We start from the raw sequence: 123,616 nt of genomic DNA, 5'->3' as shown, positions 1-123,616 counted from the left end.
GCTTGGCGTACGTGTTTGAGTTCACTGGAAATGTGTTCATGGTCGGAGATGCATTGGGCTCTATGATATAGAGTCTTGATGAGGGAATTCTTCTGGGATGGATGGTGGTGGGAATCCGGTTTTAGATAAGCATCCGTGTGGGTGGCTTTCCTGTAGACAGAGTGGCTCATTGAACCATCAGGTCTCCTTTTGATTAGGACATCCAAAAAGGGTAGCTTGCCATCATTTTCGACTTCCATGGTGAATCTGATGGCTGGGTGTATGGAATTGATGTGGTCGAGAAATTGGTCTAAAAGGAGACCTGATGGTTCAATGAGCCACTCTGTCTACAGGAAAGCCACCCACACGGATGCTTATCTAAAACCGGATTCCCACCACCATCCATCCCAGAAGAATTCCCTCATCAAGACTCTATATCATAGAGCCCAATGCATCTCCGACCATGAACACATTTCCAGTGAACTCAAACACGTACGCCAAGCTCTTAAGGCTAATGGTTACTCCGACTACACAATCCGCAAAGCCATCACTCCAACCATCAAGAAAGATCCTGTTGAGGAGCCTTTCAAGACCATCACCTTACCCTACATTGCTGGGGTCACAAAAAAGATCTCCAAAATCCTGATTAAACACAAGATCCAGGTCCGATTCAACACAGTACATAAAATCCTTGATCTGGTACCATCTGCAAAAGATGTGATTCCAGACATACAGTACCCTGGCGTCTACAAACTAAGTTGCCTCTGTGGTAGCAGTTACATTGGGGAAACCAAACGACACGTCTCAGACCGCATTCGTGAACATAAAGCTGATCTAAAACACGGTAGGACAAACACCTCAGCCGTGGCAGACCACTGTTACAACTCAGTGGGCTCACATGACATTGACTTCTCCAAGACGGAGGTTCTCTGCAAGCCATCTGGCTATCATGAGAGATTCGTTCATGAGGCGATCCACATATACAAACACAGAGACAATTTTAACCGAGAAGATGGATTCAGGCTTAGCAATCATTGGAAGGACGTAATAAACCATTTCGATACACATTAGGGCGCTCCTCCTCGCTACACCTATATAAGCTCCTAGCTTGATAATGTTCTCATTCTTCGCCTGAGGACGGCTGCTTGCGTTGTGGCCGAAACGTCGTGAGAATTGTTTTATTATGTTTTATTTTTATTATTTTATTACTTCCCTTCTACGTGACTTTACCGAAAGAACCAAGAAGATACACATAGTAGTTTCGTATGGATATATATTTCAAGTACATACTGCCAAAAATGAAATGGTCTCTTCAATAATGTATCATAATCGTGACATCGCTGGAATGACTCATAACCTGAGTGTGTCTAGAACCATAGTTTAACTGTAAACCCTATCAATCAAAATTGTTGAACTATGTATCTGGATGCGTTCTTTATGATGAAGCAACAATGTTCATACTGCAAAATGACTACGCTCAATTTTGCATAGTGGTTTAAACCTTTGGTGTTACTCATTTACCTGAATCCCAAATTTGCACTCTTCATTTCATGTAATTAACTTTTTTGGTAAACGTTCAAGAAATCTGAGATGGTTACTATTTCTCAATTTTATCTGTGCCTTTTTTGCTATCCAATGTTTGTTAAACATATTGTCAATTGAATAGTTTTGGTAAAAGTGTGCTTTAAAGTCTGGCTCTCCGATCAAATATATTTTTGGAATGTATTCCTGCAACCTCCGTGGAGCTGTTCGATTTTTTTTTCCTAAATGTTTTTACTCAAGGCACGGTTCATGAGGTCTTGATGTCCACCGAGTAAAATGTCTTAAGTCCACGAAGGCAAGGTGAAATTGTAGCCTATGCATTCGTCTTTTTCTAGATCTGATAGTACTGTACCGTACGTATTCGAAAAATGTAAAAGTGTGCATGGAGCGGTGTACGCTCAGAATTACATATAAAACACATGGATCAGATAACATACGTGCGTTAGATACATCATATTGACTGTTTAAAAAAATTAAGTGAGGTTGAGGAGAACACATTGCTGTAGGGCATGGCTGTTGGTTGAGATGAATGATGAGAGTGGAGCCAAAGGAAGAACACGTCCCGGAGAATGACCACTGTCGAGATGGGAGCGATGAGATTGTTCTTGTGGAGGAATTTGGATGGATTTTTGCATCGAGACCACGTGGGATTGTGACAACTCTATCCACCAGCAGTGGAGAGATCATGGTTGATGAGTTCACGCATATTCCTTGACTCGTTTTCCAGCACAGTTGTCATTGGGAATTGGAGCATTTTAAATGCAGTTCTCAACAAAACATGTAAATTGTCAGCTTGAAATCAAAAGTTTGAAATGTTTAAATGTGTTTAAAATTACTATGTTCTGCAAAAAATAAAGCATGGGGAAATGTTGAAGTTTAACTACGAATTTTTTGTTTTTACAGAGTATAAATGCACCTTGCATTGTCTTATTTAATTAACGAGTTTACCAGCTGCTTTTACTTTAGGTCACTGTCTTTTTATTACCATATGCTGATGAGTACACGACAAGTGATCAGAAAGAACAACAGCCCATGGTCTAGCAGCAACAAGGTTAAGTGCAACTTTGCTTGAATCTGGAAGCTTTATTGGAAACACGTTCCAGCACAGCAAACCACTATGTGCTTCCATAAATACTTCCACTTATAAATGAAACAAGAGCATTCACATGCCCATGTCGTATTATCCTTAAAGAGAGATGCTAGGTGGTTGACTTTTATTTTTATGATGCTCAAAGCTTGCAAACCAGGCAAACAGTTTTATCATGTTACCGATTACGTTTTTTTTACCTTAGTGTTGAGCATGGTGGAAATCATACCAAATAAGTACATTTGTTGACAAGACAAAGCAATACTTTCCGACTTCAAATTACATTTTCCAAACATTTCTTCTCAGTACATAGTTATTTACTTTGAGGCCAATAATGGCCTAAATTTCACAATATCTTTAGATATTTCAGTAAATGTTGGTGTTACCTGCCCTACTAAAAACCCACATTCATAAGTATTTTTTTACAAAACAATGACATATTACGCAACAATAAGCGACCCACCACTTGCAGACATATTTAGTGATATGCACACTGATATTTTATACATTTGAGCAGACCAGAAGTAATATTCAAACGATACTGGGAAGCAGTCCTCCATTCAAATCAACACTCTCTGTCCTACATTTAAGCTATGTACTACAATGCAGTGTAGGACATTTTTAAATGTGCAAACATAAACAATATGAAAACACACAAGAAAATTAAACCAGCGGTAGCTGAAGCCATGTCGTAAACTGATATTCAGTAAATAAATATAACTGCCAAACTGATTAATTTTTTACTGCTACCAATAGATTTAAAGCATGTATTTGTTCATCTGTTACTGTGCTAGGACATTCAGATTGGCGAGCATAGATCTCCAACACAACCTCAATAAATCTATCTGCTTGAAAAGGCAATAAAAAAACAAGTCATACCACAACTCAAATTCAGCTGCATTATAAAAGTGGAGATATTGTTTTGCATATTAATGTGCAATGTATTACCATGTTAGAGTGTTGTTTCGGAAAATTTGTGACCATTAAAAAAATCTCACAAAACACAATGCATATATATAACTGCATTAAAATATTTTATCAAACAATGTTACATGTTGCTGTAAATGTACCTTCCTATTTAAAATAAAATGTACGTACAAATCGAAAATATAGATTTCCATTATTCCATTATGTTTTCACCCTTAAGTGTACAACATCATGAACAGCATTTTGTATTTTAAATCATACTGGCCAAGTTTGTTAAATAGGGCTGGGATGTTTTTAGATTGTACTGCGTGTTGTTTGGCATGATGTCCAACGTTTTGCTCCACATGCTGGGAGCTTCTTCAGGAAATGCTTAGAGCAGCTTGGTTTATCCATCAGCAATACTATATCATAGCTAGATAAATTGAGCTCGCAGTAAGTGGAGTGAAAAGTCAGATATTATGCTGAATAACATGCCATACAACCTCTAAGTGCTTTAGAAAACTGTAAAAACATACAGTAATTTTGCTATGTATTTTATTATGTGCACTATCCCATTCTGCAATCCGCACAAAGTAAAAGTTGACCGAGTTCCAGAATGAGAATTTTCAATCGATATTGATATTTCAGAAATGTCTTAAGATTCAAATGTATGCAATAACTAGCACACAGCTCCAGTGCATTCAGCTTACATATTACACTGCAGATACAGAATGTTCAAGGCAAGCGCAAAACAAAATGTAGTTGATTAAAAAACATATAAACTTCCAGCAAGTCTTCCTTTTTTCTGTCATTCGAACTGACTGAGGTCCAACAATACACTTATTTTGCAAGTTTGCGAGTGAGAATGATAATGCAAAACAGAATTTAAGATACAAAACACTAAATACATCTTGTGTAAAAGATGCATGGCACTACATATATGAAGGCGCAATTAAAGTGAGTGTGCAGCATTTCACGCAGTCGCCATGGTTTGGTGTTCAGGTTCTTGATCAGAGGTCATCTAGCATCCCTACAAAGGGAAAAATAAGTCTTCTCGTCTTATCACACCTCACAAGAGAATGCAACCTATCTTAAAACAGTAAACATTTCATCTTGCAAAGCATTAAATGAAAGACATTTACAGTTGTTCATTTATGTACAAAAATGTCAGTGGTTGCCCAGTTCATGAGGAATGGGGGAGTACGTATCACAAGTTTACAGCTCTCTACAAATATAGTTAAATACTATAGCATGGGCAAGTCAAGCCATAGGATGACTGCTTACTTCCCACAAAGTGGTACTCAATTAAAGGACTCTAAAAGTAATAATGGCTGAGTGGACCCCTGAATGGGATTTGATCTCATCATCCTTCAAGATATGCAAGCCTTGTGCACTAATCACAGTGCTGCTTGCTATACTTTTTCCATCAATAATATATCTGCAGAAATGGTAGATGAAGAAACCAAGCAAGCCTTTTACAGGGAAATTAACGATTACCATTATGCATTTCAAAATAAATTTACATTTTTAAGTGACTTGAATAAAATTATGTTGAGCATGTGTAATCAGAAAACATACGTTTATCAACAAATAGCTTACCTGGGACTAAAATCAGTTATTTAATCGATAACCACAAGATTTTTTTTCATTAACAGTGTAACAATCACCCTGTTAAGAAAACAGAGGATGTGATAATATATGCAACATTAAAAGATAAATGTTCACAATAACCTTTCTGGCCCTGTGAGCTTTACTTCCAGCATGCCCACTGCTTGTCCTTGTCAGTGAGTGGCACGTAGATGACGCCCATCAGAGGGCAGTGTCGTACGGTACCGTCCTCCAGCTTGTCGTATTGTTCCATCGTCTGGTTTCCCCCTGCTGGCCCCACGGGCAAAATGAGCCGGCCGCCTGGCTTCAGCTGGTCTATCAACTGGGATACATGCCACGTTGCAACAAAAATAGAAAATAAGATCACATTACTGAAAAAAACCAAACAGCAGTTTCAAACATCCAATGGGACATTTTTTTTTAATAATAGCAATGAAAGCAATCTTGTCATGGAATGCAAAGCTCACACCCAGGATTCTGCTAATGCTGCCCCGGTACTCTTGAAACATACAATACAGAAATGGCAATTGACTCCACTTTTTTGGTCCATTACTTGGGCCCTTTTAAAAATAATGGCTGTCCCCAGATTCTGCCACCCAAAACCCCCTACAAGCCATGCCCAGTAAGACATGGCAGATGATGCCAATAATATAAACTAGCCTTTTGCCCATCCAAGGACGGGTGTATTGCAGTACATCTGAAACTTGCAAGCGAAAAGCAGACCGTGACGTGATATTCTTTGCATTAATGCGTGTGCAATTTGTAAGGGCCCAGCGACACAGACCTATTTCATTTAAAGGTTATAATCCCTTGTTCATCACGACGTCCTTTTTACTTTGATGTCTCAATAACGTTACGGAGATCGCGTGACGTGAGGGTTCTGCCTTTGTAGTGAGGGTTGTAAGTTGACGCCGAGGAGGGGGGAGGAGGCGCCTCGGCCCCCCATGTGGAGTGACGTCACCCGCTAATTATTATTAATGGGGTGGGGGGTGTCCATTTGGAAGACGTCACTTGTTAATGATTAATGAGGGGGGCTGTTCAATAGAGTGACGTCACTTGTGCATGATTATTAGTGAGGGGGGGAATACTCCATATTGAGTGACGTCACCCGCTCATGATTATTAATGAGGGGTGGGGAGGTGTCCATTTGGAGGATATCACCTGCTCATGAATATTAATGAGGGGGGCTGGTCGATGAGGAGTGACGTCACGAACGTTAAGGACAGACATTCCTGGGTGATTATAGTAGGTATAAGCCTCCCTCATCATCTCCCATCCAGTTGCATAGGTGAGAGAATATTTTTTCCAAGTGTTTTTATATTAACAGTTTAGTCAAGTGATCAAACTGAGAATAGGGAAGTAATAACCCAGCTCTAGTGCAATAGCCACACAAGCAGTCTGGCCAATGGACTTTTCATGCAAATAAACGTTGTGCATTGAGGCACTCATGGCTTGTTTACCGCCTGTGGAACTGTAGGTGCAGCAGCTCCCACATGGATGGCATCATAGGGAGCACCTTCTGTGTGCCCCTGCCTGCCATCACCAACTGCAAAGTAACAAACACCATTTAAAGTATGCAATAAATAGCAACTGCAATATGAGCTCTAAAGGACACTAAGTTTAACTATGTTATTTGATTTAAGCTAACATCGTACAACTAAGCATGTGTAAGTGTACATAAAAACCAGGGTAACAACGCAGGAAATAAGTTTTACTTTCAATGCGTATGGTAATGGCACTGTAAAACCAATGCATATATATAGTATCGGTAATGTCACTGCATATAGTATTTGCATATAGTAATATCACTGTCAAACCAATGCAGGCAATGGAAACCCACCTACAAGTGTCACTTGCCCCTTAGAGAGAAGAGACATGTCATCTCTGTTGACGTTTTTGACGGCTTCATCCACCAGCTCCTGGATGTGATCAATCCCAATGACCTTTCCTGAAGACCCCACCTACTCCAACAAATGCACATTCCCCACAAATCGTCATGTTTTTGTTGTCAAATATATGCCAAGTATTAAGTGACACTACGTATGTATGTTGAACTTCTTTCGCACTGTACGTAGCCTGCCGTGCTAATCGGAGGTGTGGGCGAAGGACGATACCCAAAAAGCAGTTTTAAAGTAGGCGTACTTTTAAAATATATTGATATATTATTTGGAAATTGTACTATTATGGTTAACCTACATACGCTCACATTTTTCAATAACACTGCTCTGGAAACAAACTTATCTTCGACTTGTGTTTCAATCAGTGACCCTTCTTCAGTAAAGAGAGGGCAGAAAAGAACTGACTTGTAGGAGGAGACTGCAATTTACACAGTAGGGCCCCTAAATAATTTTAAAACATTTCGCAAATTAACAGTATTTAATAGACCATACAAAAGTTTTCCATTCCAAAATACTGAGTATTAAATTCATAAAAACGTAACACTCTAATTTATAGGTGCGGCAATGTTTGCATAGTCAGCACATAAACGATTAATCAATTGCAATACATTATCATACAACAAATGCGTCAAACTGTGCAATAATGTATCATTTAAAAGACAGAAAATATGCAAATGACATGCACGTTTCCTTTAGACTAGTAAAGCAAAAGAAAACGGTGTCTAAAGTAGACTTTATATTGTTGTTTCACTAATAATTAAAAAAAAACACCTCTGTTAATCTCAGCTGTATTGCTGAGCATGTGCACATACCATTCTTGCAATGCAAGCAGTGAGATAGCCACTCCCAGAACCAACATCCAAGACTGAAGCCCCTTCAAACAAATGGTCTTGTAATATCTCCAGGGCATAGGCGTGCTGCAGACACGCACACCAAAATAACATCAGTGCATGTGCCAAAATAATTATGGCGGAGCTTCTTTTAACTCCACTCGTGCTTTGTTTTATTAAATGTGTAAACGTGGTGTTTGTAAACCTATAATATCAGCTGGTATGTGGAATACTTACCATGTGAGGTGCACTTATAGTTGCCTGATAACCTAAACAAACAAAACTAGTGTTAGAGTCATTCAATCTCTAAAGCCATAAAACACATGTAGGCGTTTTAACAATGCCCATTCGAATATCAACCACCACCAGCTTACCAATGGACTGTGGCGAGTCCATGTAGGCATTGTGCTTGGCGTATTTCCCTCTGTCCGTGGCAATCATTGCCTGGTAAACGCGGTCGGATTTAACGATGCCATTGCCTGAAAGACAAATCACCCACTCGATTAAGGTGCGTGTGCCTATAGTTGTCCCCCATACAGCGTTGTCCATACCCAGAGTCCTCACATTTCACTGTGAACGAACGCATGTCTCACCAAGTACCACCACGGTCAGATCATTGTATTCCTGATGAAAAACATTCAGGGGAAACACCCCTGTCACAGGAGTTCACATTAAAAATGTTCCCATTCTATTGCCCCCCCTTCTACGTACATAACACGTACTCCATTTATCACAATGATATCACTTTGCAGAGATAACCAGCAACGTACACAGTTGTCCTGTAAAGCCTCGCTTTTCAATCCACGGGTCGTGGGGGGTTACTTGACCAGACTGAACCACGCTGGTCATTGCGGGTTGGTGAAGGGGGTGTTAGAAGTAGTGTACAACAATTGATGTTGCTGCAATGCCCTCTGCTGCCCACCACATGGCCACACAACGCACGAGTTCAAATTCAGTATTCATTGGCAATGCACAAATGCTGGAGATTGTACTGTATTTAAATTGCAACAGCATTGTACTGCAATAAGGCACGTTATATGGTAGTTCAACAATAGTTGACGGCTGTTTTCGTTGGGCATGTTTCAAGAATGTTCAATAAATTTGCCGATGCAGATTCAGGAAGGCGACGCCCAAATGCCTCATCACCGACAACAGCCACATTTGCAAAATCCCAAAATCCTTGCATTTAACGACTCGTCAACATCGTGCACCCCGCCCGAAACGGAAGAACACAAATGCATCAAATCCCCATAACATTTGCACGCTCAAAAATGCAGCCTTCTGCAGAGACACCCCCGGCTCGGAGCTAGGCCCCAGCGGTCTCGGATAGAAAGCCGGGCGGGAGAAGACGCGCTCAGCCCCGGCCAAGGGAGACGCGACGAAGGGGGTCGGGCTCGAGGCGGGAGTCGCCATCCCCCCACCCCGCACTCTTTTTCCATCAGGAGCGGTGGCTCCGTCCTCCTGTCCCCGCTCCTTCTCCTGCGGGACACGGGGACGGGCGAAGGCGTGAGGTGCGGGCTCACTTCGCAGGTTTTTGACCAACTCGGCGTGGCTGCTGCCTCCGCACTTCCACGCCATGACGGCCTCGCGACGCGGGCTGCCTGCGAGCTGCGTCACGTGGGCTGATTCCTGACACCACCACCGGCATCATCATCACGCTCACTTAACAACAACGTCGTTGCCGTACCACACATGACGTCATGTCACCAATATCAAGGTGGCTCAAGAGCAATATACCAATATCATCATGCCACGAACAATAGACCACCATAACCGCACTGGCTCAATGGCATCATACCAACGTTAGCATACCACCAATATTACAATGGCTCAATAGCAGTATACCAATATCATCATCATACCGCATACGACTTACAACCACCAATATTTTAGCGGCTCAGTAATATTACACCAACATGATCATACCACAATCAATAAACCACCATAATCGCACTGGCTAAACGGCATCATATCAACAGCATACCACAAACGCCATACCACCAATATCACAATGGGTCAATATCAGTAGACCAATGTCATCATGCTGCATAGTCATACCACCAATATTAAAGTGGCTAACTAACATTTTACAGTACCAACATCATTCCACAAACAATACACAACCATAATCGCACTGGCTCAATAGCATCATATCAACATTATCATACCACAAACGTCATACAACCTATGTTACAATTGCTCAATATCATTATACCAACATCATCACAAAATTATACTGGCTCAACGTCATCATACCACCAACATGAGCACGTAGTACAATCATGCCAACATCATCAGTTTAACTTAAGACGTGAACATCTAACAACCCCATCCATAACCCAACATCAAATTAATCCACCGTCTCACTAACTCTAATAATCATTCAGCACATCAGTCCATGCAAGGCATGACTCGTCAGACCACAACATTTGTAACATCTTACATACGTTTATCAGTTTACCTCCCTGTGTATTTTAAGCAATGCAAAGCAAACAATCATCAACCATGGTCAATCAACTGCGCGACATAAGCCACTAAATTTTAAACTTAGTGGAGGCTTCTCAGAATCTCTGTTCGAATTTACAATGTATAAAGAACCTAAACCATTGAGTGCCCTTGCTATGAAGCATTGTGCTGTTCTGTGTGCATAAGCAAGTCCCATCCCGTCTGTGTAGAAGCAGAATAATACTCGGAAGTGCGTCAGCTCAGATGACTGGAGGCTGCACCCGGTGTCAACTCGCCACTCAGTGTGCATCTTGCCAGTTTCAGCAACATTTTCACACTTTGGGTCCATCACGGGTTCAACTTGTGGCTGGCCTTTGTTGAGCCACACACCGTTAACGATCCTTAAGAGAACGCATTTATTCCGAGATGGATGAGGAAATCAATCTTTTGAAAGAAGAAGACGACGAAAAGGTAACACAATAAGGCGAACGTTGTTGGACTTTTGGTTACATTTTAATAGAATGTTGACTTTTAAAGGGATACCGTATGCCGAGGGCAGTGTTGGTGACCATGTTAAGCTGGATTTATGTACAATTGACAATACTTTTTCGTCAATTGCAGTTTTACATAGCAGTATTTCCATTAAATAGCTAAACAAATCCACCAACCTGTGTTATCTAAAATAACTTACAGTATTGTTAAGTGTTTTGGCCTATTGACCTTCCTATATTCATGTGAAACGACACGTGTATTTTAAGAAGCAAACACTGGACAGGTCTCGACTCTTAGGGTCTTACCAGTAGTAATGTTTACTCAATAAATATTGCTGGTCTACCAGATGTTATTGGCAGGAGCACTCCCTCTCAATATCCTGTGAGCGCAAGAAAAATACTTCTGTTGTCTACATGTATAGATTATTTGTTAACATAAGACAAAAAAGACAGATTTAAATATAGTCATACTGTTATTTACCATTACTTTGGGATGATGTAATTTTATTGTAGGGGACACGCATATAATTGGACTTCAAATGGCTATTGCTATATATATATTATTTGGTTATACTGCATGCAGTTGTGTACACCCTTAACTAATTGTTTCTGACAAACACTGCTGTGCTTTTCCACTTCCCGAATGCGTAATGTCCTAACAGAGTTCTAGAAACATAACTGAGTGTCAATTCCGTTAGGCTCGCTTAAAGGGTGACAGGTGATTGATTAACTCCTTGCACTAATACGAATCAGTGAGGTTCAGCAAGTTGCCCAGTATGTATAAGAGTAACGGCTTCATACCTGTGGTCATTGTGTTATCGCATCATCCGGATTATAAGACCCCTCTGGAAAGTAAGACGCATCCCCAAACTTGTGTCCGACGTCAATATAAATGATTCAAAGCTGGTCTCACACAAACCCACACCTTTCGGATTATAAGTCGCATCCCAAACTTTTTTCTATTAATAACAGGAGGGAAATGTGCATCTTAGAAACCGTAGAATATGGTAAATGTGTGCAACAGTTTAGAGGGTAGCTTAGGTCAGGGTTTTGAGCCGTTTTGTCAAATGCATTTTATAAAGAAACTCGTGAACGGACTTTGTCACATCACGGGACGAGTCTGTGTGTGTAACCACGTGTGTCAGGAGCGAGCCCACGTGCTTGTGTGCACGTGTAATGTGCCTCGAGTGAGTTCGTTCCTGCCCAGTGTGATGGTTATGTACACTACATCAGTATTGGGGCATACAAAAACGTCCGCACATGTTTCTGACCAGAAAGGTAAAACAATGAATGTCAAAATTCGGTCGGTCACGGCATGAGAACAATTGACGAGAGATTAGAGAGACGGAGGTAAGCACGGCATGGATACCGAGGGCAGGCAAAAGAAGCAGTGGTAGACATTGCAGCCGTTTGGTGAGACGAAATCCAATAATTCGGAGACCACTACGGTGCTTGACAGAAGACACGAAGGACAGGGATGGCATACACTGGGGGAAATTAATCAATTTGCCCGAGAGCGCGAAGTTACAGACTGACAAGAACAACAACAGACCCACATTGTGACCCATACTCTCACATGGAGACCCAGACACTCACTATGGAAAGGAAGGAATTGAAGGAAATGGGGGGGGAGGAGGCTTTTGCCCAGCAGTGGGAAGCTACAGGCTGACAACGACGACGGCCACTAGGCGCTCGCTACAAGCAATTGGCCCTCCCGTATCCCGCTCAACGGGAAATGCATCGAGTGTTGCTGATTGTGCTGTCAGGGCCGCTCTGTGAGCATCGACCTGCAGGGGGAGCCCGCGCTGCGTGTGTCGATCACGGACGCCGTGAGCGAGCGAGACCGGGTCCTCTTCACGGTGTGCACCAAGGTAACGTCACCTGCGCACGGGAGGCCACGTGCTAAAGTACCCACGTGTCAAACCCCATGTGTCACACGAATGTATAAAACCAATATGTCAAACTAAGGTAAAGGGAGGGGACACATCAGACCCACGTGTAACAAACTGTGGTTAGGTCCGATGTGTCAAAACCCATCTGTCAAATCCGCATGCATGGCAGCCCCACTAATGTAGGAATGTGTCAAACCAAGGTGTAATCGAAACACGGGGGCCACGTTAAAACCATGTGTCATATCCGGGTGTCAACGCCATGTGTCAAACCCATTTGTCAAACGAATATGTTAAATCAAAATGTCAAACCAATGTGTTAAACCAAGAGTCGGTAACCTGCGGCTAAAGAGTCGCGTGCAGCTCTTTGGCTTCCCCTTTGTTGGATCTTTGCATGCCCCCCTGTGGTCAGCCGTTTAAAAAAATAAATGTTAAACATAATTTAATGTAAAGTTAATTGATAAAATATGGCAGATATGGAATATCTTGGTGACAACAAAATGTAGTCAAACTTTCTTGTTAGAGTAAACTAAGGCGAAAAAAAAATAATAGTCGCAGTTTATTCCATCACCTATTTAGTTTATTTAAGTCAGATTTCGTTTGCCGTCTTCTGTCTACCTGCTGTTTTTCTGTATGTGTACAAGTAGCTCTGCGTGTGATGCAGCTCTTAAACTGTTTTGGTCAAACACAAAAACAAAAATGGCCCTTGTTCTTTGAAATGTTGTCGACCCCCGTGTGAAACCAATATTTCAAACCACCCATGTGTCAAAACCACATTTCACACCAAGATAACCCATGCAGAACTGCAACGTGTCAAATCCACTTGCCAAACACAGGTTTCAAACTACTGATAACAATCATCACATCACAATTGGCAATATCAAGGCATAGTGCTAGAAGGGATGTTGGCTGGTGGTTGGTTGGTTATGGCTAAACACAGAGTGGTAGCCAAAGGAGAGAACATCCCTGAGAGGACGTCCACTGCAGAGATGAAGCGATGAAATCAACTCGTGTGCAGGAGCTAGATGGATTGTTGCATCGCAAGACCATCGTTTTGAAGTGGTACACCTCGTGTGTCCGTGGGCCACTTTTACCCAAACCCCCAACAATACATTTACAAATGTTGTCTTGCTCTGAAATACAATGTTAGCAACTAAATGGTTCTGGTGACCCTATGACTACCAACATGTTCCTTCTATTGTGCCATCAATACTGTGCCGTATTGAGCAGATATCAAATATTACGCTTGTTTTCTGTTCTGCTATGGGGTTATTAGAGTAGCTTCTGGGTTCAAAATTATTTAACAATGTTTTCACAATTTGACAATAAAAATGTATGACCTTGCCAATTAAAATTGCATAGCATTGTACAATAAAGGCGAAAATGTGAGAGTTATTTTTATCGAGTGATGGCTTATAAAATCGTATTATTAAAATCTTAGAGAGGAACTGTTCCCATAATCTACCTCCGGTTGGCAGATGCACCCAGCATGTATGTGGGTACATAGGCACATTTTTCAAAGGTAAATCTAGGCCCATATTCTGCAGAGATCTATATATTGTATTTAAATTGCATGATTATACACCTGGTTCTGATTTAGATGTATCTGCTCTGTGGCTCTATGTTACACACAACTGCAAATGCACAAACAAACATGGCAGGTTTATTTGTCTAATTTCTTGGCAGCTGATATCATCTTGGCTCGAGTTGTCTTGCAAGAGTGGTTTTGTATCTTTTGATTAGCTTAAACATAGTTTTGATTTATTTAAGTATGACCATCGCATCGTGTTCCTTTCTCATTGTTTACCATGCATGCAAAACATACAAGGCCTCCGTTGGCCCTAAATCGAATGTTTTAAGCAATTGAAGCTCACCTGCCTGGGAAATCTTCAATTACATGCATCGCATGCAGCCTGCTGCTCATTCATTGCATGTTATTTATGTTATAAATTGCTCTAAACAAGAATACAGTAGTTTTCCATGCCTTTTAAGCAAACGGAACATTGTTAGCATGGTGGATGCTTTGCTAACTTGAATTTTGACTGCTGCCTTGGTCTTTAAATGCCTCACATACTTCATGAATATTAAAAAGGCTTAAAAGTTTGTGAAATGGCTTTGCACACTTCCATTTTGATTACTAATAAGCGGTCTGTAAATATTTAAACACATTTTCAGTAAATTAAAGTAATATATTCCTGTACTGCCATGGTTAGCACACTTAACTTTGAAATCCGGAGGGCACCGGTTCGATCTCCCAATCTCCCCACCTCTGACCACCAAGCAAGAAATGTGGGTACACCACAATTAGTCAAGTGTCAGGTCACGTGTGATGGTGTTGTGAAATGTGGACATTCCCACCTATTCCAAGAGGTCTGGTCGGTGTGATAGCGTAGGCCAAATACCCTCTATGTGGGTTGCCTTAGAGTACAGGCTTTTCTGCCAGTAGTGGCGTAAGCAGACAATTGCAGCGCTGCACCTCTACATTCATGTTATTCCTGTGCCGCAGACAATTTTGCCAGCCTTCAAGAACAGCAAGGTGTGTGTATCGCGCCAGTACGAAGACTTTGTGTGGCTGCATGACTCATACGTGGAGAACGGAACCTACGCGGGCTTCATTGTAAGTGCCGGATATGAAAATGCTCACTTGACTTTGAATTACTGATTTTTTTTTTTGCAAACCAACCGCACTTGATAATGTTAACCTAGATGATATATGCGCAATATGTACCATATGCAATTTGAGTGCAAGCTTCATAGCTTGTTGTGGTTATCGTTTAAATAATAATTGTTAAAGTGTGTATGTCCTGTGGTATGTGTGGCCCTGAGCTTTGCATGTTCCCTTGCTCTACGTTGCGTGTCCTCTGTGAAGATCCCCCCAGCGCCACTGCGACCCGATTTCTCAGCCTCGCGCGATAAGCTGCATAGGCTGGGTCAGTCCGAGGGAACGATGACAAAGGAAGAATTTTCCAGAATGAAACAAGAAGTGGAAGCGTGAGTTCTGTGTCCTGCAGATGTCATCGTCAGTTTTCAGGAATCATTTGGTGAAAAGTGTTACAAAATATTACTTGATGGTAATGCATATTTCACGTTTGGGAAACATTTTTTTATGCTCATCAACAGAATTAACTCTTATTCCATGTTGGCATTATTAAACATGTCATATAATTCTGCTGAAAAATATCAATATTTAAGCTGATAAGTAAATTTACATATAACATGATGTAAAAAATGTAAGCTGTCATTCCTTTACCACTGGATTGGCCATGGCTGATGGTGTAATATTTGAAATTAATCATACAAGTTTATGTAAAAATCTGCATGATTTTGCAGGTATCACTTAGTGTTGTGCTTTTGGCTTGTAGTGAGTATCTGGTGGTGTTTAAGAAGACTGTGGCCATGCATGAGGGCTTCTTGGTCCGGCTGGCTACACACCCTGTACTCAGCCAGGACTCCAACCTACAGGTCTTCCTCGAGTACACGCATGAGGTGTGACTCCAGTCTGCAGCTTTATCTGTCCATCTCGTCTATCCATCTCACCGTCTTATTGGCTTTTAGTTATAGAAAATGTCAGTATTGATGTGAGTAGCAGTTAAGGGTGAATCTGTCATAAAGTATTGCTTGGGTTCTAACAAACGGTTCAACTTAATCTTTTTAGTTTTCATGATACATGTTGGGTCAATGGAATCAGCTCATGTTGCAGGCGTTTGGTGGATTGTTATGGCGCAGGACATCAAGAAATTGTAATGACTTCGGGAGGCCTTCATCTACCAGTGTTTCGACAAAGAGCTGTAAATTATTATTTTAAATATTATTCTAAACAAAGACTGCTCCCCGCCATGGGAAGATGAATTTGAACCACTGGCTCAGAATTACTCACAGAGTCGAGCACTGCCCATCGCTTATTTGACAAACGTAGGCGCTTTGATGGTTAAAGTTAATGCATGCACATTACTTATGTTGAGCGCTCGGTAGGATAATCCTCAAATCAGATCTGCTTCCACAGAACAGTTGTGTTGTTCTTCTTTTATGACAGTTGAACGTGCGGGGCAAGAATAAGAAGGAGATGCTGGGAGGATTCTTCCGGAACGTGGTGAAGTCTGCAGACGAGCTGGTCGTCTCCGGAGTTGAGGTGTGTCACGCATCCTGTTATCGAAATTAGTTACTAGAAATATTCGTCGCCAAAAATGTGTTTTTTTGCCTATTTTAGTCCTTCGTCAACGATGACTACAAGTGGTATAACAATCATCAAGCATAAAGAAGACTATGACGACTCCCAATCAAAGACAAAAGCGCGACTGACTATGATGAGATTAAATTAAGGAGTCTAAATAAATACGTGCAGTCTAAGAACACATTCCTGCGGAGGGAGCTGGTAGGAACGTCGGGTTGCTCAGTCAATGGCCAGGATCAACGGCGGCGTGGTGTATTCCGCAAATATGCCCGACTGTGAGGGCGGGCACAAGCCGGCATGAGTAGGTTAAACGTTGAGTTTTATAAGGGCACCACGGGGTGACCAGCCCATCCCCACCCAGCCCCACCCAGCCCCACCCCTCCCACCCCCCCCCAGCCCCACCCTCCCCACCCAGCCCCTCCCCACCCTCCCCACCCAGCCCCTCCCCACCCAGCCCCTCCCTCCCCACCAAGGCCCCTCCCTCCCCACCCAGCCCATCCCTGCACGACGGACGGACACAATAATCCCCTGTGGGCTGGTGTAACCAGGAGGTTCCTACCAGTATAATTTAGTGACGTTATTAGAAATTGTAGTGCGCTGAGGGAGACTAGAAATGGTACTTGACTATGTGCACATTCAAAAATATTTACTGAGTGAAGCGATTGGCTGACCTAATAATATAGAGGGTCGGTTGGAGGGTGGAATGGCAGTAAGAGTGGACTACATTTAAGGCTTCTTGAATCAACTAGCCTAAGAGACTGATTAAATACATTCCACAGACCAAGACTTAACGAACATTCCATGGGTTATCAAGTAGATTAAAACCATGACTAAAATAAATTAACACTAGTGCAAAAGAAACCCATATATACCCTTGTCTCTCAGCAACCGCACCCACCCACCATTAGCATAGTGCAACTATTTTAAAAACAGCACTGTGCAGAAATAGATTGAACCGTCTGTATTAGAAATGCAATGTTCAAAAACTATGCATGTATATTGTTGTTGGGGGAATGGTGGCGCATTAGTAATTCTACTGTGCTGTGTATGGCCCTGGTGAGCCGAGTTTGATTTCTGACCATGATTGGCATCAGTGGCAAGCGTTATCTGAAATGGTCCTGGGCCTCCCCTTTAGCAACCGCACAGACCAGCATGGTGAAGTATAGTCAAACCAACCCCCCTGACCGACACGGAATGTGGAGAATTTCACCAAGCAGTGGATTAACAAAGAGCTGAAAGTTATTCAATATGATTTTTGTTCAATAAAATTGTGCATAGCTTGCATGCAGTGCATGTATTGTTATAACTAACGAGCAAAAATGCAGTACAGTAAATGTATTTCCGGTATATATGGAATGAAAACACCGCCTATCACATCCTACTACACACCAAGCACATGACTTGTAGTTTGAATGCCACACGCACTTTGACCCGCACTTTTAGTGACGTATCAAGAGGAAGAAAGCAATAACAAAGTGCGGTGGCACCAGTGATGTTGGCTGTGATGACCTTTTGATCTTGACCTTTGAGTGGCTTTGGTAATATTCACTAATTATGGCATGGGGGGGGGGGCTTGTTGACTCATCAGGGCGATCAATTGCAAATAACACTCCACGTGAATAAGGAACTCCGCGTAAATAACGAACTCCCCGTAAGCACGTGCATCGAACAAAATGGTGCTCCAACTGCTCTACCACTGTTTTTAAAAATCAACTAGCACTCCCTCGCTTCCCCAGCCCCCTCTCTACCCCCCCCCTCCATTATATTAGTTATCTTTCCCCTCATCTTTTCCTCCCCATATAAACTTTCATGTTCCCAATCGCGGTCCCCATTTGGGTGGGATAAAGAGCCAGAATGTCCCACCTCCTTAATAAGCCCTTGCACAGGTTTTTGCTCACAGAGTTTCTGTTCCCTCCTTGTACTGGACTCGTGTTGAGTCGCACTACAACAACAACAAAAATAGAACTGCCCATGCATTTACACGGGATGCATGGTCGTGGAGAGGGGTGGATGTGTAACGAACCCGGTTCACCGCTGTGGGATGCCGGTGAAGTAATCACGCATCGGCGTGCAGTGACGTCACATGGCAGTTAGCAAAACTATTATTCTCTAAGACTGTATAGTATGACATGTGGCAGAAAAAAACTCAACAAATACTTATATTCATGTTTGCTGCCGCTTTATTTTACAGGATATCGACGAGTTCATGGAGCATGAGAAAGTCTTCTTGGTGGATTATCATTCGCGAATCAAAGATGCCACCACCAAGGCTGACAAAATGACAAAAGCACACAAGAGTATGTGGACAACAACTGAGAACATTGTTCTAGATTTGAAGCTTTCGTGACTGCAAGGATTCATACTCTTAGTTATTTCGGTAAAGTCACGTAGGTAAAAAATTAAATTAATAAAAATAAAACAATAAAAATCACGACGTTTCGGAGGCAACACAAGTCTCCGTCATCAGGTGGGACCGTCACGGCCAGATTTGCTGCACCTTGATGCACTTGATGCAGCAAATCTGGCTGTGACGGTCCCACCTGATGACGGAGACTTGTGTTGCCTCCGAAACGTCGTGATTTTTATTGTTTTATTTTTATTAATTTCATTTTTTACCTACGTGACTTTACCGAAATAACTAAGAGTATGAGAACATTGTATTCTTTAAATTCACCCTTGATTGATTTTACTCTAGTCATTCCGGTTTCATTGTGTATTTATGTATTTTATTTTGTATAAATTATCATTGGAGCATAGCTGGCTTTACAGGAATGACAAAGACATATATCCAGTTCAGTCTACACAGACTTTGGGGCAAGTGCTGTGAGCAAGCACTCATTAAGGCCAGGACGGTGCTAGGTGGGGTGCTGTGGCAAGCACCACACCCAGTGCCAATGTTTATATACACCGCACCAGGGACCTCGGACCAGTTCTGATATTTGTCGCTGACGTTGGCCGTGAGTAAGTGGCCGGATTCTTAGCGCAGTTTTATAACCACTACACTCAACAAGTCTGCCACATCACAGAACCTGAACAACTGCATTGTGGCTCAGGAACAAGTGATGGGTTTTACATACTGCACACGGCTGGGGGCTTTTTGTACATGTTTCTTCGTGTTTATTTAAATGTAAGGTTTTATGGCCTGTACTGATTACAGTATGAAGTTATTATGTTTTTTTCCTCATAATTTACAACTTTATTACAGCAGAAAGTGTGAGATTATATTCATTTGAAACTGTAGTACTTTGAGAATAACCAATGGGAAAAGTTAAAAAAAATGAAAGAATAGTACAGTACTCCAGTTATAGTATCTTAACTTAGAATCTTGCAGCTATGATATTTTCTTCACGTATACTTTGAGGATTTCAGTGTTACAATCGTTTAACATCTTCCCTAGTAGGTGGCACTGCAGGCCTTGCTGTTGTTGAGGCACATTACCCTTGGTACTCTAAAGCTCCACACACTATCCACGAATGTATAAAGCAACTATTTAAGTATAAAAAAAATCGTTGAAACACTGTTCCAATATTGAAAGCACCTCCCAGCAATCATTGAGACAACAAAGGATGTTAAAATTGGTTCTGCACTTAATGTGGAAATATTCCGGCTCTGAGAATGAAATATAGGTTTGACAGTCATGTGGCAAAAACATTCCTCTCACATTGCAGAGTGGGTAGGAAGGTGCTGCCTTCTCTTGTGTGGACCAGAGGTCACTTGAAGAGGCTTTCAACTCCATGATATCCTCTTTCATTGGCGGTTCTCTAACATGAATGATTACACTGCTCTGCAGGAGATCCGACTGGCTAGTACGTCTTGTGATGCGATGCTTAAAGCAGAATTGGGATACATTTTGCAAGAGAAAAAAAGGACTTTATGAATTGACGTGATGTATTGGTTCTGGTACGTCTGTGTGTAGACATCGCAGAGGACTACCTCCACATCTCAGCCAGCTTCACCAGCCTGGCCACACAGGACTCCAGGAACTTTAGCAAGTAAACAAATTTTCCTGAATGGATTTGATTGCTTTACAAACACAGAGATGACAATTAACGAGTAACAAGTAAGCAATGCAACTGTTTTGTTCATCGTGAAAAGAAAGCACTGTGTGTCTTTCAGGTTATACCTTTGTATTGCTGATGTGCTGGAAAAAACAAGGGTAAGACTCTTCATTAGCATGGCAAATTATATTTATAGGAGTTTTGTATTTAATAATACGCAAGCCTATGTCAATAGACTACTGATTCAGGGCCTTTTGTTTGGCCAGACTTCACCACACAGGTCAATGCAGGTTGGTGAACGGGTGCCTAGGACCAGTTCAGATCTAACTCACCACTGGTGTTAACCATGGCCTGGAATGTTTAACTCAGGTTGCCAGGTTCAGAGTACAGTACGTGAATCACTGCGCCATTGCTCCACCCCTATTTTTCGTACCGTGTGTATCTTTTATTTCCCATTATAGCATTAAATCTGTAGATACATTCATGAGACTAAGCACCCTAACTCACAGTCTATTATGGTTTGTCGCACATCGGCCATTAGCATTCCATTGCTTGTGGTCAGTAAGCCTTGCTAACTTGTTAGGTTGTGCCATATCATATCCATAACATGCGAACAAGCCATTTTAATGTATCTCCTACGCACAATGCTTTTCTGTTAAAAGTAATAGCAACTGCAAAGGGATGTACATCACAGTGCGCTTGAATGCACGGCGTGGACAATTTTACACAGCCGCTTTGAATCCTCACGATGCTCAACTAGTGCACACTGAAGCTTTTTAAAGGTGCCGTATTTTTTTTTATGTTTTGCAAATAAAATTACAGTGCATAGTGTATCGTAATGCTATTGTTTACATTAATTCTCTTTATATGAAACACATTTTTAAAAAAATATGCCATAGTATTAAAAAAAATCACATTTTTTTTTTTGGAAAAGATAAAATCACAGTGAAGTGCAATTTTTTGTTTTGTTCCTATGGCCTTGCCTCTAAGGCACACCATGACAGCTGTAACTCTTTCTCTGGTGTTTTTCGGGTTAGTGTTGGCACATGGAGTGAGATCACGCCAAACAACACGCAGAACGACCCAAAAAACTCACCTGAGAACAATACACCACGGCCGTGAAAACGTACGCAGTAGTGTGATATCACAGCCGATTTGCTGCACAACCAACGCAGTACTATGACATCACAGCAGATTTGCTACATATACTACAATGCGTATATCATTTCATCGATTGATATTATTTGTATGCTCACAATGCATGCAAATTTTTTTGTTGTGGAATCGATTAGTAACATTGTATGAACATTGTTTGAAAATTATACAAGAGTGTTACATTTGGGTTGAGTGAACAAACCCCTATATAAGACACAAAAATAATACGAAACAATGCAAACGAAGGTAATGAATATATAGAAATATAACCTATTCTTGCGTCCAATCACAACCATGAATCATCACAATTCATTTAATCTTTGCTGGGAGTGAATGGTTATAAGTCCATTAACTACTACGCACAGGAAATGTGTTTACTGTCTTACAGAAACTAGAGGGACGGGTGGCTTCTGATCAAGATCTGAAGCTCTCAGACCTGTTTCGATATTACATGAAGGACTCGCAAGCTGCCAAGGTGACCAGTCATCACTTACACACATAACCACTGAAGGCACACTTACTTATGCTCCATAATTATCCTACCACCAGCCTGAGTGTGGTCATTGCCCATACATTTACATCACTGGCTGCCCACAGGACTTGCTGTACCGGCGGACCAGGGCTCTCGTAGATTACGAGAACGCCAACAAAGCGCTGGACCGCGCACGCACCCGCAACAAGGACGTTTCTGCAACCGAAAGCCAGCAACAGACCTCCCTCCAGCGCTTTGAAAAGCTGTCCTCTACTGGAAAGCAGGGTGAGCTATGTTCGTGTGTATGGCAATCTGGTTGTTCAGGAGCTAAATGGCAATGTTGAGGTCTGCTACGAACGAGAAGGTGGCTTCAGGAAAGTCAGCATAACTTTGCTAGAGTAGTTTCCTATGGGGTTCATAGTAGCAGGGTGAGTTATACCACTGACCTATGATGAAATCACGCTGCATATGCTCTATTTTGTCAGATTTTTGGATGCTTAGAAATTAAACAAGGTTTAGCCTGGTCGATACATACATGGGCCAGTTCCTTGCAACACTCGGTGGTTTAGGCGACCATAAGTACAGCAATGGATTTGAGAATCCATGTGTGGATCTTTGAATGTTACCGCCTCATATGCATGGGTTGTCTCCAGGTATTCTAGTTTTCTCCAACTTACCAAACATGCATTAATGAAACTAGCCAAACATCTAAATTCAGTACTGTCTTCAAAAATAATCTTCACAATCTTTGAGGTTTTCCTGCTTAAATATGTGTTTCTTAATTAAATATGGGCGATAGTGGTTAACGCAATGAAGTATGAACCTAGTGACCTGATTCAGGATTCAGTTTCACAGCTACAACTAACATGAGTGGCAAACGATAATTAAATCTGTCCTGGCCCCCTCCTATTACCAGCCCACAATTACTAGTGTGGTGAAGTATGGTTAAATCACCTCCATAACTAGCACTGGATCATAGTGGTTGTATGGATGCTATCAAAGATACAATGTGCCTACAATATACAAAGTGTTATGTTAATCTCGTTTTTACCCTATTTGTTTTTAATATTGTACACATTGAAAACGTGCTTTCCCATGCAGAATGTAATTTAGTATATGATCCTTATGGCAGTACCCCGGGGTACCAAATAATACAAAATGGCCGAGAAAATTAAATCTTTTATTTCTGGGACACTTTTTTCCAGGGGTGTACTTAACTCTGTGACTGGGGTACCAATCAATCCGAAATCAGTGCTACTCCGCGATGTCGAAACGCCAAACAGCATAAAAAATCCATTATCGAAAATTTCAACTTTGAATAGTGCATCGTGCACAGCTTGTCGAGATGACTCGATTGCCGCATCGTCGACCATCAACAGACTAAAAATGACTGCATCACGGACATTATGCGAGAGCCGGGTACTATGGTTCCCCAGGGTACCGCCATAAGGTTCATATAAAATAGCCTCTTGGAGCATCGGACTATTTGTATCATGGTATTTGTCGACACAGAGCTGAAGGATTTCAGGTGCAGGCGAGTGATGGCATTCCGCAAGGGGCTGGTGGAGCTCACAGAGCTTCAGCTCAAACATTGCAAGGTGAGCTGCCACCTTTAATAATCATCTAAGTTTGATAGAGTGCCCTTTATGCAGGTAGTCTCAAGAGTGCTTTACACGTGGTAAGCGACTTACATCACTATTAGTTGGCAGTGCAGGAAAATGTTATTCTGCGAGTGGGCAGTAGTCTTCCAGTTGGGGGCAGTGACTGCTGTACGTAATCCCAATTGAGTGGTTTGCAGGAAATCTTTCGAATTTGGCATATTTGGACCACAATGGCATACGCGTTTCGAATGACGTCATGGTATCTATGTTTACATAAAGCAGACAATGCATCTTTATAGTAAATACACCCACAGTAATAACCATTGCTGCAGGAGTATCATTTTTGCATCCATTTTCACTTTCAACATTCAAAGGCTGTCAGAATTTATATATTTTTGTTATTATACTTTGCAAATCCCCAGTATGTAGTGATGCTGTATTTGGTGAGTTGCAAGTAGAGTTTGGTTGGTTTTGGAAAGCATTTTTCAATCACTTTACTCGTTGGCCCGTAGCCACACCTGCGGCTCTATTGGTATGCCAACTGCTGCACGTATTTTTTTTTCACGCTTTTACCTTAAATCAACAGGGACATTCAACTTCTCTAGGCCCTGGCCCTTCTTCTTTTGAATCCGGGCCTTCATCTTCAGGCCCTGTCTTTTCCCTATTTAAGCCCCTCCGACTTACTCTCTAGGCCCCCATCCCTTCCTGATGAGGCCACTGTCTCTTCCTCTTTGAGCCCTGCTCCTTTTCGGAACTGCCTCCTCTTCTTTAGGGCCCTGCCTCTTTCGTTTTAGGCCCTGCAACCTTCCTCTGGACTAATGCTTGGACTTGTTTGTGTAGTGGTGGGGGTTGTAGGGGGGGGGGGTTGTGGAGGGGATAGTGAGCAAGAGCTGCAATCGGTAGTCGTGGGAGGAGACCGTCGGCAGTAATATATAAAGGTACCTTTCTAAAAACCAAGGTAACCTTTACTTAAAATTATCCTCCATTAAAATGTTAAAACCATGCAATTAAAAAGTCATAGGTTTACCTGAAACCATACATTTAGTTACATTTATTATTTTATTTTATTATGTTTTAATTTTATTTTTATTTTATTTCCATTCTACGTGACTTTACCGAAAGAACCAAGAAGATACATTTATTTAGTTTTCGTCTGTGTAGTCATGCTGAGTAGAAATGTTCTGAGTTATTTTTTTTGTACTTTTGACAGTCAGGCATATAGTAACAACATCAACATCATCAGCCTTGGTTAATCCACTGTCAGATGAAGGCCTTCCAAAGCCACCACCATCTCTCACGACCATGCGGTGTAATAATCCAAATAACATCTGCAAATGAATGTGCTTAATTACTCCATCTCCTCGGTGCATGTCATCGGTTCGACGTTCCTTCGCTTGGCTGCCAATTCGTCACAATATGGAGTGTAGTGCATGCTTTACATATACCAATATCTTTTGTCATGAATGTATATATGATGCACAGGTGACAAACCTATAATCACAATTTCACAGTAGCATTATCAAGTTCTAAAATTGATTAATTGGTGGTTAAGTAAATACAGTATAGCCTATGACCAAATCACCCGAAATGCCTCTATCGTTAGATCTTGAAAGCTAAGCAGATGTAAGCCTGCATAGCACTGATTTGGGTGACCATCACCACTGGTGGTCATAGGGCTGCGGGGCGACATGATGGGCTGTAGAGGGCAGTGCAGCAAAATACTGTCCACTTGCTTTGGACTCCGATGCTTCGACTTCTCCCCCTCATCACTTTCAGCCTGCAGGAGACACTTTGGTGAAGTGTGGTCAAACAACCCCCATAACTCACTTGTGGTTGCAATTCATTTATTGTAGTAAATGTATTTTGTATGTTTAATTAAAGTAAAGTAATTATCGTTATTTATTTTAAATATCAGTATATGTAAAGTAGTATATGTTGGTAAGTATGTTCTAGGTTCTAATAATTAACCTGTGATGTATATTTTGTAATTTTAGGCAAATCTGCAAGTCCTACAAATCTGTCTGGGCCAGATACAAGATGCTAATTGACAGATGTCATCTTTGGGATAAATAAACGCATTCCAACATAAACTTTTAAAGTGCCGTCTTACTGCATCGGCATTAAAGTCTTCACCCAAAGACATGTTTAATTAAAAGAGGAAACATACATTTATATAAAATGCTCTCCATTGAAGTAACACCAACCCAGCTGTCGATCAAGATTGCGATAAAGGCCAGTACATTGCTCATATGTTTTAAACGCCCTTGAGAGTTATGCTTGATTACATACCGCATTGCCAGGCACCAAGGAGCACTCTATTGATAAGACATACATTCTGTTCTTTGGGACCCAGATAATGCCTGGACATCCGGTTTTTTAGCCATACAACTGCATTCGTTATACTGTATAGCCAACCTATCCGTGCATTAAAGTCGTACACATTTAGATTTGTGCATATCCAATTTAATATTAACTTTCAATTTTTTTTTTACTAATAATGATCAATCCTTGAACTGCAATATTTCATTTATGTTATCAATTTAATTTTGTTTGCGTATACAGTATGGAATTTTTTTCAGTAGATTTACATGATTTGGTTTAATTCTACATTGACTATAAAAGGTATTAATAAAGACAAGAGACTATATGTTAAATTAATAAATAATTACGCGCTATTTCTTACGTGAAAACATACCATGTAGTACTATACTCCATTAGTTTTGAAGTAACAAAAACATTTTGGAAATAAGTCTGGAGTGATATTTGTCAAATAAAAACCGTGGAAACTACTTTCTGTTAAATTTTGTGATGAAGCTGCAGTTTGTGTTTGCTGAGTGCAGGGTGACCCAGGATGTGTGATCACGCTGCGACTGTTGTGAACAATACAAATGTTCTGCTAAAAATGGTCATGGTCCAATATATTGCAAGTGTAGAAAACCCTGCTGTGTAGGTTTTCACGGTTACGCTGCATAGCTCTCCCGTGTCTTTCGGCGGTGACATGGCCAGAGGTTCACGGCACGAATCCAGCAGCGGCCCTGATTACAACCACGGGTATAATAACATTCAGAGATTACTTTTGGCAGTTCCAATGCAATTTATTTTGAGAGTGAATTTTACTTTATTTCTTGAGGGAAGTAGTATACCTACAAAACAAGAGCTGCTCATTGCAAACATGTTGTGGGACGAAAATAGTTTTAGTATTTATAAAGTGTATTCGTGCAGAGATATATGCAGTGCTATAGTTAATATCCCCTTAGGGTATGTTGCACTTGAATGACTGTTACTAAGTGTAAAACAGCCACACCAATACAATGCAGTATTTTGCAATGAACTTCTCAATAATAGCACTCTTCCATAAACATCGCATCTAAAATAATGTAAATCATGCGTTTTGGATTAAGGAATGTGATTAAAAGCACATGTTTATCGTTCAAAGACAATGTTATAACTTTATCTGTTTATATGGTAGACGGTAAAGGCCCAGCCATGCAATTACTTGATCACACCACTGCTGGCAGAAAGCCCTCCGCTAGAGGGAACTCTAAAAGAGCCCATCTAGATGGCATTTAGCCTATTTTGTCGATTTCCTCGGCGAATGTCCTATTCTTGGACGGATTTGAAAAGGTGGTAGCAATCTGTAACCTTCCTCACTACGCGTGACCCACCGATCGATGAACTGTAGTGTCCCCATTTATACTCACTGGCTGGACAGAGGTGAGGGATTTAAGATACTTGTCCATTGTTTCAACTTTAGTGGCCACGTGCACTGGTGAAATTGGCCATGAAGTTACAGGACAAATAAGTTAAAATACATAGCCAAATAAGCAAGTACTGTACAGGACTGTATTTTACTTCAGTTAAGTTGCTGCTTGAAACATCAATAGGAATCTGTCAATACAATCCCAGCTGTGATTAATCCCATTACCAAGGGTCAAATGCGAACACAAGTGCAGACGGCATCTATGTTTATAAGAAGGATCATAGATTTGTTTGCAATGTATGCGTTCTGCATAGTTTACCAGCACTAACATGCCTCTTGTGTTTACATAGACTAAGTGCATCCTGGAATCATATTACATAAGTAACTTGGCTTAAAATATTTTGCAGCTAAACGAAAAGCCTGGTCTGGTCATCGTGAGCAGTTGGTAAAAAAATAACTTCATATTACATATATTTGGGCGAGTAGTGGCACAGATGTTGGTGCACTGTGCTATGAACTCAGCGACCTGAAAATTTGATTCCAGGCCACAGCTACCGTTAGTGACGAGTGATATCTGAACTGGTCTTGTTCCCCAACCCATCCCCACCCATCCCCACACCTTCACCAATCCACATCAGCATGGTAAAGTATGATCAAGCAATCTCCATTGCTGACACAGCATGTGTAGGCTTTCATCCAGCAGTTGATTGACAAAAGGGCTGAACGTTATTAGTAATTATAATCAATTATATTTGAGATATGACATTTTATGGTGTATGAAATAGATCAATGTTTAATGCATGACGTATAGCCAGTCAAATACAGTGGTGACTTGCTGGCACAGGATGGTTTGCATTTGCAGTTGTGCACGTGTCCTGTGATGTTATGCAAGGGAGAATTGCATAAAATAATTTTAGAAACAATCGCTTAAAATTCGTAAAAGTCATAGTAAAGCACCACTCTGACATTGTAAAGAGTGGAGAGCCGCCTTCTGAGCACCACTTGGTGAGAGGTTTGAGAGTGATAGTGCTTTGGATAGATTCGTCTCTGCCATAGAAACGTTTAATCTTACCATGAGAATCAATGCTACAGTACAGTACGAACAAAGATGAGCACCACTCACTGGCTGCACATGGGGAGAAATTCTTCCCCAAAATAAATTCAAGTATTAAAGTACATAAAATGTTCAACTTAAAGCACTGGCACAGTGGATAAGTGCACTGCACAGTGAACCCGAAGACCTGAGTTCAATTCCCGTCCACAGCTTACATCGGTGGCAAACTGGTCCAACATGCAATGAGCATCATCTAACCGTCATTGAGTATCGTGGTGAAGTATGGTCCAACAACCCCAATAACAGACATGACGTGGTTAGGGCTTTATCCAACCGGGGTTAAATCATTCTCATTATCTGTTATGTTAAACGAATTGGTTTTAATATATGACAACAGGAGTCAATGTATTTTTTTTATTTGGATTCTTCTTTAATCACACCGCTGGATGCAAAGTGCTCTTTAAACAATCTAGTATGCTATGTATTTAGCATAAATAATGTTTAACTTGGAAAGCATGACACATTTATGAGTGTGTAAGCAGTTAAACACGAATGTTTCATGGTTGCAACACCACTGGGAGTCTTGTGACGCTTGATTAATTGTATTAATGAAGTGTAATGTTAATTAACAGATTAATATCAAGCCCAAACATGCAGCCACAAGTATGCAGTGCCCACTACATTTAGCAGAAAATAATAGTTTTCAGCAAAAAATATTTGACCCCCTCAGAGATTAGGATGTTTGACAAAGTACAAAATGTATGCGATTCATATGGATCCATCAATGTCAATGAAAATGCATAATTCTTAGATCTTGAGGTCTTTGGAGATGCATTTATGAGGAATCATACACTTTAATGGCGTGAATAGTATTCACGAGCACACCTGTTCAGACGTGGGTGGCCCATAATGGTTGCCTGAAGTACGGCTTCAGTGATTACACCTGTTGACGAGTCAACAGGCATACAGATGTAATTTCAAGTGTGGATTTAAGAATACATGCTGTCGAGCCACAATTCTTAGTAGAAGAATCATTCTATTTTTAGGTCACAGGAGAATATTTATCTCCAAAAACGTGCTTTACATTAATATATATGGACGTTTTGTCAATCTACTACTGCATGAGGGCCTCCACATGTCATGTACGTCGTGTGGGTTATTTGAACATATTTCACCGTGCTGTTCAGTGCAGATTTGTGAAGGCAGGGATAATATATGCAGAAGTATATAAGTACCGCACAATGAAATTAATTACTCTACCCTCTGCTGCTCACAACGTTGCCCCACAGCCTATAACTGGAGCACCCAATTCCTACTTCACTGTATTGATATAATTAAATGTAAAGCAGTTAGGTTTATTGATGATCCAGCTTTCACCCATTCACTCCAGCCACTTGTTTGCCGGTGGTCAATCACCTCCTTATCACTCTTCTATAGCTACTATGTATGTTGAAAATTTTTCGCACCATACGTAGCCAACCGTGCTAATCGGAGGTACGGAGGAAGGACACAAAACTAAGCACAAAAAGGATACTGTTCCCATGAATCACTCCTTGATTCCGATGTTGAGGACTCGATCTATAAGGCTGTTTTGTCTCACCCATACTGTGTTCAACCACCGCACTACAGGTCAAAGTACTTCCTGTTGTGCTTCTTTGCTTGCACTGCTTGAGTTTGGAATTTCTTCACCTGCATGTGAAATTGTAGTTGTTGCTCTTATAACCGACTCTCCCTACCCTTCTCCTCTCGTGATCGTAACGAGGGGATAGGCCGGCTAATAAACACAATCATAGACGAGTTTGGAGGCTATGAGGGGATAGTCTGCGTTGTATTCTGCCGTCCTTCTGAGAATCGGATGACTCCACCAAGGGACACCAAAGGGTTGTGTAACCGCAACTCTTTATTTCAAAGGGTTTAAAAAAAAAATTCTAGAAACGTGGTCCCAAAACAACCCCTGCCTGTCTCACTATTACAGCACATACACCTCCACATGCTGGAGGTCACTCGGCATTACAGTTCGGTGTCTATGGACACCATAAAAAGCGTATTATGTGTGAGGCTGAGTCCTGTAGAGAGATTACATACATATAATCCACTGCTGGATGAAGACCTTCCCCCATTGCGCGAGTCGTGGGGTGTTCTTTTACCATCCTTCACCAGCTGCTCGGTGCTGGTTGGTGAAGACGGGGAGCATAAACGTAGGTACACACATAGTACAGTACAATGTGTAATGACTGTACTAGTCACTGTATAGTGCCGGGGCTTGCGAAGCCACGGCCGGTAATGTGTTGTTATTACGGGCAGCCCGGGTTACGGGATGTAGTACCAGCCCTAGCGGGGCTTGGGTGAGTGCTGGTTAGCGCGGAGGCACCGCGAGCAGTGTGCGGTGCGGGCTCCCAGTGAGGGAGCGAGAGGGAGCGTCAGCCAGCCACGGTTACCTTGGGGCATGATACGCTGGTTGACCTGCTGTCACGTGACCGGATGATATTGGAGGGGGGCCACCGGTGGACAGGGGCCGTGGGGCGGTCACGTGGTCCAAAGGAGCTCTCGGGAACCTTCGAGAAGGAGCTCGAGAGACCTGGAAGGTGGGCGGGGCGTAGGGCGGAGCCAGCCCCAGCCCGGGGGCATTTAACGAGGGCCCCATGAGGAGCTCGAAGTTCTACGTGTGCTGGTGTTACGAAGATCCACGTCGGGGAGAAGAAGTCTCTAGCCACGTGGTCCAGGACCTTGTTTGTGGTCCGGACCGGGATAGCGAACCGTGTCTAGTTCTGCCGTAGCGTGGTTAGATGGGCATTCGAGACCCGAGTGTAGATCGTGTTGTGTTGCGTGTTAATGTGTAATAAATAGTGTTGCTCCCAAGATAACGTCTGCGACTCCGTTGGACCCACTACAAATGTATATACTGCACGGCCAATCAGCCGTAGCTCAAAAGTAGCCTACAACACACGTTATGCATGGTGCTCGCCCAAACACTATCCCGGCAACAATCTGCTGAGCTTCCGAGATCTGACGAGGTTGTGCGCATTCCAAAGGGCTTTGGTCAGAAGATGGATTATACGTTAATTATAGATGCAAGTGTTGGAATGTTGTGTATACAAATATATATCCAGAACTCCTCTTATCCGCAGTAGTAGTAGGGTCCATGAAAATTCACATGTTCCGCCGCCCTATCTCTTCCTATTATCCGCGAAGTTTTACTCTGCAGATAATAGGAACCGCAATATTTTGTTCCCCCACCACCGTAGCTGAGTTCTCTGTACGTGTACAACAACGTGGATACATTTGCAGAGGAGTAGTATGGAGACGTGACTTCATACGCGCTGTGAGGTGCGATGATGTCATGTCACCTCGGGGGTACTTAAGGGGGGCCCCGTGACGAAAGCGGGGTCGTTGTGGGAGCCCGGGATGGTGAGCGGTTGAAGAGAGCTTAAGAGACAGCCAGGGGTAGGAGATTCTAGATTTGAAGTTTTCGTGACTGCAAGGATTCCTACTCTTTGGTTTTTTCGGTAAAGTCACGGAGGTAAAAAAAATAAATAAATAAAATCACGACGTTTCGGGCGCAACACTTAAGCGGTGTGCTTTCGCTAAGTTGTCCCCACCTGAACCAAAGGTAGGAGCTCAAGAAGTCTGTAGGAGCCGGCTGTACTTACGGGAGGTGCTGCTCTTCTCGGTCGGGCAGTGTTGGCTGAACCCCCGTCCTGACTCGAGTGAGAGAGCCCGAAGAGACAGCCCAGGCTAGCAGTAGATAGAGCCAAGGGTTCCACGTGAAGGACCGAGTGTAGGACACTTACCCCAGGTGTTGACTTACCACCTTCATTGTTAATAAATCGCAAGCCCTTACCTAAAGACCTGCCTCCGCGTCGTCATTCACCACTAAACACATTTGCTGCACAATTAAACTGTGTATTTACACGATACGTTTCTAAACAATCTCAAGAGCTGTAAAAACCATACGGTTTACCCGTATTCTTGTACGGGGAAATGTGAGTTTTTAGGGCCATACAGCGTACTGCCGTTTCAATATGGGCAAACACATCGCAAAGCAACACTGCTGAAAGCGATCAGATTATTAAAACAATAAAAATACCATTTATCTCAGGAGTAACTGACAAATTAGCCCGTGTTTTGCAAAAGCAAAACATTACAGTAAGATTTGGTACAGTACACAAAATTCAACAACTAGTAACGTGCACTAAAGACGAATTACCTAAATTATCAACAGAAGGTGTATATCGGATTAATTGTGTATGTGGCAGATGCTATATTGGACAGACAGGGCGTAACGTTAGTGTAAGACTAAAAGAACACCAGAGAAATATTAAACTATCGCAAACACAACTGTCGGCAGTGGCAGAACATGCTTGCCAACAGGGACACTCAATTGATTTTGACAACGTTGAAGTGTTGTGTAAAACTAGTTACTACTGGCAAAGACTAATTAGAGAATCCATTGAGATTGAGAGAAACAAAAATAACTTTAATCGCTCAGACAGCTACAGGCTTAGTGCGGCCTGGAAGCGTATTATTAAATAAGATGCATTACAATTCCTTATAAGGGAAACAAGCACTAACTGATTATTAATGTAGCATAATCACAATAGAACACATTCCAAATGATTACTAATCTACAACTCGCATCGTAACAATAGCCTTATTACTAATCAAGTATATAATTACAATAACCCCCCCTCAAATCTTTGCACCTGATGAGTTAATGAGTTAATGATGACGTCACCCTGCTGCTGCTCTATATAAGAACGGGAGACACAGCAGAGCCTCACCATTCTGGCGAATTGCCCGATGATGTTGGATGCAATTACCAGCGAAACGTCGTACTCAAATTGTAAATTTTGTGGTTTCACGCTTCAACACACCGGTGGGCTAAAGCAGTGAACTATTTGTCTTTTGTCAATGTGACACTTTTTTTACTGATTGGCCGTGTCGGGTGGTGGAGGGTTACGACACATTTATAAATAACGCGATCTAAACCCAAAAATCGTTGATTATGAACAAACATTTCATGTCAATTTGTTTGTTTCTCCTTTGTGATGGGACTTTGTAGGATAAACGTTGAGATGTATAAGGGGCACTGGGTGATCAATCAGGTTTTACAACTAGTCTGTAATAAGGTAGGGAGGGCATTGATACGGAGTTGACAGGTATGAACTATTTACATGTAACTACTGTATATGTGTACAGTACATATATAACTAACATATAACAGGATAATTATGGCCAAGTGCTGTAAAGTACAGCATATATCACGATGTTGCACAGTACATAACTACAAGATGAAGACGCTGTACGTATATGACAGTACAGCATATCTATTCTTGGTTCTTTCGGTAAAGTCACGTAGAAGGGAAATAATAAAAAATTCAACAAAAATTCTCACGTTTCGACTGCAACACAAGCAATCATCATCAGGTGTGAAATCCACAGCAAGAAAAACATTTTTCGTGAAAGCCACAGCAAGAAAATTTTCTTGCTGTGGATTTCACACCTGATGATTGCTTGTGTTGCAGTCGAAACGTCGTGAGAATTTGTATTGTTTTATATTTTTATTATTTTATTTCCCTTCTACGTGACTTTACCGAAAGAACCAAGAATATGAATCCCTGCAGTCACGAAAGCTTTAAATAAAAAATTAGTACAGCATATCTCAATTCATCATTATACATTGACGATGTACACGTGTATCTGCTGTTGTGCAGATGTTGCACATACATACACGATAGAAAGACTGGGCGCGTATTTGTAATTAAATATGAAAATTACGCTGGGCTGGCCCGCGGCCACGTGGCAGAGGGATCCACGTGGCAGTGATTGTAGAAGCGGGGCCAAGGCGACCCTGACTGTCAATCACTCCTGGAATTAAACTATCTTTAACTCAAAACAGGTCTTCCCACCTCCCCCTCTCACACACACACACCTAACAACGCGCATTTCTCATTCGCATACCGAGGCGTACACTTCGTATGCGTGCGTGCAGGTGAATTTTTTATTTTCTTTATTCCCGTCGAGAGCATCGCTAAATAAATAATTAAAGCTCGCGGCGTGGTGACGTCACCGCGTAATTTGTACCGCCTCCTGTGGCTCCGACGTCACCGTGGAAGTTCGGGGGATGCAGCGCGCGCGGCTTTAAACTTTACGCGGTGACGTCACCGCGTAGTTTCCATCGCTCGCAAAGGCGGAACGAGGTGGTGCGCGCTGACGTCATCGCAAAGGTTCCGTAACCGTACGGGACGACGTCATCGAAACTGGTGGGAGGGCACGGGCGAAACGGTTACGCGCTGACGTCACCGCAGAGGTTTCAGGCATGAGAGGGGGCGTGGCTAAAAGGTACGCGCTTACGTCACCGCAGTGGTTGCAGACATGAGAGGGGGCGTGGCTAAAGGTACGCGCTGACGTCACCGCAGAGGTTGCGGACACCAGAGGGGGCGTGGCTAAAGGGTACGCGCTGACGTCACCGCAGAGGTTTCAGACTTGAGAGGGGGCGTGGCTAAAGGGTACGTGTTGACGTCACTGCAGAGGTTTCAGACACGAGAGGGGGCGTGGCTAAAGGGTACGTGCTGACGTCACCGCAGAGGTTTCAGACATGAGAGGGGGCGTGGCTAAAGGGTACGCGCTGACGTCACCGCAGAGGTTTCAGACATGAGAGGGGACGTGGCTAAAGGGTACGTGGTGACGTCACTGCAGAGGTTTCAGACATGAGAGGGGGCGTGGCTAAAGGGTACGTGCTGACGTCACTGCAGAGGTTTCAGACACGAGAGGGGGCGTGGCTAAAGGGTACTTGCTGACGTCACCACGGAGGTTTCAGACATGAGAGTGGACGTGGCTAAAGGTACGCGCTGACGTCACCGCAGATGTTTTAGACATGAGAGAGGACGTGGCTAAAGGGTACGTGCTGACGTCACCACGGAGGGATCAAACATGAGAGAGGACATACTCTTAGGCTTTTTCGGTAAAGTCACGTAGGTAAAAAAATGTAATATAATTAATAGAGGTAATAATAGAAGAAAAAAATCGTGATTTATTATTTTATTTCTATTACTACTTCTATTAATAACTTTTTTTACCTACATGACTTTACCGAAAAAGCCTAAGAGTATGAATCCTTGCAGTCACGAAAGTTTCAAATCTAGAATGAGAGGGGGCGTGGCTAAAGGGTACGTGCTGACGTCACCACGGAGGTCTCAAACGTGAGAGTGAACGTGGCTAAAGGGTACGTGCTGACGTCACCACGGACGTCTCAAACGCGAGAGTAGATGTGGCTAAAGTGTACGCGGTGACGTCACCACGGAGGTCTCAAACGCGAGAGTGGACGTGGCTAAGGTGTACGCGGTGACGTCATCACGGAGGTCTCAAACGCGAGAGTGGACGTGGATAAAGTGTACGCGGTGACGTCATCAGGGAGGTCTCAAACGCGAGAGTGGACGTGGCTAAAGTGTACGCGCTGACGTCATCACGGAGGTCTCAAACGCGAGAGTGGACGTGGCTAAAGGGTACGTGCTGACGTCACCACGAAGTTATCAAACGCGAGAGTGGACGTGGCTAAAGTGTACGTGCTGACGTCACCACGGAGGTCTCAAACGCGAGAGTGGACGTGGCTCAAGCGCGCGCGATGACGTCACCGCATAGGTTTCAGACAAGAGAGTGGACGTGGCAAAACGAGACGCGATGACGTCGCCGCACGCGAGTTGTTGGTGGTGGTGGTGATGGGGGCGGGGCCGCGTGGGGGAAGGGGGCGTGGTCTCCGCCGAGTCTCCTCTCCGCGTCGGCGCGCGGAGTTTTGCACTGCGCGCCGCGGAGTCGTCTAGTGCCGAGGTAAATCCGCGATTCATCCCGCCCGCCTCTCTCTCTTTATCGCTCAACAGCGACGGCCAAGCTCCCCCTCACTCTCGCCTAGCGTTCACGTGAGTGAGCGAGCGTGTGTCTGTGTGTGTGGACGGCGCGTTCGTCGTGAGCGGGCGGCTGCTTTGTGAGAGTTCCTGCAGGAAGTGCCGCTGCTGCTGCTTTGCTGCCCCGAGCTGCCCTCATCTCTCCTCTTCACCCCCCCACCCCCTGTCCTCCTTGGCTGCCCCCCTCTGCCTTTTGCTCGTGGCCCACAACTTGACCTGGTCTTTTATTCCATTGTCTTTCATCCAGCATGCCTGCACCCCCCCCCCCCCCCCATTTAACTGTTGCCTAATTACAACTTATTCAACAGTGCGGTTTGTTGCTGGCCACTTGGTGTTTTCGAGACTTTGGGCCCTGGGCTCAACAATCGCGATGTAAAAAAATTAAAACCTTGCCTGCCTGCATATAATCCACGCCTGCACGTCTCCATTCCTGAGTTTTATTCCTTTGCCACTGCCCTCCCTTCTCTGCCCGTCTCTCTCTGTCCCCTACTTTCGTCTGCCCCTCTTATGTTAACCCATCTGATCGTATTTCACTTGAGCCCCCTACCCATCTCCCCTGCCCTGACACTGCCCCCCATTACCTGCCCTCCTGCCTGCCCCTTTAATGTTAACCCATCTGATCGTATTTTGCTTGAGCCCCCTACCCATCTCCCCTGCCCTGACACTGCCCCCCATTACCTGCCCTCCTGCCTGCCCCTGCCCTCCTCCTCCTCGCCATCGCCTTCTTTACTCCTCCACACGCCACTATATAAACGCGGTTCGCTTTGCATGTAACGTACATCAATTACTCTTCGCAGAGCGGGACATCGGGGTTCGGATTACGCTTTGTAAAAGTTTGGACGTCGTGTAACTCGGTTTAAAGAGCGATCCTGAGATTCTCGATGTGTCCCCATCTGCGTAACAGGACAGTCTAAGCACTTATTCCATCCTCTCCTCCCTGTCTCAAGTCTCCACGCACTGTAATGGTGTTGAATTTTGGTGCTAAAGTTTACTTTTATCTGAGTTCATACGTAGATGGGGGACCCCCTTATTGTGTGACAAGTAAAGTGGGGGTGGGGGGGGCGAGTTTGGCGCTTGCCATTAACCGCACAGCACAAGTCAATGGTGTGGCAGGGGGACGCACACGCGCTCACACACGCAACTGTGAGTGTATATGTGGCACTGAGGCCATGAATGAGCTACGTGGACATTCGTGGAGTGGCTGGCTGGCTGGCTGCCTGCCTGCCCCCACCACCAACTTCCCCCTCTCCAACCCTACCCCACAAGTACCCATCCCTCCCTTCGTCTTGCCTAACCCAGACCTGCCCCTGCTGCAAACGCCTCTTGCGGGAAGGCTGCCCGGCTGCTTCCGCGCTGTTTGCATTGGGCGAATGCCAGCTTCTCTTTACGCTCCATGCTCTCTTGTGCTTCATGCACACATATACAGCCAATTAATTGATGGAGATTTGATTGGATAGTGTTCATACTGCATTAGTTGTAATCACAACCACATTGCTACGGCTGGCCCGTTATTTATTTTAAGTATGCCGTTTTCCTTGCCATTAAAATGATGTTCTATTTCAAGTCTTGTGATTTACTTTGCATTTTTCACATTCAACATACCTGTGGTGTGGCCAACAGTGCAAAATTCCACCGGCAGCAGCAGAAGTTTGGCACTCGAAATGGAATATTTATTCTTTTAAAACGTTTATACAGTAGAACGTCGAATTATAATTTGCGCTTAAACTTACGTGCAACTATTTTATAACTATCCACCTCCGTCCACAGAGCAGTATAAATTGGCATAACCAGAGTCGATCGTCAAATCCGCGCGTGCTGGGTGGGGTGAGGTGTTGAGTGCTGTTACCTATCCCAAGACGTCTTGGCCGGCCTGCAAGAGTAGGCCAAGTACCCTCCAGAAGGGCTCTCTCGAGTTCCCCCATCAGTAGTGGCGAGAGCAATTGTAGTGCTGCACACGTTAACTCTGTTTTCAATATGGGGCGAAGGTTATATAAACTGTGTACTTTGTTGGTCCTGTATTTTTTAATGTTATGTAAAACGGAAAAACTCTAATCTTGAACCTTTCATAATGGTTTTAAGATGCCAAAAATGTGTCGTAAAACCTCGAATAGTAAAAACAATTGTACTGTACCTCTATGGAATAAAAACATAGATTGCACTGTTTTAATGACCACTTGTAGCCTAAATAAATGTACGTGTACTGCCCTTTTTTAAACCACTACTGGATGAGGTCCATGCCACACCGTGCAGGTCGTTGAGGTCACCACTCTGGTGAGTGTGGGATGGTGCAGCCGAGCATAGACGTGGGAGCATAATACAATACAAAATGGATGTAGCTGGACTGCCGTCTTATGCCTACAACATAAACCCCACAGCAGCTTGTATTATATTTATCATCAATACATGTTTCTTTTGGACCATTGCAGATTAATCTTTGCAGCAGTGATTTGAAGAGCTATCATCTTTGACAGAGAAGATGGACCTGTACGACCCACAAACCCTGGGCCTGGTAGTCTTTGGCGCATTCATGCTGGTGTCGGCGCTGGGAATATTTCTCGTCTCCACATTCTCAATGAAGGAGACCTCTTTTGAGGAGGCCCTTGCAGCCCAGAGGAAGCAAGACAAATCTCTTTTGTTTAAAGCTGGTGATAAGAAGAAAAAGGAGAAGGTGACGGACAAGCCCAAGAGGAAGAAGAAAGACGAGAAGCCAAATGGGCAGGTGGTGGATGGAGAGGCTGAAATGCTGGTGGTCGAAGTTGAGGAGGTCAAGTATGAGTCTGCACCCATTGTTTCCACACCACCGTCTCAGGACATGGGGGCCAAGGACAAGAAGAAGAAGCAAGCCGACAAGAAAGTTGGAAAGGCCGAGCAAGCTGCTGCTGAGGTTCCACCATCAGTGGGGCCTTCTGGAAAGGTTAATCACCAGACTGGACTAGCTCAAGGAAAGAAATCTGAAGGTACGTGTCAAATATGGTGAAAATATTAGTCTTTGGCAACATGATTTATTTTAGTGACGTACGCAACAGTTTTTTTATAATATCCATCTTGTAAATGTATATATTTTTTATCCATGAATGATTATACTAATTTAGCCTAAACTATTTGTCAAATTAAAAAAAAATGTTATCGTAAAGGTTGTGTAGAAATACAACACTAAAATGCATTGGTTATTCTTTAATAGTGCCTCTGAAGAAGCAGGAAGTCGTGTCACAAGAAGCTCAAAAGAAGAGTCCTGACCTTGTCAACACCAAGAAGAAATCAGGTGCTGACAAAAAGGGAAAACCCGATAGTTCTGAACCCGCCCCTGTCATTCAAGCTAAATTGGCTTCCACTACGGCCTCGGCACCACCTTCGACCAAACCCCAGAACGCCTTCCCCCAGAATGTCACTCAATCTGCTGCACCGGCTAAGGTGCCACAGGTGGCGGAGAAGGCGCCGGTCGTGGCTCCCCAGCCAAAGTTGGAAAAGGTTGTGGCCCCCGTGACTAAAGCAGATGCACCACCAGCGCATGCCCCTGCTGTGGAGGAGATCAAGGTGGCCATCGAGGAAATCAAGGTGGCCGTGGAGGAAGCCAAGGCACCAATTGCCGCCGAACCTGCTGCGAAGAAAAAGTCGAGCAGCAAGAAGGGCAAAAATGAGACCGGTAAGGTTGATAGATTAATTCAAATCAAGACAGATTAATTAAGTTTTGATTTAAAGCTTTCGTGACTGCAGGGATTCATTCTTGGTTCTTTACCGAAAGAACCAAGAATATAGGTATAAAATAAATTATACCTACGTGTCTTTACCGAAAGAACCAAAGACTATGGATCCCTGCAGTCACAAAAACTTAAAATCTAGATTAAGGTTGTTAAATTGCCCACTGTGCAGTCTGGTTTTTTTGAAGACTGGGTTTGACTGGTGAATTGAGGTGATAAGTTTCTTGGATAATGACCGTACATTATAAAAGACATATTGGTCAAAAATTTGCAGTCTGATATCAAAGGCCAGCTTTGACGTGTAAGTCAGATCAGGATTCGAAACATTTAGTATTTAAATTTTGCGAGTATTAAATAAAGTGCTCACACTATCCGTTTGAGTATTTATTTTGAATGCGGTGGGAAGGTGGAACATCGACATAGCTATTATGGGAAGAAATGAATCAATCATTCATATTTCACGAATATATTGAAAGCCCAAAAGGACATTGCATGTAAACCTTAAATTGTGTAATTTAATGCTAACACTAACGTTACAGTAGGTTGGTTTGAGGTTTGGGTGTACATATTGGTTAGCCAGATGTGGCTTGTGCGTGCCATAGAATATCTTCCACATCCGCTTGTCTTGCCATACGGCATGCATCCAAATAGCTTTAGCTTATTGGACGCGACTACAATGGCCCCCAAGATTAAATAATACATTGTATTGGTTTGTTATGGTAGTGTATAGTGAATGTGATCAATATTTAAGAGAGAAAATAATACAACTGTACCAATGGTTTGTGACATTTTTTCTTGAATTCTGCTTAGAGTTTATATGCACACAGTACATTATATATAAAACTTGTATTTATATATCATTTTAATGCATCTGCATCTGAAATGCGTAAACGTATTGCTTATAATCGTTATTTGAAGCTTTCGTGATTACTTACATTACTTTTCTAACTCTTTACCAGTTTGTTGTTTAAACTTTTGCACAACTGTATATCGTGTTTGCGAAATATATTTTCATAATAATATAGCTAAAAGTAACTTGCTCATTTAATTCTTAAACCACGTGACATGTACTCGAGATGTTAAACGTACACGTAGTGGCCTTTAGGTGAAGGAGCTGCGGACATATGGAATAGATTCCGTACGAGCACTGACGTGGCACATTTGCACTCGTGGGACTGAGTGCAGACTCGCAGGGGAACACATGGTCAATGGAAAGAATGAGACCATTGCAAATAACTGGCATTTGTTTTAGCTTAGCTGTCTGGAAACATGTATTTTTTACGACAGTACTGCACTACACTATAAAATTATTTTTTACGTCTATTTGAATTTTAGATATTTGGAACAGCTACATGCATGGGTGCACTGTCATGTCATATAATGAACTGTGATTAAGAGCACATTTATATTTATGGCAAGCTTTTAAGAAAAGCATTCTTTCCCATTTATTTAAAATGTGTTAGCTTAGGCAAATATAGCCATGCCAGCCGGATCCATATGTTGCTATGAGACGGTGGATTGAGAGTGTCTGGATCCAGGATGTTTGCTCTTGGTGGTGAAATGTTTTGGCCTGCAAGCAGTGTGCATAAAATCCTCTTTATGCCACTCCATGGATTGCCTGTCACAAATTCTGCTCGCGGTACTTTTTTGTATTTTTTTTATTTCCCTTTGTGTGACATGAGGTCCGGTTTTCTTAGTTGCATTTAAAACCTGCCATGGTGAAAGATGCCAGTCTAAGTTCTTTGTTTTCCATTAAATGGTCACAACTCAATGGTGTCCTCACGTCACGAAATTGGTTTCTGCTGATGTCACGCTTTCCCGGAAAATGTTAATTAATTTCTCCACGTGGGTGCATGAGTTCAGCAGGCTGCATTGCACGATAATGTTTGCGTATTTGTACATTTCCTCAAGGGTAAGTGCATTTTTCTTGTAAGCCGTTTACATTTAGTTGCGTGGAAAGTTGTCTATTTTTTTATTTCACTATTGCCTTTCGACGATAGGTCACTTTTTGAAATAGCGACCCTTAAGTACTGTAATTGATGTTCAAATATATTTACAAGCCATACATGAATGAGCGTGTCCAGTATTTTGTTGTATCAATGAGTTCTCAAGTTATGTGGCCACTAAGCCGGTGTCTCGCTTATGTGTTTGACAGTAATTAGTGGTGCAGGGCACTGGAAACAGGGTCACATGAGGAAGTTGATCAGGATACAGTACTACATAGTTGCAAAGCCTTGCCCTTTGTAAGCTCACTTTTTTTTCAATGAATGGCTCTGTATAAGGGACGTAAGAAATGAAATGGCTTTTTTCAGATATAACCATACATTTATTTATCCTAATAAGTAACGTTTTGGCAAAAAGTGTTTAAAGCTATGAAGGATTAACCAATGCTTGGTCTACAAAGTGGATTAAGTGATAAGTATGTAGATTATACTATTAAAGTTCGTGTTTATGTGCTCCCATTATTAACAAATTCCAATCTATTTCATGCAGTGGGTTTCCTTATGTGTGAAAGCTAATTCAACACATTTATGCAACTTTTGAGAATGTAACAGTTGGCATTTACTGTTGGTCATATTCTGGCATCATTTGCATTTTTGGATCTGATTATCATCTAAATGAAATTTACGGTAATAGCCAAAAATTTTTTTTTCTCTTACATAGCTCCAACAAATATGTATTTTTCTTACGAAACTTTTTTAAAAGCGGTGATGGTTATCCATTATATTTGGGTTACATTTCCTCAATGCAAGCTATGTATATAGCTTATAAAAAGAAACCCCCCTCCGATATTACGTATTTAATCAGTGGTGGTTTGCTTTATTGTCTTTGGACAGTGTTTTATGATATCAGTTGCTAAAGTTAATGTTTAACGTAATGTACAAAGGTAAATGGAAGTAGGCTTACTTCAGCAGAAGATAAGGTACTGTATGTGGCGTGGCATGGCAAGAAGAATCCTTTCCCCAGTATGTTTGGCATGAGACAATTGAATTCAGCACTTAAAATCGCCACCACCATTGACCTTTTTCTTGCCATTTACAAGGAGACTATTTGACGTTTGGCATTTTAAATTGTATTTGTATGGTTGCAGTCAAATTTATAAATGTCTTGTTTAAAGTTTTGTGTGGACAGCCGAACCAGTTCTGTGAACACAATACATTTTACACGAGAGGTTTGTTTACTGAGATATGAAAAACTTGGGAGTGTTTTACAGCGTTAATCCCATTCTGTGTGCTTTGTATCACAGCAAACATTGACTGTGGCAAACATTGCCAAAATTCGTAGAAGTTTAAGCATAGTATTGCCACTGCTATCCTCATCTTTGACGAATGCAGTTGATGCATTTAAATGTGTTGAGCAGATACTATTAAACAGTACTCTTTGCTTTTTTATTTTTTAGTTAATACTATCCTGAGCATTTCCATGGTTGGTTACTCATTAAATCATAAACCCAATATTGTGGCCTGAGTTCCAGGTGATATGCCAACATTAACAAGTCATTTTGCCACGTAACTAAGCCTCGGATATAACGTATCGCTGAAAAAATGTAGTTTTGAATAAATTATGACGTAGCTTTGTCGAAGTTTTCCAATTTGACTGTATCATAGTTGGAAATCGGTTGCTTCATTGTGTAAATGTAATAAATTGGTATTACATTTGTAAGTTATCATTTAAACCAGTTGTCTCAACACAATTTCACCCATTTATGGCCCCTAGCTTATATATGGAAAGCATACCGTGAAGGGACTATTATTACAGTGTTAGCTACAGGTAATCTTCACTCGTGAAAATGATGCCGTAGTGAGTTTGACTACCACTTGACAGCACACGATGTGCTTTCTTAATAATGACGCTTTGTGAGCTTTGAGCCTTCAATCACAAGTAAAATATTTTACCCTTTACCGCCATCCACCCTAACCTACATCCACACATACTAACACTATCTTTATTATACCACGTATGTACAGATTTAACTGAAAGGGTATATACAAATGTATACCCGTACATGTCTGTGTTGTTAGGAATGCACATGTACATTATAGGCTCTGATGGAAGCTTCTGTTCTTTGTGGTCAGGAGAATGTATTGGCAGAGGAACCACGATTCTGTTGGTGTCCTTGATTCTTAGCCTGAATGTTGCATATTTAAAAAAAGCATAGTATCTGTGCTGGCCATACCCTGTCAATACTTGCTTGGAGAGGTTGGCTAGGTGACTCTTGAGGCCATTCTTGATTTGAAGCTTTCGTGACTGCAGGAATCCATACTCTTTGGTTCTTTCGGTAAAGTCACGTAGGTATAAGGCCATTGTTAAGCTGAAAATAGACGTTTAACAACTTGAATAGGGTGCATTGAAAAGAGGGTTCTTTCACACCAGTGTTCGAGACTGATGCTGAGGCCACTACACGCCTCACACTCCCATTTCCTCAATGGACCTGGCAAAATGTGCATATGTGTGTGTGAAATGTATTGTAGTTATGTTAGTGTTTGGTTGTGGTATGCTAGAAAAGGCAATAGAATGTATGGTATGGTAGACTGATGTTTTATTGTTGCCGTCTTTTGTGCAGTATAACGAGGAAGTGAAAAATAAGAATGCAACTTCAAACATTTCTTGAGCTGTGGCATTGGAGAATTGTCTTAAGTCACATGTACCTATTTCTAGTGTGTAGTTGTATGAACAGGGGCGTCCGTCCATTTCGGCGAACTAGGCATTCACTTATGGCGCCAAGTTAAGTGGGGTGCCAAATTCGAGGAAAAAAATACAAAGAAAAAATGCAAAGAAAATAACGACTGTTATTTCAATTCGCGTACAGGGGGAATATCAATTATAATATATTTCTCAAAATTTCTGAGAATTTATAGGTTGTACAGACGGACGGACAAACCGAATAATTATGTCTCGGTTTAAAAAAAATACGCTCAAAAACATAAAATGGAAAAGAGGGGCAAAATGTGTTCTAGTATACCAAAAACCTCAGCCGAGATCTGCTCTTGGGGTTTGGGGGTGGTGGGGGTGCCTATTGCACGGTTTCCTTAGGGCGCCAGTTACTGGACGCTAGTCTAGGGCCGCCCCTGTGTTTGAACTAATGTTTTCTAAAAAGTTTCCTAACCCCATCTTTATGGGTGAAGTTTAAGAATACCGACTCATGCCGATAATACATTTATTTCTAATTGGGTTCTTTTGGGTTCGATATTGTAGGTATACTGTAATACAAAATGTTTAACCAAATGCGCACCACATGATGAAGCCAATGAAATCAAGTTTTGGTGGTAGACTTCTGTGGCTTACTGCACTGTCCAGTTATCAACCCTCATTTACAATAATTCTGACACGACAGTTCTCTATATTTGGCAATTTGAATGTTACATGACTAATGCATGGTTTTGAATGAATCAGGACATCTTTTTTCTCAAAGAAACAACAAAGCACACCGGCTACATTCAGAAAGGCCGTGAACACTAATGGTTGTGTGTGCATTTTGATAGCACAACTGCCCTTTCATTGATGAATCATTCATTGAGAAATGCAGTTCATTAGCATGAACTCAAGGCCTTGGTTCTTAAGCAGTGTGACGTGCTTTAGTGTTAACCTTATTAATTTTAGAAAACCCAGCCCGTTCCTTAATAGTGTGGAGACAAGCTTTTGACGCATGCTATTGTGAATGAGGAACAGGAGCTTTATTGCCGTTGTTATTTTTAAGCAACTGTTAAAACCTTAAGCAACTCCTGCAGCTGTACTTTAATAAATACTGCGCAAAGTACAAATTCCAGTGTCGCCCCACGTTTATCTATTTAATACAAATGTATTTCAACAAGTATTGTATTAATTTTCTGTTGTGGAGTTGTATCCAAAAATACCACTGCCCTAAACATATACACTTTATGAGAATGTGTGTTTCCCTCCAGCGTTCTAAAGCTGAGTTTATTATTAGTACCTGGCGAGTGCACAGCTATGAAATAATCTACAGTAAATATTATCTACCACAGAAAGTTTAGTACGTAATGGTTATGTATACGGTAGTATGTTATCTGGTAACAAAAGGTCATATGCATTTATATATATAGTATTGTGCCAGTTAACATATAGAGTATGTATTCCTCTATGTGTACGTTTCCTCTGATTCTTCTTAACACATGTCGTATTACATTTATATATACGCAACAGTACTCCACTTAATGTATCATCATTAGTCAATATATAATCACTGCTGGATAAAGGCATCTCCACATTGTTGCCACCGATCGTGGCCTTCAGATACGAAAAGGGATAAAAAGACATTCACAAATTAACTTTGTAAAGCCATTTGGAAACGAATGAGAAAATTAATTGAAGAACACAACACAATATGATTAAACCTGTCATATTGTCTATGAATAACGTGTTTGCACTTAGTGGTAGAGGTGTGGACTCGAGTCATGTGACTTGGACTCGAGTCAGACTCGAGTCATGAATTTGATGACTTGCGACTCGACTTGGACTTGCATAACAATGACTTTGTCCCACCTATGAGATGTGGACTCGAGTCATGTGACTTGGACTCGAGTCAGACTCGAGTCATGAATTTGATGACTTGCGACTCGACTTGGACTTGCATAACAATGACTTTGTCCCACCTATGCTTAGTGGCAATATAGTAAGTAGTTGGTGGCTATATGTTTTAATTTGTGGTCAAAACTTGACGACAATTGCACTTCCTTAATACAGTATTATATAGAAATATATCTGTTAAGATTTTTTTAATCGACAAACCCATATATTTTGTTTGGTTACATATTTAAAATAAACTGCAGTGTATGGTTTGAATGTTTTACCTGCCAGAGAAAGGTCTAACAACCACCAACACGTGTAGATTCATATTTACAACCAGAGGTGTGGACTCGAGTCATGTGACTTGGACTCGAGTCAGACTCGAGTCATGAATTTGATGACTTGCGACTCGACTTGGACTTGCATAACAATGACTTTGTCCCACCTATGAGATGTGGACTCGAGTCATGAATTTGATGACTTGCGACTCGACTTGGACTTGCATAACAATGACTTTGTCCCACCTCTGTTTACAACCCCTTAAACAAAAAGCCATTATAATGAGTCAACAGTCGGTTACATTGAGCAGTGTATGGGGGCTGTGCATTAGACAATTGTCAGTGTCTGAAGTGATGTCCTCTCACCTGGCTGTGCTCAGGTGCAGCAGAAGGCCATGTCGCCGTCCCGTACAGAACGCTGCTGGACATCGTGAGCGGGATGGTGTTCAGCCAGGGCGAGGCTGAAAGGCTCATGGAGGTGTTGACGGAGAAGACTGGAGGGCGGATGCAGGGCACCTGGCACATGGTAACATCAGCCGTAACAATAATAATAGCAATGTTTTTGTTGTTGTTTTCAGCCTACTGCTGGACAACTGCCGGACAAAGACCTGTCCCAGTTTCTTTCATTTCCTTCATAAGTTGTGCCTGTCCAATAGTAGCCTCTGAATTATTTCATTTCATCTTGCCATTTTTTCAGCATTCTTCCTCTGCTTGTTTGCCTTATAATCCGTTTCCTGGTTCATTTTTTTCCCATCTTTTGTCAGTTGGACTCATGATGTGACCTGGCAATTTCCACCATTGGAGTGTTCTTTAACAAGTATCAATTTGGAGCTCTCGCATAACAATTCACACCCCATCCTGGTATGGCATAGCTAGCAGAAGGAAATATCATTGAATGACATCTGAAATGCTTCTTTGTTATCTTTTTTGTCTACACAATAGAGGGAACAATTAGCCGCATGCCCTGTTCTACAGAAATCTTTGTCACATATACATAAAAAACAATGTTTTAATTCTCAGCTCTTGAAATTAATCGGTGAAAAACCAAATTAGACATCGTAGCTTCTTGCAGTCGTTTAACTTGTTACACTTGAGAACCACTTAAATCACAGGTAGCCACGAGGATTTAAAGCCAGATCCTCAACAGTGCCAGCTCAGTATGTACTTATGTTGAGTTTAATTCGCACCGAACGTAGCCAACCATGCTTCTTTCGCTACCGCAGATGTGGAAAAATAATAATTTGGGATTGGCTTTGATAACATTTACCGCAGGAAGGTTTAACACTCCGAAGTCCTGTAGTTGACATGCTTTTGTCATTTAGCCTTAAAATTAAACGAGCAGCTGTGGGAATTGAACACATACACTGATCCTAAAACTTAATGAAAGTTAATAACAATGATGAAGATAGTGCTAATAGTTAAATACAAATATTTGTAACAAAGTACTGCGTGTACAAATACATGGAGCAGGCTCAGCACTGTAACACGAGTTGCTTACAGAATACACAACCGGTCAAGTGCTCTGAGCTGTTCCACTTTCTGTTCAAGTGCAAGTGACACATCAATTTCCCTTGCTTACTCATGCGAATGTATAAAAAGTTGCTTCTCACTCTTACTATAAATCTGACTGGTTGTCTTAAAAATGGTTACCGGTAAGGTGGCCTCCATAAACATTTCTGTACATTGTGTTTACTCTCCTGTGATCAGAGCCACTGTTGTATTCTACAGATGTAATGTATCTTGAACTCTAGTGTACATTGTGCTTCGATATACAGTGTTCTACTAGGTTGTGTAGAGACAAATGTTCAACACATGCACGGCTAAAAAAGAATCAACCACGATGAAGAAAATACACCTCCACTGCTCTTGTGTGACCACTGTGGTGTCAGAGGCACAAACGTATTGTTGTTTACTGAATTGGTTGAATTAATGTCATATAAAGTGGGTGTTTTATACTTGTGCTCGCAAACTGACAATGGAACCTTGCTATGCACACATACGCACAATGGTTTAGATTTATGGGAGGCCATTTAAATGTATTGTAAGGCGAGTCCTGCTGCCTCTGGTGACGTCAAACTGCTGTTATGTGCACGGCTGATTGTACTTCCCTTAAACATTTACTCACCTATTTTGCTTCGAATTCTATTCTCAAAATATATTTTAGTGTATGCTTTAATACATGTTAATATTATTGTTGTATATTTCCCAGTTCCTTTTTTTTGCACAAAGCTACCTTGGTAGATGTTGTTTGGGGTTACCATGGCCCTAAACTCCAAACAGTATTTAGTTGTAAGTAATTGTGCAGTTAATTGGCCCCTTGGGCACCTTGGGCTAATTTAAACCTTAGACTTTGGGCTGTACAGATACTATTCTCACCTTTGGACTGCGCAGGAACCAGCTTCTGCCTTCACCTGGTATTGTGGAGTATTATTAGACATGTGTCGTGTAGTAGAACGACACTACTGTATTGGCTCTGTATGGGGGCTGTATGTAAGCAGGTGTCACGGGGGTCGTGTCGGGCCGTGACACTGCATGAACCCAACAGGACACGTGACCGGATAAAGGGGGGCCAGGGGCCCCAGGGGGGTCACGTGGTTGGGGTTCAGGCCTTCCCGAAGGATCTGGAAGGGGGGCGTGGCGTGGGGCGGAGCCAGCCACGCCGGAGTGGTTGTCAGCGGGGCGTGGATGGAGAGCTGGGCTGTTCTGTGCTGTTCTGCTGGGTCATCTCAGGGATGAAGCTATCCTGGTCCAGTGATGTAGTACCCCCATGGGTTAGCTAAGTTAGGAACGGTGGCTACCACCTTAAGTCGTTATGTTAAGTGTTACCTGTTGTGTTAGCTAATAAATAGTGTTGCCTCCAAAGTCCAGTGTGCGCCTGAATTTAACCCACTACACATGTAACAATGCATCAATTAATCGATTTAAAGTATTTTACACTTTTTATGCATGGAATCATGAGTGTAGCAATAATGTATTTTAAATCATACATATAAGTCATGTGCAGTAAAAATTTGACCAAATGCAATCAATTCTGAAATTTTGTGACCCTAAATTATAGCAATTCATCAAATCATTGTGGAGGTTTTAGGAGTTTTAATCATTACATCTCTGATTATAGAGTTTAAGGTCTAGATTTTTTCAGATATAAAAATAATGCTTATTAATGTTGATTAAAAGGCTATGACTTTGGATGGTGGGTTAGCAGATGGGACCTCAACAAATACATATATATTTTCCTTAATAAAGACATGGTCTCCATGAACAAGCACCTGAATGTGCAGCGAACTACAGAATAAACCAGGTTGCATATGCGTGAGTACTGGGAATAGACAATTGTCATGTGTTACTTTCATGATGTTAAAGTATCTCATGTGTTTTGACTCTGACTCCCATGCTGACTGTGTGCGTAGGCTAGTGCCAAAGGAGACCCAGTGGCAGCTGTGAAGAAACAACTGGAGGAGAGGGAGAAGCAGCTGTCTACTGAGAAGGAGGAGGCAACTGCTGCCAAGGCCAGGCTGAAGCAGCTGACGCAGGTGAGCCACTAGACGTATGACGCAATTGTGTAATCGCGGTTTATTAGTGTGAGTTGATTATAAACTGTAGGTTATTATACTAATGCTTTCAGCTGTTTTTTTAAATTTCCTTAGTTACAAGGTAACTTACATTTTTCTTAGTGACATTTTGTGGTAATGCTCACAGTGGATTGTTCCAGTTCTATTCAATCATTTTGTAATTGCCAGCTATTGGGCATTGTTACCGTACAGAATGACGTAGTGTGCAGATATTTGATTTCATGCACTTTCATTCCACGTACCTTGACAGTGGGCCATTGTTGGTGCTTTTCATTTCTCAGGTGTCTTAATAGGTCCCAGTTCATGTCTAATGTTAGCTGGAAAATTGTGTCGGTGTGCGTCATTAGCGATCGCATGTGTTGCTTAATGGTTCTGCAGGAGATGACCACAGAGCGGGTGAAGTGGACGGCCCTGGAGACCAAGCTCCGTGAGCAGGCGAATGACAAGGAAAGTGAAGCCAAGGCCCTGCAGGCGCGCATGCAGGCCAGCTATGAGGATCACACGAAGGAGGAGCAGCAGCTGCAAACCAAGGTGACCCATACGGGGGGTGGGGCAGGTTGCTCTGCTAGCCAGTGCAACCTCACAGATGCATGTCTCCTCCTACAAGTGTCATGTGGCTGACCACACTGTTGTCTGAAGTTTCAAGTACAGCCGTGTAGCTTTTTGTAGAGCATGGTGGCACAGTGGTAACATTTGTGCCTCACAGCAAAAAGGGTCTGGGTTCGATTCCTGTGGAGCCTGAATGCTCTTCTCCTGGTGCTGTTTAGGTTTTCTACAGATTTTCCGGTTTCCTACTATTGCTAAAAGCATAGAATGCATCCCAAACGTAGGAGCCTCCTGAAAAGAGTCCCTTGGACTTAGAATGTCTCTCCTGGGTAATAAGTAATTATCGCAGGCAGCACATTAATTTTGCTTACTTGAATGTGTGTTTTGGCCTCAATACTTTAGATAACCAGTGTTTCAATTGTGTGCTGTGAATGTAGATGTAAAGGCAACTGAGTTTTCCTGGATATGTTCTGTCTGTGATGTCCTAGTAACATTCTAAACAAAATAATCCACTGTATTGATCAGCAGGTCGTGGGTGGTAAGGTAAAGCATAAGTACTTCCACCTCTTTCAAGATGTCTGGCCAGTGTGAAAGAGTAGGCTAACTACCCTCGAGAGGGACTCTCTAACTTTTTTGGAGACCCAGCAGTGACACGAGGAAGACAGTTCAGGGCTGCATCCATACCTTTATTCCTCATGGAAACCGTCAATATGAATGAGAATGTAATAGTATAATGTGGAGTTAATGTCTGTCACACTAGTAATATAAACACATTTTCTGTTGTTTTAGCACACCAATGAATATCAGTTCACATTTTTGTAGCTATATACTTTAGCATGTGGGATAGCCAATGCATAGCACAATTTCACATGCTGTACTGCACCATTAGATGTAAGTAACAGTGCTGTTTGCACCACAGTACATCTATTAGAAGGCTTGCAGTCACCTAAGTGATTGAAATGACAATTTAAGTGTTTTTGTGATGCAATGGGGAGCATTTAATGTTATTTATTTCCGAGCAAATTACTGTCTGGCAACATTGAGCATTTCTCCTGCAGTCCATTTATGATTTTTGCACCAATTAATAGCTGTCGTTAAAACTTAATGTGCAAACAGTGCTGACGGTTTTGGTGAATAAAAATTGCAATAAAAAATAATTTCTTTATCTTAAAATATACACAATCGTTATCAATCCTGACCGTGCAACATCAGGGTATGGAAACAAACATCTACATCTATTCATCACTTCCAGCTATGTTCTTGGTCCATGTGGTTTCCTGTGTGCACCTTAGGGGGTATGTTGGTAAGCACAATGTTGCGATGTTCTTTCTTCAGAAGGACATGTTTAAAAGTGCTTTAGTACCTTGATGGATATGTCTATATTCACCATTCTATATTCATGCTAGACATGTTCTAGTGTTTATATACCACATGTTAGTGTCTGATCCTATTGTGTGAGTTTAGATGTGTTTGTGCAGTGTTGCATTCTCTAGGTTTAAAAGTTGGTGTTTGTATATAAGTGGTTGTAAACATGTATGCTGCTGTATAAATGTCTCCTGTGTCTGTTCTCAGAATGTCTTTGCAAATGACATGCGTGACATGCAGTCTCCTAGACAACCGTATCTGTTTATTAACATCAACAGGTTCCATAAACATGAGTCAAAGCACCCGTGCCCACATGCTATTGCTTTCTGCCATTTGCTGGTCCATCTTAATCAGGTATAACTTGACTTGCGAGAACGTGTTGGCTAACTAATAGTAATTTATTATTTTTTTAACAGGAGCTCTGGCTGTGATAGTAAAAATTGCACATTGATACTTATAATTATGGATGCAGCAGACCATGTTTAAAAGTTGACATTTAATTCAATAACACTGGTTTATATTTACCTTTTATAATCAGATAATATATATGGCACTAGTTGTGACTATTTTGACAATTATTTCAGTGACACGAAAATGGGCTGCAAAATTTATTTTTCATTTCAATAAATTAATTTTCCAGGGGTCATTAAACGTGATTGGCAGACATCTTTGGCGTAACTCACTGGCTCTTAGTCAATTTGGAAAGTCTGGCTCATTAAGTGATCCAAACATATTGTTTGTTCCCTTAAAAAGTACTTCCAAACACATGTATCTAGTGTATGTACACGTGTACACACATGGATAACTGTTGAGTGTTTTGTACTTGGCAAAATAAACTGCTTCCGTAGTGTTGTTCAAGCTAATGTGGTTGTAAGAGAAACTTAAAATCCTTCATTTCAAGTGGTATAAACTGGGAAGCAATAACGAGTGAAATACCTCACTGGAAATCGCAGGTGAATGAGGCGGGCCAAAGTGGCTGAGGAAAGGTAGTCGAGTGAGAAGAAAGCAAAAAGTCTGGACAAAAGCATCACAAACCTTGAGCAAAGAAAACAGCAATTTTTTCCTCTGGTGCCTCATTGTATGCGGCATGCATGATGTGCGACAGCTTGAGAATTACTCTCGCTAGCCACCCACAACACAGAGGGGGGACCTACAGTTGATGGACTTTTTCAGCACTGAAGCCATCATACTATGAAATGCACGGATGCCATTGATGATTGATGGTTGTGAAAAGGGTAGTGATCACGATGGTGTTGTGTATGTGTGTGTGTTGGGGAGCGGTAGTGTAGCAGTTAGTGTGCTGCGCTACGAACCTGGCGACCCGAGTTCGATTCCCGCTCACGGATAACACCAGTGACAATTATCTGAACCGGTCCTGGGCCTCCTCTAGGTCGACTCAAACTCAAATGAGTACCGGGCGTGGTGCTGGCCACTCACCCCCTCGTGTGATGTTCCGGCGTTCATAGATGTTTGCTAACAGCACTTGCCCTAACAGTCTGTTAAGCTTATAGGGGGATCTTTGTTTTTGTGTTGGGCTCTAGGTGCGAGAGCTGCAGGAGGAGCTGGATACGAGCTTAACCAACTTGCGCAAGGACAACACCATTCTGAGGGAGGCACTCACCAACTCGACCAGCCAATTGGATAGCAAGTAAGGCCTTCAGGCTATTGTACCATTGACTAAATTATGTGTACAGTCCTTTTCCTTAATATTAAGTTATTTGTGGAAGACGATATATACACACACTTATATATTACATATATATAGAAGAATCATATGTTTCATTCATACAATTGCATCTAAAAGTGCATACAATAATTACACAATTACATCAAAGAAGGGGATAATCCCAAAATAAGGAACTTATGAGCAAGGGTACTAAGTGTGGAAACCAACAAAATCATAAAAAGTCTTTAAAAAGTTTTCCGATTTAGCGGTGCCTTCTAAATGTTTAAACTCTTCACATCACTAGAATGTTCAATCATCATCAAGCCAGACAATAGTTTTCTTACAAGTGCTATACATACTCTCCTTTATTGTGTTGTCACATCCTTTAAACATAGCTACTTGAACCTTAAAGTATTTGAATTCATTAAATGAAAATTTTGTTTTAGATACTGTATGCCCATGCAGTCCACTAAGAACACTGTCCATCTGTCTATATCATCTATGTCACATAATATCGGTCGTTAGCATATAGTTGCTTGTGTGCATTGTAGGGCCAATGCAGAGCTGGCAAAGCTGCGGCAGGATTGCGCTCGGCTGACCAAGGAGCTGCATGACAAGACCATGAGCCAGCAGAAGGAGGACAAGCAGAAGGAAACCGTTGCTGGCTACGAGCAGCAGATCGCTCAGCTCAAGGTTTGTTTAATGGGCCACGTCTATGAGTCGTAGCTATGTGTGCCCCTTGCACCTACATTTATTTTACATCCAGTCTGTTTAGCCTTGAGGCTAGTGTCATGAAAGTTTCGTTGGCCTCTTGATTGTGTTTCCATTGATGCTGTTGAACCTTTTCTTATGTATCGTTTGTTTTTGTTATTTAGAAAATATGGTCAATTCACTTTCAAAATTGTCTATCACTTATTTATATTCATTCACAAATACTGATATGGATACTTTTCTTTACAATGTGTAGCACAATAAATTATCGTTGTATTTTAATTGAATGTAAGGTATGTAACAAAATTCCAACTTCCTGAAACTGCTTTTGTTTAAATACATTACGTACAGAGCGAAAGAAGTTCAACATACATAAATAGCGTAAATAATAATTTGTCCAGATCATCGACATTTTAACTCAAATTACAATTGTTGTGTGTGAGATACAAGTGTTGGCATTGTGATACATGCAGGAGTCAGAATTCGATTGGGATACTGGTTTCATCAATATTGGGTGTGTATCGGTTGAGACAGAAAGAACAGCAGGAGTCGGTGAGCACACTGAAGTCGCGTACGAGCGAAGTGGCGGCTGAGCTGCGCAAGGCCCAGCACAATGTGGACAGCCTGACTGATGACATCAAGAAGAGCAAGGCAGAGCTGCAATCTTCACTGCAGCAGTCCGGTGGTGGGTCACCCCACGTCTGTGTGCACACTCGATGACGCAGTGGTTATCGCACTGCGCTAAGAACCCAGTGACCCAAGTTCAATTCACAGCCACAACCAATAACAGTAGCTAATATTTGAACAGATTCTGAGCCTGTCATAGGTCAACTCAGCCTTAAATTAGTACCTGGTGCTGTGTGTAAACGTTGCCACTGGTGAGACAAAGGCGGCCGGGATTGGTGTTGGGCCACTCACCCCCTCGTGTGATGTGCTGACGTTCACAGATGTTCACTAAGAGCACTTGCCCCAACAGCCTGTTGAAGTCTACCAAGGGCTCTTTGTCTTTAAATAGAACATACAACAAACCATAGGTCCCCATCTGCTTGTGTACATGCATGCACACAACAGCCCATGGTCCTGCCTGTGAGTTTTATCTATACACACAGCAACCCACTCACAGGATGCACACTGTTTTCCCCTTCCCAGTCCCATACCAATAAGGGCTATTGGCGTTTTGTCATGAGATCCATTCGGCTTTCTCACAGCAGTGCAACCCTTTAATAATGGAGAATAATGGCCCACAGAAGCAGATATAACAGCGCTACCTCTCAGAAGATAAGTTTTAAGTAATGTTTCATCCTTGTTAGGAGTAATACTTTTCCACCTGCCCTGCCGCTGAGTAATGTTCACCTGATAGTCAAACTTATATTTTTAATTCAGAATTTTAGTTACATTAAGTGCAGAATCTTTATTTTGTGATGGAGTTTTTTTTCTGCCTTCATTTGTGACTAGGCTGAGACCATCAACTCACACAACTTGAGAACCTGGATTAACAAAGGCAGCTGCTTCCTGAATTAAAACTCAATATCTTTGTGATGCCAGCTCAGCACTCTGATCCACCCTCAGGGTGCACACTGCTCATCATATCTGTGATGTCACCTCATGACCTGCTGTGACCTTACAACCAGAGGTCTTGACTGACAACGTTGCTTTTTTTTGTCTTAATCGTCCCAATGGGTGCACCCTTACATGGATATATCTAAAGAGGCGTGGGTGCTGTTTGAGTAAGCTGCTTTGAATCATTTCCTTAGAAAGCATTTTTCAGTGCACTATTCATGTGCATACTTCATGGGTTAGGTCATGAGAAGACAATCATGGTATACATTATCTGAAATTGCTAGGAAAGATCCTGAAACATATTTCCTCGTCATAACATATAGAGGTATATATCTCTACATTAATATAAAATACTTTTTTTTTCTATTCGTTGGGAATATTGGTTGATTTGCTGCTTTCCAAACTAAAGCTTACATTGTTCTTGTCATGTATGTGAATGCTGTGATTTTGTTGGCTATGTTAACCACTAATATGTTTGAAATCTGCTACTCGGTATGGCTGCCAGGAATTCTAAAGTGTCGGTGCATGAAGACTTACTTTGTGCTCGGGACTTTGCCTGTGTGCGTTTCCCACTTTCGTGGCGACAGAGGTGCAGGGAAAGCTGTCGGCGGCGGAGCAGCAAGCGGAGCAGCAGAAGCGCGAGTTGGAGGGCCTGCGTGCAGAGCTGGCCAGCAGCCAGGGTGAGAAGGCGCAGCTGCAGGAGAGGATCTGCTCTGTGGAAGCCCTGCTGCAAGCCAATGCGAGCCAGGAGAAGGAGCCCAGCCAGAACGTTGACGCCAGTGTCATCAGTGAGCTTAAGGTCCGTGCCACTGCCATTTGTGTCCCCTCTGAGTGTTTTGAACCTGAGATTAATTATTGTTTTTTTTAAACTCTACTTTTTTCATAAATAATGATGAAGTTGATTTTTATTTTCAGTTGGATTCAATATTATCTTTATTTGTCCTTGTGAGAAACTGTGCTTGTTGTACATGTGATACATTTTCCCCTGGTAAACACCAACAATTTTGGGTCTTCACTAGAAAGTGGTGTTAACTACCTGGCCTGGTATACTGTAGGTCGTGGGTTCGATCCAAACCTTGATGCCTATGTTTGGAATTAGCATATTCTCCCTGTAAGAGTGTGGATTTTTATCCAGGTCCTCCGTTTTCTTTCTCCATATTTAGAAACATGCATTTAGAGTATTTGGCTGCTATAAATTTCCACATGATAAGCCAATTAATTGGGCTATAATTTGAGGCCAGGTCGTGTATAAAAAAGAGCGATGTAGCACAGTGGTCCTTACCATGTAAAAAACTAGTTTAACTTAAATAGTTTAATTATGGAACTCTGGTGGTACTGTCTATCCAATGTATAATTAATGTAAAATATTTTCGATTTGCTTACTTACAAACTAAGTTGTAATCCAAATAATTTTTGTATGCCGTGTACGTCATGTTATATATTTGACAAACCAAAAATGGTTGAGCATACTTACATGCGATTGATTGTTGCCCCCTTCAAAGAGGCTTATCATTTACTTGTAAGTGAAACGTTCAACACTATCATGTTAAATGTGAAATACTAAAATATAAATGCGATGCTGTTTCTCTTTGCCAAATACATTTATACACAAGGAGTTGCAGGAGGAGAATGATACCCTAAGAAATCTCTTAGAAACTCTACAAGAATCTCTGACTCCGTTTGCTGGACAGGTATCTGGAGCAGCTTTGGTAGAAGTGCTTTACCAAGGGATTTTCTGGTTCCATTGCTTCGTTGTAGAGTCTCATTCATTTCATCACGATTAGTAGTTGGTGACCCATCATACTTCTGCAAAACTATAGGCTTGCCTGTAATTGCGAATTCATCTTCTTTTTCATATAAATTAAGCTTTCTTATAGTGTTTAATAAAAAATACAATAACAGTTTGTATTCCATTTTTAGGAATCTCACATGGAAGAGATGCAGAAGCTGCAGACTCAGTAAGTAACAAGAAAGAACATTTTCAGCACATTTTTTTCTGTTTTAGAAGACTTGTATTTGTTTATTCAGCTCTTAGTTCTAATTAAAGCATTACATTAATGTGCTTATGAGTAACTGTAATATTGTTTTTCTTAATGGACGGTAACTTTTTTTGTTTGGAAAGTATTGTAGCTGAAAAAGCATTAACTTAAACATTACATGCTGCCTAAAATGCTAAGAAAAGAATAAAACCTAATGATGTTTTCAACATCCTTTTAAAACAAATGTTAGAGAACAAGCAGAAGCATCACTGCACACAGGCCACTTGCACTTATAAAGGCTAAATGCAATCATTTAGTTGTACGTTGGTTGGAACTTTGAACCGTTCATGTTAGGAAAATATTCCATGTAAAGTGGGCAGTGATTCATTGCTGTGGGCTTGGGAGAGAGCTTCTAATGGAGGTGCGCTGAAACGAAACGTGACTGTGTGGCAGGGTGAAGGAGCGTGACGACCAGCTGGCCGCGTTCGAGAAGCAGGTGCTGTTGCTCAGTGAGAGTGTCGAGCAGCAGAAGCAGAAGAACAACGTAAGAGACTTGCCACTGCTTGGCAGAGATTTCACCTGAAAGGAACTCGGAGGGGGGGGGGGTAATCTCGTGGGAGGTCTCCTTTATTTAGTCATGTAGGTGACGTGGCCTAACAGGAGTGCGTTCACTTCTTGTAGCAGAGGTTCATGGTTCGGGTTTATTAGCCAAAAGGTCTCTCTGCTTCACAGTGGACGTTAAACGATCCCGTTGCACCATTTGTAAGTGTAGGCCATTTTCTGCCAGTAACATGGTGGTCCAAGTTTCCCAAATGTGAAAAATTCCCTGCTAATTAGTCAGTTGGATTATATATAGCAATCATTGCCCTCTACTGTGAAGACTTGGCAGGACCCTGAGTAAACAAGCATCGTAGTAATAATGGTAATGCTTGTCTGCTAAATGTTAACATGAGATTTTCTGAATTTGGGAAAGACGCATGAACTAATGTTCAGAATGTGTCCCCACCATCATTGGTCCTTTCATCAGGTGTGTAACGATTCGCCCCCCTCGGCAGCCAATTTGATGAATTGTCATCTTTCAAGGTCGCCATTTGATTCAAGAATTGGTTATTTCACGTTGTGGGGAATATCATGTCCTCTATCTGCTGCAAGGGTCTTTTGAACCCATGACATAAAGCACATACACATTTTAAAAAATATCGATTCTTACACTCAACAAATGCTTGTATCATGGGCTGAGTAATCTACATCGATCGATGCATTGGTTCCCGCCTCGGTTTAACGACAGCGTGCCACATTGTGTCTTGCATATTTTTGCTCTTCAGCACCCTCTGCCTACTGTTTTGTGCCTGTAATTTTAATTTAAGGCTAGTGCTACAAACAAATGCATTTTCCAATAATATTTGCCATTGGTGCGTACAGAACACATATAATTACTTTATACATTGTATTGCTACCTAGCTTGACTGTACTCTGGCAGTTATTCTGTATGCCTTGCATTCATATGCACCCTTGGCATGTTTTTTATTTAACGCTTCAAAAGTAAAAGTGTTTTTTCATTTAACCTTGGCGCAACCGCGTGCAATGCATGGCATTTGGAATGTGCTTATTTCTCTACAATAGTCGCAGATTGTGGCCTTCTCTAAAACAGGATCTGCGAGAGAAAAACTGGAAAGCGATGGAAGCTGTCAATTCAGCAGAACAGCTGAGCAGTGCAAGCTCGACTGCTAAGGTGGTTTTCTTGCCTGTGTAACTAATGAACCCTCATGCCCACCTCTCCAGACGTTGTCCTCGAATTTAGTTTTCCATAACAGTGTAGAAATTATGCTGCAATTGTGCAGATCGGTTTTTAAATAAATATAATTTGGCAAGTAAATGTAAATTAATGGACCACTATATTGTTTCTTCTCACGCTTTAATATATATATATTTTATATATTAAAATGGTGACTATGGCAATAATACTTACTATTTTCGATGTAGTTTTTATTGAAGCTCACTATAAAGCAGTTTCGAGCATGTCTGTTTCATTTACTCAGAAGCCCATTCAAGAGTATATATTATGCACATTTTCACAACTTAAGATAAAAAAAAATACAGACATTATCTCTCCGTCCCCAATCTACCCTGCTTTCGTTGACTTTTACCATTATAAACACATTGCATGTTCCTTTGCTGCTTGTTATGCATAAAGCCTACGAGTAATGTATTAAGTGCTTGTGGTTTGTCATGAGAGTATGTAAGTCATGTGATTTGTCGTCTTGCACAGGAGGATCTGGAGAAGAAGATGGAGGAAATTGAGCGGCACACACGGGAGACACTTCAGAATCTCTTCCCCACCGTGCCAGTCCCTGCAGAGACGGTATAGCGCAGGGTTGTGGTGCATCATTGCACTGCCGCTGATGCCCTGTGTGGCACGTGTTTCCGTCGTCCTACCCATCCATGCACACTGCAAAATCTGGTGTCCCCGTCTTGAACAAGCACGAATTATAAAATTGTTAAAAACTAACATACCACCATGGAAAATCTCGATATTAATTATATATATTCTAACGTGTCTTTTTATGCAGTATATTTTGTATAAATCATGCATTCCAATTCAAGCATAATGGGATTTCACCTGATTATGTATATAGACCATTGCATTACAGGAAATTGATAACAGTTTGTATCTTGCACTTTAATGCACAATGTTCTACTTGAAGCAGTAACACTATGATATGTGTCTATTTACACTCCTACACTTGGTTAAGCAAAGTAATATTGCAATGCTGAGTAATTGTCTGGGGTCAAAAAGGAACGTGCAATCTTTTGGAATACCTGCTGTAACGCCGGTGAATATGGTACTCTATTTTAGTGTGAAGTGGGTTTAGGGTTTGCATATCCATCATTCTGTGTCAGGAAGGGGACAATTTGTATTTAACTTACGTGTACATATTTACACGGATGTCCCCCTTTATTTACTGGAGGTGAAACGTTCCACAAAGAAAACAATATAGAGCTTATTGTTTTTTTATGACCAGTTGCTGCCATTGATTGGATGAAATTGGACTCTCTACGAGTTAAAATGATTTCAATATTTACTCAACCATTTATTTGCTAAGCATTTGTGTGACACATTGCATTGTGGAAAATTACAGATATCAAGAATGATGCATTGTTTGGTAATGGGAACAACATAATTGATAGGTTCACATTTTCCCTGTTGAAACACCTGGAAAGGCTGGTTTTTATGCCAGGTTATAAGTACATTATCTCCAGTAGTAGGGCATATTGCACAGGACATGAAAAAACATGCAATAGGGCGGCATATATTATTGTAATATCCAACCGCGTGTATCAGGCAGTCCGTCGCTTAGCAACGTGCATGTGAGGTTCTATTCTGAATGAAAAAGAACAGTCGTGATTCTTAGTTGATTATTAATTTGTCTATTTATACCAGTGCAATAATACTCAGTAGTGTAACCCAGTGCTAATCTGACTGCCATTTCATATTCATGAGCTATGAAGCACTACCTACTTGTGTTTAATTTTTAAATAACAAAAAAATGATCATGGTAATGATGTAGCACATAAATTCATGTTTCAGACGCCCATGTCAGTGTGGCCATGATTGCCATGGTATTCAAATGGCAGTGAAGTGTCCAGCTCTGTTATTCAATGTAAAATATATATTTTGTTGCTCATGAGCATGGGGTAGTGCTAATCTCATTTTCAGAGCTCGGTGACATTGTGGGAAATTCCACATTCTTATGACAGGGTGTTCTTATTGTTCAACTTATAAATACAGCAGAAATGCAAATAATTCCTATGAGAATAGCCCAGGAATACAAGGGAGTAATAGAGGAATTATTTGTTGACCAATGTGGCCCAAGCAAAATAGAGGGTAAATATTGTTTCATTTGATCCCCTCTAGAAGGTGCTAATGAATATCAACACCCTACAGAGGGAGACCTTTATCGTCAAAATGTATGAGAGCTTTAAAGTCAATGGTATGTGGTCGTGTGCCTCCTTGTAAACCATGTTGCTATTCATACCCGATGCTCTTCTTGACCTTGGAACAATGGAGAACTCAGCCTGCGTCTGTTTAACCCTTGGTGTGCATGCAGAAGCTGAAGCAGTGGCTGCAGGAGTTTGAGAAGCTCGCAGAGGAGAGCCTCAAGCAGCAAAAGGAAGCTGGGTCCTCGTCTGTGGTGCGATAACTGCTCTGGTGTCTCTCGATATTCATTTATAACTTGTCTCATATAGAATCCTTGCTTGCATATCATTTTAACCAATGGAATACTTCATACAGATTTCGTTACACAAATATTACATATTTTAAAAAATAATAAAGTAGCTATATGAAGAGGAAAATTCGTGAATGTTTAGTTTTTCATGAGTATCAGACTTGAGTCATTGCTCTACACATAATAACATTCTAACTGCCACAAAGCCTCAGTCGGGGTCTTGAAAAGGTGCATCATTAAACACGTAAAAATAAACATCTGCTTCTTTGGACGCCACTGCGGATTGCTTACGCTGAGGGGTAAGATTAATTTTGTCTGTGGGTGTCCTTCAGGAGCTAACGCAACAGCTCGAGGAAGCAGACCAGGCACGCAAACATGCGCAGTCCGAGTGTGACAAGTACAAAGCAGTGCTGGCTGACACGGTGAGTCTGGTCAGGTCCTGCACACTTGATACCCTTTCCACACAGGTCTAGGAACTGGGCTGTGATGCATTGATTTGGGTATTTTATGTCGATATGTTAAAGTTTCACAGTTCACATTTAATAAATTACCTTTCACTGTAGCTGTCACTGTTATTTTAACATTAGATAAGTTAATTACATTTTATGAATAGATTTATAAGGATGTATTTATTCACCATTTAAAATGGACTACGTTGGTTTGAAGTATGCATTAACGAAAAGATTTTCGTTTTTATTATATGTAATTTGTTAATGTGCAGCTTGCATCCACTATAGGTTCTATGCTTAACAAAATAGCAAAAAAAGTACTCTTAGATATGACTTCATTAAATCACAAGGGGGGTGAATCATGAGATTCTTGATAATAATAGCGTGGGAAAATCATACCATGAAATTAAATCTTTATAAACGCGCAACTTTCATTTTCATCTCGTGCAGTATAAGCAAGTCGTTTTGTTGGGTATGTTCGGATGGCAATGTTGGCAAACAACTGTGTAATCACACCGCAGGGTTTAAAGCTTTCGTGACTGCAGGGATTCATCTTCTTGGTTCTTTCGGTAAAGTCACGTAGAAGGGAAGTAATAAAAAAATAAAAAAATTCTCACGACGTTTCGGCCACAACGCAAGCAGCCGTCCTGGTTTTCACCTGAGGACGGCTGCTTGCGTTGTGGCCGAAACGTCGTGAGAATTTTTTTTTATTACTTCCCTTCTACGTGACTTTACCGAAAGAACCAAGAAGACACACCGCAGGGGTTGCACTTTGAAGCTTGGCTCTGTTTTTTTTCAGGAGGGCATCTTGAAGCAGCTGCAGGGAAGTGTGGAGGCGGAAGAGCAGCGATGGAGAAGTCAGATTGCCGAGGCCGAGTCCAGCCTTCAGCAGGTTTGAGCTCTTGGCTGACTCGCACACTAAAGCAGCGCCTTCAAGGGAATTCTCACGACATGTGCCACACTATATACCCTGCATATAAACTGATACTGGTAGGAACCTCCTGGTTACACCAGCCCACAGGGGATTATTGTGTCCGTCGTGCAGGGAGGGGCTGGGTGGGGAGGGAGGGGCTGGGTAGGGAGGGGCTGGGTAGGTGGGGAGGGGCTGGTCACCCCGTGGTGCCCTTATAAATCTCAACGTTTAACCTACTCACGCCGGCTTGTGCCCGCCCTCACAGTCGGGCATATTTGCGGAATACACCACGCCGCCGTTGACCCTGGCCATTGACCGAGCAACCCAACGTTCCTACCAGCTCCCTCCGCAGGAATTTGTTTCGGGGTTTACTGGGGTTATTATTAACCATTATTATTGTTCTTGGTTATCCAGGAAAGCCGCCGCCTCACTGAGTTTCAAAACTCATTCGGGAGTGTCGTGCTAAGTTTTCGCAGGAGGGGCAAACATTGCTGTTTTCCAGTTATGTAGCTGATGAGGACATTTTAAAACGTGGAAAATTTTGACCATGATGCTGACACAAAGCAGTGCTTTCTTTTTTCCAGTATGCATGGCTGTTTTGGTATTTGGTTAGCTTCTTTGCAACTGTGGAATGGAAAACATTGATGCACATAGCCAACTGCTGCCCATCACAACCAATGAATGGTGGCACCAAAGCAGTTTACAATCAATGCCGTTGAATGGCCAAGGAACGTAAACATCAATTTAATACCTTTCTTGCTATTCCAAAAAGCAATTGCTCATCTCTGCAACACACAATGCAAAAGAAGAATAAGCTTTTCACTAAAAATATTCCTGAATATACTTAAAAACTACTCGTTGTACTTGTAATGATGGATTGTGTCATGCTGTGCATTAGTCACAGGAGCGTGTCCAGGTTCTGGAGGAGTCATTGCACAAACTTCAAGGAGAATCCCAAAGTTCTGTGCAGGTACACCATCAATTTTATAACAGTTGCCATTTTGTCCCTTACAACTTTGGCTATGGTTGAATTGTTTTTATGTTTTGTCATTATTAACATTAGTGGCATATTTGTACTCTAATATACGACTTGTTTTTCTGTTGTAAAAGCACATATATGCATTACTCCATTATATGTCCACTTTTGAAACATGTATTATTAGTTCAGCCTATTGGCTTTCAGACCAAAGTATCCAGCAGCATTTGTTTAAGCTATAAAACTGGAGCGGTTTCTACCTTCTGGGTCTCATCAGCTGATTCAGGCTTGTTTAGCCAATACTGCTGGATTGTCAGATGTTATTGGCAACAGCACTCTATATAAACGATGGCACCCTGTTGAATGCAAAATGCAATATTCTTACAAACTCACTTTTTTGGGGGGGGCATTGAGATTAAACTCGCACAACAATACCTCGCCAACCACGGGGGTGATGTCCCTGAAAACAGCCATGGTTGGCAAAAACGCGGTTGGTAATAATAAGGCCTTTATGGGAAATAGAGGGTTCAGGCAACCGCAGCCACCGTCACTCGTCAAAGCCTAAGTTTCCGTTACTTCGTTAAACACAAATAAAATACACAATAACATACTAAAAAACAAATGTAAAAATAACAATTAAAAACAATGTTATTTACCTTTAATACTGAGGGTTCAAGTCCACGTTTATGATTTTGATAAGGATGAGGTAATGGCAAAGGTGGTTGTTAGAAGGAAGTGGGGCTTTGCCCCCCCCACCCTCTACTTCCACCCAGTGGTGGAAGGAGAGCAGTGGTGGGAGCTGGGCAAGGCGATGATGCACGGAGGGAATACAGATGCGGGTGATTTGAAATTACAAGTGCTGGTCGCTGTGCTAAACCGCAGATACACAAAACTCCATACCACGGTTATGAAATTGGTATGTCAAAGGAAAACCGTGGATACATAAATACCACGGATGCGAAAAACGCAGTTGGTGAGGGATTGTTGTGCAAGCAGAAATCTGTTCTTTGTCAGCACATGTAAGTAAAGTTTTAGTCCAATGACGGTATTGCCTTGGATGGTGTTTGGTGTAGCTTCAGGCCACGGTGAGCAAGCTGGAGACACAGTTGACAGAAGCTCAGGCCGAGAGCGAAAAGCAGTCGGCTCATACAGCAGAGGTGAGCCTCACATCCAGCCCTTATCCACTGTTAATTCTGAGTGAGAGATTGATACTTGAAAGTTGTGGATATCTAACTTTGTGTTGCAAATGTATTATGATGTATTTTGTTTGCTGTAAGAGCTGTTGGTTTCCTATTCGAGCCAAAACATGTTTTAATTGTGTTTGTAATTTGTGAATAATTTGTTTTTACTTTCAGCTGCAGCTATGTGTTACATCTTCTGTATTCTCTATTGCAGCTGAAGGGTAAACTTTCAGATTCTGACTGCAAATTCACAGCTGTAGATGCAGAGATGCAAAAACAGAGTGAAGAGCTTATTTCGGTAAGATTTGTAAATGTAACAGGATGGTGTGGCGTGGTGTTATGTGTTCTTGGTCCAATCTGTACTCATTAACTTGTTCCCAATTGATGTTTCTTGTCTCCAGCGGCTGAAGTTCAAAACTTATTTAACATTGTTATTTCATTGCAGCTGCTTTTAATGATGCCTTGTGTTGGATACGTAGTTTTATTTTTACTTTTATTTTTGCACTTACATTTATTTGGTAACCTTTTGTTACAAAATGTGCTGACATTTTTTGACTTTACAGACAGGCATATATGGCATAGGATTTTATTTTTAAATTGAGTGGGGCAGCCCATCCTATGGGTGAGATGGAATGACACGTGACTCACCAGTTATCAACTCGCCCGATTTGTCCCCACGCACCCGTTTATACAATATAGTGTAAAAGCTGTTGAAGTTTAAATGGCTCCCCTCACCCCTTAATGGCACATGCCTGTCCGTTATGATTTTTTACATGTTCCTATAGGGCTATCGTCATGCGCTACGCGATTGTAAATGATACAGCAATATATGCAGCGCCAGGACAGATGAGTTGAATGATTGTATTCAAGCTATTGTTTTCTCCCTTGTAATTTCAACCTCGCTTGCATAAATTGCCCACAATCTTTTAAATTTGCCTCATTCATTGAAATTAGTGGATCAGTCTAGGAGGAGTTCTTTGGATAAAGATACACCTATACAAAGATTCACAAAGATTAGCTACTTGTAATTAGGTCCTTAACCTGACAACATTAAATCGGAACACAACTTTACATGTATGCACCCTGCTAATGCCTGGACATTTGAAAATTGAAGTGACGTGGAAACGCTGCCTTTAAGAAGACTGGGCTTGCTCAGCTCGATGTGATGCTGTTTGCAGGTGAGGCAGCAGCTGAGCGAAATTCAGACCAGGTTGCTGGAGGCGGAATCTGCTTCCTCGTCCGACCAGGCAATCGTCCTTATGGACGATATAGAATTGGAAGGGGTGAGATTTTTGTGACACACCATTTCTCTTGCATGGGGGACCAGGATGAGAATGCTCTTTTCCTTCTTTCCGGCACTAACCCAACACTAACCCCAATTTTCTCATTTGTGCATGTGCAAGAGGACGTCTTTTTGATGCTTTCAGATTGTCGGTCTGTGGGGTTTGTGTATACATTAACCCTTCACTTTTCTCCAAATCAAAGACGGGCACTAATCCTATTCCATTGCAGTTAACTCAATGCTTGCTGGTGACATCTTTTGACCCTTAGTGCAACTTAAATTTAAGCTAATATTTGAGCAAATTGTGAGCAACATTGGTCAATGTGTTTACAGCTGAGGGGGCAGATCAGCGAGATGATGGCGCGGCTGGAGGTGGAAGATCAGAAGCCTCATACTGAGAGGGTAAGCAAAGAAGTTGTTGTCGCCTAGTAACTTCCCACTACTGGACAAAGGCTCCCTCCATTACCTTACATTTCTTCCTTTCCTGAGTTGTCATCCAGTAGTGGTCTCTGGCTTATTTAATTTTAGTGGAAAAAGATGAAACATGCATTTTGAGTATTTGGCTGATATAAATTTCCACATAAGCCATTTCGTTCAGCTATCATTTGTGGCCAAATCGCTTATGAAAAATAGGTATATAGTTCTGAAAGAACCTGGGATTATATGAACAATGACAACAAACCTCATAACTGTAATAAACAGGACCGCCACAATCCTAAAATAAATTAAGCAAACCAGTCATCGCTATTCTGAAAGATGGAAAGACTCACCCTCCAACGTGCTATGCTTGTCAAGAATTTCCTCCAATGTCGACCCACAATTGCCTCCCGAACAAAACCGTCCATAGCTGCTGCAAATATTGTGTAGCCTTCGCCACCCTCAGAAGCTGGTGTTCAGTGTCAACAAAAAACTGGAACGATCATTGACTTCTCTGCTGTCCGACACCATTTCAACATCGTCGCCTGCTGCGCAAGTTGGCCAAAAATAATCAGATGTCGTTCTACTGTACACCTAATTGACACGACGCTTGGCAGCCGTACTTTCGGGGTACACCTCGCTGGTAAACACAGCTGCAAGAGAATTATGAAAATATGGCCTCCCTCAAGGCTTGGTCCTCGCACCGTCACTAATTCTCATATATATGTGACTTGCATTGCATATCGTCTTTCAAATTAATTTATGCAGATGACATAGCCCTTGCTGCACAGGCCACAAACCTCCAGAACATTGCCATTACTTACAGCTGATCAAACCTTATTCATGGCATATTTCTGTCGCTGGAGACCCTGACCAAATCCTTCCACTTGAACAGTCCATGCAGAAGATGCCACCCTTGTGTCCTGTGGCAGCCTATTTCGATAAAACCCCACTCCAAGATATCTAGGGTTTATTATAGATGCTTGACCTCATGCTCCACGTCAAATCTGTGAAAAGACCAAATTGAGAATCGACCTGCTACCAAAACTTGCAGGAACGACCTGGGGTTCCTCATCTGATGTGCTGCAAACTCCCACCCTATCACAACTACTCCGTGGCAAATAATTGTTCTTCAGCCTGGTCTGGCAGCTCATACACACAGCTTCTAGATGCACAGTGAAATAATGCAATCCACATCATAACCAGAATACCGAAACTGACACCAATCCCCTGGCTTCGTCTGGCAAACGTTCTGCAACCAAATATCCAGACGTGCAAGCTTCACGTTTTCTTGACGACAACATACTCATCAACCAAGACATCAACAAATGTACCTCACCGCCAATTCAAGTTCTGATCCCCTTTCTGGGATCACATTACCACTATCTAAAATCTCACCCAGATCTGTAACAATGCTGGCGAACAGACTGGAATAACGTGGATCTCCATAATAAACCTAATTTGAGACCAAAACGTCACACCTCCTGGCTTTGACATTGCTCGAAAACCTGTTTTAGCAGTTGTAGCATAGCATCAACAGGACGATGTGCACATCTCCTTAATTGAAAATCCAGTGTGACTGGCCATGCAACCCAAACTATGGACTATATAGTAAACCACTGTAGTATGTGCTCCTTCAATGGAAGAGAACTCACACTCGCTTCTGAAGCCCTCTCGTAGCTTGCAGACCTCAACTTTCACATTTAGCTTCTGAAGTCATACCTGGTAGAATATAAATGTATTTTGTTTAATGAAATGTCTGTGATGAATAGTTTCTGAATTGACAATTAATAAAATGGCCCTTAAGAATGTTACATTCTGTCTTCACGGCAATTTACAGGAACACTCGGAGCAGTTGAACGGTTCTGGGGACGGTGCCAGTGGCGATGCTGCAGAGACAACAAAACTAAAGGTGGGCAGTGTCTCTAAATGCAAACTTATGCCGGTGTTTATTTGACATGAACTGAATCACAGCCATATCAGCACTTGTTATTTTTACAAAGGTTTCGGTTTCTTGAACAAAAGGAGCTTTGTTTCAAAGTCGACTTGTAAAAATAAATGGCATTGTAAGTTGACAGCTTTGTCGTTACCGAGCTGCCATTTATTTAGCAATGGTTTTTATCGATGTTTCTCATGCACAGATGTGGTCAAATCCACGAAATATGTTGATGTTATTTAATATATGTAAGACTTAGTTTATTCATGGCTTATACCTAAATTCAGGAACGCTTGGAAAAAGAGAAGAAACTAACCAAGGACTTGGGGCAAGCAGCAATGAAACTGCAGCAGCTGTTGAAGGCCACCCAGGAGCAGCTGAACAAAGAGAGGGAGAATTCCAAGAAACTCTCCTCCAATTCTGCTGTTGTGCCACCTGTCAAGGATTTGGTCAGTGGATAAACAAAGTAATACATAAAAAGTATCATACTGCACTGGTCAATTCACAAACTCATCGCATTTTTGGGGATGCAGCAGTGGGTCAAAGTAGTAAATTCAATTAGAATTAAAAAAAATATCGTTGCAAGTTACCAAATTATCAGATGCACCTGAAAGATATTTTCACCGTGGATTATTTTTGTGCAAATGTTAACACTACTTTACCATTTATATAACATACCTCTGAAATGTAACGCCTCCGGCAGTGTTATTCACGTCTCTTTTTTTTCCAGAAGGAAGATGAAACAGCTGATGGAACTTCCGTGCAATGAGGACCAAGTGAACTAAAATTTACCTGATGCCTTATCTGTTATTAAACAATTAATATGCTCTTTATTTTAGGTGCCAGACAACAATAATGAAAGTGATTTTGTAAACTCAAGTGTTATCGCTTAGGGAAATGTATGAAATGGAATTTTAGCAATCCAACGCAACATTCCTAAAAGCTTTTTAGAAACACGGGTCCAAGTTTATTTCACTTTGACCAACGAAATGCTGTACTTTGTAGTTAAAACACTATGCTGTTGCTTGCCTTTTACATTTATTGAAAGGGAAAATTCTGTTCAGTTTTAATGAAAAAACAAAGGAAACTCAAAGGCAAAAGTGCAATTTTATTTTGAAAAGCATACAGTATAGTTGTAGATGAGCCGGTATGATTTTCTGACCAATTGCCAGTGCCTTGTGCTGTGGAAGCTGGATTTGATGAAAGCGAATTGTTGGTTTGGCAGACAAAGTTCTGTTGTGAAGGTGGACAAGAATAAAGGCATACTACTTTTTGACCACAAATGGATTTGTGCCTTCATTGGATGGAACGTTTGACCAAAAGGTGACATTTTAAGTACCAGTGCCAAATACTTAATGTAAATCAGATAGTCGCGTTAATCAGTGATAGTTGAAGAGCAACTTGATGTAATGATCAACATAAATTAAGTCGATGCAAAATCACGTTTTAACCATCATGGAAGAAAACTGGTACTGCCAACAATCTTTGTGTAAGAGTACTTGCAACATTTATAACAGTGCATTTTTAAACATTTGTATGGTATTTAGGTTGAAGCCTGCAAAAAAATTGCATTTAATGTATTATGTAGTTTAATATACCAACAATACATCGTACTGTTACAACTTAAAAGCAAAGCATTGATCAGTTTGGTATTCTACACATCCAAAATATATGCATGTGCCAGTGGCTCTGCGTTTACACCATTAGTTTTACAAAGCAGTGACTCTTTGGCAACATCTTGGCCTCACTTATAACAACATCCAAACTGGGACAGCAGAGTTTGGAATTACTTTAAAGTAAAATAACTTAGCTGCTGCCTGTTGTTCATTTTGTAAGGCTCCAGTGTTTTGACAGGAAATTACTGCAAGGTTTGTGACTGATATGAAATTCCTTGAATTGTAAATGGATTTGTATTTAATTGCTTAATGCCTGTTTGTGTAAATGGAACTGCAAGTTTCACAGCAATGCTTCAATTCTTCATTAAAACCAGTGCTTGGCACAAACATGAGAACAATGTTTCTAAAAAAAGAGCATGCAATGTTAACGTATGTTACAGCTGAAGTACAAAATATGTGTATGAATTCACAAGATGTACTGAATGTAGTGTGAAAGATGTTTGATGGTTTGGCTTTATCAAACACTGTATGGTATGAAATCAATATCTATCTGCAGGGCCAGTACAGCTGCAAGAATAAAGGCTTTCAGCAATTTGTATGAAATAATTCTAGATTTGAAGCTTTCGTGACTGCAAGGATTCATATTCTTAGGTTTTTTCGGTAAAGTCACGTAGGTAAAACATCTAAATTAATCAAAATAAAATAAAGATCACGACGTTTCGGAGGCAACACAAGTCTCCGTCATCAGGTGGGACCGTCACAGCCAGATTAGCCTCACTTGATGCAGCTAATCTGGCTGTGACGGTCCCACCTGATGACGGAGACTTGTGTTGCCTCCGAAACGTCGTGATCTTTATTTTATTTTTATTAATTTTGATGTTTTACCTACGTGACTTTACCGAAAAAACCTAAGAATATTGTATGAAAGACATTTTTGGCACATCTTGAATGGAGTCAATGTTGCCTGTGTAGTTATAAGTGTTTCATAAAGCCAGCCCTTGCGCAGATGTACGATGAACCTGGCTTATAGACAGCCCTTCAAGAAGTAAAAATGTAACAGAAAATATAACTCGGACCTAGGTCCTTGGCAGCAAGAGTTATAAAGTCTGATTAATGAGAAATGTTGAAAACTTTCAACAAAAATGTAACATAACAAAACCCCAAAAGCTGCAAGTAAATGTCAGGAGATTGTCAGGAGGTAGTCAAAGATTTACATGGGTTTCCCCTCTAGCGTCACAACAATATTTCCCCCAAGCTTCTCTACTAAAGTGTAGTGGTCCTTGATGTCTTCCAGGCCGTTCACCTGCCATTCATGCTTGATACCTGAAAGAGGCATCACAGTGATTAACATTTACCGAACTTCATGCAAAGGTAAAAATGCAGTCCTAAAATATAGCTCGTGCAACTGCTGTCAAAGTGCCCCCACTTGAGGGAGCAACAGAGACTCCCTAAAAGGGTATTTTGGCTGAATGGTCCGTGCTGGTCAGGTACCTTGGAAGAGGTTACTACCTGTGAAATAACTCGTGCAATAAACAATATGAAATGTAGACGGGGAAAAATACGTGTGTGTGTGTGCTACAAATTACCTGTAAATTTCTTTTTAATAGCATCTTTGGAGCTGGCATAAATCATCTTGCTTTTGAGTGGTGCACTGTCTGGTGCCCTGGAATAAAAACACCTTATTACATGGAGTACGTACAGCTTGCATACACAACTATCATTTGCCTGAGCATTTGTATAAAAAAGTTTTATGCATCCTATTTAAACGTTTACGAATGTTTCTAGTAAGCAACTTAAAAATTTCGATTTAAAGTTTTCGTGACTGCAGGGATTCATATTCTTGGTTCTTTCGGTAAAGTCACGTAGAAGGGAAATAATAAAATTAAAACTAAATTCTCACGACGTTTCGATTGCAACACAAGCAATCATCATCAGGTGCAATAAAATGTTTACCACCTGATGATGATTGTGTTGCAATCGAAACGTGATAATTTTATTGTTATTTTATTATTTCCCTTCTACGTGACTTTACCGAAAGAACCAAGAACAATTACCAAAAATATATAATTTTCAGTAATTGTGTGAAAGTATAGATGTGTACATCGTATTGTGCATGTACAGCCCTTTGTCAGTCCACGACTGTATGAGGGTGTACTCGAAATGAGCCACGGGTTATTTTACGATACTTAATGCAGGCCAGTTATACTTCAACTATTTTATTTACCAGTTAGAGCTCACTGAGCTATTAGCTCTTTCAGAAGCGACCTGGCCACAAATAATAATTCAACTAAGTAGCTTTCATGTAGGAATTTATAGCAGCCAAATTATTTAAACGCATGTTTCTAACATGAGGGAAAAAACCAGAGGGCTCGGAAGGAAAAAAAACACGTCTATGGGGAGAACATGCAAACTCCAAATATACTGGCGTTAAGGTTTAAAGAATACAAAGTATAATGGAATTGTAGGCACAGACCCTCTGCTGCCGAATCGGAAGCCAGACAACAGCGCCTGTTATGAAAGACAGTAACCCAACCAAGCACTATACAGGCACAACTCTGCTTAACTTCCTAAATCTGATACACGACTGAGAACATTTTAGGTTATTTGAGCAGACATTAAGGCAACAAATGTGACATTTGCTTTGTCCAAAGAATGCATCATCAGTCAATCGCCATCTCTCTTGATCCCACAATGTAATAATCCACCTAGTGCCTGCACACGACATGATTTTGCAACTGACAATCGAGCAATGGTTACTACTAACTGCAATACCAACTTAAATGCAGCTGCTTACCAAAACACAAAGACCAAGTCTTCTTTTTTGGACTCTCTGGTTTCATACGTGGCATCATAAAGTGCATAGCGACAGTCGTTTAGAGGCAACAGCTTCACGAAGGCACCGTATGGATCTTCCACCGTCTCTCCAATGTCCCCCACGAGTATCTGTCGGCTGGTCTCCACGATGATCTGTCGCTTGTCATCGCTCAGGCAGAAGAGCACGGCCTTCTTCCTCTTCTTGATCTCCTCCTGTGTCGAGGATTTCCTCACTTTCATGTCGTTGAACACCCTGATAACGTCATCGCTCACCGATACTCCAGAGGCCTGCGGGGAAGGGGACAGGCCCGAGAGAAAATGCTCGTGAGTTGTGCTCAACCGATGTTGTCACAAATTTAAAAATACGACAGCGCAGCGGATGCGTAATCTGCAGTGCGGTCGATAGAGGTCACGCAACAATGAGCCACCTAATGGGGGCATTATTACTTCCATTATAGTCCGCATCGCCCAATTCCAAATGCAATTCCCATTTGTTTTCCATCAATGATGTTAAGCATTTTTTTATAGTTCAACAACAAATAGTAGCAGTAGTGTTACAGTAGGCAACTGAAATGTTTAAGAGTTGAATGAGTCAGGCCGACCATTTGGTTTGGGGATGAGAAAAGGTGCAAGTCACGCTTGCAAATGGCAAGGTCACAAATACGACTAAATTTGTTCCACTATTTCGCACTCCGAGTTAGATATTAATTCGGTGGGTGTTTGAAGAATTATCTGCGCAACTTAATGACTAAAGGTTTACAGTTGAATCAATTGCCGAGTTTTTAACATTCTGGATTGTGTCTACAATATGATTATGAAATTATAATTGTTTATTCCTCTTGACTGTGAACAAAAATTGAAAGCTCCACTTAACTATCAAGAAATAAATACAAAAGCTTGGCCAGATAATTTAACAGCGCAGTGGGCTACGTACGGTGCGGAAGAAATTCAACATATATGATCCACCTTTAAAAAAAAAAATCACTTATAGGTCCATGTAAAAGAGCACATTTAAGGGTAATTCTGTAATGTATTTAATCAGATCACGAGGCCCAATATCTACAACACTTAAGAAAATGGGTCAATAACTGCAATGTAAAAAAGTTACGATTTATCCATTATTACACGCACAATACACAGAATCGACGGTATGCATGTTGATCTTACTTCGCACCTACGTTGCCAACAGTGTTGATCAGAATCTTACGCAACGAACTTATAGAAGGCTTCAGAAGCGGTTACAATTAAATGCAATATACATCATCTCATTGCGAATGGAGACGTGACCCCGAATCCTAACGAGTGAATCGAGTGGCTTTTGAGACCGATGACTCCACACACACACACACTTGCCTAACACACCACACACACGTGCCACACACACACGTGCCACACACACACGTGCCACACACACACGTGCCACACACACACGTGCCACACACACACGTGCCACACACACACGTGCCACACACACACGTGCCACACACACGTGCCACACACACACGTGCCACACACACACACGCCACACACGTGCCACACACACACACACGTGCCACACACACACACACGTGCCACACACACACACACGTGCCACGTACAAGTAAAAGCACGTGTATCAGCCCGGGTGAGTGCACGCACAATCAAACACAATCTAAAGCAGGTGAGAGATGCCATTGTCTGCGTATTCACGTGCATTGCGGCTCTTGAAATAGTGTGCGCAACTCTTAAAAATCTTGTACTGGATGAAGACATCGGCACAGTATGTGTGTTTTAAGTGTGTGCACGTGTTTGTCTAGCATGCTCCTGTGAGTACACAAAGTAACCACTCTTCAAATCCCATTTTATATCTCATTGAATCCCTCTTCACTAACCCATCCATTCTCAACTCTTCCTAAAACCCCATTTCTTTACATCCCATCAATTCCCACCCAATACCGTCTCTTTAAAAAAAATCATATTCCTCTCTCACCCCGTTACCATCGAATCTCACCGCATTCGTGATCAGCTCGTCCTAGTCAATGTGTAAACAGGATCATCTCTCTCCATCCTTTCTCAAGCCGACGCGTTGGAACATTTCTCTCATCCCATTCATTCATTCACACTTTATATTCCGTTCATTCACATACAGTACCCCCCTATCCCATATATATTATCGTGTCCCATCACGGTCAATCTCTTTCCAAGCCAACCCCAATCAATCCCAGCTGTCGTGGCCACGTGAAACCCGGTAAGGCAACCCCCCCCCCCCGTGCCACCCTCCTATTATTAGCGCCGCATACCGCGAGCCAAGCCTCTCCATCTCTCCCCGACCATCACCCACCACACACACATCCACTCATGTCCTCCTACAACAACCACCAAATCCTTCACAACCCTCGCGTCGCGCCTGCTCATCCCTCCTCGTCCCCAGGCGAGCGAGGAGAGAGACGGAGGAGCACGAGGCTCGTGCGGAGGAGCCCGCCCGGGTAGTCACACCGCCACCACCGCCGCCACTGCCCTCACCATGGCTCCTCCTGGGGCTCCTCCTGGGGCTGCTGCTGCTGCCGCTGCTGCTGCCGGTGCCGCGCGTTGCGGGAAGGAGGAGGGACGGGGGAGGGGCGGGGCGGTCCTCTATTTCCCCCCCTCCACCCCTCCCCTCTCCCCCCCCATCCCCCCCCTCCATCCCCTCCCCCCCCTCCATCCCCTCCTCCCCCCTCCATCCCCTCCTACCCCCTCTCCTCTCCTCCCCCCTCTCCCCTCCTCCTACTATCCCCCCCTCCCCTCCCTCCCCCCTCCTCTCTCCCCTCCCTCCCCTCCCCCCCTCCCCTCCCCCCCTCCCCCCTCCCCTCTTCCCCCTCCCCTCTCCCCTCTCCCCCCTCCCCTCTGCCCCCTCCCCTCTCCCCCCTCCCCTCCCCCCCACCCTCCCCTCTCCCCCACCCTCCCCTCTCCCCTCTCCCCCACCCTCCCCTCTCCCCCACCCCTCTCCCCTCCTCCCCCCTCTCCTCACCCCCTCTCACCTCGGTCCCGTTACTCAGAGCTAGCGGCGCGCCGCCGCCGCCTGATTGGTTCCCGCGAGCCGGTCACGTGGCGTCGCGCGGAGGGAGAGTGAGCGAGGCTGGGGTGGGGATTTGTTTAATTACGCGCTTCCTGATTGGACGAAAATCTCCTATTGAGACACGTGGTCGTGCACGGCCCGCCCCCGGTTTGAGAAGCGTCGTTAATCGTGCCTCGTGCACGGCGCCGTTTTTGATTGGTCCGGTGAGTGATCACGTGGTCGTGTCGACAGGCTCGCATTATTTATTTAAATTGTCCAATTGCACGCGTTTGATTGGTTTGGCGGTGTTGGACGCGTGCTTGTTTGCATTGCAGGTCAAGATTGTTAAACCCCGACTTAAAACTTTCGTGACTGCAGGAATTCATTTTCTTAGGTTCTTTGCTTAAAGTCACGTAGATAGAAGAAAAGTAATACAAATAAAGTGAATAAAAAGAATATAAAATTAAAAAAACACTAATGTAGACTGGTCCACACCCGAGACAGCTTTTCTTAGAGCCTCGTCTCACATGGTGTTGGACCAGATGGCACCAAAAGGCGCACAACTCAAAGACAATGCACCATCAGCGTTTGAGAGCTCGGGGTAAGCATTTACACCATTGGAACCTCCACCAGCATTAACCCATATGCAGTTTTGCATCACTCGAAACAAATACTGCACAATTATTCTCGAGTCAATACATTTGTAATGACATGATGACACCGGCTGGTGAGAAAAGGGAAGCACGGGTACACGCACCGCTAAACAACATCCAATCTGAAAGGGAGAGGTATCTGGGGCAAAGGTAATGGGCGGGGTTGTCGAGATGCTCTGGGAACCTGCTGGAACGTTCCACGATAGGGCGTGGCCAGAGGCGGAGCCTAGCCACACCTGGGGTGATATTATTATTTGGTTCTTTCGGTTAAGTCACGTCTAAAGATAAAATAATAAATTAAATAATAGAATACGACGTTTCGATTGCAACACAAGCAATCATCATCAGGTATAATGAAATAGCGACATAAAATCTAACCAGAAAACCTGGGGTGATATAAACGGGGGTGGAGGACTCGGGGTTCGTGTGTGCAGTCTTGGGTCCGGACTGCATTGCTGCTCGCCGTCATCTCTCTCCGTCGTCCGGCCATGTGGAAGATCTCCTGCGGGCTTCCATCACCCTCCTTGGCACACCACCAACCAGCGACGTAGCCGAGTGTGGATGGTGGAACCGCGCTGAGTGATCGGCCGTGTGTGTAGCCACACGGAAGTCGCTCATTCCACATATCAATCAACAGTGACATCCTCGATGTCACTCCAAATACTATAATTTTGTCACTCTGCACCCACGGTCCTCTTCACCCCTCCCCCCCATGTGTGCAGATACTGACTATTGTATGTCGGGCGTGTAGGCATAATGCCTACAAAATAAAACAATTGGGGGGGGGGGGGGCATGGGCTGGGGAAAACATTTTGGGGGGGGTCGACAACTTTTGGAAACATGTTGGATGAACTGCTTACCTCCACATCTGCTGGGGTCCACACTTTCGATAACTTTTTTATTCAGGCCTTCTGAAGGGTTCTTATAATTTAGTTGACGGATAAACGGAACGCCGGGCTTTTATAGCAGGCCATCATCGTCTGGTAGAAAATGCTAATTTATGTAAATTACTGTAATCATGACCGTTATTTATAAACATCCAGCTGGGGACAGACAAGTTAATCCCATATGAACGCCCGGCGTTCGAACACTTGGACGTAGAAAGGTGCCACGTGTTTAAGCGAAAATAAAATGTCACTTGACAAGCACAAAAATTCATTTTCGTCAATAACACTGCCTTAAAATGAATAACGACCCTTCTTTCATGAGCTTTAAAGGGCCATTGCCCAAAAGTCGCCTATTTTTCCGTGTGTTATTGACGAATACAAGTGGCCCACAAGTGGTGGCAATTTCTTGCTGTTATTGGAGCCTTTGGGCAGATAAAACTCCGAAATAGTTTAGGGCAATAAATGCATTCTCTATTATTATAAGGGTTTGCATGATATAATTTTGCTTAATTTAGAAAAAATGACCTGCGTGTATTTGAGCTTTACAAAGTAAATGGGAATAAAATGCATGGAATAACATTAATTTTTGAAGAAATGCCACATCAAATTGGAGACAATGGACTTTACAAACCTCCATTCAAAACACATCAGAAACATGTCCTGCAGTCTCCTAGACATCTTGTTGCATTGTAAGGAGGTGTCACATGCTCTATTTATAAATGATCCACCAACCCTGCCCGAGTCACTGGATTACAAGCCACCGGCACTGCCACCCAGCTTCCATCATTACCATTGGTGTAAACTCCCAAGATATCAAACCAACACCAGCTCTTTAAAGTGTTTTTAATTTCACTTCAAAATACAGTACAGTATTACAAAAAGTAGAAGGTACTTCCTGAGTGCTTATTTAGCAAGTGAAGACAATAACATTTATAATCTTGGCGAAAGAGCTGAGGCGGAAAGCACGATTGTTAACGGGTTGACAGAATTCCACATCTAACACCAATGCTGGAATTATCCAAATATGCACATAAACATTGGAAGTATAATAAATATTAACTAAAGGCTATGAAAAATACTGTAAATTTGTATTGAAGATGCCACGTTATTTAAAATATTTGCGTCCTTGCATTTTCTATTGGTCGTGTTTGCACAGCTCTCAAAAGCACACAGAGGCCATTCCAGTTTGTAGCCCAGTGTGTTAAAATATCTCCCATTGCGCAGCTTAATGCAGATTTTCTTTTACTTCATAAACAGTGCCAAAGTTTACTTTATTTAGCCTGCATGACAACTGCTTTGTTCAAAGGTACAAAAATGTCGATCGGCTATCAAGTGTATCGTAAAGCTGTCCCAAGATCCTGGCCATAAAGACAAGCATTGAAGCTTAACATCAGTATCATATTGCTGTAAACGCCTTTGGAAAACGTGTTTTATTTTACAAACCAAAAAAATAAACTGTAATCCTTTGCATACCATTTTACAAAAGATTTTATTTAACCTGGTTAGTCTGAACATTTTGCCCACACAGTTGCCCGAGTGGTTAACCAATGAGACAGTGCTTATTCAACTGTCCTATCGCCGGGTACGTTTGTGGGGTAAGGCGTCCTGTGAGGCAGAAGTGAGACCAAGCGCAGCAGCTCGTTCAAAGAAATATGCCTGTAGCCTCTCACCAGCCTTGGCCTCGTTGGTGTGCTGAGGATTGTAGTCAAAACAGTTCCGAAATAGGAGATCCACATCTGACAAAAAGTCAGCTGTTGGTGACAAAAAATAGAAATACGCATCAGCTTTCAGGGCATCAAAGTTGTGGTTTATACAGAGGCAACAGTTTTCTTCTATCATAATGCTTAGCGGAATTATGTTGAATTGCATGGAAAATAACATTTGTATTTTGTATGTTGTGAAGCTGTTTTTGTCAGACTTACCAGAGGCGGCGTATTCCCAGCTGTTCAGCTTCTCACGTATCACATTCAAAGCAATGGGCTTTTTAACGATGTCATAATAATCTGGCACCTGTTTGAAAGTAAACGTGTCATTTTACAACAGTATGTTCACATATATTGGATATTGCAATAAAAATGCTGTTGTGCGCAACTGTTGCTATGGTAGAAAAAATCAATATAAAGCATGGTTGCTATGTATTTACAGCTTTGACAGCACAACTCCAATTATAGTAACAATAGTTTTCACTTGTAATGCGCACAGTATTCACTCACACTTCATAAATATTCAGAGGCGTGAGGCACCACAGAAAAGGAGAAAAGGCAGCCAAGGTAGTTAGCCGGCACCCAATTACTCCCCAAACTCTGTGATCATATATATAAGGTGTTATCGGTCAATTGATCAGTGTTTATATGTGGGAAGAAACCAGAGCACCCGGATAAAACCCTCTTGTGCGAGGGGGCAAATCTATCTCATAGAGAGATGGAACAGATGAAGATTAGCTCACACTTGCTGTACGACCATCTCCTAGCGAGCAAGATAAAGTCAACCTCGATGCCCACAAGGTAGTTTCACGACATGTGTGTGTGATCCACCAACCCTCGCCTCCACAGTACAGGATTATCAGCGTGCGCCACCTTCGCCCAGAAAGTGGGGTCAGACACATGGGCACCACGTGTGCCATTTTTGGCCCCATTGTTTTTATTTTTGGACGTGGAACGTTGCTCTTGGCCAAGTGACATTACCTGACTGCGCTGGACCAGCTTGAGGAAGGGCCAGCTGTCAATGTGTCGGATCAGTTCGATCACTAGCTGCTCGCACGCTGTTAGCTCGTGCGTTCCCGAGTGCCGGCTTGAGCTTCGCCGGCTCGTAGATGCCTCACCACTGCCTTCTGCTGATAACACAAGAGCACAATGACACGGTGACGTGAAGATATACTCACTGGGATGTGTTGACTTCTGTAACACATTTCAATTGCAAGCTGTGGTAGTTCTCTTTACACATAATACATCAAAGTCTAAACAATTATTATACATTTTTATCATGACAAGACCTCTACACATGTGCAGCCCTTTAGTCAGTACAGTGCTGGATGGCCTCCCCACACCACGTGGGTCATTGGTGTTATTTGACCATACTATTAGCATAATAACAAGTCCGATATATAACATGCACAAAATGTGTGCGAGTCACTAACAAAAGTCAGAGGCCCGTCAGTGTGGATTGGTGAAGGTGGGGAGCATAAACATGCCAGCGTAGCACAGTATAACAAAGGATTCCGCTGGACTACCCTCTGCTGTCCAAAACATAGCCCTGCTGCAGCAACACATAACATCCGTTATGCATAGTGGTCGACCATTCATGTGTTATCCGGGCCCAGCCCTGTCTAGCTTCAGAGATGTGACACGATAAGATGGATTCCATGTGTGTTGGTCATAGACAAAACCCTACAAGGGTCGCGGGAATTATGTTTAACAGTGAATGGTCGACCCTACCGGCGTCGCTGATACGTTTGCTTGCTCGGCGTCCAGTTTCAGCTGTCCCTGGGGAGGTCTCCGAGCCACCTATGCGAACATTGGGGGGCCGCCCTCGGCTGCGTGTTGGTCCAGACACTTCCGCAGGTGAAGCTCCATTGCTGGGTGACCCGTTAGAGCGTGGTCGTGACGATGAACCTGGGCTTTTTTTGCGACCCTCCGACGCGGCCTTCTGCTTAGCTCCAGCCTTATCCAACGAGGCTAGGCTCTTCCCCGAGCCTGGGCTCTGCTTAGGAGTGCTTTTACCCGAACCTGGCAATGACTTTTGATCATTCTTGCTTGCAGAAGTGGATTGCTTGGGTCCGTTTGGTCGAGTACGTGAAGAAGCATCATTGGGAGTTTGTCTGGATTCCTGTTCAAAGTAGTTTTTACCCTGGCTGGCCACTTTACCTCGAAGCTTTACAGGCAATTTAACTCGCCCTCTCTGTGAAGACCTTTGACAGACAGACCAAGTAAACATGCATCATTTTTAATACATAGCTTAACTGAACACTAGATCATATTGATTCTATATACAAAATTGTGAGAATGCATATTAAATCAAATATACCAATACACATTGACAGATGAGCTAAAATATGTGCAAAGATGGAGGCTTTGTAATGTTCAAAGGTGAAATCAACCTATCATGGAGATCATACATTTCTACACTTGACTTAACACCAGTAAGTAATTCACAGATCATTCATTAGTGGCTTTAAATAGGGAGAAATTCATCAAGATAATTTACAGCAGGGTAAAATCAGCGTAATAGTTACCTCGCCTCTTCCTCCAATTCTTCTTCCTCATCATCTACCTCGTCCTCTGAAGTATCATCCGATTCATCTTCTTCTTGGCTCTCATCAGATTCGTCACTGTTATCATTATTCTCCTCCTCCTCTTCTTGTTCCCCCTCCTCCTCTTCTTCCTCCTCCTCCTCCTCTTCCTCCTCCTCCTCCTCTTCTTCCTCCTCCTCTTCACTCTCCACATATTTAGATCGTTTTCGTTCTGCTGGGCGATGCTTCCTGTTCTTGGGCCGGCAGTTCGGGCAGAACCAGTCTCCCTGTGGAATTGTCTGAAAGTAACAGCGACACACAACCAATGATAAAATAACTTCCATGACCCTCACAGCATGGGGAGGGCTCCAAGCCAGCAGAGAATTGAATAAAGTGCTGTACGTGTACAATGGCTGCTAAACCTGAATAACTCTAATTTCTTTAATATAGCACATCAACATAAGGGCATAAAATAAACTATTTATATACTGAGCGTACTAACAGCATTTATTTCCAAGGTAGAAACGATTGGAACCTACTTGCCATGCAAACTGCTGCTCACGCAGCCGTTTCACCCCGGCCCACTCCCGAGTATCCCCATTCCTCTCAGCTTTGTTATCCCCATTCCTATCTCTGCCCCACCCCCTCTCTCTCATCCACTCACTCTGGAGCCCTTATAAGCAGCTACATTTGGAAGGTTGCCCCCTCTCTTTTCTCTCCACCCGAAGAAGACCGCTTGTGTTGCGATCGAAACATCGTGGGTTTTTTGCTTTCAATTTAGATTTTTGTTTTCTATCTACGTGACTTTACCGAAAGAACCAAGAATATGCGAACTGCGTCGATGCTAATGAGACTGTCTCAGAAACGCTTCCTGTATTTTACCTTCCAACCAAACTATGTAAATAAAAAAAGGGATCCCAAGACAGCTCGGTACAAACGCCGTACCTTGACCGGTGGCCGTAGACAGTAAGTGTGATGCCCTCGGTCACAGCCGTCGCACAGGAGCATGCACTCTGCGTCCCTCTTGCGCCGGCAAATGCGGCAGCGCGTGTTGAGCACGGAGCGCGCCCACACCACGCTGCCCTCCAGCGTGGCGAGGTGCACAAACACTTGAGACATACTGGTGCACACCATCAGCGACTCCTCCCAGCGCTCCAACAGCGTCCGATTTGCCCGAATTCCGCCACCTTCGCTGCTCTCCACTGCTGCACAAAGCATAGATTCACATGGGGGGTGGGGAAAGCTATGGCCCGTGACTTAATTCCATACGGCCCGTGGCCACTTGAGGCCTAGCAATTTAGCATGGCCCGTAAAAAGTGTTTGTACGTCACCGCAGGCATCTCAGCCCCGCTAATCGGGTACGAGAGAAAATATTTAGACCTAGAAATATTGTGTTGATATTAGCAAGCTCAGCCACTTGTCACTGCAAGGACCAATTGCAGCCACAGAAGTGATCAAGGTGACGACTTTGTGTGGTTGCCTGCCCAAGGTATTTGAAAGTCCAATTTGGCCGACGAAGACAAAAATTCCATTCTCCTACTTTTAAAGAATAATAACTAATGTAGTTCAAAAAGTAAAATAAAGCCATAATTTTGTGCTCTAACCATATTTATCATTGCAAATTCTGTTTTATCATCGCAAGTATTTCTTCTTCTCCTTGCTTTTTCTCGTGTCTGGTCTTCCATGTTTCTTGGCTTCCTCTACTGTTTAAGGACCAATGCCCTTCACACACATGTGCATTGATAAACATCTGGAGTGACTCATATGCTAATTCTACACACGTCCAGGTGTGTGTGTGTGTTTGTACGCATGTCAAACGTCGTACCAAGAGGCTCCTTAAGGAAGCGGCGGCCCAAGCCCTGCTCGATCTGCAGCAAGGCCATGGCCAGGTGACGAACTGGGAGGTTGGTTGCTTGGGGGGTACCGGTACCCAAACTCCCCCCACTGCGCCCCTCCAACTTGACATCTGAAAGTCTGCAGGAAAACACTTCATTGTAAATTACATTGCACCATTGCAGGTGTATGTTTAAAAACACGCACATACAAAATACAGCTACCTGTCCTTAGTGGAAGGCTTTTCTAGAGGTGTGCCCGTTTCCATGGCCTGTGCTGGGCCATCCTGCTCCGACTTGAGCTGTCCACTTTCTCGGAGCTTGCTGATCTTGAGGTTGCGCTCTCCCTGAGGTCCCCACACCAGCTCGTCACACATGGGGTCGTAGTGGCCGTTTTGCAAGGCTGTACGCCAGGCAAGCCGGTCTGCCACCTGCAGGCAGAATAGTGAAATGTTTTGGAAAAAGTTACATGGAACATCACGAGCATGTACTGGAAAAGCTCCAACTTCAGCTTCTGATTGAAGCAAAAGAAGCCCCCAAACTCTTTTGGCAAGCTGTGCATTGTTAAGTAACATGACAGTCTATTTTATACGCATAATCTTTATTGAAAATCTCATTGGGGTTCATGGTTAATTTCCCCAAGCTCTTAACTGGATATCGAAACATAGCGTCATATTGTAAAATGTTGTTGCTTCTCCAGAGGACATCATCACTGTCAAAACAAGGCACCTGAATGCCTCCAAGAGTTCCTTGCCAGATGCGGTCCTCCATGTCCAAAAGAAGGTCCTTCAAGCGTCCTTCCAGCTGCACTTCAGCGCTTGAAGGTGGCCCCTGACTGGACACTTTATCATCATCATTCTCCACAGGCTCTCGTTCTAGGTCGAACAATTCAAAGGCAAAATTAAGACACTATTAGTTAAGTTTGATGTTTCAAGTGAAATGGATGTAGCAGTTTGTTTCCTCTCTGAAAACTAAAGGATAAGACACCTGGTCATAGTTTCCAAGTTATTATGACATGATTATCTTGAATGCAGGATTCTCACAGTAAGCTCACGACAACAATCCCCCTCTCTGGCGAGATGAAATGTGATGCAAGGCACTCTTGCATTGCCGAGGCATTTGAGCACCCTATAAATGCACACCTTTATCCTTTACTTAGATATTGTACGTGTACACCCGCAACCCTTCTGTCAATCCACAGCCGAATGAGGATCTTCCCCACATGCGCATCGTGAGGGTAATCGACCGTATTTCCCATGCTGGTCAGTGCAGGTTAATGAAGGTAGGGAACATAGGTATTGGGAGCATATAAATAGTGAACCAATCGATTTTGCTGCATTTCCTTCTGCTGGTCACCACATAGCACATCCCTGTAGCTGCCTGTGACAACTTGGTATGTGTGGTGGCCGCCTATCCACGCACTATCCTGGCTCAACCCCGCTTGGCTACCGAGATCTGACGAGATCCAGCACATTGCAGGTGATTTGACAAGAGGCAGTCAGATGCGATGACTTGCATGCTACTTCCATACCTGAGAGGTGAATGAGCTCAGTCTGTGCCAGCTGCAGGCTCTGGATGATCCGCTCCCGCTCCAGGATCAGGGCCTCACGGAGACTGCTCTCCCGTAACCCACGCAAGTTCAGGCTCTCCAAGAGCTCATCGAGTTGCTCAGGGCGATGGAAATAAAACCATCGGTTTGGGCGTTTCACCTCACAGCCCTCCTCAGTCGTCCTGTCACCACTTCCAGCAAGCTGTCCAGGCAGGGCAACAGAGAAGATATCGGTGAACACCAAAGTCACATGCTTTTAACAATTCCTCTGGATTGGAATTAAATTTTTCTTTAATACTCAATAAAATGACACTATGCGCACTCTTAACACTAGAGGTGTAACAACGGATCAGTTATTCAATTCTGAAGTTCACAATAATCCAGTATGTGTACATGTACAATATCTGAATTTTGGCATAAAACTATGTGGTCTAACCCAAAACCAAATATTGACCATTGTAACGGCAACAAAAACCTTAATTTTAAAGTTAAGCTCACAATACATGCAGTGAACTGCGTGGGAAAGAATTTAAGTTTTCCGATTTATGTTGTATGCTTTACGACTGACACAAGTGGACGCTGCAATTCAACACAATGTTAAATAAGCCATTCTTGAATCAAAATTGTGACCCTGAAACATCACCATTCATAGACTCACCAGATCATTAAACTTACACTTCATAACTTCACGCCATTTTATTTGTTTTGTTTCAAAATTAAATCTTATCACCATCACATCATCACTGCACACACGAGAAGCAGTTTCTTTAAATACCAGAGGTTCCAACTTGTGTGGGCTTGCTTTGCTGCCGTCCTCCATGCTAGTGGCCTTGTCTGGTGCCCCATGATCTCCCCTTCCAGAGGGTGGATGCAGCATGTCCTCTGTTAGCCCATGGTAGTCCTCCTCCATAAAGAGCCCCGGTATGGTGTTAAAAATCCAGTAGCGACGGTAAAATCGGTCGCGCCCCAGCGGCGCCACATTCGTACGAGCCACTGCAGAGAGGATTCTTTCAACGAGCTCCTTCTCGCGAAGCACCAAGATGTCCGCTTCCGAGATCTCTGCGCTGTTGTCATCTTTTCCCGACTTCTTTCCCTGCTTGCCTGTCAATGCGCCACAAGAATCGCAGCACTCGGCAATTATTAAATGCTTTGAGTAAACACCCTCAATCCAAGAAGAACCTGGAAGAGGTGAGCATGAAAATGTTGTGCAATGAAAGTTTAATCCCAATGCATCAATGCTGAAACCCGTGAGCATTATCTTACCTTTGCAAAAAGTGACTATTATTAGGAAATATTTGCGCGAAAAGAAAAAAACCTTTCACGTGTCACTACTGTTAAATCTGTCATGCCCTTGGAGTGTGCTGTGCTTTTGTACATTTACGAAAGTATTGCTTTAGAAAAGAAAACCTGTCGTGAAAAAACTGTAGTGTGTACAAGTACATGCCTTTTGTAAACCCACTGCTGGATGAAGGTTTCTCCACTCCGTGTTTGGTTGTGGGGGTTTCCTTGACTTACACTTCACTACGCTGATCAGTGCTGGTTGGTGAAGGTGGGGAGCATAATACAGTACAACAGCGTATTTTGCTGCACTGCCCTGTGCTGCTCACAACCTATCAACGGAGCAGCCTGTAACTAGTGTGTAGTTAGACAAAATATCATCTAAATAGACACGTTAAACACATAATTTTAACTGTTAAGAACAGTTAAGTTAGAATGGGCAGGACATGTTTCTCGGAGGGTTGATGGCCAGTGGCCGAGAATAACGAAGGGGTGGCAAGCCAAGAGTGTGAATGTGCCCGAGAGGACGTCCACGGTGGAGACTGTGCTAGCTGGGTCCTTACGTCACATGACTGTAAGAGATGGTTTGGTGAAACCTTCATCCATTCGTGATATAATTAATAGCCGATGATTATGATAATCTACGTAACAAGCTGAAGAATGTGCCCCCTTTACCCGACTTATTGCGCTCGGTGTTCTTGGGCCGGCCTCTGCGTGGCTTGCTGGAACCTGCCGCTTGCTCGTCCTGGGCCGAGCCCCTGGCCGCACCATCAAGCCCCTCCGTGCTCGTGTCCATTCCAGAGTCGTCACTACGCAGTCATAACAGCGCTTCTTCTATCAACAACCGACTGTGCACAAATATCACCTTCAAATTTAATACAAATATACGAAGCCTGTCAAAAGGAGAGGCAATTAACAAGGTTAAGAGGGTTGACAAATGCTGATGGAAGAGCCAATGGGGGCAAATTGGCCAACAAAACTGTTACCCATTCCTGATGGGAAAGAAAAAAACCTGTCAGTCAAAATCATATTTAAAATTTTCACAATATTTCTACCCACACGTGATTGTTGTAGGTTTTTGAAAAATCTATTTTCAGCTGCTAAAAATGCACAAATTCACATACCCATCGACACCATTTTTGAGCGGTTCCTCCACAGGATTGCCCTGGATGAGCTTGCGTTCCTGCTCTTTAATTTTCTCCTCCTTGACCCTTCTGAGCCTGTTTGGCCGGCCAGCAACACAGGGCAAGTGTTAGGTGTCACGTCAAGATATATACGTCATTCTAGGCAGACAATTAAACATGTAAACAAAACGTACAAGTGTGCCAAATATAAATTTGAAAAGATGTTTACAAGTCAGAAGGTTAGGTTAAGGAATGTTAAAGCAAAATAAACAAAGTTAAAAAGTGCAGGACACAATGAGAACAATTAACTAGAGATTGACAAAATAAACTGCAGTTTGAATATCGAGAGAAGGGGGAAAAAAGGAAAAGGACGATGAAGGAAGAGTTGGAGAGACAAAATCTAAGTATTTTTGGGACACTACTGTACTGGTACAACCTTGGATAGGAAAGCGTGGAAGAGAAAGTGGGAGGCCTTTGCCCAGCAGTCAGAAGCACAGGCGGATGACAACAACAACATGGCAGCCACACAATGGGTCTTCCCTCACCTAGCGGCAGCCTCTTCGCGCTCACGCCGCAGCTTGGCATTTTTGAGCTCGCGGAAGTCCTGGCGCGCCTGCTTCAGCACATCGAAGTTGTCGTCGATGTAGTCGCGCGTCGTCACCAGTGTCAGCAGCTCCAAACTCAATGCTTTCACAATCATCAACTTCTCCGCTAAACACACAAGATGCCAGCAAACGAACGCAATGAGAAGTTGCAATTACACAAGCCATTGTTTCAGGTAATTCATCATGTAAAAAAGGGCACAACGACTTTTTTGGATATGCACAACACACAGATAATACTCACAAAATAATGGCACTGAAAGTGAGGGACGTTCAATCACTGTTCAGTGTCTATGTTGGCAGAGCTTGTGCTTACCTGGGGTGAGATCGTACGCCGAGACATTTGCCAGCCGCTTGAGGAGGCCGGGCTGGCTGAGCCGTAACTCCACACAGGGCCCATCCATGGTGTCAAAGCCACCACGCTGCTGATATCGGTACTTGGAGTTGGCAGGCATCACATCAGAGCCGGCCATGAGCACATGAAGGCGCAGGATTTCTGAGACCGAGCAGCTATCCATGTCCAGTTTGCGGAGGGAACGACCTGCACAATGTACACACCAGGGACGTGTAACACACCCACTTTGCCACCTCTAAAGGGTTTGAGAGTCATCTTGCCTGAAGAAAACGTTTCCTGTAATGCTGCAGATAATATATATCATAAGGAGTACAAATTCACTCATGGTGTTTATGTATTTTACAATCCCATCGCAGGTCAGGATTTTCTACCATACCCTGGTGCAGCTGTGGCCAAGCTGCAGCCATCGCAGCCACAGCGCCGATGGCTGCCTTGGTGTTGTCCTGCTCCTCTTCAAGGGCCTCGGACAGCCCAGTCACTGCAGCCCATAGATGAGACAATCATCAGCTTCACTGCTTGCATGTTGTAACCATTTTGGGCATTTCATGAACAGAACATGCTTTTGTTTTTAAGTGAATTTTACATTATGTAGTGAAGCCAATCGCAAATAAGTCAAACTTAACTTGGTAAAAATACCTGTTGGAAGTTTTAAATAAAGACCCTTTCCACTTAAATGATATAAATTAACTATACAGACTCATTCAGACGCTGTCGCCTCGACAGACCTAGTTTTCACCTGAGGACGGCTGCTTGCGTTGTGGCCGAAACGTCGTGAGAATTGTTTTAGGTTTTATTTTTATTATTCTATTACTTCCCTTCTACGTGACTTTACCGAAAGAACCAAGAAGATGAATCCCTGCAGTCACGAAAGCTTTAAATCGAAATATACAGACTTATACAGATGCTCTTTATTTATAGACAGGTAAGAACCTATTTGAAATAAAACGTCTCTTTTTATTGGGAAAAATTGGTTTAAATAGGTATAGCCAATGTAAACAAAAAAATCCCATGTGCGGAGATCACAATTCTAATAATTTAAAGCTAAACGATATTAAATTATACATTCAATACGAAGTGATATAAGTTTAACTTCATCATCAGCCAGTAAATACTAAGCATGCCTGGTAATACAGAACTAATACCCTCAAGCAGCTTGCTGGAAATCGACTCAAATGGAGCTGAAACTCTATTTTGCTGGTGTGATAAATTCTTCATACTTTTTGCATCAGCATCCGTGGGTTGTTCCCGCACGCCGTCTTCCTCCTCAGCAGTCATTGTTTGGAAGATGGCAGAGAGGAAGAAGAAGAGTAACTCGCAGAGCGGGCCCTCTGGGTCATGGTCCACCATGGCCTCCTCCACCATGTCTACAATCACATCACAACACCAAAGAATATTACAATTTTTATTATTATTTATACCGAACCTACAATTCAGAATATCTTGAGGTGGAGGAACAAAGGGTATTTGAGATAACAAAAGAAGCACATGGTAAGAAAAGGCTGCGGACTAAATAACGTGGAAAAACAAGGCAGCATCTACATTCTCACACAGACATTCACGATTGTATAAACTTACATCACGGCTCATTACAAAAATGGCTCAGAACTGCACAATTAGAATGTTTTTTGTTCACAAGCCTCTACCCGTGTCATTTTAATGATGAATGGTTAAACAAACTATTATCCCCGCGAGTGTTTGAAAAAAATTTACCGAGCGTGATGCCATTCGGAAATTCATCCTTGAGGTCAAAGAAATCCCCAAATGCATGTAGGAACTCTAGCAGCATGAGGGCGTCGCCAAACAGCTCCGGAGGCAATCGTGTCCGCACTGCAAGGGGCTCAGGCAGAGCCTGAGAACACAGAGGGCAGTGGAAATCAGGGGAGATGCACACCCACATCATGAGCATATTTGCCCGATATTGACATTGTGTGTGAATAAGGGCATTGGCAAAATCATCAAAAAATTCCAAACGAATTCTCGTACTCACCTTCAAGTCTTCACATTCCATGTCATCTCGCAGTCGATTCCACTCCTTGATGTACTCTGCATATTTACGCTTCTCTTCACGCAATTTTTCACGCTCCTGGCAAACCGTGCGACATGCCAAAAGACTTGTGTAACCAGACATTCCACTTCGACTTTTTATCGAGATTTGCTAAACTGTATTATTACTCACATGGAGATGTGCAGGAGTTATTAGCGTTAGTAATTTTCCGATAAGCTTCCCATTCTTCCATGTGGTTATTATTTTACTATATTCCTTTTACTGGCAAAGGGTCCACTTAATAAAAATCTGTTCAAGGCACCATTCAATTTTAATTATGACATTGGCACAAATATATTTCTGACAACGACTAAAATCTGCAGAACCACATTTTACAGAGGGTAATAGTTTGATTTAGTCATTAGAAAAACAGAATATGTATAAACCAGGGCAATTTATGAAGGTCAATCAGGATCAACATTCTTAAAGAAAGCAGAAAACAATAACAGGATAGAGTTCTTTTGGAATATTTTATTTGAAAATAAAAAGCCAAATGTCAATGTTTCTTAAGAATAAAGTTTTAAAGCAGTACCTAGTACTCATGATGACAGATCATCAACAAGGACCCGACAAAGAAAATTAAGCAAAAACTGAAAACTATACAGATATCAAGGAGTGATGTGTACATACAAATAAAAAGAGAAACAGAAAAAGGAACAGGTGAATCAGGGACCTCGAATCAGATACATTGTTTCCTGTTAGGATAAGCAGGCGGCCTTGGACTGAACACGTCACTAAAATAGATGATGGCTAATGGTGGATGATTGTAACAAAATGGCAGTCAAAGGGCAGAAAGCAGCGTATAAGATTGACTAGTACAGAGATGACGTGATGACATCAGTTCATGTGTCATCAATGAACTGTGAAAAATGCAAATGGTGTGGAGGAGACCTTCGAACAATAAATAGCCGATTTTTAGAAAGGGCTAAGAAAAACAAAATATTAGAACACAAAGTAACTTATAGTGGGGGATTAAATTAAAAACCTTTTCTTTCATTTCCTTGAGCCGCTCTTTCTCCTTGAGTTTTTCCTGCCTTTGCGTTATCCTGGCCTCCAGCAGGTTCCTCCGGAGCTGCTGCTCCCGGGCATAAGCGCTCACGCTTGCACTCTCCTCATTCTGCCGGAGACCCGGAGCTTTGTTTTCTTTGGCATGGGCGGCTGCTGCACAACAGCAGACATTACAGAATCCATAATTAGCTTTCTATCAAATGCGTTTATGGCCATGTCATTACACTTCCAGATCTTGAGTGTTAACTGATATTTCTCCCAAGACAGTATTCGGAATGGAATGATGTGGAAATATATCTATGACAATCAATTGGGACCCAAACAATACTGTAGGTGCATTGCTTGCCCAAGAATATGTTTTTTTCTGAGTGATTTGTATGCAAATATTTTGATGACAAGAAATGTTTTATTCATGCCCACACCTGTACAGTTCAGATAGCTAAAATAAGTGTACAATATAGAAATAAAAATACTGTACAAGTGACAAAACCAATGCATGGACCAATTACAAAAAATAAGTATAGATGGGAGACTACAGAAAGATGGTACATAAGAGGGAACACGTTGCAAAGAAATCATGACAAAAGATGTCAGAGTACATACATATAGTACAGGAGAACCTTGAATATTGCGGGTTTGTTTGAGATTTTTACCTATCGCGGGCAACCTCTCAGTAAATCAATTTAGCTATAGCAGGGATTAGTTTTGGCCTTTCGCAGATATACTGGACACGGAAGCTGATACCGTGGTGTGGCGCGGGCAAGGAACGCAAGGCAAGTCAGTCACACCTCGACCTTTGCCGTATAAGCATCTCGCGGACAAAACAAAAAGAGAAAGATCTCCCATAGAGCCTTAACAGACTATTGGTGAAAGTGCTGTTAGCGAGCACCTATGAAGGCCGGCACAGCACACGACGGGGTGGGTTGCCAGCACCACACCTGGCTGCCTTTGTCTCCCGGGTGGCTATGTTTACACATCGCATCAGGTACTCATTTGAGGCTGAGTTGACGTAGGGGAAAACCCAGAACCAGTTAAGATTGTCATCAATAGTGTTGGCTGCGAGTGGAAATCTAACTCGGGTAGCCGGGTTCGTGGCAGAGCGCAAACCGTCGCGGACAAACACACGCGCTTTGGATCATCATCAGCAAGTACAGTATTTATTAAGCATTTAAACTATTTATTGTCTAGGAATGTTTTTTGTATGGGGTTTTTACGTGTTTATTCAAATTTTTTATTTAGTTCATTTGGCATACAGTATCGTCCCTATTTCAATTGTGATGTGTCTTTTCGGTTGCCAAGTACTTAACCCCATTATTTAGGTTAGGCTTAAGTATCGCGGTTTTGGCTTTCGCGACACTTTCCAAGAACGTAACCCCCCACCCCCCCACGATATTCGAGGGTCTCCTGTACAGTAAATCCCCATTTAACACTCGTTCGCACAACACATTTTTGCTTAAACGCTGTTTTTGTTATTTAGAACGTTTTTCGCTTAACGCGTACCATGCCCGCTTTAACGCGAGTCTCGCGCATGACAGACTACTTTTTTGAGTGGCGTGGGTCTAGGCAGCATTGTTCGGTGATGCTATGTAGAACTTCTTTCACACCATACATAGCCAGCCGTGCTCATCAGAGATACGGATGCAAGGAGCTGGTACTGTACTAATGCGTGCTGTGATACACGGCGGGTCTTTCTCTTCCTCCGTCTTTGCTCCAGCATCTTTGTGTGCCTTGTGTCATCCGACTTCCATATCTTTTTCACTCCCCATCTCTCTCACGCACTTTATATTTAAATAAAGGACTGTCACACACAGCATATGTACGGCACTGTCAAAAATTTACAGGCTGGAACGGCACCCCCACCGTTATCATTATTCCTGATGGGAAAATTACTCCCGTTTAACGAGGATTGGCTTTATACAGCGAGGACTTGCTGTATACAAAAGACAAAAATAGTACAGCACACCCTTAATGCGTTCCTGGAGAACGGCATGAATATAAAATCTACGACTTTTATTACTCAAAGCTTATGATGAAAATAGGGTGGGGGGGGCATAAGCATACATTATATTTAAACAGAACCATATAAATTGTATGCAAATACAGCAAAAGCTCTTGTCAAATATGCCCGTTGATCTGAGAGTTATACTTTTGGCTCACCAAATTTTCAAAGTACATAACACTTTTCAAGAAAGAAACGAAGTCTACATTTTAACTATGATATACCTAACAATCACCCAGGAATGTCCTTAACGCTCATGACGTCACTCCACATCGACCATCCCCCCTCATTAATATTCATAAGCAGGTGATGTCTTCCAAATGTACCCCCCCCTCATTCATAATCATGAGCTGGTGACGTCACTCCACATCGAATAGCCCCCCCTCATTACTAATGAGCGGGTGATGGCACTCCACATGGAGAACCCTCCCTCATTAATAATCATGAGCAGGTGACGTCACCATATCGAAACCATCCCCCCCTCTATTGATAATTATTAGCGGGTGACGTCACTCCACATGGGGGGGCGAGGTGCCTCCTCCCCCCTCCTCAGCGTCATAACCCTCACTACAAAGGCAGAACCCTCACGTCACGCGATCTCTGTAACGCTGTTGAGACATCAAAGTAAAAAGGACGTCATGATGAACAAGGGATTATAACCTTAAAATTAAATAGGTCTGTGTCCCCACGCCCTTACAAATTGCACACGCATTAATGCAATTAATATCACGTCGCAGTCTGCTTTTCGCTTGCAAGTTTCAGATTTACTGGAATACACCCATCCATGGACGGGCAAAAGGCTAGTAATAAATAATATACAATTTGACAAAGGTACTTACCAGTCAGTTGTATATCATTCTACATTAATTGCAGAAACGCAGTAGGGCCATTTAAACTACAGTATACAGTAGTACAGAATTCAGCTAGCGCCACCACTCGTTAGCGTCCTGAAGCTCCCATAAACAACAGATCTATGAAAAGTGTACGGCAAGATGCCAGGTGGCTGTCGAAATTTTTCCGGATACGTGAAGGAAAATTTGTATCACTGTCTATGACAGATGTGAGTTAATAGAGCATTCCGGATGGTAAAGTGCCAGATAACAGAGCTTTTGCTGTATTAAAGAATACATTGTATAGTATTTGTGTTATTAAACTTACCTTTCACAATGAACATAAACATGTTTAAAAGTACAAATATCAATGAATAAATAAATTTACCTTTTACGGTATTATTTTAACTCACCTTTAATAGCACTTAATTTTTGTTTAGGGGGCCATGGTTCGCGGTAACAGTGCGTAGTTCCAAAAAATTAAGGTAATAGACTCGCGTGTAAAACAGTGTGACAAAGGCAGACTGAGAGGCAGAGCATCGCGTGGGTAACGTTCGCACACTCACCATGCACGCCGCTGCCATGTGTCAATACAATACTTCTTGTCGGATAGTAGTGTGCTAGGGCCGCGGATATTTAAAACACTACCCCGCGAATTTCAATAGCACTACAATAAATCTGTTGCGATTACGCAATGCCGCATTTGTAAAACCCGCTAATATTCAGGGTTTACTGTGCAGACAAAACACATAATACAGTATAAACAGTGCTAAGACAGGACAAAAGATGAGGCAGTAAAAGACAGTACAAACGCCGTGATTATTGTACAAAAGACAGTACGTAAAAAGCCTAAATTATTACATTCTATTCGAGTAGGCAAAATAAAAAATGAGTTTCATTTGCAGTGATGTCATTTTCTCTATCTCACCTGCTCTTCTCATTGCTTCTTTCTTCTCTCTCAATTTCTCCATTTCTCGCTCGGCTTTGTTGCTGTGATGCTGAGAACCATCTCTGTCCATGTCACCAGCAGCCTGAGAAACAGTTCACATTGTATACAATCAGCTACACTAAAATGTAATGTTCCCAACCAGTCCATCAAAATTATCAGTAATTATTGTTCTCTGAAGTTTATATGGGTTTTACTGTGTCATAAGAGTTTAGTAAACTTGCACATTGGCACAAATTCATGATTCATCAATGTTAAATAGTCATCTTGAACTTTGTCGTAACCTCTCACCATTGGCACCTGACTCTTAGGACGCACACGGCGTGACACAGAGTTGCTGTTAAACATCGGGGCTCCATCGGGAAACACTGCCCGGAAGTTGAACTCATTCAGCTTGTACTTGGCCACTGTGCTGGCCTGCAAAGGTAATGCATTATGGTTAATATGGTTCCAGCAGCTTCACCAACATACCATTTATAAGTAAGCATGCAGGTACAATTTATGACTGTCATTTTCAACATTCGAAGATTATTCTAAATTAAGCATACAATTGGGAAATTACTTAAATATAATTGAAATAACATACATACCTTTACTTTAATGACTCCATTTAAAACTTCTGTGTTCTGCTTCAAGAACATTTTAACTTTTTCCCTTGTGAAAAATCCTTTCCGGCGACTAATGGAAACACAAACAATAAACATTATTATTAGGTACAAAGTCAAAGTAAAAAAAGTGTTTTATTAGTTTTACTACTATAATAAAACAGTACGCAAAATATGTACACTTACCCAATTACACTAGCCTCAATAATAAATGGCTGCCTTGATTCCATCTTGAGCAACTTTACTTTGTATCGGTATAGCGCAGGGTTTCGGACTCTGTGGGTTATTTTGGGAAGAGAGAAAAAATTAGCAAGTCAAAAAACTTCAATGACAACTGCAACGCCAAAGATGCATGAGCAATGTCACTCACATGAGTAATTTGAATGAGAAATAAATATATTTAAATTTATTTGTTATAAATATGGTCCAGAAAAGTAATTCTTACAGGCCTGAGCCACTGTCATCTTTATCTTCTTCTCCATCACTGTCGCTGATCACAATCACGTCAGCCTTTGCAGCATGCCCATTGGCCCTGCCGTTTTCCATTGGAGGCGATACCACTGCCATCACGCAGCAACTTTGTCTGTTAGGTTCACACGAAAGCACAAATGTTGAAATCAACACTCTGTAAAAGCATATACAAGTCAAACTGTCTTTACTGTGCGAAAGAAGTTCAACATACATACAGTAGAACCAGAGTAATACATACAGTATACCATATTCTCCAGATTATAAGATACACTCGATCCCCCCCCCTATATTTGAAAGCAAACGTTAAGGGTATGTTTTTTATTATCTAGTAAGGTGTGACCAGATTTGCATAAATGCATTGACACTGGTCATTTGTGGAGCACCTGATTATATGGAGCAGATTATAATCCGGAGAATATGGTAAATAAACTGATGCTTTAGTTAATTGGCTTTCCAGAACAATCTTGTACAGAATTTGTTTAAGCACCACGTAAACCAGGGGAGGCAAAGCGTCTAGAACCTAAGAGCTACTTACCGACATTTTCACGTGACCGAGAGCCACAAGATACGTGTGCGGTGGTCACATAAGGTCGGTTAGTGCTCACTGGTTGGTTGTGAGGAAATATATCTGCAAGAGCACTTCGGGAGTACTCATGTCTGGCTCCATTTCCAAGGGTGAGTGCCCTGGGTCGCTCTCACTTCCACAGACTTTTCCTCTTTTAAATAAAGTTCTTTAGACAAGTTACAAATTTGTTGTGTCTCTATCGAGCCGTGCTTTAACTCCCCGGGGAGGCACATTCGGCTCACGAGCCGCGGTTTGACCACCCGTGGTGTAAATTCTCGCACAACATACCTAGCACCGCTGGCATGCACCACCTCCACTTGCTCGCCGATTAAAAAGCGGTCTTTGAAGAAGGCGTACACATCCTCGCACAGATCCTGGAAGCGTGTGCGGGTTGTGCAAGCGGCCAGGTAGAGTAGCGGCGCGAGCAGCACTGATGGCAGCTTCTGGAGAGAGGCACGAGCTTTCTCCTCTGAATCGAGAGCCTCCTGGTAGGTGAAGCCAGACTTGCCCGTCACCGCACAGCTCCACACCAAGCTATTGCACAGGATGGTGCGCTCAAAAAACTCACTGAGAGTGAGCGAGAGAGAGCGATAACATAATGGGGAGAAAAGTATCATTCATTAGCTAGTGTTTGAAGCACTTAGAGGCATGTTGGCATGGATAAACAATAAACACTGGGCTTGATATCAGTTGGAGCTGTCTCTGGAAAATATTTTACTGGATTGGGTACCCCCGGAAAATATTCCAAGAAATTAAGCTCTGGTTAAATATCATAACCAGCTCCAAGTTAGGTATGGCATGAAATGCGCATAGTAAAGTTTTCAAGCATTTCAGTTATGTAACATGGCTAACATAAAAAAAAGGTATGCAAGTACTTAACATCTATGTTATTTCCAAAGCGGGCATTCTTTTTCAGTGCGCAATGGATCATAATTTAGGTCTCGAGTTTCGCACGAAGTCGCACGCCGAGTTTAATAGGGGGGGGGGGGCGCACATGTAGAACACTTGATGAACTGCGGGCACCAGATATCGCCCAAAGTCAATGTGGCTTGGCTGTGGAGGCCACAAACCCTGCTGGACCCACGTGTCGCTCTCGTTGGCGATATGAGAGGCCAGCTCCAACTCTAACCCCCTCCTCGCCGTTAAGGAACCTGAACCTGGGTTTGGTTGCCACCTGTCCGGCTTTCCCACGATCGTCCTCTTATTGAGCCATCTGTCCTAGGAAATACGTACTATACGTCGTTACGGTTATGTCAGTTAAATGCAGTTACGCCCTCTTACTCCCCATACGTTCCGATTATTTGTACCCCAGGAGGTAGTAATTATAATCCTGGGATCGACCAACCCAACATTTGAAACAACAGGGGCGTTCGCCTGGGCAAGGGAGATCTCCAAGGGCTTTGGTATCTGTCCACATAACCACACGGAGCCATCCCTGATGCCAACCATGTGCTTGGCTGGTGGCGTGAGTGGCACGGATGATGGACAGGAGACAGCATCATCAGCAGCAGCACACGGAGTGTGGGCGAGCGGTTGGTTTTGTTTGTGCCGCGGTCTGCATGGGGAGCCATGAAAGATGGCGAATCGCGTCTCAAGGCAGCGACAATTAATGAGATGAATGACCCGGCCCCTCTCCAGCCGAGGCATTGAGCCCCTTTCACAATGCGCTCACGACAAGCCAGGCCCCGAGGAGAGTTCATTGCTCCTCCTTCCCACCCACCCCCCGCCCGCCCTCTCACGGCGCGATACCGAAACAAAAAAAGTACAATGTGTCCTTCCTGGTCCGCCACGAGGCCTTGGGCTCAATCATCAAAATCGCCATCATCATTATCGCCGACACCACCGCTACGACCAATTATCATCACAACCACCACCACCCTGGCCGCCATAATCAATCATCGTGATCACCAAACATCACCACCAACACCACCACCTCGTCCATCTCGAACTGGCGAGATGACAGCGCCGACAACAAAACACAAAAACCTCGTCACTAATTCACACAAACGAGGCCCTCCGTGGCAATACAAAACGCCTCTCGGCACTCACTCGTAGTCCCGGAACGCCTCGTTGGTGACCTTGCAGAGGAAGAGGCCCTCGTCGGGCCTCAGCTGGGCCGGCGGGGCCTGCCGCAGGAACGGCTTGCGGTGCAACAGCGGCATCCTCCCGCTCTCGTCGCCCACCACCAACACCACCACCACCAACACGAACCACAAGACGGACCGACCGACCCGGCACTCCTCCCCCCACCACCCCGGGGCGTCTCACCCTCCTCAGACCCCTTTCACAACCCTCGGTCTTCTCTTCACAAACTCCTGTTCGTCTCCTCTCCGTCGCGCGTTCTTTCTCTCTCTTCCTTTGCTCCACCTACTCCCTCTTCCTCCACAACTTCTATTTCTCTCCTTCACAGCCTCTTTACGCCTCCTCGTTCTAAGCCCGCAACCGGTCTAAGATGGAATGAAAGCAGCAGCAGCCGCCAAGCGAGCGCCGCTCGATGGATTTGGAGGGAAAGGCCGCCGCCTTCTCCTCCCTCAGCTCCGCCTGTTCCTGGTCGGCCTCCTCCTCCTCCCCCACCACCACCACACCAACAGCAGCCACGCGGTGGCGGGGACAATGAACCGCCTTCCTCTGCCGATTACCACGATGCTTAGATGCTATCAAGATGAGATGGGGGGGGGAAATAACAAAAAAGACGAGCTAATGTGCTCTCAAGCCACCAATTCTGGGATGTTGATGGACGCACGGCACTTGCGATCGAATGTTTGAACAATCTCCAGGCCACCCGTGCCCAACCCCGAGGTTTATTTTATTCCACACACGATAATAAAAAAGCAAAGATGAGGCAACTTTATTGTCTCAACAGACTGCTGGGGGAGGGTCTAACCGAAGATAAATGGGGTTTGGCCTCGTCCCCGGGCCCTCTCAAACCCAGTTAGCGTCTAAACCACCACCACCTCAACCTCCTCCTCCCCGTGTCTATCCTATGTGTGGTGTTGTTGTTGAACAGAGAACGCGAGAGCGAAAATAAAACCGAGAGGGGGGCACAGGAAGGAGGAGATGAATGAGGAAGCAGGGCCGGTCAGGGGGAGGTGGATTGATGGGGGGGGGGGCTCTGAGCCCTCATTGGCCCCGCCCCCTCCTGGCCGTGGGTCACGCCCCCGGTCGTGACGTGCAGGGGCTGGGGGTGGGGGGACCACCACAACGTGGTTTCATATTCTTGTTGTGGTTTTCACACCTGATGATGAGTGCTTGTTTCTAGATTTGAAGCTTTCGTGACTGCAAGGATTCATACTATTCTTTTTTTCGGTAAAGTCACGTAGGTAAAAAATGAAATTAAAATTAATAAAAATAAAATAATAAAAATCACGATTTTTGCACACAGCGTTGGTTTACGGTGCTTTTTCTGCAATATTTTGCTGTCTTTTCTTGGATTTTCTGTTTGCACATATTCACTTTAAGATGTTTTCTTGTTCATGTTTTTGTTTGTTTCGGTTGCACCCGAATCAAGAGCCGAATGGCTCACAGGGCTATACCTAATAAATGAACTTGAACTGAAAGAACCAAGAATATGAATCTCTTGCAGTCACGAAAGCTTTAAATCGACAACGTGGTTTGCTGTGGACACCGCCAGCAGCTGTGGAGACTCGGGAGTGTTGCACGCGTGTTCCACGTGACAGCCCTTTTTAGCTCGATCCATTGCTGGATGAGCAAAGAGAAACCACGGTAGTTTGAGCTAGTGCGGTGTGTAAACAGCTTTTTAAAATTGAAAGCTCGTTTATTTGGCACCTCCGATTAGCACGGTTGGCAACGTACGGCACGAAAGAAATTCAACATACAAACATCGTGGCCATTCAACACAAACTATGGACCACAATGGAACCACTACAGTCTGCGATGGGGAATAGAAAAACTACACGAACACTCATATTCTTGGTTCTTTCGGTAAAGTCACGTAGATAGAAAATAAAATAAAAATAAAAGCAAAAAACCACGACGTTTCGATCGCAACACATGCGGTCTTCATCAGGCAGAGAGAATATATTTTTTTAATGTTTTTATTTATTTTCTATCTTCGTGACTACCGAAAGAACCAATAATATGAATTACTGCAGTCACGAAAGTTTAAAGTCAAAATTGAACTCTCTCTCTCTCTCTCTTGAAGCCCTCTCGTCGTGGCTCGCAGACCTCGACATTGGCATTTAGCTGCCGAACATATTGCTGACATCATAAACTGCTGGATGAGGGCCTTGCTTTGTAGAAGCTGTGTGGGGTTGTGGGCCAAATCATCTAGAGTGCAACAGCTCCTGGGACGTTCATCTGTTTAGTCTGGTTAGTCAAGGTAGTTTGTGTCGGGTGTTATTCTTTTTTGGCTCGAAGTGATGTTCATTCTGGTTAAACATTAAAAATATTTTTCACCTTGAAAAAAAGTGGTCGTGCTGAATGGCAATTTTGTTAATCAATTTAGAGTGCAATGAATGTTCTGGGTTTGCAGTTGATCGTTTTCAGTTACGTTTTTTCCAGTAATTAGAGTATGTACTCGTAATTGCACTTATACGATATTTACTTAATGAATAAATTATTCCGCTCAAGAGCAGGACAAACACTGTTTATATATATTTTTTGAAAGAATCGGCCACTACTCCATAAAGGCCTCCCAATGTCATCTCATTTCACGGCTGCGACGCTTGAGTTGATATCTTTAATTCCTCCATCTCTGTGGTTATTTGTTCCCTGGCTATTTCCCCTTTATTCCTAATATAGTAAATGTAAAGTTATATGACAGTGAATAATATGTTCCTTTGGTCTTTCTGCTTAAACTGAGTGTTTATTCTGGTTTATATATATTTGTAATGCGATTCGGTACTTAAATTAGGCTTTAGAAGTGATATATTTGAATGAAGACGGGCATACTGTATTTAGAAGCCCTCTTAAAAGAAAAAAAGTAATGGGGCTTAGACTTGTCTTGTTGCTTGAATGTGACTTTTTATTCGATACCCCACTGATGTCTAATGGGAGTAAAAACAACTCAACACATTCATCAATAACACTGCCTTCAAAAATAAAAAGTATAGTAAGAGGCAACATTTCTGGCAATGGCGCTTCACAAGACACAAGCCAGGAAGGTCAAAGTGACATTTTTTAAATCAACCTTTTCTGAAAAGGTTGATTGATGAATATCGTGAACACGATGGCGCCCGTATCTAACGGAAGAGGAGACTTTTAATTCATTGCATATGTATATTGAGATGAGTGTTCGACTCGTAGAGGATGTCAAATCGAGTATTGTTGTATTCACGTAATAATAATAATCCACCGGCGTGTTTGGGTATCTATTAACGGATCAGATTCGCTAGAACGGATAAGCGCCGCCGCCGACGTCTCGTCAGCGATTGGCCCGAAGCCGCGTTCAATGCGAGCCAAGCACCAATCAGCGGCGAAGAAATCTGGGACGCTGCGCACGCGGACTGGGAAATTGCAGCGGCGTTGGGAATGAGGCCCCGCGTCACCGCCGCCGCGTTACGCAATGGCAGCGTGGTAACCACATCCCTCTTCAAATGAAGGGAAAGAGAAGCTACTATCATTGATTATTCCCGGATAAAAAAAAACGACGACCCATACATGGTCACGCTGTTCAAGTCTGGGCTGTAAAAAGGAGGCCACGTGCGAAGCTAGTGTTGTAATCGATGCTTGCCTGCAAAGGGGGCTTTCTCGATAATGAGCCAGAGTGCCATCTGTTGCGATGGGTTTTTGTGGGGTCAGGTATTAAGCATGGATATTACATGTGGTTCTTCTATCTGCCAGCCAAAGGCAGCAGCCAAAAAGCCACCCAGTAGTTACGGTTGTGTAATAACTGCACATGTCCCTGTTGTGCTGTACAGTCCTTGTGTATGTTCCCACATATCTCTGCCGTCCACGAACCCACACCGACCAAGCGTTGGTGGTGTCATTATTAGCACGCACTTGACTTGCAAACCATCAGATGTCACCGGTTCGATGCTATCCCCCAGCCCGGCAGTTCAAACAATGCTGCAAGTGCCTTTATTTTTAGTTTTGGTCCAATCCAATTTCAGAAATGTCCCAACGTCGCCGTGGTTCCAGTAACTTACGACAGCGTAACCCGTTTGGGATATATTGTGTTTCCATTTCAGAGCAACTTCTTTCTGGATGTGCACCCGATTTTCGGAATACTTTAATGCCATTTTTTTTATTTTTTTATAAAAAGGAAGTGTAATCACTGATATGATGTTACCTACAAGATATTTAATTAAATATGGAACATTGGGCCAACATTGGTACAACAGTTCCAACCACACATAAATGTTGACCCAACGTTGCATGTGTACTGGGATTGAGCTGTTAGATCATATTTTTCAATTTTGGCTTGTGATAGAGTGGATGACTACATACACTTCCACAAACTGAAATACCTATTATAGTCTTAAAATGTAAGGTGTAATGGCATATTATATTCACAATAACGTAACAACGTTCGTCAATAACACTACCCTAAAAGGAAACCATATGATCCTTCATAGCAGTGTCACCTGTGTTGAGTTTTTGTTATTTGTGCTCTTTAGAAATTAGGCCACAAATCTGATATCCCAAAAATTATCTGAAACGTATCCACGGGCACCATTGTTGATTTATGCTATGGATAAAATAATGCTTTTATAGACTGCTTCTCATACATCTCCATATATTAAACAGTAAAGTACCATACCTTGTTTGCCTGCACTGGTCATGATCATACATTCAATTGAATTATTGTGCATGACATTAGCCTTCACAGTTCATAATCATCTACACTATGCTTAATAAGGATTAATATAAACAGGGTGATTCAAGCAATAAAACATTGAAGGTGGCCTAATATATGGTTACTGGAAAATATCAATAGCTATACATGAACGAATTAATGTTTGAAATTGAAGTTAAAATACTTAATGGCTCATTGCTCATCTGAGAGTGGCCCAAACAATTAAATCAGCTATCACCATCATCAATAAGCACATCATTCTAATAGCTAAATGAATTATAACGCATCGATCCTACCGAGGTAGTATCTCCATTGATTACTAACAAAATAACATAACTTCCATTGCTCTCATCTATTGCTTGCTTTAATACATAAAACAGAACCCAGCACTTGTTACAGATTTTTGCTTAATTGACCTGTGCAAACATTTTACATTCTTTAGTGCCCTTTATTACTGCTGGGTAATCTAGTCTCCGAATTTCTAATTTTTTACAAATTGTTGGTCAGCCCTTTTGTCAATAAATTGCAGGATGAAGGCCTCCCCAGACCATGCAGGTTGGGGGTGGGAGTTATTTTCCCAAACTTCACGCTGTTTAGTGAAGGTGGAGAACATTAGACGGTGCATCATGGTTAGAGTAAAACAATGGATTTGTCTGTACTGCTATCCGTTCACAACGCAGCTCCACAGCTTCCGCCATCTGTTTTACGTAACATGGTTGCTCATTCAAGCACTATCCAGACAACAACCCAGCTTAGCTTCCGATATGTTGTGATGTCGAGCACATTCTAAGTGATATGATCGTAGTAACTTTCCCAATAGAGATTCAAACATAATGTATGAAATGTTCTGGATCGCTATGAGGCATGTATCCTGTTCATTTGCATTGCATGAGCACATTTGTTCTTAATGACCTTGAGAGGTCTGTCAAGTGTGTTTTATTTGAGCTGAGTCAGTGTTTGGATTCCCATAGCTGTATTGATCTGGTAATGACAATAATAAAATGTTCATTCTTCATTTTAGGTTTCTTGAGAGGCCCTTTTTGAGTAACAATTAAACATACAGTACATTGATATTTGTAGTTCTTATACATGTATTAATAAGTAACATGTGGATTTGCATGGGTTTAAAAATCGTACTGTATATTAACACATGTAAAAAATGTCATAAGCTTTTAATAACGAGATTGTCAGCATGTACATCATATGTCACATTCAGGTTAAGAACAGTGTGTGTGAATATTTTTACATATTTACAGTGCTCTGTGCTAATATTCTCACTGTACATCAAATCCATAAGACTGGTCATTAAAAACAGAGTTACTGTACCATGTACTGTACGAGATTGTGGAGGAATTTGTAATGCTGATTTGGTGCACAGCGTACAGCAGAGGGCAGCAACTCTCCATTTGCAGATAGATGCAACGTGCTCCATTTTTTTAGCAATTCGGATTAAACGTCGGTTTGGTTATTGAATTGCGATTCATAATTTCAGAGTTTCAAACACATTTTAATCATGCTGCACTGTGCAGTATCCAAACTGTGATACCCCATTTGCCTCTTAAGTTCAATATATGACTATACAACGCTTACAGTGAGGGGGGGGGTCTATGTTTTCTTCTAGGGATTGACTTATGGCTTCATTCCAAGTCTCATCCCCAGTCATGGAGAATACGGTCTGCTCCCCTATCGCCCATGGTTACCGTTCCTTGGGCATGTTGGAACTCCAGCTACACCCTGGAGGCAATGAGGGCACCTTAGCGCTCACTTAAACACGATTAAATTGAGTGAATATGCCTAGTTTATTCGTTATCGTGATTCTATCTGCCAGTAGTGACATGACTGCACACAAACCTGATGCCAGATGAATGTGTATGTGCCACATTGTCAAGCTTTATCGTTTTCTTTTGGACCATAGCTCAAGAAATGTAATCTGAAACTTAAAGGCCTTTATTCATCACTCATGTTTGTTTGGCTTTGTTTTAAACCATAACAAGTCCAGATATGGGTCTGATTCAAACAAACCGTGTGGCACTCGCGATTGATTTCGTGGAGAAGATTTATGGTTAGCTCAAATTGATGTTGATGGTCTTAAAAATTGCTTTCTCTTATTGCTGTCTGTGAAAAGAGTGACATATACAGAATGGATAGGAAGTACATCTACCCCTACTCACACTTATCCACCAGAGATTCACAGCATAAAAATGTAAATGGATTTTCGACATACCCTGCTGCATGGAAAAGAACAAAATGCTGTGCATGGCGCAGCTAATTTACAAGGATGCAGCATACTCTATTACCATGTACTAATACATTTTGCGCAGAAAAAAAGCATTGCAGAATTCATTTATTGAGCATGCCTAGTGTCAAATTGTTTAGCCTTGCACTACCATATTGGCCATTTTTTTGTTATAAAGTGTGCAAAAAAACATGGGAAAATGCATGCATTGGATTAGTTCAGAGACAGAAATAGGAACACATGGATTAGAAAATATGTGCAGGTTAAAATCATTATTCCAACTGTTCAAAAAAGTACATGGGATGATTACTTATGGTCAATAATAATGCCAAAATGGCAGCCAATCGATAGAACTCATCTGAGGGCACAGCCAGAGAGGAGATGGAGTGATCCTAACAGTTCGTGTGTAGGTGCAAGGTCGATTGTTTCATGACCTAATTGTGGGAAATGGCGACGACTTGGAGAGATCTTCATCCAACAGTGAATTGATCATCGCTGATAATATAATTATTGTGCCTGGTTCTGGTTGTCTGAACCTTATGAATTTCAATGCAAACATGGAAGTTCCTGCAATAATGAGGATTACATGTAGAGGCAGAAAAATAAAATAAAATTTAGTTTGCTCAATTAATAACATACAGCCAGAATGGATTTGACAAGACACTTTCAATGTCTTTCCAGGAGCCTACGTTTGACAGACAGCTACTCTAATCCATCATTTCAAGTAAACATTGGTTGGCAGTAAATTTTCCTGCACAGACTATAAATGAGGAAATGTTAGTATGCAATAGAGTACTATATATCCCATTATATTTTCTCAGAGCCCTATCTTAAGAGTCGTTATTGTGTTCATGTAAGCCAAACAATGTGTATTACGTATACAGTGAGTTACATTATTTGCAAAAGAGCAAACCGTTTTCTTGAATATTGTGAACAAAATTGTGTTGTGATAATGTAACGCAGGACAATCCAAGTACATGTGAATGTGAGGTTTAACTGGAACAAGACTCACGTTATAGTTTTAATAATGTCTATGTATTACAGTACAGAATTCATAGAGTATTTTATATTATCCTAAATATCAAATTAAATAGAAGTCGATATGCATTGACCTAGAAGTGTATGTTTTTAAAGAGGTAAGATTAAAACATTTTTTACCGATTCATGGAAACTAATAGGGGTTGAATACAGCTGAGGGCATGTGCCTAAAGCACTTATCTCTATGTTTTAAAAGTGCCATTATAAAAGAGAAACATTTAGAAAAACATTGTAAAGTTGTCTACTTTGTGGAGGGGTTCTAAGCCTAATGATATGGTGACCTTGACTCAGGCATCGATGACTGAAAAATAAATTAACTGTATCATGGGACCTCCTTTGCCAGTACCAAACTAAGAGAATAGGTTTTCTCCTTTTTTCTGGCAACAAAACAGGTATTAAGATGTTAAAACACCAAACTGAAACCTTTTACAAGTAATCATGTCTGCATTAACCACAATACTTGTGGTCAGAATGCAAACAAAAAACACTGATAATATATGCATTGTCTTTGAAACTGATTGGTCCACACCAGAGACAGCTTTCTTTTGAGCCTAGTCTCAAAACGGTGTTAGACCAGAGGACGCCAAACACCGCTTGTGTTGCGATTGGAACGTCGTAGTTTTTTGTTATTTTCTTTGAACCTATCTACGTGACTTTATCGAAAGGCCTCAAAACTACCCAGAATGTGACCGATCTCGTCACATCTTGAAAGCTAAGTAGAGTTGAGACTGAAAGGCACTTGGATAGGTGACTACTACCATGTGTAGTGACATATAATGGGTCACTACGGCGCCTAGCACCATCTACCGACAAAGAGAGGAATTGCGTGTGTAGCCATCTGCCAGCAGCAGAGGTGGGACAAAGTCATTGTTATGCAAGTCCAAGTCGAGTCGCAAGTCATCAAATTCATGACTCGAGTCTGACTCGAGTCCAAGTCACATGACTCGAGTCCACATCTCATAGGTGGGACAAAGTCATTGTTATGCAAGTCCAAGTCGAGTCGCAAGTCATCAAATTCATGACTCGAGTCTGACTCGAGTCCAAGTCACATGACTCGAGTCCACACCTCTGGCCAGCAGAGTACACGATGTCATGGGAGAGGTCCCTAGGGGGCATGGTTATGGTGGCTGGCAGAGAGGGGGCATCTGAGGACGTAGCAGCCCGGTTGGCTGGCAAGGGCACGTGACAGGGTAAGGATGTGGGCCAAAGGTGACAGAAGGGACACGTGGTGTACAGCCCAGCATCTTCTGGGAAGTTCCAGAAGGGGGCGTGGCAGAGGGCGGAGCCAGGCCACGCTGGGGGGCATAAAAGGGAGGTCCCAATGAGGCTGTCTGCTGGAATGGAATTCGCCATGCTTCGTCTTCTCCTCGGTCTCCGGTCTTCACGCTCGGCATCGTGGGTCAGGCAGTGTGCCGACTGACCTGACCCGTTTATATAGTTACCTCGTGGTGGTTATCGGTTATGTAGTTACCCCGTTGTGGTCCTAGAATAAACGTGTTGCCTCCTGAATTTGTGTGTCTCTCAAGTGAACCGACTACACATGTATCAAGAAGGTGTTATTGGCTGCTGCAGTCCTAAGTGGGGTGCAGCAGAGGGCAGTATATAAAAATCCATTGGCGAACTGTGCTCTGCTCTCATGCGTGTGCACTCCTCCGCAACCAACCCTCATTGACCAACGCGGTGAAGTTTGGTCAAATAACCCTCATGACCCACACAGTACGTTGAGGCCCTCATCCAGTATTGAATTGCCAAAAAAGCTGCACATGTATATTCTTGGAAATATATTGTATCCCATATTTTTCCTGATTATAAATAAAGATGTGCATTTATCGATAATGATTGCACTTACTAAGACAAGTCGTGGTAGGACACAGGCAATTGAAAACCCAGTGTGGAGCTCCCAGATTGTGCACTGAAAGTGTTTTTCTGGATTAATTTTAATCTATATTTGTTTCTAAGAGTCATGCCTCGTGCAACTATGTTGCGTATTATTTACCTTTTGGTCTTTGTTTTGGGAATAATTATCGGTATAAAAAACCGAGGCTTATTAGATGCCAGGGAGCAGTGTTTATTGCACCGTGCTATAAACCCAATAACCTGAATTCCTGGCCACGACCTCAGTAGCATCACTGGCGAATGATATCTGAGCCGGTTCTGCCCCCCAGAACCCTTTACAAAACCTGCTCAGACCAGCACGGTGAGGTATGTTTACCCCCCTCCCCGCCCCATCCAGCAGTGGATTGACGAAGGCCTTATAATGTACAATTATTAGTAAACTATCCACTGCTGGATAAAGGGATACCCAAGTTGTGACTTTCTGTCACGGTTCTGTGTGGTGTAGCATTCCACCTCGTACCTGCAAATTTATAATATATGTTAAATTAAACATTTAAATAAATGTTGTTTAATGAAAACAACAAGTGTGTCTGAGAAGGTTCTGAAAGAATGATGCAAGTTTTCTGGGGCATTAAGGAGTTAACCTGAGCTCAGAGGTGATGCTGGTGAGTGATGGCCTACTTTCATGTCGTTTCAGGAAGATATTAACGTCCGCTTCCATTTTCAACTCTCGTCTTTCTGTAAGGCCTCCATATGAAAAAAGAACATGAAAAAAACGGGACTTTTAAGAAGCAAGCTGTTATATTCCTTTTGATTATTTTTTAAATGCAATTTATAGGAACGACCTGTATTTAAAGTAGAACCCACTACACATGTAGACGTCTCTTTTGCGTTTCCACATGGAAATAAAACATTAATCAGTCTTATGGATTGATTGATTGATAGAGGGTCCGCTTACTTAAACAAATCTGCTGGATGATATTTGTCTGGAAAGCCAATAGACAACAACTATTTTATAAATAAGTTAAACGCTAACATTCATGAAGCTACAGTTCTATATAGATGGCATGCTAATGCATTTGTGGAAAAATTCCCATCTGCTGATTTTCTGTTTGGTAAAGCCATCTGTAAACGATTTGTTTGGCAGTAAACATAACTCACAATCAGGTAAAAGGGATGTTTATCCTGATTTAAGGTCAAAAGTGCGTCACTTCCTCCAATAAAGTTCAAATATTGAACCAAACAAAAACACATCCCTTCAAAATGGAATTCAGCCCTGCTATATTTCAGTAAAAAAAAACAGTCTATGATTGCAGCAAATCTTTTTTTGTAATGATAGATTTGTAGAAAAGTGGAAATAAAGGCAGAAAAATGAAAGCAGTTTTGTTTGTCTTGGCAGGTATCTTAACAATATGGCACTGCCATGAAATGCATTGCCATGATATGCTGTCGATTTTCTGTCAGAGTAGAAAAACTGACAATTCAATGCACTAAGGACACATGTTTTCAAGAAATTATTTCTATACTATTGTAACAATTCCTTCAATTCTTAGCTCAGCAGACATTTTATGTGCTTGGTTCCAATACCAATATGTTATGTTTATCCACATTTCAGCATGCTACACTGGCATTGTGACATTTGATGATACCATTTTGCTGTTGGGGTATTTGTATATACATATATAATGTACCTCTCTATATTCTGTAATACAACTTTAAAAGTACTGTTGTTTGCTGGCTTCTTTGTGTTTTGAGGATTTTGGCCTGTGCTCAGCAGCTTTGATAACAAAACAAAACCTTGTGTAGTAAAACCTACTCGCAATAAAACAAATAAAAAAATGTTCAGACAGGCATCCAGATGGAAAAGATATATAGGAAATTAGATTTTGAATGGAGGGTTTATTTTACATGTCTTCTGTTTGTGTGTCGTTTTTTACCTTGTCTAAAATTATAGGTTTGCTAATGTTTAATCATGTGTTGAAATGTAACATCACTTGCATGTACAGTATGTTTCGTAATATTGCTCAATGTTTCGTTTGTAAAAAATGTAAACAATTGTAGTTCATCATCTTAATAGATGCCATCTATGCTCTTGTGAAATTCCTTCATACATATTTATAAGCCAAGCATACTTTGAAAAATCTCTCGTGCTATGTACAGACATTTTTTCTGTTGAGGTGTAATATAATGTTGTACAAAGCACAAATCAAGGGGGCTCTGAATCATCGTAAACCCTTGTAATTATCCTGAATTGACACCTACTTCAAGGTAAGTCACATGTATCTTCCCTATTATCGTGTGCTTTGTACCAATTCTATTTACAGTTTATGGCAGCTGGCAAATGTCAAATGAACGACTTTAATCTGGCCTACATACAATTTAATCAATGGTTTGTGTGATAGATACTGAAAACGCAAGCAGAATTATGCAAGTATACCATAGAAATATAATATACGGCATCTAGAGAATGCATCTTAATGGACCAAAGCCTAGTTTACATTAGTACATTATTTTACGACATGGATTTAGATAGTAACCTGGATGAAGCATATTGTATTGGACTCTCCTTCCTCATCTGCCCATTAGAAATGCTCTTGCCTGCAAGTCTTTATTTGTATTTGGCAAAAAGGCAGCATGTTTGTTAAATAATGAGTTTATTAAAACTGTAAACATACGAGCAGATAATTTTCTAAATTATACTAGGTGATCCATTTATAGATATGCCACTAAGATATAACGGAAAATGTCGAGGAAACCAAAATTTGTATCCGCCTAAAATATGTTAACAATCTCTCGATACACTTTGCTCAACAATGCCAGCCTAATTTGTTTACAAAATGCAATTATGGTCAAGCTGAGGTCATTGATATTGTCTCGTACACTAAATCTTTCATCAGTGGGGTATCTATAAATGGATCCCCTTGAATGTTCATTTAATACGCTTAGAAATCTGGCATTGTTTTAAATGTACTTTTTTTCCAAATCATCTTCCAATTGTGCTAGCTGCAACATGCCATGCAATGAAGAAATGTCATTCCGAACTCTGCATCTAGCGGTAAGTATATCTCTCTGTACCAGAGTATGGTGCTGGAACTTTGCAAGAGTTGCACAGTCGGGTTTTTTACAATCGGGTTTAATTGTCTTTTTATATTAAACCCGATCATCTGAGATTGGGAGAAATCCGGTTTAATTGGTTTTAATTGCAGAACCGCACTTCTCAACGATGGGCTTCATCCATTCCAAGCTAAGGAACTCACTGGCGCTCACGATTGTGGAGGAGAAGCTCGTGTTCATCAAGACCAACCTGCCCGCCGCATTCTACGACCACCCCGTGCCCGACGGCCCCGAGTTCGATAGCAGCACCGACGAGGAAGCAGCCTAAGCCTTGGATCAGAGTTTCGTATTCATTAAACCAGGTTTTAATTCCCAGAAATCGGGTTTAATTGTATTAAAGAAAAAACCCGATGCCTGCCGCTGGAAAAATCGGGGTTTTTCCACCCATGGCTGGAAGATAACATGACAAACCTATTGTCTTCAGTAGGCCTCCCTATCTACATGAGGGGCACACATTTGCATGCCGTGCCAAGATTGTTTGTTGCATATCATTATAACCACCACGTGTACGTATCAACACTGAAGTAAGTAACAAAAATAAACGATGCTGTATACAATCAAACTATTACACTTCATAGTAAACGTTTTTGGGTTAGATCGCGTTATTTATAAATGTGTCGTAACCCTCCACCACCCGACACGGCCAATCAGAAAAAAAGTGTCACGTTGACAAAAGACAAATAGTTCACTGCTTTAGCCCACCGGTGTGTTGAAGAGTGAAACCACAACAACAACAAATGTTGTGGTTGACAAAAGACAAATAGTTCACTGCTTTAGCCCACCGGTGTGTTGAAGAGTGAAACTACAACAACAACAAATGTTGTGGGCTAAAGTAGTGAACTATTTGTCTTTTGTCAACGTGAAACTTTTTTGCTGATTGGCCGTGTCGGGTGGTGGAGGGTTACGACACATTTATAAATAACGCGATCTAACCCAAAAACGTTTATTATGAATAATATTGGTCGCGAAAGCGTACGTGTTAAACAAACTATTACAATTTTCATGATTGCTCTTGGCGTTTCGCTGATGTCACAAGTTTAAATGTTTCCAGTCACCCCATCTACTTTGCTTTGTGTTTTTCTCCGTATAAAACATGCTCCAAATCGCTTTAAACTATTGTCATTGTAGTGCGTATTTAATGTGGCGCTGCACTCTGATATTGTAGGAGAAAACATTTATTAAAAAGTCTATTTAATTAAGGAGAACGTGTTGTCTATATTTATTTAAAGTTGCACATTTTGATGTGACGTCACATTTCTCAAACTCCCCTCCCCCCCTCGTCATACATCGTCAAAAATGTCTGACCCCCCCCCCCAGGTGCGTGCCGTCATTTATGGACGGCTCCTAAATAACATACAGTATAATATTCTTAAATAAAGTGAGAGAAAAAAACAATTGAATGTGATGATTTCTGTTGTGTATGGAATCACTGGTGACGAGGCTTAGACCATCAACTCGCTACATCTGAGAACCCGACTTAAACACATTCCTGCTGAGGGAGCTGGTAGGAACGTTGGGTTGCTCGGTCAATGGCCAGGGTCAACGGCGGCGTGGTGTATTCCGCAAATATGCCCGACTGTAAGGGTGGGGCACAAGCCGGCGTGAGTAGGTTAAACGTTGAGTTTTATAAGGGCACCACGGGGTCACCAGCCCCTCCCCACCCAGCCCTAACTCTCCCACCCAGCCCCACCCTCCTCACCCAGCCCCTCCCCACCCTCCCCTCTCCACCCAGCCCCACCCCTCACATTTTTTGATGCACGACGGACGGACACAATAATCCCCTGTGGGCTGGTGGAACCAGGTGGTTCCTACCAGTATCATCGCTGCGTCTTACTCGATTCAAGCCAAAGATATCCTCACCAGTGCCAAGTTCGTCGCTCTGCCCCTGAGGCACGCACTCAACTGTATTTGAATATGAAATTTGGAAGTACAGTCCACTTAACGTTTAAAATTAGCACCGTAAAGCTCACACATTTGCTGCAGTACTTATTGCGCGTGACCCTTGTGTTAGCAATATTCGAATAGAGTCTTCCTTAGTCATTCATTAGCCAGATGCACTCTTGCTATTTGCATGGAAATTCCTTTGCAACACGGTAACGTAGACACTCCGCTGAGGGGGTGACGGGTTTCTTTTTTAATTCTTCTTCCTGTATGCCTCGGTGCCGTTCCGTCGTGATGTGCACCGATGCCTTCTTTATTGAGGGTGATATTAGCACGTAAAATACAAATGTATTGATTTATGAAGGTCCTTGGAATATATTTGTGTAATATAAAATGCAAGACATGATGTGTTAACATTCGTAAAATGTCTATGTAATTGCGTGTAATTTTGCAAGAACTAATACTAATCTTAGATGTAAATAATTATGAATGACTATGTTAATAATGCCTTCGTATATATCGTACACTATTACTGTTCTTTCATTTGCATACGTATTTAAACCAGAGTAAATGGCTTTGGCTACAGTTAGGAAGGTTATTTTGCAGGCGTATTTACAATCCTTATATCAGAAGAAAATATATCTATAATTCAGATTTTATTGCAGAAGAGGAAAATGCAATTCTGTAAGTTTCAGTTTATATTTTTATACAGCAGAGAATTTTTTTTTTTGAGATGATATATAGACAATATTCCTTCCAGGATAATTTTGCAAAGAAAATACAGCATTATAACAAAAGTAATGAAGCCACATTTTCACTCATATAGGAATTACAATCATGCCTGTTTGCGAAACGAGGCAATAGAGTTGGGCTTAAGGTAAATACTGTGAGCAAAATAAAAGTGCACTGCAGAGATGTAGAGATGAAATCAGCTTATGGGCATTTTCTGGACAGTGAGGGATGGTGATGACTTGGAGAGGCCTTCATACAAAAGTGGATTTATTATGGCTGGTGATGAACACGTGGATCAAGGAATAAGCACAAATCAGTGAAATAATATTGAAAATGTAAAAAAAAAGTTAATGAGCTTGGGCAGGATACATCGCTAGACAGATGGCTGATACATAAGACTGATGATAGAATGACAGCCAAATGAGAGAACGCATTCAAGAGGACGGACACCATAGTGACGGAGCGATGAGATCAGTTCGTGTGCAGGAGTGAGATGGATGGTAGCAGCACTGGACCATGAGTGATGGCAACAGTGTGGGGAGGAAACCTTCATCCAGCAGTGGGTAGGCATTGGATATTGATGATACAATCCTGTTCAGTACTATACTATACCATATGTATTCCCATGCATTGTATAATTAACATTGACAAAAAACCATTTCACCTATCGATGTGTATCGGTTTTTTTAAAAGTAGATATTATGATGAAAAAACGATTTCACTGGGTAGAACATGTACACAGGATGGCGGATGATTGCAGAGACAGGCATTGAAGTGGTCTTCCCGAGTCAATGGGAAGAACTTAAGACCAGATGGTGGGATGCTGTTTGGGCCGATCTTGGGGGTCGTGTGCCTACTGTGCAGCAGCTGAAAGGATCTGGCTGAAGATAGAAAGCGTTGATGAGGTGTGGTCGTATCAACGAATTTTTGGCCTAATTACATCTTGTCCATCAGCTATTAACAATCCACTGCCAGAGGAAGGCCTCCAAACCCATCGTCAATCCTCACGGTCCTGCGATGCAGAAAAAAACTCAGATAGAATGATACAAATGGTAAAAGCTACTTAATGTCACTCCAGTTTGTCAGCCATTCCTTTATCAAAATATGGCAGGACATATTTGACATGCAATCATGCTTGTCAAAAACTACGTCCATTTCAACTCCACTTGATGTCATGTGTTTTTGCAATTCCCAGATGCACGATATTAGAATCACATTGCAGTATATAAAGTGGTGTTATCTAATCACTGTTCAGTGCTCATAAATGTCACTTTTTAAATCAAAGCTCAGAATCTAGGTATTCAATCAAATAAAGTATTCGCATATGTATACCGGAGTGACATTAAATGTAAAGGCCACATTTAAATTAAGCTGGTGAGTTTGTGCTTAATGTTAGGCATATTTTTGCATAATGGTGTTTCAACGTTCCTATGAGGTAGGCTAAGTAATATACGTGTGATACAACAGCATGGGTTTTGATATAAAGCTTTCGTGACTGCAGGGATTCATATTCTTGGTTCTTTCGGTAAAGTTAGAAGGGAAATAATAATTCATAATCAACGTTTTTGGGTTTAGATAGCGTTATTTATAAATGTGTCGTAACCCTCCACCACCCGACACGGCCAATCAGTAAAAAAGTGTCACGTTGACAAAAGACAAATTAGTTCACTGCTTTAGCCCACCGGTGTGTTGAAGCACGAAACCACAACATTTACAATTTGAGTACGACGTTTCGCTGGTAATTGCATCCAGCATCATCGGGCAATTCGCCAGAATGGTGCCGGATGCAATTACCAGCGAAACGTCGTACTCAAATTGTAAATGTTGTGGTTTCGCGCTTCAACACACCGGTGGGCTAAAGCAGTGAACTAATTTGTCTTTTGTCAACGTGACACTTTTTTACTGATTGGCCGTGTCGGGTGGTGGAGGGTTACGACACATTTATAAATAACGCGATCTAAACCCAAAAACGTTGATTATGAATAATATTGGTCGCGAAAGCCTACGTGGGAAATAATAAAATATTTGTTTTCTTTAAGAAAAAAACCGCCACTTTTTTCAAAATTTCTTGCTGTGGATTTCACACCTGATGATGACTGCTTGTGTTGCAGTCGAAACGTTGTGAGAATTTTATTGTTTTTATATTTTTATTATTTTATTATTTGCCTTCTACGTGACATTACCGAAAGCACCAAGAATATAACAGTATGGGTTGTTTTTTAAATTGTCATTTATCAGCAGAGGTGTGGACTCGAGTCATGTGACTTGGACTCGAGTCAGACTCGAGTCATGAATTTGATGACTTGCGACTCGACTTGGACTTGCATAACAATGACTTTGTCCCACCTATGAGATGTGGACTCGAGTCATGTGACTTGGACTCGAGTCAGACTCGAGTCATGAATTTGATGACTTGCGACTCGACTTGGACTTGCATAACAATGACTTTGTCCCACCTCTGTTTATCAGCCACAATCTATTACTACTGGATAAAGGCCTCCCAAACTGTCACCAGGGAGACAGATTTAACCATAACACATGATAGAGATCGAGTCTTAAAATTAGCGGACGTGTTTAATGCAGATCTCTTTGGGAAAAAAATATCATACATCCCAGAATGTAAACTATTTCTCAGGTGAAACTGAGGACATTTCATATGTCCTGTACGTACTCAAAGAAGTGGGATCAGTTGTTGGAACAAACATAGTGGACCTGTAGACTAAATGTTTACACAGAAATTATATATCTCAGTCATTAAATGATGCATTCATTATTATTCAATTTGAAAATAGTAATGAATCTGACTTGATTTAAAGGCCAATGCCTATTATCACACGTTTATTAACTATTAACACATTCACAAAGAACATTGCGAATAGACAAACTGAAAATATAAAGGACAAAAAATGATTAAAGGCAGCAAAGAAGCTGCTGACGCATGAAAATATCAAAAAGGAGGTTGATGATTGGCAATTCACAATCCGTTGGAGAGAGATTGAACGCAGACATGCTGTACTATGCTATCAATCAGATTCTAGAAAAGACTCACAGATATTCCACGGGAGAACATCATCAATGTGAAACTTTCTAAATTTTGTGTTTTCAGTCCATGTGACCTGCATGTATGTTTTCTTGACAATCCTGTCACTGCTGCGCACGTGTGTGGCGAGCAATGCTAATGGAACTTAAATGCACTGTTAGTTCCAGGGAAGGGGGAGAGGTGTACACCATTAAGGGGCATGCTAGCAGCACTACAATGCTCAAGCAGGGCTATTTTTAGCATCTAACTTGTGAAGCTGTCTGATGTGTTTTCAGGTTGTACCGTGTGTTGTTCAGAATGATGTCTGAAGTTTATCCCGATATGTAGGGAGCTGTTTCAGTTCCTTCAGTTGGAGATCGAAGAGCTATACAGTACAACCGTGAACAACCTACACAGTAATATATTAGCTGAGTTGCGAATATGAAGGTTTTATGCCTGCACATCCCGTAATCTTGAAGATGGATAAGGTGTTATTATTTGGTTCTTTCGGTTAAGTCACGTCTAAAGATAAAATAATAAATTAAATTAAATAATAGAATACGACGTTTCGATTGCAACACAAGCAATCATCATCAGGTATAATGAAATAGCGACATAATATCTAACCAGAAAACTATAGACAGACATATTAGCAGACAGATATCACAAGATACATACATAGCGAGAGCAACACAGGTGACAGAGAGGGGTGATCGTCTCTGTGGGGTGGCCTTAAATAGACAGAGGGGGGGCGGAGGCAGAGAGAGGGAGGGGGGTTAGAAAAAATTAGCATATCAATGAGTGGTCCAAAAGAAAACGTGGTGCTGCGAGTACGATGGCACAGCAAGCAAGCCTGAAAATCAGGAGAAAGACACACTAAAATTAAATAACCTAGTAAAATATCGAAATGTAATGTAATACAACACAGAGGGTCGGTCAACACACAATTAACGCATAGCCTGGTTGATTACGTATTTCAAAGATTGCTAAGTTAGAATTTAAGTGTGAACATTCTAAAGAGGACACAGGCAGAGAAAACAAGTCTGTCTATAGTTTTCTGGTTAGATATTATGTCGCTATTTCATTATACCTGATGATGATTGCTTGTGTTGCAATCGAAACGTCGTATTCTATTATTTAATTTAATTTATTATTTTATCTTTAGACGTGACTTAACCGAAAGAACCAAATAATAATTCCTGCAGTCACGAAAGTTCTAAAATTAAGATTGGATAAGGTGTTGTGAAAGTAAATCTGCAACTTCCTTAAGATACACACGAGTTACCGAATGATGGGAACCTTTGGTGTTCTTCCCAACATTCTTGCAACGTAATGCACGGTTATTATCGGCACAATTAATAGAAAGCAGCAGGTTTTGGTTAGCAGGTTGGGAAAATAAGCATTCTTTGGTTTGTGAATTCTCCATATACCACATGTGACCGTGGGTAGTGTTCTAGAAATGTCCATTTGGAGTGCCCTAATTACAGAGCGACATTAAAGTAATAGTTGCTGTGTTTCCCAGTACAGCATAGCATGACCAGGGGCCGTATAAAATTAAATCGCGGGCCAAATTCGGCCCACATGCTGGAAGGCTCCCCACTCTTGATCTAGGGATATAATTCCAATGGACAAGTGTACATCCAATCCAGAACACAAACACAGGTCACTCCAGGCAATGTTTCTTTAAGCAGGGGTGATACAGCACTGTGCGAGGCACACGAGTCACATGCGTATATTGCGTGTGTAGGTCATTGTGGCTCTTGTTCGTGTTTCTGTTATTGTCTATTAAAGAGAAATGTTCTTCATTAATTTCTGCACTGTACTAGATTGAGCACAGCAAATGGTAGATTGTTATTTTGTTAAATAGATTTTTGCTAAAAGTATTTTGCCTACACCCCAAACAGAAGGTGGTATTGCTGCAGGCTGCCTCTTTGTTTGCGCAAATCGACTCGGGCGTACACGCAATAGGTCGTGTGTGACCACAGTGTTCCATGGACATGGGCAGATAGCAAAATCTGCTGAGTCGAGGGGCAGCTGAGCACAAACGATAGTCTGGATTTCCATGGATTTATGTTTCCTTTGTCATGGGTGGATACAGAACTAGCAAGGAAATGAGTTAGGCTAAAGAAAGTTATGGTGATAGAAGATACATGACCCGCACCATGGCAGTTCTGCATATAGCCTTAAGCTGTCTATGACCGATGGAGCAGGACTGAACGTGATGATAAGATGACAAAGCTATTAAAGAAAAATGAACAAATGTTATCTTTATAATTGTGTTGCCCAAGGGCTATTAAAGCCGCCCGTCGAACTCCAGGTATGTGACATATAACTCAAAAGCATTGCAACAAATCATTAATGACTTCCACACGAACAAAGTGAAAAAAGTCTATCATATATGCAATGAATGTGGAATGTTATCAAGTAAGCGAAAATAAAATTTTAAAAAATTTGGAATTGAAATATAACCTAGGTTTATACAGCGTGTGAATATAGTTTTGGTCAATGCAATCTTCATATAAAATATACACAAAAATCACCTGCGTTGGGAAAAAAACCAGAGCCTCTCCCACTTATTATAATAACCATTGCAATTCTTGAAATACGTTTTTGCATTGTCAAACACTAAAATTTTATTATTGTTCCATAAAGTTGATCAAAAACAACTTAAAAGATGGTTACATTAATTCCATTTTTAACTACCCTCGAAAAAAACCTAATATTTGTTTGGGGAGAGCCTTTGAATGGATTGCCTTTGAAAACTATAATGCAGGTAATGTGCATTGCTCCCCTCCATCAGGAAACTCACACAACATACACGTGTTTGGGTCGTGTGAATCATCACATTGCTTCTATGATTCCGATACATGAAAGTAAATGCATTTGTAAGGAAACAAATTAACGTTTTCAGATGGAATTTGGTTTCTGCTGTGCACCGCAATTGCACTGGCCCTCTTGGTCACGTGCGTTGAACTGTGTTCGTACATGACCACAAACAGCAACAGCTCTTGCATCGATTACTGCTAATGCTGGCTGTACACGATTCCACTTTCTCTTAATTAAAATAATCAGTCAATACCTGAGTGGAATCTTAGAAGAGATACTATTGAAAACAGGTTCCCCAGTCATTATTTGTATTTCAATGAGTAAATCAATGATTGGATGCTCCTTTGGTGGCATGGTTCGCGTATTGAATTTGCATTCCAGAGGCCGCCATGTATGTATTATGTTGAGCTTCTTTCGCACTCTACGCAGCCAAAGGTGCTAATCAGATCTCCCTGCGCGGCAGTTGAAACAATGGTGCAAGTTTCTTAAATCCCCAACACCTCTGTCCACCCAGCAGTCTAAATGTTACTGCTAATCCTACATAATACACTAGCATAATATGACTTTGAGACCCCCCCACCGCCTACACATTCCACAAGGAGTGACTCACCCCATATCTGCATTTTTCATCAACATGCTACATTCCTATGTTGATATGTAAACTCCTTTGTCAAGGCGCTCTCCTCCTCCCACCCAGCTTAAAATACGCTGTCAAGCTTAGCAGTGTTCAGTAGGACGCTGTCTTTCCGACAGCTCTGTTTCTTCAGCTGACGACGGCTGCTTGCGTTGTGGCCGAAACGTCGTGATAATTTTATAATGTTTTATTTTTATTATTTTATAATTTCCCTTCTACGTGACTTTACCGAAAGAACCAAGAATAGGCAAGCCACAGTTAAGTTGATTGGCAGGTCACGTGTGCTGAGGTAAGATGTGGGTACTCCCACCTCTCCCTCAATGTCTGGTCAGCATGGAAGAGTAGGCCAAATACCATTTGGAGGAACTTTCTAAAACTCCCTCGAGAGGAGGCCCTTCTGTGGCCTGAGCATATAATTGTGAGGCTGCACCTTTAGCTTTTAAAGACATAGTTTTGAGTTGTAATAAGGATTTACCAGCCAAAGAGACATGCAGACGGTCAGTGCTGTATCCTCTGATGTGTGGGTGTACGTCCATTAGCTTTACTATATTACAGTAAAACAAAATGTCATCTATTAGTATTGAGTACTGTGTTTATTTGAAATGCTTCCTTTGCATTTATTTTAATTAGCTTGCTTTGGAAAGTAATTGCAAGGTAGTTTAAAATGAATACCAAAATTACTTTACCTCGAAATAAAGATTTTGATTCTGTGTAGAACAGCCCACCAACACATTCAATTTATGATTGGACACTTAGTGAATGCAAAAATGAAAAATGAGTCATATAAATGTATTGAAGCAAACACTTATTAATGGGACAAAGACGATTAAGCATTTTTCAAGGTGAAACATGTTTTGCTTTTATATATTCAGGCTCTAGGATGATCAGATTCGAGTTACTTTAAAGTGAAACAAAAAGTTAGGAAGTAGCTGTGGAGTCATGTTAAGCTGCCTCTGTCCAGCCAGAGTATAAATGGGTACACCTACAGCTGGTCAACAGGTTGCATTTTGTGGGGTGAAGCGTGGGTAATCCCAGCTCTTTCTTCCAAGACATCTGAGAATCGTGAAAAAAGTATGCCAAATACCATTTAGAGGCGCTTACTTGAGCTCCTCTA

At 42.1% G+C, this 123,616-nt stretch overlaps 5 protein-coding genes across 15 annotated transcripts; 2 read left to right on the top strand and 3 right to left on the bottom strand.

Annotated features, from left to right (window-relative positions):
• Positions 1-2,589: 2,589 nt before the first annotated feature.
• On the bottom strand, positions 2,590-9,503 carry LOC144719894 (protein-L-isoaspartate(D-aspartate) O-methyltransferase-like). 2 transcript variants are annotated; one of them, XM_078596199.1, is made up of 8 exons: positions 9,374-9,503; positions 8,225-8,329; positions 8,088-8,119; positions 7,833-7,937; positions 6,963-7,083; positions 6,583-6,668; positions 5,246-5,444; positions 2,590-4,544 (listed from the first exon to the last, which is right to left on the bottom strand). In XM_078596199.1, exons 1-7 carry the CDS (start codon positions 9,426-9,428, stop codon positions 5,265-5,267), a joined length of 684 nt encoding a protein of 227 aa, XP_078452325.1. In that variant the 5' UTR covers positions 9,429-9,503; the 3' UTR covers positions 2,590-4,544; positions 5,246-5,264. The 2 variants fall into 2 exon arrangements, with proteins under 2 accessions (XP_078452325.1, XP_078452326.1); XM_078596200.1 differs by having other exon boundaries at positions 4,414-4,535.
• Positions 9,504-10,541: 1,038 nt separating this feature from the next.
• On the top strand, positions 10,542-26,861 carry LOC144719893 (sorting nexin-6-like). Of its 2 annotated transcripts, XM_078596197.1 has the most exons (13): positions 10,542-10,766; positions 12,553-12,657; positions 15,182-15,292; positions 15,545-15,666; positions 16,038-16,161; positions 16,709-16,804; positions 19,038-19,143; positions 20,763-20,838; positions 20,963-21,002; positions 22,388-22,474; positions 22,597-22,756; positions 23,984-24,069; positions 26,067-26,861. In XM_078596197.1, exons 1-13 carry the CDS (start codon positions 10,722-10,724, stop codon positions 26,118-26,120), a joined length of 1,212 nt encoding a protein of 403 aa, XP_078452323.1. In that variant the 5' UTR covers positions 10,542-10,721; the 3' UTR covers positions 26,121-26,861. The 2 variants fall into 2 exon arrangements, with proteins under 2 accessions (XP_078452323.1, XP_078452324.1); XM_078596198.1 differs by lacking the exon at positions 23,984-24,069 and having other exon boundaries at positions 10,558-10,766.
• A 9,598-nt stretch (positions 26,862-36,459) lies between these two features.
• Positions 36,460-71,293, top strand: RRBP1 (ribosome binding protein 1). 7 transcript variants are annotated; one of them, XM_078596189.1, is made up of 26 exons: positions 36,460-36,653; positions 39,154-39,684; positions 39,909-40,370; positions 47,609-47,754; positions 50,639-50,761; positions 51,179-51,331; positions 54,253-54,359; positions 54,929-55,070; positions 55,623-55,773; positions 57,236-57,447; positions 58,262-58,339; positions 58,569-58,606; positions 59,081-59,171; positions 60,279-60,359; positions 60,897-60,989; positions 62,737-62,820; positions 63,189-63,278; positions 64,105-64,197; positions 65,117-65,188; positions 66,268-66,351; positions 66,590-66,673; positions 67,554-67,658; positions 67,991-68,059; positions 69,915-69,986; positions 70,298-70,459; positions 70,741-71,293. In XM_078596189.1, exons 2-26 carry the CDS (start codon positions 39,204-39,206, stop codon positions 70,777-70,779), a joined length of 3,312 nt encoding a protein of 1,103 aa, XP_078452315.1. In that variant the 5' UTR covers positions 36,460-36,653; positions 39,154-39,203; the 3' UTR covers positions 70,780-71,293. The 7 variants fall into 7 exon arrangements, with proteins under 7 accessions (XP_078452315.1, XP_078452317.1, XP_078452318.1 ...); XM_078596190.1 differs by having other exon boundaries at positions 36,589-36,742; XM_078596191.1 differs by lacking the exon at positions 58,262-58,339.
• A 1,194-nt stretch (positions 71,294-72,487) lies between these two features.
• Positions 72,488-77,026, bottom strand: LOC144719892 (cofilin-2). The gene is made up of 4 exons (XM_078596196.1): positions 76,943-77,026; positions 74,421-74,728; positions 73,213-73,289; positions 72,488-72,949 (listed from the first exon to the last, which is right to left on the bottom strand). The coding sequence occupies exons 1-4, from the start codon at positions 76,943-76,945 to the stop codon at positions 72,837-72,839; spliced, it is 501 nt and encodes a 166-aa protein (XP_078452322.1). The 5' UTR covers positions 76,946-77,026; the 3' UTR covers positions 72,488-72,836.
• Positions 77,027-79,822: 2,796 nt separating this feature from the next.
• Positions 79,823-100,994, bottom strand: BAZ1A (bromodomain adjacent to zinc finger domain 1A). 3 transcript variants are annotated; one of them, XM_078596186.1, is made up of 27 exons: positions 100,479-100,994; positions 98,718-98,996; positions 97,839-97,976; positions 97,580-97,669; positions 97,379-97,466; positions 97,080-97,205; positions 96,771-96,873; positions 92,991-93,166; positions 91,949-92,044; positions 91,672-91,810; positions 91,179-91,325; positions 90,338-90,439; positions 89,923-90,147; positions 89,550-89,715; positions 89,005-89,100; positions 88,556-88,689; positions 87,378-87,703; positions 86,585-86,804; positions 85,783-85,928; positions 85,279-85,484; positions 85,047-85,195; positions 84,167-84,426; positions 83,225-83,520; positions 82,428-82,900; positions 81,678-81,826; positions 80,916-81,003; positions 79,823-80,744 (listed from the first exon to the last, which is right to left on the bottom strand). In XM_078596186.1, the coding sequence occupies exons 1-27, from the start codon at positions 100,589-100,591 to the stop codon at positions 80,566-80,568; spliced, it is 4,710 nt and encodes a 1,569-aa protein (XP_078452312.1). In that variant the 5' UTR covers positions 100,592-100,994; the 3' UTR covers positions 79,823-80,565. The 3 variants fall into 3 exon arrangements, with proteins under 3 accessions (XP_078452312.1, XP_078452314.1, XP_078452313.1); XM_078596188.1 differs by having other exon boundaries at positions 81,678-81,823; XM_078596187.1 differs by having other exon boundaries at positions 84,167-84,423.
• Between the last annotated feature and the right edge of the window lie 22,622 nt (positions 100,995-123,616).

Source organism: Lampetra planeri, chromosome 7 (genome assembly GCF_965212315.1).
Source record: "Lampetra planeri chromosome 7, kcLamPlan1.2.h2, whole genome shotgun sequence".
Lineage (NCBI taxonomy): Eukaryota > Metazoa > Chordata > Hyperoartia > Petromyzontiformes > Petromyzontidae > Lampetra > Lampetra planeri.
The sequence above is the reverse complement of the archived record's forward strand: the minus strand, read 5'-3'. Positions and strand labels throughout refer to the sequence as shown.

What these genes read in the sequence shown, in the direction of transcription:
- LOC144719892 (XM_078596196.1), bottom strand. An exon ending in GACTTGGTCTTTGTGTTTTG is followed by an intron (nt 73,290 to 74,420) that starts GTAAGCAGCTGC and finishes TTTTTATTCCAG; the next exon opens with GGCACCAGACAGTGCACCAC. An exon ending in TATTAAAAAGAAATTTACAG is followed by an intron (nt 72,950 to 73,212) that starts GTAATTTGTAGC and finishes TGCCTCTTTCAG; the next exon opens with GTATCAAGCATGAATGGCAG.
- BAZ1A (XM_078596186.1), bottom strand. Translation starts at nt 100,591, where the DNA reads ATGCCGCTGTTGCACCGCAAGCCGTTCCTGCGGCAGGCCCCGCCGGCC. An exon ending in AGAAGCAATGAGAAGAGCAG is followed by an intron (nt 93,167 to 96,770) that starts GTGAGATAGAGA and finishes GCTGTTGTGCAG; the next exon opens with CAGCCGCCCATGCCAAAGAA. An exon ending in TCCGAATGGCATCACGCTCG is followed by an intron (nt 91,326 to 91,671) that starts GTAAATTTTTTT and finishes ATGTGATTGTAG; the next exon opens with ACATGGTGGAGGAGGCCATG.
- RRBP1 (XM_078596189.1), top strand. Translation starts at nt 39,204, where the DNA reads ATGGACCTGTACGACCCACAAACCCTGGGCCTGGTAGTCTTTGGCGCA. An exon ending in ATGCAGAAGCTGCAGACTCA is followed by an intron (nt 58,607 to 59,080) that starts GTAAGTAACAAG and finishes ACTGTGTGGCAG; the next exon opens with GGTGAAGGAGCGTGACGACC. An exon ending in AGTCGGCTCATACAGCAGAG is followed by an intron (nt 66,352 to 66,589) that starts GTGAGCCTCACA and finishes TCTCTATTGCAG; the next exon opens with CTGAAGGGTAAACTTTCAGA.
- LOC144719894 (XM_078596199.1), bottom strand. Translation starts at nt 9,428, where the DNA reads ATGGCGTGGAAGTGCGGAGGCAGCAGCCACGCCGAGTTGGTCAAAAAC. An exon ending in CTGCTTGCATTGCAAGAATG is followed by an intron (nt 7,084 to 7,832) that starts GTATGTGCACAT and finishes TTGTTGGAGTAG; the next exon opens with GTGGGGTCTTCAGGAAAGGT. An exon ending in CACCTACAGTTCCACAGGCG is followed by an intron (nt 5,445 to 6,582) that starts GTAAACAAGCCA and finishes CATGTATCCCAG; the next exon opens with TTGATAGACCAGCTGAAGCC.
- LOC144719893 (XM_078596197.1), top strand. Translation starts at nt 10,722, where the DNA reads ATGGATGAGGAAATCAATCTTTTGAAAGAAGAAGACGACGAAAAG. An exon ending in ATGTGCTGGAAAAAACAAGG is followed by an intron (nt 21,003 to 22,387) that starts GTAAGACTCTTC and finishes ACTGTCTTACAG; the next exon opens with AAACTAGAGGGACGGGTGGC. An exon ending in AGGACTCGCAAGCTGCCAAG is followed by an intron (nt 22,475 to 22,596) that starts GTGACCAGTCAT and finishes GGCTGCCCACAG; the next exon opens with GACTTGCTGTACCGGCGGAC.